This window comes from Equus asinus, chromosome 28, assembly GCF_041296235.1.
Source record: "Equus asinus isolate D_3611 breed Donkey chromosome 28, EquAss-T2T_v2, whole genome shotgun sequence".
Lineage (NCBI taxonomy): Eukaryota > Metazoa > Chordata > Mammalia > Perissodactyla > Equidae > Equus > Equus asinus.
This window is the reverse complement of record NC_091817.1, coordinates 24,420,890-24,556,644: the sequence shown is the minus strand read 5'-3', so window position 1 is coordinate 24,556,644 and position 135,755 is coordinate 24,420,890. Positions and strand designations below refer to the sequence as shown.

Here is a 135,755-nt window from a genome sequence, read left to right as displayed (position 1 = left end):
GGCTGCGGGGCGCCCGGGGCTCCGTGGACAGGACGCCCGACGGGCCCGAGCCGGAGCGGGAGCACGAGCCGGTGCGCGACGTCGGGGCGGAGAGGCCGCAGGGCAGCCAGGTGTGCGGCCGGGTGGGGCCTTCGCCCTGGGGTCTGGAAGTGGAAGCGGCTGGTTGACCTGGGCAGGAGGGAGGGCCGCAGGACTCAGAAGGGGAGAGTAAGGGCCTGGTCGCCTGGGAGGTATCATTCTCTGGGTCAGGCTCTGCCCCGCAGGGCCCCAGGCCACCTCTCCGGAGACCTCCAGGCCAGAGCGTCCTGGGCTCTGGTGGTCTATCCACTCCCCTTTGAGCAGGAGCGGCATCTAAGAACTTGCCTAGCAGGCAGCCGTTAATAGCAGAGCTGAAGCCATCCTTTCGTGCAGCTGGAGTTTGGGGGAGGGGTAAACATTTCTAACGCTCATCGATCAAAGCTGTGGGGTGGAGGGTTGCTGGGGCACCAGGAGCACAGAGGAGGTCCCTGTTCCAGGCCTTGGGGGGTGGGGGGGGGGTCTTCACAGAAGCTTCCTTGGAAGAGGGCCCATTTAAGCGGAGACTAGGAGACTGCGGAGGAGTTAACCGTGGAAAGTGCAGGAGAGCGTTCCCGGGTTGGAGAGGGTCTGTGCAGAAGCGCAGAGGCAGAGAGCGCCCGGCGAGTTAGGGAACCGGTAATTCAGTGGGCGCCCGCACGGCCCTACACAGTGCCAAGCGCTGCCCGTGCGTTATCCAGTTAATTCTCGCAGCACCCCCAGGGGGCGTTTGCTTTGTAGAAGGGGACCCTGAGGCATGAAGAGGTTAAGTACCAGTGTCTCCCAGCTGGTGACTGGAGTTGCCGGGGGGGGGGGGGGGGGGGGGGGGGGGGGGGGGGGGGATGGGGTCGTTGAAGATGGGTGAACTCGAGGCCGGGTAATAATCGGAGTGGCTGGAGTGTCCACGGTGGGTGTGGGGGGCAGCCAGACCAGCAGACCTGTCACCAGAAGGCCTTCCCGGGCAGAGTCCAGCCTCAGCTTGCCCCCCAGCGGGACGAGCTGCTCCAGCCAGGATTCTTGGCTGCCCCTTCCCCTCCCCTGCCAGCCCCCTCTGCAGGCTACAGTGGGCACTGCTGTCTCCTGGTGGCTTCCCCAGGGCTCCCTGGTGTTTGGAGGTGGCACTCGTTGCTCTTTTCTGGGGCAGTGTCAGCCAGTCAGCCAGTCTCACGGTGCTCTTCCTGTCCTGGCCTTGTTCTGGGTGTCAGCCACGATCCGGGAGGTGGCAGGTACAGGGGTGGCAGCCCTGGGGCTGCAGTCTGAGGCTGCCCTCAGCCCAGCCACCTCCATGCTCTGTGACCCAGAACAGGTCCCTTCTCCTGTCTCCCCATTTGGGAAAACAGGGCTTTGGACCAGGTGGCATCTGGGGCCCCCACGCACAGTCTGAGCTACAGGAGTAGACTCTCACTCCTCAGGGAGTCCTCGGGGCCACCGTCCCAGTGCAGATAGGGAAACCGAGGGCCACGCAGGGAAGGAGCTGGCCCAGACCCATCTGGAAAGGCCGTGGGGGAAGCCAGGCTGCAGCAGAGGCCATGGGCATCTCGGGTTTGTGGTCGGAAGCGGGCCTTGGGGGCAGGCAGGGGCAGGCTGGTGGAGAGGAAGGGGCCTTGGCACTGGGTTAATAATCCCTGCTTCCTGTCTGGGAGCTGGTTCTGCTCACAGAGGCTGCCCTCCTGTGCATCTTTTACCATGTCACTCATCTCCCAGTGCTTTAGTGTGTGCACCTGAAAAATGGGATAATAGAGCCAGAATTACTTTTGAGAGAATCTAGTTCTTAGACATTGTAGGAATCTTTGCTTCTGCATTCACTCACACCAATGTTCCACCATATGTTTGCATACTTCCAATGACAGGGAGTTCATCACCTTTCCTGGGAAGTCTTCCAAGATACAGGAAATTTTAGTGGCTGATCCTGTGTGCAGTTCCAGGAGGTGAAGGGGCATCCCAGAGGAGGGAGTGTCCTTCCCTCTCCAGGGATGGAGAGGCAGGCTACAGAAGAGGAAACTGGAGACCAGAAGGGCTGTGTGTCTTGCCCAAGGTTACCCACCAAGCTGGTCCCAGATCCAGGGCCTGAGAGAGGCCATGAGGAAGGTCAGGAGGGGAGGGCTCAGTAGCCGTTGGTCCAGCCTCCGCCGTGGTCCCTGCAGGAGCTGGAGCTGGTGGAGAGCCTGCTGCGGAGCAGACCAGAGGAGCCCGAGGGATGCTGGGAGGCACGCAGTGTGGGCGCCGGGGGCCTGCGGGGCAGCTCGGGCCGCCAGGAACGCAGCCGGCTGCCCTGGGAGGACACAGCCACCATCGAAGAGGATGCATCCAAGTTGACTGCCCTGCGGCTGCGGCTGGATGAGTCCCAGAAGGTGCTGCTCAAGGAGCGAGAGTGAGTCCCGGGGGCGGGCAGGGGCCAGGGCGCGGGCCAGGCCAGGGCACCCTCAGAATCCCAGAATGAAAATCAGCGCCATAGAATGGGAGACTGACTAGCTGGAGGCCATGGTGCCATCTGGGCTTGAGTCAGGATGCTGGAGCAGCGGTGCACTACCCAAGGACCCAATGCGAGTTCTTTTTATTAATCCAAATGATGCGTATTGGGGATCTGCTCTGGGTCAGGCACATGCCTGGCAGTGAGGCGCAGCCGTAAATAAGACCAAACCTCCCGGCCTTCGTGGAGCTTCTGTTGTAGTCGGGGGGGGGGGGGGGGGGGGGGTGGCGTGGCGGCAGAGAAGGAGCAGGGAAGGAGGGCTGGGGAGGTCGAGGGGTTGCAGGTGGGAATTTGGTTTGGGACGTGTTGACTTTGAGGGGACAGGAGGCAGCTGGGTACGTGAAAGAGTCTGGAGTTCATGAGACAGGTCTGGGCTGGAGGTAAAAATGCCTGCGTCATCAGCCAATAGATGATCTTGACAGCCGTGAGCCGGGGTGAGTGGGTGCGAGGAGGTCAGAGGATGCAGCCTGGAGCTGACTGAGTTTAGAGATGGAGGAAAGGGAGGCAGCAGAGGAGACAGGAGCCGCTGGGGGCGGGGAAACCAGAAGAACCCGGTTCCCGGAGGAGGGAGTGTCAGCTGGTCCGTAAGAAGAGGACTGAGCACTGAGCACTCTCCAGTGGATTTAGAACGTGGACATCACCAGTGACCTTGATCAGGGCGCAAGCCTGATTCTAACGAATATAATGAATATATGTCGAGAAGTTAAGTATGTAGATTAGTATAGCCTATCTACACACATAATTTCTCTTTAAAATCAACGTCATGCCTTTGTGAAGATGAAGGCGGACATGAGGATGAGGCTTCTACAAGCTGGGGAACACCGGAGACGGCCAGCAGACCTCCAGAAGCCAGGGGAGAGCGTGGCACAGCTTCCCTCTCCCGGCCTCAGGAGGAACCAGCCCTGCTGACACCTTGATCTTGGACTTCTAGCCTCTAGAACTATGAGACAGTACGTTTCTGCTTAAGCAACACAAACGAGCAATAATCCACTTATTGTACTAACTGAAATATAAAGTAGAAATAAAAGAAAGGAATTCGTGATAAAATATAGGCATTGTGACATGGAAATGCTCAGGCTCGGCTCGACTGGAAGAAATTGTGAAGTAGTCGGAATCCGGGGCCTTTATATGGGATGACAGTGATGATGGCCGTGGGAGCGGATGCTGTAAGGCACGCACTCCGAGACAGGCACGGTGCGGAAGCTTTGCCTGTATTCGCTAGTTTAAGTCACCTCCCAGGACAGTGACAAAAGCAGCAGGTGCAGGGGAGCAGGGCTGGCAGCTGAGATGCACGAGTGGTGTCGCTGTGGTGACAAGCTTTCCTGGGAGACGAACAGCCTTCGGTAAAGTCTGAGCAAAGCCGCGTGCAGTCTTCCCTCAGTGGATGCAGTGGTTCCGTTCCTGGAAAAGTCTGTGTTCGTACAGAAGATAGTTGCTGTGTGTTTCAGTCAGAGGAGGTTCTAGGCGCAGATCCGTCTCACCCCCAGGGATGTCCAGCGGGACACACACGCCTTAGACCGGATGCAGGGTGATTCCTGGGTGGGCAGGATGGCCTAGGCATTGCAGGTCCCTGCCCACTAAATGACCCCGTCATCGTGATAGCCAAAAGTGCCCCATCAGGTTTCTCACGTGCCTGCTGGCGGATGGCATTGCCTCCTCGGAGAACCCCGTGTGGGAGGCATGAAATGTTAGTCTCTCAGGAGGGGAGAGCAGCCTGCTGGGGTGTGATGCTAAGCGCAGCTGGCGGCTGAGCACCTGCTGTGCACTGGGCCAGACACTGAGCTCGTTCGTGTTCAAAGCAGAGTGCCGAATGGTGATTATGGGAGATCCACCCAGTGATGATGACAAGAGGGGAACTTTGTCCCTCTTGTCACTGGACAGTGTTTTCCAGCTTTTCTAACTACGGAACCTGTGTTCAAACGGAGCCTTACAGGGAGCCACAGTACATAAGACAGGAACGGGGTCGTGTTTGGCAGGCGAGTGTGGGGCCCAGAGAGAGGGAGGCCCTTACCCAGGGATGGCCAGTGCCTGGAGGCCTGGTCAGTCATTCCCTGCACAATGAGCTGGGCACCTGCAGTTGTGCAGTGGGTACAGTGCCAGGAGAAATGCAAAACCAGGGTGCCTGCCACAGTGTAGGGTGCCAGGGCGTTGAATGCTGAAGCCAGGACTTCGGACGTGGGCTCCGCAGGAGCAGACTGCACAGGAGCACTAAGTGGAGGGCCCCAGTGGGCTCACCCCGTCTGCCTCTCCCCTTCTGATCCCCAGGGATAAACTAGCACTGAGCAGGAACATTGAGAAGCTGGAGGGTGAGCTCAGCCAGTGGAAGATTAAGTACGAGGAGCTCAGCAAGACCAAGCAGGAGATGCTCAAGCAGGTGAGTCTTGGAGACCGAGGGGCTTCCTGGAGGAAGCAGCATTGTGCTGTTGCATTTCGGCAGTGGGAATGGGGAAAAGAAGGGAATTCACTCATTCATTCATTGTCCAGCACTGGCTACGTGCTGTGCAGTGGTCTGAGTGCGCTGGCAGATGATGTCCCTGCCTTCAGGAGCTCAGCTTGTCGGCACCGTGGGTGGGGGAGACCCTCAGTAACCAGGCAGATAGATTCATAAGCTACAGAGTTAAAACAGAATGAGAGAGACGGGGCAGTGGGTCAGGGAAGGCCTGAGAAGGTGACATCTGAGGTAAGACCCAAAGGGATTCGAAGGAGCCATCCTTGAGAGGGTCTGGGGGCAGAGTTTCCGGCAGGAGGCACAGCAAATGCAAGGGTCCTGAGGCCAGAACAAGCCCAGTGCTGCAGGAAACAGGTCGGTGTGGCGGGAGGAGGTCACAGGGAGAGCTCAATCTCACGGGGCCTCATAGACCAAGACACAGAGGGGCAGCGGGGGGTCTGGATGCAGCGTTCATTGGCGCTGGGGTGTGGGAGATCGCGCTCGTTCACGTCCTGCCGTCCAGTCTTACAAAGGAGGACACTGAGGCTCCGGGGCAGGCAGGGGGCGGGCTCGGGCACCAGGGCCGCCTCGTGTGAAAGCCCCCGTGGCCACTAGGGGGCGCGGCCACCCTGGGGAAGCCGTCGGATCTGCATTCCCAGAAACTGCCGCGGCCGGGCGAAGACCGGACTTACAGGAGAAGCTGCTGGAGAATCTCCTAGAATACAGCTTCCCGGAGCCCGCCCTCACCCCCTGCACCAGCATCTGCGGAGTGGGGTCCCGGAGTCTGTCTTTTAATCTTTGCAGTGGTGAAGGGGGATCCTTTGCAGAGGAGAGGGTAGAACGCGAGTGCGCGGTCTCGCGGGTAGGAAGAGCCCCGTGCGCTGGCTCCTCTCCCTCTGCGTCTCCTTTAAGGCTCAGCGCAGCGCGGGTTTGCCCTGCTGCACACGGGGCGTCTGCGCTGTCCCAACCGGGCCGCCCCACTCCCACGTGCAGGCGCGTTTATCCACTGGACTCGTCCAGACGGCTCACTGAGGGCTCCCCTGGGCCAAGGCCCTGCAGGGACACGAGGGCGGCCGGACAGACAAGCTCCTGTCCTCCCGAGCTCACGTGCTGTGGGGAGTGGGATGGAGAGTAGAGGAGGCCCCCCACTCCAGGCCGGGAGGGCGGGAGAGGCCTCCCTGAGGGGGAGGGGGCCTTTAGGCCAAGGCCTGAGAATGAGGAAAGTCAATCCGGCAAAATATCTCGGAAAGAGTGTACTTAGCAGAGGGAACTGCATGTGTAAAGGCCCTGTGGTGGGCAGGAATTTGGTGTATTTGAGGGCTAGAATGGAGGCTGCTGTGCCTGGAGCACAGTGAACTGAGGGATGGGCCGGAGTTGAGGCTGAGGAGAGATGGGCAGGGGTCCCATCATTCAGGGCTTTGTGAGACCACAGGGAGGGACCAACCAGTCTTTATCCTCAGGAATGCACAGATGTGGATATGAGGGAATTTGTTTTTTCTAAAAGCTCACTCTGGGCTGCTATTATGGAAAATGGGTTGACAGTGGGGCCCAGAGTGGATGTCGGGAGGCTAGGTGGTAATGAGGTAGGAGGTGAGAGATGCTGGATGCGGCTGAAGTGGTCAGAGCCAGGGCCTGTCCTGGACACCCAGTGGCCCATTTGGGCCCCCCTCAGGCTCCTTGCTGAGCACTCCTGCACCGGCGCCCACTCCCCAGAACTGGTTCCAGGGTACATGCGGTGGTCCTTGAATAACCAGGCTGGGCTATATCCTGCAGCTCAGCATCCTGAAGGAGGCCCACCAGGATGAGCTGGGCCGCATGTCGGAAGACCTGGAGGACGAGCTGGGTGCGCGGTCCAGCATGGACAGGAAGATGGCTGAGCTGAGGGGTGAGGTGAGGCCGCCGGCAGGACCTGGGAGGGCCTGGGGCTTCGGGTGCAAGGGCCCTGCCTCTGTGTGTTGGTCTCTCCAAAGAGGGCAGGAGCTGGGCCTGTGCTCTGAGGGGTCCCAGCCACACCCTGAGGGTACCCAAATCTGCAGGAGGCGGGCCTCTCCCTCACGGAGACCAGAAGCGTCCTCACATCCTGCCCACCGTGAAATCAGCCCAGCCTAAGTATAGCCACTGCAGCTGGACCTGCTTCCTGAGCCAAAAATGGCTGCAGGAGGAGGGGGGCATCCAGCTCAGGCCCTTCCGTGCCCGCTCCCCTGGGAGCCCTCACCCTGTGCTGCCCTGTTGCAGATGGAGCGGCTGCAGGCAGAGAACGCGGCCGAGTGGGGCCGCCGCGAGCGGCTGGAGACCGAGAAGCTGGGCCTGGAGCGGGAGAACAAGAAGCTGCGGGCACAGGTCGGGGACCTGGAGGAGGCGCTGGCCCGGCGGCGGCGGCAGACCGCCAGCGCGCTGGACTGCGACCTGCGGGCCAGCCAGGCCGCGCTCTTCGAGAAGAACAAGGTGGGGCAGTGGGTGGTGCGGCCAGTGCTGGGGCAGCCCCACCTCCGTCCAGCCAGGGCAGAGCACCTACTGCACGTCCAGTCCAGCCGGCAAGGGGCTGCAGACCCCTGAAGTAACAGCTGAGGACAGACGTGGCGATCGCCCTAGAAGCTGCTCCTCCCGGGCACCCACTGTTGGCCGGGCCTGGAGATTATTACAGTAGCTGCATTTGTCGAGCACCCACTGCTGGGCAGGCCTGGTGGTTATTACAGTAGCTGCATTTGTCGAGCACCCACTGTGGGCCGGGCCTGGTGGTTATTACAGTAGCTGCATTTATCGAGCACCCACTGCTGGCGGGGCCTGGAGATTATTACAGTAGCTGCATTTATCCAGCACCCACTGTGGGCCGGGCCTGGTGGTTATTACAGTAGCTGCATTTATCGAGCACCCACTGTGGGCCGGGCCTGGTGGTTATTACAGTAGCTGCATTTATCGAGCACCCACTGTGGGCCGGGCCTGGAGATTATTACAGTAGCTGCATTTATTGAGCACCCACTGTGGGCCGGGCCTGGAGATTATTACAGTAGCTGCATTTATCGAGCACCCACTGTGGGCCGGGCCCTGTGTCAGTGGTTTTTGTCTGTTATATCACTTAATCCTCTCAGCAGCCCTTTGACTTTCCCACAAATGTTTATGAGCGCCAACTGTGTGTAGGCCTTGTTCTAGGTGCTGGGGACACAGCAGTGAGCAGACAGGACGGTCGCAGCCTCCCCTCATGGAGCTGATGGCTCCGGGGCTGCAGACATTGCTCTCACCATCACAAGCACACTGATCACGCAGCTCCACGGCTGTCGGCAGGAAGAGGCAACACCAGGGGCCTGGTTTAGGCCCCGGGTCCGGGGAAGGCTTCCCTGAAGCAGTGACCTTTGAGCCGAGGTCTCAAGGAAAAGCAGACGTTAACTGGTGATGAACTGAGTGGGAGAGGGAATTTGGAAATAATGTGAATAAATGTCCCATGGTGACAGGGACGTGGAGATTTGAGGAACAAGGAGGCCAGTGTGGCTGGAGGGCAGTGGGCAAGGGGGACGTGGTAGGAGGTGAGACGGGAGCTGTGGGCCACCCGTGAGAGGAAGAGGTGGGCGTGGGCAGGCTGCCATTCAGGGTGCTTGCTGGCTGCTGTATGGGAGGCAGCTGGGCAGGCAGGCCGGGTGGGAGGCTGTCACTGTTTCCTGGGGCAGCAAGAGGTGCTGGAGGCCTGGACCAGGCTGAGGTTGGTGGAGATGGAATGAAGAGAGTGAATTCGAGAGACCTTTAGGTTGTGTTTGGCCTGTTTTACAGATGTGAAAACTGAGGCCTGGAAAAATCAGAGCTCAGGGATGGGCACCTCCATTCCCGGCTGCTCCTCCTCCTCCCGGTCACTGTGGCTTCTGATCTCTTTTTCTCTGACGCCCGCTCCCCAGTTTAACTCATCCGCAGACCCAGGGCTTTAAATGCCATTTATAGGCCGAACTCTAGACCTCATCCTTCCCCAGAAAACCTGGCTCGGCTCCAGCAGCCTGCTGGACATCTCCATGGCATTTCCAGTAGGGACCTCAAAGTTTCATGTCCAAAATGGAGCCACTGATTCCACCCACCGGGGCCTCTCCTTTCATTGCCCCCCAAGCCTCTCATCTCACTAGATGCCACCTCTGTCCTCCAGCTGCTCAGCCAAACCTCTAGTGCTGGCAATTCAGACAGCTGGTGGAGAGATTCTGGGAGAAGAGACACGCGCACCCCAGTGACCCTGTGGGACTCACTGGCATGGTGCCCTCTGACACTGAACCATCCCCCGTCTCTGCTCCCCTGCAGGAGCTGGCAGACCTGAAGCATGTGCATGGCAAGCTGAAGAAGCAGTTCCAGGAGAAGGTGGCAGAGTTGGCACACGCCAACCGGCGGGTGGAGCAGCACGAGGCAGAGGTAAAGAAGCTGCGGCTGCGGGTGGAGGAGCTCAAGAAGGAGTTGGCCCAGGCTGAGGACGAGGTGAGCACCACTGGGGCCAGGAGGCGGCCCTCAGGCCTCCGCTGCGGTAGGATGGGGCGCCGGGCCCTCCTGTGTCACTCCATGCTGGGTCCCCAGTGCCTGGCAGGAGCCTGACTCTCAGAAGGTGCCCAGGGTAGAGCGGGTGGGTGGGTGGGTGGGTGACGGATGGACGGTAGATAAGTGTGGGGGTAGGAGGGTGGGAAGAAAGATGGACAGACAAGGTGGACGAGTGGTTGTGTAGATTAATGGATGGATGAGTGGGTGGATGCACAGGTGGTTAAACGGAAGGAGAGAAGGATAACTCTGTGGGCTGATGAACAGGTAGCTGATGGAATAGGTGGACAGATCAATGGGAGAGGGAGGGAGAGAGGAAGAAGGATGGATGGATGAGATGTAACAGATGTCTGGTGAGTGGATAGATGGATGGATGGATGAAATGTAACAGCAGATATCTGATGAGTAATTGGTTGAGTGGATGAGTGGATAGGTGGACGGATGGGTGGGTGGTAGATGGATAATGGATGAGTATATGGATGTATGGAAAGATAGATGACTGTGCAGGCAATGGATAGACAACTGACTGGATCAGTGGGTGGAAGAATGAATGGATGGAGAGAAAGGACAGAAGGATGGATAGATGGGAAGACAGGTGTGTTTTGCGGAGTGGAAGGGCACATAGACAGGGTGAATGGGCAGCTGAATAGGTTAATGAATGCTGAGTGGGTAGGTGGGTATCTCCAGGGGCAGATGGATGGTTCCATGGATGAACGGTCAGATGGGCAGCTTGATGGGCATAGATGGGTAGGTGGGTTGACGGACGGATCAGGAGCTTGGGGCATTGGAAGATGCGTGTATTTGGAAAGCAGAGACAGTAGAAGTGGAGAGGGACAAAAAGGATGCCTACCTGGAGGAGGCGGGCTTCGGTCTAGTCCTCAAGGGAGAGACAGGGATTGCTCTCGGGGAAGGACATTCCCACAGAGGAATGCAGGAGGTCCTAGGCAGATGGCAGGCCAGGCTGGCCCAGCCCAAGGTCACCCCCATGCTCTTGGCCCTGCTCACCCCCAGCTGGACGAGGCCCACAACCAGGCACGTAAGCTGCAGCGGTCGCTGGACGAGCAGACGGAGCAGAGCGAGAACCTGCAGGTGCAGCTGGAGCATCTGCAGTCCAGGTGGGCCCCGCGTGCAGCCCTGGCTGCGGACTGGGTTCCAGCGGGGCGAGGATTCCCTGCCAGGGCACAGAAGCAGGGCAGAGAGCCTTCCCACCCGGGGAAACCTCCCAGCCGGGTTGGAGCCCCGAACTCAGGCTAGAGGTGGGGACAGAGAAGGAAGCAGTCAGGCCTCCCTGGGGCCAGAATCCTGTCCTCTCCAGGCAGGAAGGGCCAGGGCCAGGAAACCAGGGAAGGGGAGCGCAGGAAGTGAGACCCGCTGGGAGCCCTGGAATTGTCTCCCGGGCAAGTGGGCGGGTGGCAAGAGGGAAGGAAGGTCAGGCTCAAGGTGGGGCAGTGGGTAGGGTTAGTGGGTCTGGAAGTCATAAACAAGAAGAACAAGCAGCCCCCAGGGTCCCGGGCTGGGGTGGTCCCAGGCCAGCTGGAATCCGAGGGACTGGGGGCAGCGAGCCATGGCAGCAGCCCGGACCCCCTCAGCTGCAGACGGGACCCGTCAGCCACAGGGAGGGAGGCCGGGGGGCGGGGTCTCTGGGGAGCCCACCCAGCACATCTGCAACCCTGCCCTGCCCCCCCCAAAGCCCCGTGAAGCACAGCCTCTCCCTCACTCCCCTTAGAGCTGTGAGATGTCAGAGAACAAGTCCAAGCCCCTCCCTGTCACAAGCACCCCACCCCAGGGGGTCATGAGCCAGCACTGACCTTGACCCACTCATCCTGGTCCTGTGTCAGGCCCTGGGCAGGGTCCTCCTTGCGCCCTCTTATTTCACGGGAGAGAGGGAGCCGGGCTCTGCAGCCAGGCTGCCAGGTGGCGGGAATCCTGGCTCCGTGCTGAGTGGCTGTGTGGCCTTGGGCCGCCTCCCCTCTCTGGGTCAGTTTCCCCATCTGTACAGTGTGGATGGTAGTGGTTTTACCTCTTGGTTATTGTGAGAGTTAAATGAGCTGGTCTGTGCTCATGAAAGTTGCTGGCTCGTCATGAATGCTACATGACCATCAGCTGCTCCTGCTGTTACTGCCACCCCCGGGCTGGGGGCTGGTATTTGGGTCAGCTCTTGTGCTGCAAGAATCATGCTCCTGTGAGCCATGGGAAAGGAAAGACGTTTTTCCTAGGGGGCTGGCAGATGAGGAGAGTGGGGTACAAGAAGGGACAAAGCTGGTGGGTGCTCAGACTGGATCACCCCCAGCCATCTGCACCCTGCTGACTGGGCATGGAGTCTGTGCTGAGTTTCCAAGCCTGAGAGTCCAGGCTGTGCAGCCAGACCTAGCACCTGGGTGACCTGGTCAGCCAAGCATCAGTTTCCCCATCCGCCTGGGGTGTTGCCTGTGAAGCGTTATGCAGGGGCCCCGGGCACGAGTCAGACTCCGTGTCTGGCCAGCTCTGCCCCCTCCGCACAGCCCTTGGAGGCTGGCCGGCCTCAGGGCTCTCCCGCAGTCTTGGCCACGTTCTTCGGGAGCCGTCAACTCCCACAGAGGCCGCTGCTCTGCCCAGCCTCTCAAGTGCCTCCACTGGGAGGGGCGGGCGGGGCAGCCGACCGCTGCCTCTTTTTATTTCCCAACTTTTTGTGCTTTAATGTTCCGGGGACAGCTCACTAAATCACAGAGCAGTAATGGAGCCCCCGCAGGGCCCCTCCCTGCCGCGTTAATAATTCATGCCTTCCAGTAAGATGCGGCCCGCCGCCTGCCTGGGGGATGGGCATTTCCGCCCCCAGCTCTTCTTGCAGTGAAGTTCGCCTCGTAAATTTGGCTTTAGGAATTTTAACTGGGGTGGGGGGGGCAGGGCGGAGCGGGCAGAGCTGGGGATCTAGGAGACTCAGAAACCCCCGCCCTCAAACTCCCTCCTCTGGTGTTTGGAGCCTGGCTGGGGTGCGAGTCCCAGCGACCTGACCTTGTGCCGCTGCCTGGCGCCCAGCCCCGCCCCCCTCTCTCTGTGGAACTTTGGGCAAATTACTCAACTGCTTTGTGCCTCGGTTTCCTTGTCTGTAAAATGGGGGTGTCAGTAGCACCCCCTTCGTTTCAGGGGCTTCTGGGAGGAGGATGTGAGATGAGGTAATGCCTGTCAGAGGCCCGGCCTGGTGCCCGGCAGCGGGGAAGTGTCGGGGAAGGCCAGGCTGCCATCAGCGCCTCCTGTCCCCCGCAGGCTCCGCAGGCAGCAGCAGAACGCACCCCTCTTCGGGAAGATCCGCAGCGCCCGCTTTGGCGCCGAGGAGGCTGGGGATGGAGCCAGCGACCTGGACGAGGACGAGGACCTGCAGATCCAGGTGGCCTAGCTTGTGGGGCTGCCCAGCTGACCGGCCGCTCGAACTGACGCGTCTGCCTGTGCTGGCTCTGGGAGCAGACCCCGCTCCCTGCGACGGACGACGGCCTTCTCTCCCGCCGCGTGCACCCGTGGTCCCACCCTAGCAGCGCCCTGTGGGAGGGAAGCCACGGCCTGTGTTTTATATGTATATTCTATATATATGCCCGTGGTCCTTGGACCCATTTGATTTCATAAACACGGGATCCCTCCAAGGCCCAGATAGGCCTGCCACCCACCGGAGTCCTCCATGCAGGGGGAAGGGGGGTGTCAAGGGAGGGTGGTGGGGTGCCACCCCAGGCTGCCTCTCTGGGTGTTGGGGGCTGGGCGGAAGCTGTTCATAGTACGATGTGATAAACCCAGTCTTTTGTAATAAATGGAGTTCAGGTTCTTGGGGCGGAGTCCTGAGGCACAGTGTGGCAGATGTGGGCAGGGGGTGTGGGGGACAGACCACATCAGCCTGCACGTGGCACTGAACCTGAGCTCAGGAATGTCAAGTGGCTTAATAAATGAACGAGTGTGAGAAAGAATGAATGAATGAACATCTGAGATGCTGAATGGTCTGGAATCCGGCTCCTGTGAGGGGAGAAGATATGGTCCATGTCTAATCTAGAAAAGAGAAGACTTCAATTCTGGCACCATATGGGTTCAAATCTTTGCCCCTTACTGGCTGTGCAACCTTGAGGAACTTACTTGCCCTCTCTGAGCTTCAGTTTCTCCATCTATAAATTAGGTGTCTCAGGGAGCCATCATGAGAACTAGTGGAGTTCACCTGGAGCTCAGTAAAGCTTAGTTATTGTTGAAATACTTGAAGGCTCGCCCTGGAGACGAGGGATTTGCCAGCTGGGTTCTTCCACAAGGGATGAGGTTCAGGTGACTGGGAGTTTCCCCAGAGGTAGGTATGAACACAATAAATAATCCTTTTATCTTTCTTCTAGCCCTGCTCTAGGTAGTGAAATTACAGGTAATTTTCATTTTATTTTTGATACTTTAATGTCTAAACCACCTACAACCGGCAGATTTCTGTTCAATCTGATGGAAATGGTCATTAAAAACAAGATTTCATACGTTTTTGAATCTTTGCAAGTCAGGGTGGCACTCGAGCTACCCGCCCTGGAGGAGATGCTCTGAGGGTTCTCCCCATCATCAAGCCTGGACCAACGGTGCTGGTGCAGTGGCTTTCCTCTCGTGGCAGTGGGGACGGGGCCCCTCCTGGGCTCTGAGTGTGAAGGAGGGCGTGGGTGAGACCCAGCCGTGGGGACCCCCCTGCTTTCTTTCCCTGTAAGCCGGCCAGCGGGAAAGGGGCTGCGGAAGGAAGAGCACTGTCTCCTGCCAGGATCTCGTTTTTCTCTCCCAAACAGGAAGTTGGCCCCTGAAGAGGCTGAAAGTGCTGCCCTTTGACCCCGGGAGCCAGGAGCCAGGCTCTGCTGACAGCAGCCAGGAGAGCTGCTCACCAGGCCCGGCCGACCTGCCATTCCCAGACACAGAACAGACCCTGTCCTCGAGGCAGGCGCCTCCAGACTCCCTGGCACCTCTGGCGAGATAGCGTGGAGCAGGGGCCCGGGCCAGCCCCTGTCTGTGGGCGGGCAGGGCGCTCCGAGAGAGTCAGTGAGAGGGCCGGCCCCCTGCTCCGTCTACCAGGGAAAGTCGAGGTCTCAGGAGCGGGGCAGAGCCACAGACACAGGGCTGGAAGGTCCTCGGGGCCTGGAATTTGCGCTCCCTCCCTGCTCACAGCCCTTCCATGGCTCCCCTCTACCTGCAGCAAAAGTCACCGGTGGTGCCAGAGGCAGCATCAGCCCACAGAAGTGTCAGCTTTGGCTCGCATGATGCTTCAAAGATTATGTTAACACATAGTTAATGTTAGCAATGGGAAGTTTTCTCATGAAGATGTGGGTTTCCTTCTCTTGAGAAATCAGTACCTGGATCCACGCTGGACTGGGAGGCCAGTGCTCCCTGGCAGGGGTCTCAGCCACCCCAGTGGGCCCCACTCTCTGCAGCTTTACCCTGCACCCAGCTCGTTTCTCTGACCACATGGCCCCTGAGGCATGTGAGTGTGTGTCCTCTGGCCCAGTCCAGTCTTCCGAACAGGTGGGGAACCTGAGTGACTGAGACGGGAGGCGCTGGCCCGCAGTCTCTCTCCATCATTGGCCAAGTACACATGTCACTTGCAGGCTCCTTGTCACCGCAGGGTGACTGCCAAGAACTGCTAACATGTATTGAGCCCCACTGTGTGCTTGGCAACCCTGGGAGGGTACCATCCTCATCTCCCTTTATGCCGCGGATGCAGAGCTCAGAGGGAGCAAGGAGCTAACCCGAAGCCACACAGCTGGTTAGGGGCAATGCGGCATTCCAGGTCAGCCAGTGTGAGGCCAGAGGCCACACTCCTGATTAAGACGCCCCTCCGGCCCCTGCCCTACTCTGCAGACCCCCACCCCCACCCCCACCCCCCAGACCCTGCAGCTCCAGCCATGGTGAACTCCTTTTTCTGCCACCCAGACCTGCACCTCCCCCATCCCCCAGCCCTCCAAACCTCAGCCTGTGGGGTTCTTAGAGTGTAAGGGGGTTGTGTGTTTTGCTTCTCCTGCCCCACCAGGTGCTCCTGGAGGGCAGAGTGCCCTGGGCCTAGCCTAGCGGGCATCTTTAAAGAAAAGAAGGCTGGCTGGATGGAAGGGGGGATGGGATAGTAGGCGGCTGAAGCCAGAACCGCCCCCTCCCCCAGTCCCGCCCCACCTCAATACCTGCAGGACTGGTCCTAGACGGTCTTTGTGCTGGTCAGCTCAGCAGTCTCCCAAGGCAGCTGGCCAGGGCCTCCTTACAGGCCTGGGGTGCCCAGACAGGCTGGAGAACGGGCTGGGCCGCAGCTGCCCCACCCAGCCCCTCCCCTGCAGCATGAGACTGGGGGCCCTGGAGCCTGTTGGTGTTGTCGCTTTCCAGCCGAGGTCATTTCTGCCCAGCCTAACTCTTGCCAGGCAGCCCCTGGGCTTCTCTGTCTTGAAATCGATGCCCAGGAGTGAGCCCCCTGTCCCCCAGCCCTCCAGACAAGCTTGGCTTCTAGACCCAGCTGCTTCCTGATTGGCTGTGTGTCTTCTGGGAAGTTCCTGCCCCTCTCTGGGCTTTTGTTTCCCCATCCAGAAAATGAGGACAGTAGCAAATGGGTTGTCTAAACCCACATCCAATAGTATGACTTTACTCTTAGTACTAATTTTCTGGCTTTCCCTTTGCTCTGCATCGCAGCCAAGACCCTAGTGCCCTGTCTGCCTGGGGACCCACCAGCTGCCCTGGGCACCCGTCTCGGGCAGCGGGCGGGGGGTTGGATGCAGAGGCAGCACCCAGGGACCAGCTGCGGCTCTCACCCCCACACCCATCCAGCTCCTCTGCCTGCTAATTGTGGGGTTGCAGGACGTCAGCTGCCTCCCAGGCCCCGGGCGGGCTCCTACCAATGGAGCAGGAGCTCCCTCCACAGCATCCCACTCCTCCTCCAGCCCCACAGACACAGCTGCGCTGGGGGTGGTCCCCACGGTGCTGGGACCCCCACCCCTCCGGGAGGCAGCCTGAAAAGGTGTCAGTATGAAGACTTCCTCCATAGCTTTCCAATCTCCCAGGCTTCCCCCCGTCAGAGAGGAGCATGGGCTCTCCACCACTCAGGAACAGCCATGGCTCCCCATTGCTGGACAAGTCAAGTTTCACCCCACATCGTGGCCCGTGGGTGCTCCAGACTCACCCTTAAGCACGTTCCTCAAGTGGCCTTGGTCTCAGGTCCCTGTTGCTCCAGGATAAAGTCCAGACGGGCCCCTTGCTACGGCCTCTGCCTCCCCCACGGGCTTCCCCAGCATCCTCTCTCTACTTGCCCTCGGCCAGAGCACCAGTGGCCTGGGCAACAGCTCCACAGTGACCGGGGCATGCCTCATCTCTCACATCTGGACTTGAGCTCCGAGGGCAGGGGTCCTGCCTGTGGGAATCTGGATCTCCCGGGAAAGGACAGAGAGCATCATTGAGAGCTCATGCTCACCCCTACCCCCACCCCTGCCCCATGGTGTCATTTAACTTTCATCTTCACAACAACCCAGGACGTGGACAACGGCAAGATGAGGACACCCAGGCCCAGAGAGGGAAGGGACCTGCCAGGAGATGATGGGGGACCGGGATTCAATCTAGGCAACTTCAAAGGCCAGGTGTTCTCAGCCACGGCCCTCGGCCCAGGTCTGAGCCCGGTTTCAGGGCAGGGAACTGGTTAGTGTCTGTGGACGGGAGGGAGGTGGGAGGGAAGAGAGAGCCAGTGATGGGGCAAATGACCGTCCTCAAGCCCGCTTCTCACCCAGCGCCCCACTCTGTGCTCTAACTTATGCAGGTCGGAGTCAGGAACCTCATTGCCTAGGTGAGTAAACTGAGGTCCAAAGTGGCTTATCCGAGGGCACCCAGCAATAGTGGGGTCATTATCCTTCACTCCTCTGGCCTCCTCCATTCTCACTCCATAGAGCAGCCAAACGATGTGGATTCACCTACACGCCTAACTAAGCTCCAGCTCCCTGAGCCTCAGTTTCCACATATGAAACGGGTGCTGTGGGGATCAGAAAGGACATTTGTCAAGCCCTCAGCGTGGGGTTCAGCACCCAGCACTATGTTGTTTTTCCACCTTTGTCCAAGGACACCCGTCACATCTGCGCGGGAGACCAGTTGCCCAGGCAGGAAAAGCGCACTTGTCCACGCTGGGGTGGGAACCTTCATCCAGGATCCGCCTCTGCCTGCGTGGACCATCCCACCCAGCCACACTCCGCCCTCCCTGCCCCCACCCCATCTCAGAAACCTCCACCTGCTCACTCGCCCAGTTGCCCACGTATCTTCATTCCAGGATGGAATGGCGTTTGGGGGGAGCGCTGGGAGAGCAGAGGCACCTTCGTCTGTTCCTGGACCACCACCTGCTCCCCAACTGCCCCACCCCATTGGCTGATAAATTGGAATTAGATGCGTAACAGAGTCCCTTGGGAATTTGGCTGGTGGGCATCCCTGATCAGATACAGTTTATCTGATGGCCCGATCCCCGAGGGGTAAACTGAGGAAGCTGCCAAGCTGAGAGGAATAGAGTCACAGAGAAAACAGGTGCCACGCCAGGCAGCCTGCCTCTCTCCTTTCTTTCGATGCTCGTGACAGCCCAGTGAGGTGAACCCAGTTGTTATCCCGCTTTACAGGTGAGGAAACCAAAGTGAAGCCCCTCCGCAGCTTCCTGAGGGCTCACAGCAACTAACTGGCATGATCTGAAAGGGGCCACCGCTCCCCCGGGTGGATGCTGGTCACCAGGGCACCAGCGGCTCCTCGTGTACTTTGAATGTAACTCACGCCCCTTCCCGGCCTCCGGGGCCCCTGGAGATCCGGCTGGCGTCTCTTCACAGCTTCGTCCCCACCGTCTCCCCTCGCTCACTGTCTTCCAGCCCGCTGGCCTCCTTCCTGCTCCAACACCCCAAGCCCGTTCCTGCCTCGGGACCTCCAGGCCCGCTGTTGCTTCTGCCCAAAAAGTCTTTCCCTCCTTCACCTCCTTCCCTGGCTCCTCTAGCCACACAGATGTCCCCTCTCCTGTGTCCATTAATGTTGGTCCCAGTCCCTTGATATTGATTTTTCCGAATGGCTTCTTTTTTTAAAATTACCTATTCATTCGCCCGGCTGGTGCTGACTTGCCGCTCCCTCGCTAGCCCGTGAGATCCCTGAGGGCTAGCATTTGGTCCTAAGTTGTCACCTCGGTCCTGCCAGCACCTGTGTCTGCCGCACAGCAGGAGCTCACTAAGCGTTTGACGAATGAATAAAGGAGTGACTGGACAAGCGAACGAATGAACGACCTTCCGTGCTCTGTCTCAGTCCCAGGGGTTCAGGTCGGTCAAAGGCAGCAGAGATGAAGTTATAAACCAGGGCAGGCAAATGGACTGTGCAAAGTTTTTTGACAGGAAACTCAAAGATGCAGTGCTATTAAAAATTGATATTTCAATGAGATAATCCCTCTCCTAGGCTTTTAATTGATTGTCTAAAAAGCCTTCCTCTGTTGTTATGCTTCTTTATTTGCAGGGACCATTAATTTTTTTATGGACGATCAAACCCGGATAGAGTGGAAGGACCACCGCACACGGCTGATTCCAAAACAGTAACCAAGGCACCAGGGACGAACACCTGGGGGTCAACCAGGAGAGGAGACATGGCCGTGGAGCTGGCCTGGGCTCTGGATGCTGGGAGGAGGGGAAGCCCCTGCGTGTCCAGGACACACACGCCCCTGCCCCCCACTCACTGGACAGCCTTCGCAGAAGGAGGAGCAGCAGGAGGTGACAGCTCCCCAAGGGAGCCCGCTGCAGAAGTCAGGACCCCTGGGGTCCTCCCTCGCCCCTGGTGGCCAGTTCCCCTCCACTCCAGGCCTCTTCTCTCCCATCTGTCCATTGCAGGGTGGGCCTAGAGGTGGACAAAGAAGAGCAGGTGCGTGGGAGTGAGGACCTCTAGGTTCTGCCCCTTCACCTCTCTGGGCCTCTGTTTCCTCGTCCGTCCGGTGGAGGTGACACTGGCTCCGGTCTCCGTGGGGAGCTTTGCGGCTGCACAGAGCCTGGCGCACAATTGTCAATCTCAGCATTCTCCTGGCTCTGCAGGCAGCCTCACATCTACACGCCTCTCCCCGCTGGGTGACCTTGGCCACCTCCTTTCTCCTCCCTCCGGGATGGCTGTCCATTCATGAATGGGCATCTGTGCTCTCCTGCAAGGCCTGTAGCCGCGGACGCGTCCTGTGCACACCTGGCAGACAGGTCTCTGGTCATCTGCTCCTCCTCCACTGCATGCTTCCATTCCATCAGCCTGACAGGCAGCCGCGGCAACGAGCCCCTGAGGGTCCTCGGCTGCAGCCGCGATGGGCCAGGGCTGGACTGCTGGGCCCTGGCCCTTTCGTAATTGCTTAACCGGTGACAGGCCTCTCGCACTTCCTCTCTGCCCCTCTATGCTCCCGACACCTCTTTTCTGGAAGGGAGGGACTAGCCAAGCAGGGCTGGCTTCACGGACGTGTGTCCTGTGCAGTGACTCAGGGCCCTGTACTTCAAAGGACCCGTGCTTCGATTAATGGTCTGTTGTCGCCATCTTGAAATTATTAATAATTTTAAAGGGAGTCCCACATTTCCATTTTGCACCAGGCCCTGCAAATTATGTAGCTGGTTTTGCAGCCAAGAGACAGCTCTGCTTCAGGAAATGGCCAGTGGGTGGGTCCCCAGGGCAGAGTGCCCTGCCTTTAGCCGTCACCATCCCCCCAAAGGACTGGCCTTATCCCCACATCTTCCCCTGCTACCTTGCCCAGGTACCCCAGCTCGGAAGCCCTTGGCTTCCATCTCCTCCCCACGGGGCCTCCAGGGGACGGGTAAATTAGTGACGAGTGACTTCTCCAGGCATTGACTTCTCTACGTCTCAGATCCTGGGGATGGGCTCAGAGGAAGGCCCGGGGGTCCTCAAATCCCTGTGTTTCCCCCAGACGGGTACCACTCGCATCAAGTGGAAGCACGGAGGCCGCAGAGCAGATGAGGTTCAAATTCATTTAAACAATCTGTGGAATTCATAACAGCCCTCAGTCAACGTGCTTTCTTTTCAGGCAGCGGATATTAAAGGTACAACTGCTTTGACCTCAAGGGCGGGGATGGGGAGCTTCCCTCCATCTACGGCATCCGGCACCGGCACCCTCGAGGGTAGAAATCCCCGCAGGGCACCCGGGAAAATGCTGCAAGACAAGGACAGTTAACTCTGAGAACTGTGCTCTAAGGAAGTCTGTAAGCGCACGCGCACAATATCTAAGTGTGGGGCATCAAGAGCCACATGAGTGCTTCGTGGTGGCATTGTTTACAAAAGCAAAAATAGAGACGGCTCAATGGCCTGCGGCTGGGGCTGGTTAAATAAATGACAGTACATTTCTCCAGGGGGTTCCGGACCGTCAGGAAAACCAGCCTCGTTCAAGAAGGGGGTGAGTGAAACATCAGACTGAATATGGCTACAGCGTGGGCTTGGTTTCCTCTGTGTGTGTGTGGAAGAAGCGACGGCATGATGTCAGGCTCGGCTCGTTGTTTCTCTTCTTTCTTCTCCCCAACTCTCCAGGCTCCCGGTGGCCAGTAATCGAGGAGTCAGGGACGCTTGACTTTCTGAGCATCTCTCAGACCTGTCCCCTGCCACCACCCCTCTCACTATCCAAGCTACACTACCTCTGTCCTGTTAGACTTGCCTTCGCTTCCTGTCTTGCTCCCCACAATTCCAGTGAGGCCCTCCGTCTATTCTCTAAGGGCTGCCAGAAGGCTTCTTTCAAAATGCATGTTGGATCCTATCCTCTTCCCTGTTTAAAACGCTTGACTGTCTCCCCATTACTCTTAAGATGGAGATCAAACTCTTGAACTGGACTTCAAGACTCTTCACAGCCAGCCTCACTGAGCACCACACTTCCCCTCTTCCCTCTGCATTCCAGGCACTCTGGCCTTCTCACACACATGCTATACAGAGCAGGATCTCTTCTGCCACAGGGCCTTTGCACATGCAGTCCCCCAACTCAGAATACTCTCCATCCCCTCTTTACCTAGTTAACCCACACTTTTGCTTTCACCCTAAGAGTCACTTCCTCAGTAAGCCTTCCCAGATGGGTCAAGTCTCCCCATATCTCTTCTAGCACCACGTAGCCCTTTTCTCTCCCTCACAGCCATTCTCGCAGTTACACCTGCAACTGTGGAGTTCTTACATCAGTGCCTGTCGCTTTCACTAGAGCATGAATGCCTCAAGGGCACAAGCTGTTCTTATTGACCACTGTGTCCCGGTGCCCAGTGCCTGGCACAGGGTGGGTGCTCAGATGTTTGTTGAATGAATCAGTGAATCAGTGAGGGAGGGAAGGCTGGCCCAAGCACCTGGCCTGCCTTCCCTGCTGGCTGGCACACTTGTCCAGGGAACAGCTTGTCAGACCTGCTGTTAGCATATCCCATGTGTGCTCAGGAAGGCAGCCCGTGGCCTGGAGAGAGCCATGCACTAGGAGGTGGGGTTGAAATTTCACCTCCTTCCTGAGAGCTGCTCTCTGCAGCCCTCGGAAATCGCCCCTGGCCCGGCCTCCTTCGGAGGAAGCAGAGGGAGCAGGGGCCCCATCTCCTTCCTCTCCACTCGCCTCCTGGTCAGTCCCCTTTGATGGGAAGGCTCCCAGGGAGGCTGGTTTGTGTCACTGTCGCCCTGGGGGAGGAAGACAGTTCAGGGCCATGTCTTAACTGGCGGACTGGCCTGGATCTCAGTGCTCCCGTGCACGCGGGGGCCTGGGACTCTGGGAAACGCCAGCTTCACATTTGAAAAGAGCTCAGCAATCCCATGGCTGCGGTGGAGCTGCCTGGGTTCTGCAGATTCTCACGGCCCGGATTTCATCTCTTATGGCTCTGGCTCTGGCTCTGGCTCTGTCCAGCCTGCCCTTTTCCCCAGAGCAGACCGGGAGAGATGGGAGCAGCGAGGACTTGCAGGAGGGCCCCCGAGGGACTGACATGGACTAGGATCCCCGTTCTTCTAGATTATGTCGAGGCCCCAGGGAACAGAGACTCCATGGTCCCCAGTTCAAGTCCTGGGGTGGCTGTGTCATCTTGGGCAGATTCTTCTACTTGCTGGCCTCAGTTTCTCTACCTGTGAAATGGGGATGGTGATGTCTACTCTGGATTGCTACTGTGAGGGTCAATAAACCAGAACGGTGTTTCCCCAAGTGTGGACTCATGGCACGTGGTAGACCCAGGGATGTGGGTGGCACTCCGCAAGCCAGCCCTGACCACCCCAGGGTCGCACTCTGAGGAAGCCACTCCGTTTTCACTTTCCTTCGCATCCTCGACAGTTGTCAGGGAGAAAGTCTCGGACAGGTGGAGCGAGGGTTACCACCTCCACCACTTGCTGAGCTCCTTTTGAACACAAGCCGTACAGGTTCTTAGGCGGACAGTGTTAGCCAGCACGCGATCATGCATTTGTTTTATTTTCAAGGTATTTTTTATATAGCTTGCTCTTGAAGCAAATAGAAAAATGTGAGGTGATTTAAAGAAAAACATTGAGCAGATAATAGTGCAGGATGTGCTTGAATTCCACAAAAATCACAGAGTGGCTGGAGTGGCTGGGGCTTGGGAAATACTGTGAGAGTGTGGGTGGAAATACTTTGAAAACTGTCAAGTGATGTACAAACATGGATGGGAGGGGGCAGGGACCAGAAAGATCAACGCCAGAGAAGGCTTTGCATTTCCTGGGAGAAAGGCCCAGCCTGAGGGGCTGGGGCCAGAGAGTATTGTTAATGACTTAAAAGCGGTAACGTGGGTCGGGGCGCCCGTGGCCGTGGCCGTGGCCGTGGCCGAGTGGTTAAGTTCATGTGCTCCGCTCCGGCAGCCCAGGGTTTTGCCGGTTCGGATCCTGGACACAGACATGGCACCGCTCATCAAGCCATGCTGAGGTGGCGTCCCACATGCCACAACTAGAAGGACGTGCAACTAAAAATACAAAACTATGTACCGGGGGTGCTCTGGGGAGAAAAAGGAAAAAAAATAAAATCTTTTAAAAAATTAAAAAATTAAGTTACATTAAAAAATCTTTTTAAAAAACCCAGTAACACGGTATCAGCCCTCCCTCTGGTCAGTGTACCTGGCACTGAGTGGATGCTTCCACAGAAATTATGTTATTTAACCTTCATTGTTCCCGTTTCCGGGGGAGGAAATTGAGGCTCCAAAGGGTGAAGGGTGTTGCACGAGCTGGGATCATCCCTCCCTCTGTCCTGAGTGAGGATTTTCAAGTGTCTTCCTTCCTGCCCACTTGCAGCAGGACACCAGGCTCGGCCCCAAGGCCTGGGCTGCCCCTCGCACCCAGGAGGTAGTCAGAACCCAGGGTGTACCCCTCCCAGGGCACTGTCCCACACCTCCCCCCAAAACAGCCCAGTTGGGGGTGGGGATGGGGGTGGGAGTAATCACATCCCTTAACATAAAGTAGCAGATTTTGTGCTTAAACAGAGTTGGGTGTTTTTTTAAATTTTTTTTTAATTAAAAAAAATTCTTTTTTCCTCCTTCTCCCCAAAACCCCCCAGTATATAGTTGTATATTCTAGTTGTAGGTCCTCTGGCTCTGCTATGTAGGATGCCGCCTCAGCATGGCTTGATGAGTGGTACCATGTCCACGCCCAGGATCTGAACCGGCGAAACCCTGGGCCACCAAAGCAGAGCGTGCAAACTTAACCACTCGGCCATGGGGCCAGCCCCCAGAGTTGGGGTTTTTTTGGCGAGGAAGATTGTCAGTGAGCTAACATCTGTGCCAGTCTCCCTCTATTTTGTGTGTGGGATGCCGCCACAGCACGTCTTGATAAGTGGTGTGTAGGTCCGTGCCCAGGGTTCTGAACCCACATAACCTGGGCTGCTGAAGCAGAGCACGTGAATTTAACCAGTACTCCACTGGGCCAGCCCTTAAACAGAGTTTTTTAATGGAAAATTTATACTTGGCCATTGCAGGAAATTAGAAAACTAACAGGCAAAAATAAGAAAACAAATGCTGTGGATGATAACTAACCTGTTTTGGGTACACCCCACGTGCAGGGTCCTCTTCTGAGAGCTTGGAATGTATTTCCTCACAACTCATCACCCCCACTTTACAGATGACAAAACCGAGGCCCAGAGAGGCTGGGTAAGTACCCAAGAGGACGGACCAGGGCTTGAATGAGGTGGTTTGTTCCAGAGCCGACACCACCGCCCTTCTCTGCCGGGAGCCCTCCTGTCCTGCAGAGAACAGCCTCAGACAGGCCATGTGGTTCACACACTCCCCCATGACCGAGGGAAATCGAGGCACAGAGCTGAGTTCACACAGCCAACCCCTTGTCCCTTGTTCACTGCCTCAGTTTCCCTAGGCACCACATCCTGACCAGAGGTACCTGGGGCTTCTTTGCTCCCTCCCGGCTGAGGAGGGCCAGGGGAGCCAGAGGAGGAAAGAGAACAAGGCCTGTGAAAGGGAAGGACAAGTGGGTGCCGGCGCCTGTCCCCAGCCCTGGGCACAGCCCGTGTCACCATCACAGCTCCTGGGCTTAGCCATTCACGGCCCGGGAACGCCTGGCTTGGGTCCTCCCTCACTCTCCGTGGCCGCTCAAGTTCATTCCCTCCAGAGAAGTCGAGCCACGAGCCCACGCCCAGAGCAAGTGAAAGCCCCGATAATGCTCAGGCAGGAGGCAAAGCTGGTCTCCCAGCCTAGAAAGAGTGCTGGCCGCAGACTGAAATACGAGGAGATACAATCCGTCTGCCAGGCAGGGCCGAGCAGACCCGGGACAGTGGCCTTTTAGCTCGGCAGGCTTGGGCCTGAAGGACCTAAGAAAGCAAACACGGCTGGAGACCAGGATGCTGCCCCTACCCTGCCCTGGACCCCGGGCCCAGGATCAACGCTGGACTGGAGCTGGGGCTGGGGACCCTGGCCGTGAGCTAGAGAGCCGTGCTAGTTGGCACCATCCTCATTTAACCTCCTCTGGTCGGCGCTGGAGGATGGAGGGGCATTCACCCACAAAGTGGGGGACAGCCCTGGTCCCACCCATGATTGTAACCATGTAGGCCTTAGGGTTCTGGGAGGGGAAACGGTCTGCCCGTGGCCTCACAGCCAGAGGCCTCCAGTCTCCATTTCAGGCTTTTCCTGGTAAGCCACAGCGCCCCCCTCCCTCCGCCCGTAGACACCCAGGGTCGAAGGAACACCTCCTGGTGCAACTTCTCAGTTCAGATTTGGGAAATGGATCTTAGGAAGATTTTTCAGAGCAGGATTTTGCAAATGCGTGATTTTAGGAAGCACATGAATGAAACAGCTCTGTATTTCAAGATGTGACATATATGTATACACGTATGTATGAAATATGGTATATCGTGATGTGTGTGTGTGTGGAATCATGCAATAATATGTACTCTTTTTTGTCTGGCTTCTTTCACTTTCACTCGTTTTTATTATTTTGAGATTCACCCATTTCGTTGCATATATCAGTAGTTTGTTCCTTTTACTGCTGTTGTATTTCACTGTATGTATATATCTATAAAATTAGTAAAAAATACAAACTAATACATAGCGACAGAAAGCAAACCAACGACTGCCTGGGGACTGAGCGGGGCACAGAGGAGGAATGAGAGGGAGGGAAGAAACTGGAATGTGGGATGTGTCCACTATCTTGGTTGTGCTGATAGGCGTACCTGTGTCAAAACTCATCACATTGTATCTTTTAAATACATGCAGTTTATTGTCTGTCAATTACACTTCAATAAAGCTTTAATACATATAATACATTATATATGTAAAACCAACACCATCCAACCTGTGATTTGTGTATTGCTTAGTTCAAGGGCAGAGCAGGGATGGTGTTTATGTTTTTTTTAAAAGCAAGTTAACGGAGCCAGCCCCGCGGCCAAGTGGCTAAGTTCGTGCTCTCTGCTTCGGTGGCCCAGGGTTTCACGGGTTCGAATCCTGGATGCGGGCATGGCACCACGCATCAAGCCACACTGAGGCGGCATCCCACATGCCACAACTAGAAGGACCCACAACTAAAATACACAAGTCTGTACTGGGGGACTTTGGGGAGAAAAAGGAAAAATCAAATCTTAAAAAAAAAAAGTGAGTTGGCTCTTCTGCTTCTGGGGAAATGGCAAAGTCCTACTTTTCTCTATTTCTCTCACTAAGTACAACTAAAAACCCTGAAAGTTATATGTAAAACAAATATAGGAAGATTCTGAAAGGACGCATGGAGAAAGCAGACAAGCTAGGGAACATAGACCCAGTCAGAACACAGTGGTGAGTTCCCTGGGTTTTTGTTTTGCCTAATATATTGAATACCTGCAGCCGAAGAAGTCAGCAACCCAGACATGCCAATGGACACAGGCAAAAATAGTCCCAGCAGAAGTCTGCTTTCTAGCCAAAGGACCAGGGAAGGGGCACTCTGGAAAGACAGAAATCTTTTAGACAGTAACCATCTACTCCAGCCAAAAACCCACCCTCACCCACGCCAGCAAAAGCTGAAAGGGGAGCCTGGACTTCCACCCGCAGCAGCCTGTAAGGAGGCCCCCAGCCACCAATGAGGCTCTCCTGCCGCAGTGTCAGTGCAGACCATGTGGGGAGCCTGGACTGCCACTGGACCTGGCAGTAATGAGGCGCCCCTCTCCCGCCCCCTGGGGGTGGTGTCAGAGGAGGTCTAGTGGAGAATCAGGATGGTCACCACCACCATAGTGTCAGTAGAGAACACCCTAACCCAACAAGAATAGGAGCACTGCCCCATCATGTCAACAGAAACCAAGTTAAGAACCTGGACTTGTGCCTCCACCTGGCCATAACCAGGTGGTGCCTCCTGCTTCCCCTGCTAGAGCAGGATCACAGAACATCAGCCAGAACAGAAGGCTTAAATAAGATCTAGAGTCCGTAATAGGAAAATGTCCAGATTTCAAAAACTCACTCATATCAAGAATCAGAAAGATCCCAAACTGAATAAAAAGGACAACGAACAGATTACAACACTGAGATGACAGAGATGTTGGAATTCCCTGACGAAGATTTTAAAGCAGCCGTGATAAAAATGCTTCAACGAGCAATTGCAAATATACTTGAAACAAATGAAAAGACAGAAATTCTCAGCAAACAGACAGAAGGTATAAAGGGAACCAAGTGGAAATTTTAGAACTGAAAAATACAGTACCTGAATTAAACATCTCAGTGGGTGGACTCAACAGCAGAATAAAGGAGACAGGAAAGAATCAGTGAACTGGAAAATGGAACAATAGAAATTGCCAGTTTGAACAACAGAGAGAATATAGACTGGAAAAAAAAAAGGAACAGAACTTCAGGGCCTTGTGGGACTATAACAAAAGATCTACTGTTTGTGTCATCAGAGTCCTGGAAGGCAGGAGAAAGAGGGCAGGGCTGAAAAAGTACTTGAAGAAATAATGGCTGAAAACTTCCCTAATTTGGTAAAGGATATAATCCTACAGATTCGAGAAGCTGAATGAATGTCAAAGAGGAAAGCCCAAAGAAAGCCACTCCAAGATGTATCATGATTAATTTTCTGAAAACTAAAGATAAAGAAAAAAAAATCACGAGAGCATCCAGAGAAAAACAACACCTTACATATGGGGGGAAACAATTCAAATGACACTAGGTTTCTTATCAGAAATCGTGGAGGCCGGAAGGAAGGGGCACAGTATTTTTCAAGAGCTGAAAACCTGGAATCCTACAGCTCGTGAAGATGTTCTTCAGGAATAAGGGAAAATCTAGACATTTTCAGATGAAGGAAAACCAAGAGAATTTATACCTCCCCTAAAAAAGATGGCTAAAGGAAATTCTCTAAACAGAAAGGAAATGGTAAAAGAAGGAACTTTGGAACATCAAGAAGGATGAAAGAACATGGAAAGCAAAAATATGGGTAAATACGATAGACTTTATTCTCCTGAGTTTTCTAAATTAAGTCTGAAAGTTAAAGCAAAAACTATTACATTGTCTGATGTGGTTCTAAGTGTATGAAGAGGAAAATTTAAAGACGATTGTATTATAAATTGGGGAAGGTAAAGGGACCTAAAGGGGAGGTGAGATATCTGCACTTCACTCAAACGGGCAAAATGATCTCGCCAGTAGACTGTGATAAGTTATACGGACATCATGTAATGCCTAGAGTGACCACTAAAAAGCTATACAAAGAGATACACTCGAAAACACAATAGGTAAAGCAAAATGGAATTCTAAGAAATGTTCAGGTAACTCACAGGAAGGCAGGAAAAAGAAAACACAGAAATGCAAAACAATAAACATAAAACAAAAAATAAAATGGCATATTGAAGCTCTGCATATCCATAATTACATTAAATGCAAATGGTCTAAGTACACAAATTAAAAGATAGATATTGGCAGACTGGATTAAAAAACATGAGTGGACTATATGCTATCTCCAAGAGACGCGTTTCAAATATAATGATACAGCAGGTGGAAAACTAAAAAACAGAAAAAGACATATCATGTGAGCACTAATCGAAGGAAAGCAGGAGTGACTAGACTTTAGAGGAAAGAAAATTACAGAGACAGCAAGGGACAGTATATCATAATAAAAGATTAATCTACCAAGAAGACATAGCAATCCTAAATGCTAATGCACTAAACAACAGAACTACAAAATGTGTGAAACAAAAACTGATAGAACTAGGGGCCAGCCCCGTGGCTGAGTGGTTAAGTTACGCTCTCTGCTTTGGTGGCCCAGGGTTTTGCAGGTTCGGATCCTGGGTGCGGACATGGCACTGCTCATCAAGCCATGCTGAGGCAGCGTGCCACATGCCACAACTAAAAGGACCTACAACTAGAATCTACAACCATGTACTGGGAGGCTTTGGGCAGAAGAAGAAGAAAAAAAACTCGAAATAACTAAAAGGAGAAATGGACAAATCCACCAGAATAGCTGAAGACATCAACCCTCCCTCTCAGCTACTGATAGAACAACTAGGTAGAAAATCAGCAAAGATATGGAAGAACTCAACACTATCAGTCAACAGGATCTAACTGATATTCACAGAATGCTCCGCTCAAGAAATTGAACGCTTTCCCCCTAAGATCAAGAATAAGGCCGGGGGGCTGGCCCTGTGGCCGAGTGGTTAAGTTCGCGTGCTCTGCTTTAGGCAGCCCAGTGTTTTGTCGGTTCGAATCCTGGGCACGGACGTGCCACTGCTCATCAAACCACGCTGAGGCAGCGTCCCACCTGCCACAACTAGAAGGACCCACAATGAAGAATATACAACTATGTACCGGGGGGCTTTGGGGAGAAAAAGGAAAAAAATAAAATCTTAAAAGAAAAAGTTATTAAAAAAAAAAAGAAGAAGGCAAGGATGTCAGCTCTCACTACTCTTATTCAAATAGTACTGAAAGTTCTAGCCAGTGCAATAAGGCAAGAAAAGGAAATGAAAGACAGGAAAGGAAGAAACAAAAACGTCTCTGTGCAGATGCTATGACTATCGAGGCAGAAAATCTCAAGAAATCTATCCCCAAAACCCCAAACTCCTAGAACAAATTAGTTCAGCAAGGTTGCAAAATATAAGAGAAACATCCCAAATCATTTCTTTCTATATACTAGCAATGAACACGTAATTGGCAAAGTTAAAAATACAATACCGTTTAAAATCATCAAATATAATTAAATAAAATACTTAGGTGTAAATCTAACAGAACATGTAAGGATTTGTGTGCTAAAACTACATAATGCTGGTTGTAGAAATCAAGGCTCTAAATAAATAGAGAGACATACTGTGTTCTTGGATTGGAAGACCCAACTTAGTAAAAATGTCAGTTCTTCCCAAACTGATAAATAGGTTTAGTGCAGTTTCTATCAGAATCCCAGCAAGATTTTCTGTACATATAGATAAGTATATTCTAAAATTTATATAGAAAGGCAAAGGAACTATAATAGCTAAAACAATTGTGAAAAATAATAAAGTAGGAGGAATTAGTTTACCTGATTTCAAGACTTGTTATACAGAGTAATAAAGACCCTGTGCTGTTAACAGAGGGAGAGACACAGATCAATGGAACAGAACAGAGAACCCAAAATAGATCCAACTGCTTTTTGACAAAGTTGCAAAAGCAATTCAATGGAAGAAAGACAGCCTTTCAGCAAATGGTGCTGGAACAATTGGACATTCATAGGCCCCTCCAAAAAACACACCTCCACAACATCCACCTGTGTCTCACACCTCCTACAAAATTTAACTCAAAATGGATCACAGACTTAAATGTAAAGCAAAACTATAGAACTTTTAGAATAAAACATAGGAGAAAATTTTTAGGATGTAGGACTAGGCGAAAAGATCTTAGACTTCGCACTGAAATCGCAAGCTATAAAAGGAAAAATTGATAATTTGGACTTGATTGAAATGAAAACCTTTTGCTTTGTGAAAGATCCTGTTAAGTGGATGAAAAGACAAGCTACAGACTGGAAGAAAATATTTGTAAATCATATATCCGAAAAAGGACTAGTATCTAGAATATGTAAAGATCTCTCAAAACTCAACAATAAAAAAGCAAATAATTAAATTTGAACATGGGCAAAAGACATGAGGAAACGTTTCACTGAAGAATACCCCCAGACGGCAAATTAGCACATGAAAGGATGTTCGACAGCATTAGCCAGTAGGGAAACGCAAATTAAAACCACAGCGAGATATCACTACACACTTATCAGATTGGGAAAAAAAAAAGTGGTGATGACCAAACCGAATGCTGGTAAGGACGTGAAGAAACTGGATTGCTCGTACGTTGCTGGCAGGAATGTAAACTGGTACAGCCACTCCGGAAAACAGTTTGGCGGTGTTTTAACAAAACATGCAATTACCATGTGACCCAGTAATTGGACTTTGGGGTATTTATCCAAGAGCAATAAAGACTTATGTTCACGTAAAAACCTGTACATGAGTGTCTATAGCAACTTTATTCATAAGAGTCAAAAACTGGAGACAACCCAGGTGTCCTTCAATGGGTGTACGAATAAAACCAACTGTGGTACATCCATACCGTGGAATACTACTTGGCAATAAAAAGTAACAAAAGATTGATATGTGCACTAATTTGGATGAATCTCCAAAGAATTATGCTGAGTGAAAAAAGCCACTTCCCAAAGATTACATACTGATTCCAATTTTATAACATTATGGAAATGACCAAAGTATAGAAATAAAGTGCAGATTAGTGGTTGCCAGGAGTTAAGGAGGGGTGAGGGTGGGAGGGAAGTGGGTGTGGCTATAAAAGGGCCACAGGAGTGAGGGATCTTTGTGGTGATGGAAATGTTCCTAATTGACTGTTTCAATGTCAATAGCAACGTCACCGTTGGGGGAAACAGGGTCAAGGGGACACAGAATCTCTCCGTGTTGTTACAACCACATGTGCATCTACAAACATCTCAAAATAAAAGTTTAATTAAAAAAATATTTAGGTGACAATAGCGCAGACAGAGAGTGGATTGGGCAAAAATTTATGAGGTTGAGAGATTGAAGAAGTTTAGGAAACCACATTCTAGAGAAGATGCTTTTTTATTGTGAAAACTCTTTTTTGTTGTTGTTGGGCAAAACTCCTCCAGAGGTTTCTGGTGGTGAAAATAGTTTGCTGGGATGGGTCAAGTGCCAGAGCTTTCCAGGCTGTGGTTTGCAGCAGAGCAGGCAGGGTCAAATTTGGAAGATGCAGGGGGAGTCAGGAGGTCGAGGCCCAGGCGATCTTGGCCGCCAGGGACCGGGGCCACCTCCCTGGGCAGTGTGGGGCTGGTTAGCTCAGGCCCAGGGTCTCAGGCTGCTGGGAGGCCCTGGGGCTCCCTTGGTGGTCACGGGCAGCACGGTGACCATCCAGGGACATTTTCAGGGGGAATGGAAGCAGCCCCCTAAGAAGCTCCCTGGGCAGGCCTGGGCCAGGCTGAGGCCCAGTGTCTTGGACTCCAGGGGTGAGTCCTGTGGCCTTGGATGCTCGCTGCCTCAGGCCTGTCCCTCCGAGGAAGCGGACAGGGGTTGGACTTGCAGGCATTCTCGTTTCTCAGGATTTCCGTTGTTCAGGTGCCGCCTTTTGTTTTGTCTGTTTGGTCTAAGGCAGCGGTGGTTGTGCATCAGAATCTCCCAGGGGCTTGTTAAAACACAGATTTCTCCGCCCTGCTCCCAGAGATGGGGATTTGGTGGGGGAGGGGCAGGGAACTTGCATTTCTAACAAGTTTCCAAATGATGCTGATCCTTCTGGCCTAGGGACCACCCTTTGAGAAGCACTGGTGTAAAGGGTGCAGACCTGAGACTCAGAGGCCTGAGACCCTCCCTCCCCAGAGGAGGGCCTCGCAGTGCCCCACCCCTGCCTGGCACAGCTGACGAGGCCTGTGGTCTGTGACTCCAGCAGGGCGGTGACGGGCACCTGCACGGGCCTGAAGGGCAGCGAGGTGAGTGCGGGATGTGTCTGAGGCGGGGGGAGAGGGTGGACGGACGCACCCAGGGGGATGGGCTTTGGACTTAAGGGCAAAGTCCCCCGGAGACGCAGGATGGGGTACCGGGTGTGTTGAGGGTGGAGAGGAGGCCAGGGGCGGAAGAGGCAGCAGTCCTCTGGAGGAGCTGACGTCTGGGGTGGAGGCGCTGATGTGGCTACGGGGGTGTGTGGGGGTGGGGAGGGGGGCGCTGACGAGGTCATTAGGGAGCCCTGGGGGAGGCTGGGCTGTGGAGGGCCCTGGGAGCCATGTAGGGGATAGGGGAGCCATGTGGGGGGGTGACTCCTGAAGAAGTTGGGGGATCGATATTGGGGCTGATGAGGGGTTGAGCTTCCAGGGGCTGAGAGGTGACGTGAGATTGGGATTGGGGGCCCAGGGAGGGGCGATGGGGCTGCCCGGGGTACCCAGGGCGAGCTGGGGTCGGCCATGCGTGTGCCCCGCGGCTCGGAGGAATACGGCAGGGGCGGGGCGGGCCGCCGGGGGGGGCGGGGCGGGGGCGGGCCCCCGGCGGGGCCGAGCCGGAGCCGGAGCCGGAGCGGAGCCGGGCGCCGCGCCTCCCTCGCCGTCCCCGCCCGGAGCCCGGCGCCGCCGCCCGCCGCCCGCCGCCCGCCGCGACGTGGGCATGAGCCTGGCCCGCTGCCCGCCGAGCAGGCGCCCCCGGCCCGGGCCGCGGCGCCCAGGTAACCAGCGGGCGCGGGCGGGTGGGGGCCCTAGGCCGCGCCCGGGCCGCGAGAGACCCTCGGTGACTCCCCCCTAAGAGCTCTCCAAGCCCAGGGGACCTTCCTGCTCTTAGGGGACCTCAGGGACCCGCCCCCTCGAGCCAGCCCAGGCCCCTAAAACTAACCGCTGAGCTCCACCTATCCCCAGCTTTCCTCTCCAGGGGAGTCGGGGTCCCGGCCGACCTCCCCGGACCCCACGCACACCGGTGGGAGAAGCCGAGGCCCCTGTGCGCCCTGCCCCTGGGCTTGCCATCCTGAGGGGCATCGCCCGGCCCGTCGCGGCCCCCGTCCTCCTCCCCACTTTCCTGTCCCCATGCCCTCGTGCGCTCTCAGCTCCGCCAAATTCCAGCAGAGAAAACGTCTACTCCAGTTGCCCCCACTGCCTCCCCCCCCCCACCTGCAAATGGATAATACCCTACAACTTAAACTCGCAGCCGGCTGCCTTCTTTCCTTGGACCTTTCTCCCCTGGCGTGGGGCCCTGTCCACCTTCTCCCCCAGGGCCCCTGAGGCCCGGCTCCCATGGAATGCTTCCTGTCCTTGCAGAGGGGCATGAGCGGAGGCTGGGCACCTGGGGTGGTGTGGGCAGAGCAGGGCCTCAGTGCAGCCTGCCTGCCCCAAGCTGGGGTGCAGGGCAGTTGCCAGGACACCCGGATGGAGGGTTTGGGGTGTAGGGCCTGGAAGTCAAGGGCAGTGAGGGGGCCTGGCTGGATTCACCGTAGCAGTTACAGGCTGGGCTTGTTCAGCACCGATTCTTTCCTTGCCCCTTTCAGAGGGCTGTGGCTCCAATGCAGGCCATTCCTGTCCCCCACCTGGGATGGGTCCCAGGAGCTGCGCCCCCTCCCGCCCAGTTGCTTGCCCTTCTGTGCCTGGGCTACTTCCAGTCCTTTCCTCCCAGGCAGGGCAGCAGGGATGGGCATGACCTCGCCCAACAACCCTGGCCAAGGTGGGGCCACCCGGTCAGGCCTGGACACAATGTCAGCAGTGCTCTCTCCCTCGAGGCTGTTTTGAACCAAACCTTGGGTCTGGGCCCTGGCTGGTTCTCCAGGAACAACAGTTTGCTGGCCATGATGGTCAGCACGGGGACAGCCCTGGGGCCCTGGTGGTGGGAGCCAACCCCTGCTCACACTGCCCTGGAGGTTGAGCTGGGTCCCGCTAGGTGGATATTGGTGATGGTGAGAGAAAGGATGAGGAAGACAAATCCTGGAAAGAATTATGCGTTCAGTCCCCAAGCATCGAGCATATACTCCACGCTCGGCACTGTTCTAGGTGCTGGATGGAGCTGTTAACTAGACAGACAAGGCCTCGCATCAGGGAGCTGACATTCTAGGAGGTTCCAGGAGAAAGAGCAGCGAGTAGCAAATGAACAGATGAAGGAACGAGAAAATCCTATAGTGATGCGTGCGATCAAGACAGTGAAACTGGATGTTGTGAGAGGGGCTGACTGGCCAGAGTGGTCAGGGAAGGCCCCTCTGAGGAGGTGACCTTTGAGCTGAGACCTGAATGAAGCGGTACAGTGAACCGTGAGCCCACCTGATGGAACAGTGTTGTAGGTGGGGAACAGCAAGTGGTCCCCTGTGGGAAGCAGTAGGCGTGTTGAGGAACAGAAGGAAGGCCAGCGTGGTGGAGCATACTGAGCAGGGGGGAGACGAGGTTGGGGGGAGACCGGAGAGAGCGGAGTGGCAGCGGTGTGGAGCCATAGCTCCGCTTCCCTGAATTAAGGGCCCAGGAGATACCGTGGCAGTTTCGTCCCCTCCTCCCACCGTTCCTCTCTGCCCAGTGGGTATTTGATCTGTGTTTGCCACCCGCCCTGGGTGAGAGCTGCAGTGTTTCGGGCGGTGGTTCCTTGTGGGATTTGCCTGGGCGGAGGCGGTGCGGGGTGGGGGCCCCTCCCGGCCCCTGATAGCAATCACACTGGGGCAGAGAGAGCAAGACCACAGGTGATGGGAAATGTCCCTGGTGCTGGGGAGAATCCTGCCGATAGGATCTTTGCTGTGGAGCGGAGACAGCGAGACGACAGTGAGACCGACAGTGAGACAGTGTCCAGGTAGCGCTGTCCCTGGAGCCCTGATAAGATCCGATCTGTCCTGGAGGGGGAGGCCCAGCCAGGCGGGCAGGCGCTCCTGCTCACTCATTGGTTGCCAACTGCAGCGAGTGGCGTTTGTTCTGGAGCCAAAGGCTCCAGGCAGAATCCAGGTGCAGGGAGGAAGTGCTCAGAGTGGCTGCCCCTGGGGCAGGTGGGCCCTGCCCCGCGCCTCTGCTGGGCACCAGGGAGTCTCCCTGCCCCCTCCCGGCGGGACACCTGCCCTTCCTGGGGAGGGGCGGTTCAGAGGCAGCTCTCTCTGAAGAGGCCAGTGGTGGCCTGGCCCAGAGCAGGTACTGTTTGGTTGAGCAGCAGTGTTGATGCCAGTCTGGGAAGAGGAACGGGGGGGCCCTTGCTCCCCCCTGCAGTGTTGAGGGGGCTGCTGGGCACCCTGCTTAGCTTCTCTGGGTGCTCAGAGCTGAGCCCCCGGGCCCGAGAACTCAGGTCCTCTCCAGTTAGGGGGCATTCTTCCCTCTGCAGGCCCAAGAGAGGCAGGGCTGGTGGTGACTCAGGAGCGATGGGAAAGTGGCTCCAGGGACGGCAGGCCCACTTACTGGCCTGCTGAGCTCAGCTGCCCTCCACGCCTCCATGCCCCACTGGGCCTGCGCAGGCTCAGCCTGGGGGCCGCCTCTCTTGCTTAACACGGTGCAGCCCCTCTGGGGGATGGGTTGGCTCTGTGTTCCCCCACTCACCTTGATCCCATTGTTCATCAAATTTGTGGGTCCACCTATGGGCCCTTCCCCCTCCCTCTCTCCCTCCCAATTCCCCTTTGCTGTACCATTTTGGGCCCCAGGCTGGGTCTTGCTCTTGCAAACTTCATTAGGGACTGAGTATGGCCAGCACTCCCTGTGACTCGGGGCCAGAGTAAGCCGCCAGGCCCTTTGCCACCCAGGCCTCCCCTGGAAGGTTGCTCTTTCCCCTGGTTTGTTTCTGCGGGGCTGATTCTAGGGCCTGGGGGATGGGTGGGGTGTGGGCCTAAGGACAGACGTGGCAGGGGGCTCCTGAGAGCTTGGCAGCCACGGTCACTCTTAGGTGCTGCTGGGAAGGTAACTGGTGGAGCCAGGAAGGGGCAGGCCTGCATTGAGCCTGTGGAGGGCTGGGTTATGGTGGTTTCACAGCCCTTGGCTAGGCAGCAGCTCTGAAATGAAAACAGCCCTTGGAGCTTTGAGGCAGAAGTTCTGGGTCCCAGTGGGCAGGCAGCTGCCTCATGGATTCATTTCCTCACTTAAAGTAGGTGGATTTGTTCTCGGGTTTTTTTTTTTACTGATGGGGAAACTGAGGCACTGAGAAGTTAGGTGGCTTGCCCAGGACCACTTGGCCAGCTAGATTCACGTTTCTGGCTGTGCCACATCTGGGCTGCCGTGGATGAAGCCAGGGGCCCCGCGTGCTTTCATAGGTGTGTTCTGAAAGGGGCCTTGTGTGCTGTGGATGCACAGCCAGTGGCCAGCCTGCTGTCATCCTGGAGGGGAATTTTATGGGGCTAGTCCTTGCAATGGGGACAAGGCAGTCCCAGGGGCAGGTGGTAGAAACAGAGCTGGGAAAATTTACCCATCTCTGACTGCCAGAGCCCAGGTGTGGCAGGGCTGTTGGGGGTCAGTGCCAGGGAGGGGACCCCAGCCCAGACCTTACAGGAAGAAAGGGACCAGTTGGGTGTGGCAGGGTCTTAGACCCCAGGGCGCTGGGACAGAGGGAGTGAGTGGGCAGGGAGGCAGTGGAGGGCGTGCTGAAGAGGCTGTCAGGGTGCAAGTGGGATAGGCGAGCATTACCCTCTCTGCCCCTCCCTGTGTCGTGTGTGCCCACTGGGGCAGTCCCATCTGTTCCTTGTTAGAGACTCAACAGACAGGCCTCCAGGAGATTAATTAATGCCAAGCTGCTGGCAGATCCAGTAGCATGCCTGCCCCAGGGCCCCATCCTGGCAGCACAGATGCCCAGCTGACCCCAGAAATGCTGCTCCATTCCCACCCAGTGATCCTGGAGACATGGGGGGCCATGTTGCTGGCACAGCCCTGCCCCTGAGCCTGGATGGCAGAGAGGGCTTGGGTGGTGGCAAGCAGCCAGAGATGGCCGCAGGACATTCCACCCCTGGGCCTGCCTCTGTCACCCGCTCCAGAACTTCCCATTTGTCCCTGGCTGTGCCCAGGGCTTGCTGTGTGACCTTAGCCAGGCTGTTTATCATCTCTGGGTAACTTGCTTTTCCCCATCTGTAAAATGGGTTGGACTGGGTCATCATGGAGACCACCTTGCCGAGTCGGAGTCTTCGTTATTTCTTGATCTGCCTGATTCTGAGTGGCCCCTGCTGGCACCCCTTTTCCTGCTCCATACTGACTTCCCATTGGTGCCCCTCATTGTCGTCCAGCTGTGTCCTCTGCCCCAGGCCCCAGTGATTGCTAGTTTTCCCTGTAATTAATTCCTGCCCACGCTAGGACAGGGGGGCACTGCATGGCCTGGCCAGACCCAGGGCCCAGCACCAGGGTTGGGGCTGTCTGTTTCCACAGTGGCCACCTCCACCGGCCCAGCACATTCCTGAGCCTTATCTGGGGGCCCGCCCAGCTGGACTCTGCCCTCCCACCCAGGAAGCAGCACAGAGGAGCTGCCCGAGAGTTTCGGGGGCTGGGAGCAGGGCCTGAGGTGACGATTCTCAGCCTCAGCCTGGGGCTGGAGGTGTGGGATGGGGTGGGGCAGAGGGATTTGGGGGTCTGCTGAGACTGACAGGGTCCTTAACCTTGGGGAGCGTGGGGTTCACTCAGACTCCAGACTTTGCCATCTCCTGGGGCCCTCCCATCTCTGGGAAGGCTCTCCCGTGGGGGTCCTTGTGCACCGGAGGGGGCCTTGCTCTGGGGAAGTTGCCCCAAAGTTGTAACAGGAGACAGGGCTGGACAGCAGGTCCTGGGCCCTCCCTCCCTCTGCCCCCACCTCCACAGCGGGAGCCAGAGCCAGTCCTCCAGGAAGGGGTTAACTGCCAGCCCCAGCCATGAGGGAGGGGACTGGGCTGGACCATTTTCCTCACTGCTGCCTCCACCTCGGTTTTCCTGAATGGTTCTGTCGTCCTGGGGTGGGGAGGGAAGGGAAGGAAGAAGGGCGGGCAGAGGGAGGGAGGGAAGGAGGGAGGAGTGTGGGAAGAGGAAGGAAAAAAGAGCGAGACAGCCAGGGGAAGAGAAAGATGTCACTGCCTAATCTCCCTGTCATTTTATTTCCAGCAGGCACCGGGCGAAGGAGCTGCTAGAACAATGCTGAAGCGGGCGAGGTGAGGAGCCGCCCGGTGAGGCAGCCCCGACGGAGTGTCTCGAACAGGTGATCGGACGAGCTGGAAACCGAGGCCACCTGGGCATCCTTCCCCTCGCCCCAGCCAGGCCCGGGAGCCCCAAAGGTGGTGGGGAAACCATGGCGACCAATTTCAACGACATCGTCAAGCAAGGCTATGTGAAGATGAAGAGCAGGAAGCTCGGGGTGAGCCACCCTCCAAGGGGCCCGGCCGAGGGACGGGCACCCCAGGACCTGGTCTGGAGCCCAGCATGTCGGGGTGTGCAGCCACCCGCCTGTGGCCGGCATGGTGCATTTGTGGTCTCGAGGCTTCTGGCCAGCGGGCCGCCTGGCATGTGCCTGGGGTGGCCCTCCCTGCTGCAGCCCCCGCCCCAGCAGGGCTGCTTGGCATCTCAGCCAGGCTAGCGGTGGTAGCGAGGGGCAGGAGGCTCCCCTGCTATTGTTGAAGTTGTCGCCAGGGCAGCGGCAGGAGCAGCTGGAAACACTGGGCTGTGTCTGGGCTGAGACCCGACTTCTCACTTGCCCGCGCCTCCCTCCCCTCTCGTGGCCTCTTTTCTTTTGAGGGCCCCATCTCCCCTGCTTCCCATTGCTTTCTGTGGGGGGGATTTATTGATCTACCTGTGGTTGTTGCTTTTACTGTTAAAGAAGTGTTTGTAAAGGAGGGCAGTTGGTTGTGGGGGCAGGGCGGTGGTGGGAGGGGTGCAGAAGCGGCTTATGAATGAGAACCTGGGGCAGGATGGCCCGTGGCTCTGGGACAGGCTGCTTTCCTCCAAGTTGTTGGCAGCATCTCTGTGCTCACTTGGTGGCTCGGTGTTTGGCCCCAAGTTGGGGGCTTGGAGGGTCTATGGAGATGAGGCCTCAGACACACCTCTGCTGAGTGGGCACCGTCTCCCACCCGCTACTGGCAAAGACCTCCCCAGAAGGCCTGAGCAGGGCCCCAGGACCAACTTAATGATCTTGGTGAGGTTGTCCAGGAGCTGCCTCTAGTCCCCTGCAGACCCTCCCCCACCTCCAGTGAGGGGTCTCCCCAGTAGGAAGGAAAGCCCTGGGGACTGAGCGGCCCAAGTCTTGTGTTTTACCCTGGGGTCTCTGGTCCCTCTCTCCCCTCCCCCATTACCTCGATGGGGTGGGGGTGGGATCAGGCTTCCTGGCTTGAGGAAGGGGAAGGCCAGGGCTCTGATAGCCAGCTTCCCTGCCTGGGCCGAGACTGAGCACTACTGGCCTGCCTCCGGAGAGGGTGCTTCTTGCTTCTCCCCTCCTGTGGCCCGGAGGCCCTGGGGGGCTCTGTCCAGGCAGGGGCAGCAGCTCAGCTGGTGGGCATGTTTGGAGTCTTATCTGGATTTGAATTTGTATCACAGCCTGGGCCCCCAGCTTAGGAGACCGGGCTGGCAGCCATCAGCCACTCTGCTCCTGCCCCCAGAGAGGGATGGATGGCCCACTTGGAGCACAGAACAAGGAGAGAGGCTGAGGTGGGGAGGCAAGAGGGTAGGCGCCTGGCTTCTAGTCTGACTCCTCATTCTTATGGGCTGGACCTAGCAGGTCCCCAGGGGCCAGCTGGCTGAGGTCCTGTCCAGGGCAGAACATACAAGGAAGGCAAGCCACTTGGGGCGGCCACTGGGGCTCAGTATCAGACCTGTTCCAGGAGAAGACCTGGGAACCCAGCGTGGGCACAGCCAGGGGAGGGGGTGGGAGCTGGGGTGTGACCAGGTCCTCTCCAGCGGTCCCCCTACTCAGGGAATTCAGCATCCCCTTGCAGACCTGATGCGAAGGGCTGCGGTCACACAGCCGTTCTTGTCCCAGAGCAGCCATCCTTGTCTCAGCTCGAGGAGGTGAGGGGGAGGGGCTGAAAGAGATGGAGCCGACCCTCCTACCTGGCAGGGCCTTCCTCGGAGCAGAGCTGTGGCAGAGTGTTTCTGAAGCGCTGATCAAAGACCTGTGAGAAGTGGGGAAGGAGGGCTCTTGAGCGCAGAGGCTCCCTGGGGCTGTGTGTGTGTGTGTGTGTGTGTCCTGTAACCAGGCAACCAGAGTGCTCGGCCCCCAGGCCTTCTGCCCCCCATGCTGCAGGCTGCATGGAGCCCAAGCTGCCAGGGCATAGCTGGGTTGGCAGCATTCATTCATTCATTCATCCACCCACCCACTCATTCACAGTACCCTCATACGCTCATTCAGTTGTTCAGCAGAGCTCTGTTAATGAGGCTGCCAGGATGTGAGGACTCTGAGGATAAAACACAGCCTCTGTCCTAAGGGAGCTCCCCATCTGAGAGCTGAGGCCTGCTGTGGTTCGGGTGGGTAGGCCCCGTGGGGGCTGAGCCAGGGTCCTGGGTGCGGGGGCAGACATGCCTCCTGGAGTCCCAGACAGGAGCCAGAAATAGCCTGGTTCCGAGTAGCTTCTTGGGATGGGGACTGCTGGGACCCTGCCTGCCCAGGACCTGGTGCCCATGTGGCAGAGCAGGGCGGGGGCAGGGGCGGGGCTGTGGCCCAGCAGGCCCCTCGCCGCCTCTGCTCTACTCTGGGCCACTGCTTGGGCTCCCTGCTGTTTGCCAATGAGAGGAGCACGGGAGACTCCTGGGGCCTGGGCTCTGCCAGGCTTCTGGACTGCCCGCTGAGAGAGCAGGTACATCCCAGCCACAGACTTCGGGCTGGAAGAGAGCCAAAGAGCCGTGGAAGGAAGAGTCAGCAGCCGGAGCAGGTGGCTGGGGCCACCCCTTGAGGGGCTCACAAGCCAGTTTGCTCCTTCAGCCCTAGAGGATGGTCAGTTCCTTCCTTCCTCGCTCCTTGCCCCTTGGGAAGAGTGTATGACGCCATAGAGAATTTAGGCGGTTTCAGACACAGGGTCATTGGTGGTGGCTGGGGCAAGGAGGGAACCTTGCCAGGGAAGGCACTGTGCTCTGGGGAACCCCAGGATCTTGGGTCTGCCCCTTTACTACTGAGAGCCTGTCGTTTTGCAGCTGGAAAGGGAAGTAAGCCCTACACTCTGGTTGGTGAGGGAGTGAAGAGGGTGGGTGGAAGCTCCTGAGACGAGGGGTGCTGCCCACACCAAGCCCGCTCTGAGAACGAGGACGGGGTGATGCTCAGCTGGGAGCAGGCAGGGTCTCATCCCTGTCCCTGGGACACTGTCGGCTCGGGAGCGCAACAGCCTGCTTTAAATACCAGCTCCGCCATGTATTAGCTGTTACTGAACTTTCTGGTGCCTCAGTTTTCCTGTCTATAAAGTGGACATGTTAGAGCCAACCTCAAGTGGCCCTGAGATTAACTGTGTAGAGTGCTAATAACCAAAAGTACAAATAAGAAGCACTCAATAGTGCTGGCTCCTTCTGTTACACTCAGGGCTGAGCTCGCAGTCAGCGGTGACTCTGGAGAGTACCCTTTGTGAAGCAGCCCTTCAGAGCCAGCCAAGAAATGATTGCCTTTTGGTTTGGAGAGGGGGCCTCTCCTTCGGGGGGCTGTCAAGCTGGTGTCAGCTGTCCCCAGGTTTTCTCCTGGGCCACAGCTCCAGGGACAGCCTGTGGCAGTGCCCCCCTGCGGTAGGCAGGGGTAACTGCAGGGCCATATTGGGTGGGGGTGGTCCAGGGAAGGCCTGATGCCCCTGCCATCTTGCCCCACAGATCTACCGGAGGTGCTGGCTGGTGTTCCGGAAATCCTCCAGTAAGGGGCCCCAGCGGCTGGAGAAGTATCCAGATGAGAAGTCAGTGTGCCTCCGAGGCTGCCCCAAGGTTAGGGGGCCTGGGCCCTAGCTCCCCCAACCTGTAAGCAATGATGATTTAAGAGTCCTGAGGTCTGAGAGCCCCCTCCTGGGGGTGGCAGAGCCGTGGGGGATGCAGAGGGAGGCATTCCAGCCTGGCTGAGTCCCTTGTGGATGCTGTCCCAGGTGACCGAGATCAGCAACGTCAAGTGTGTCACGCGGCTACCCAAGGAGACAAAGAGGCAGGCAGTGGCCATCATATTCACTGACGACTCGGCACGCACCTTCACCTGCGACTCAGGTGAGGAGCTGGGGCTGTAGGCCTCCACCCAGCCTCCCCCAGGGCCGTCGAGGTCAAGGGGTCCGGCCGGGAGGAGGGAGAGCAGGGCTAGCCCTGGCTGGGTATGACGCCTGGAGGTGGAGATGGGGGTAGGGGTGCCTTTGAGGGAGCAGACGCCGAGGATGAGGTGGGCCAGGTCAGCAGAATCCACTGGTCTTGCCCTCCCTACCTTGCCTGGTGGGATGACTCAGGCTGAGGCAGGGGGGTGGGCTGCTGGGGGAGCCTGAGCCGGCAGCATGACGAGGGACCCTTTTCTCCAGAGCTGGAGGCAGAGGAGTGGTACAAGACACTGTCTGTGGAGTGTCTGGGGCCGCGGCTCAACGACATCAGTCTAGGAGAGCCAGACCTCCTGGCCCCAGGGGTGCAATGTGAGCAGACAGGTGAGGCCTGGTGCTGGCACTGGGGTGGGGGAGAGGGAAGGGGCTCCCCCAGGAAGCTCCAGGCTGGCTCGTCCTTTCCCACTCCAGATCGTTTCAACGTCTTCCTGTTGCCCTGCCCCAACCTGGACGTATACGGCGAGTGCAAGCTGCAGATCACCCACGAGAACATCTACCTCTGGGACACACACAACCCCCGCGTGAAGCTCGTCTCGTGGCCCCTCTGCTCACTGCGCCGCTACGGGCGCGACGCCACTCGCTTCACCTTCGAGGCTGGCCGGTAGGACCCTCTCTTCACCCCCCATCGCACCATGGTCATGATGCTGGCTGCCATTCACTCTGTCAGGCACTGTGCTGGGAACTTAAGTTACTGATCAGCATAGCAGTCCGAGGGGGAACGTGCTATTCCCATTTTACAGATGACAGCAGGCAGCCCAAGGGTCAGGGTGCTTGGGCTCAAATCACATGCTGGCACCGGCATTTACTAGCTCTCTGATTGTGGACCTGAGTCTCAGTGTCCTGCTCTGTCACATAGAGAATAATAAAAGTGCCTAACCTAGAATTCTGGTGAGGCCTGGGTATCCCAGCGCGTAAACTCTGGAGCCGGCGTGCCTAGACTTCAACTCTGTATAATCCTGTGTAACTTTGCTTAAGCCACTTACCTTCTGTATGCCTCAGTCTTCTCATCTGTAAAGGGGTTTGAGAGAACTTGGCATAATGAGGAGCCTGTAATAGCGCACAGACCAGAGCGGGCGGTGGAGACAAGAGAATGGGTTAATTCTCATAAAGCATTTAGACCACCACCTGGCACACTGGAGATGCTTGCACCTTTGAGCTGAGTGGTCAGACACCAGATGACAGGCCTGCCTGTTCCCAGAGGGCGGGGGTGCAGGAGAGCCCCACCAAGCAGGGGCATGTGCATGGTGGGGTCCCCGCCACCTTGCCCTCTGTGCTGCTTGTGTCCCCAGGATGTGTGACGCTGGGGAAGGGCTCTACACCTTCCAGACACAGGAAGGGGAGCAGATTTACCAGCGGGTCCACAGTGCCACCCTGGCCATCGCTGAGCAGCACAAGCGGGTCCTGCTAGAAATGGAGAAGAACGTGAGGGTGAGGCGGCGGGCGGCTCAGTCCAGGGTACAGGGGAGGCTGGTGGGTGGGCCAGCCAAGTGCCCGCAGGACGTCAGGTGTCTGCACTTAGTGTGTACACAGGGTCTGGGTCTGGGGGCGGGCTCAGCAGGTAAACCACTGCCCCCAGGGCTAATGGGGGGGACCCCTCTCTGCCCCACAGCTGCTGAACAAGGGCACAGAACACTACTCATATCCCTGCACCCCCACGACCATGCTGCCCCGCAGCGCCTACTGGCACCACATCACGGGCTCCCAGAACATCGTCGAGGCCTCCAGCTATGCGGGTGAGTCCCTGCAGGGCCCGGCACTGCCCACGAGGCTCTGGGGCGGACACGGCCTTCTGGGTAGGGTCTTTTGACCCGGACCTGAGTCCTGAGCCTGCCTTTGTGTCCACAGGTGAGGGGTATGGGGCAGCCCAGGCCAGCTCAGAAACGGACCTCCTCAACAGATTCATCCTGCTAAAGCCAAAGGCCAGCCAAGGGGACAGCAGCGAGGCCAAGACCCCATCCCAGTGACCGCAGGGCTGGCGTGCACGGGTGACTGCTGGGGCTGTCAGTTGTGGGGCTGACTGCAGCGCAGTGGGCAGCCTCAAGGGGCTGTTAGCCAAGAGCCTGGAGAAAGGGAGCAAGCTGTCCCTTCCTTGCCCCCAAGGGGGAGGCTGGACCAAGGCAAAGGGCTGGCCACGCCACCTGAGCATGTGTGAGGGGCTGGAGCTACCATGGGACTGTATACTGTTCATGATTTTAATATATATGGCTTATGACATACTCTATATTAATGAGATTTCCCCGTCCCTCCCCGCCACCGCATACACATTTTCTAATCCCGTGAGCAGGCCAGTCAAGGCTGTTTCTGGACGGAGGGCAGCCGTTTCCCTGTCCTCCCTGGTACAGCCCTCCTGCTGCCAAGACCTGCTTGAGCTGCCAGGGCCAGAGGAGGGAGACCGCCGCTGACTGCTGGCTTTTCCCACGCAGCCCAGGGGCTGAGACAGCAGGTGGCTTCTCATCTCCTCTGGGCCTACAGCAGCACAGGAAGGATCCGAACTTACACTGTGCCACTGGGGTTTGAAGCAGAGGTGATAGCTTGTTGACACCTCAGGTGAAAATCTGGTCTTAAAATGTAGTTTCTGCCCAGGCTCCTTCCTGCTTAGTGGGCTGAGAAGATACCCGGGGGTGGGGTGGGGTGCTGGTAACCTCAGCCAGGTGGAGGGTGGCGGGGCCAGTCCTGAGCTCTCCTGCCCCAGGGCCAAGCTCGGGGGGAAGGCCACAGCAGGAGGACTGATGTGGGGAGCACCCCTGCTGCCCCCTCACTGACCAGGGGTGGGCGTGCCCTAGCAGAGGGGGCCCCTCTGCCCTGTGTCTGGCCAGCCTAAAGCACTCAGAAACCGAGCCCTTCCTGTTTCCTCCTCCCCACATGGTGCTGAGGCTCCCTGCTGAGATGCAATTAAAGCAATTGATTTTCTAGCGCAGAAGGGCTATCTTTCTATTCACGTCAAACCTTCGGTTGCGTGTGTGTGGTTTTTTGTTTTTTTTTAATACGTTAGGGTTCTGATTTGTGGGAACAGACCTTGTTGTAAATAACCACTATTCAAGTTGTGGCAAGTTGAGAATGATAAAGCAAGAGGCCCCTTCCGACGGAGCCCTGGAGCCAGGGAGGCGGCCCCAGCCAGCTGAGCTCTGAACCTGACCCAGGGACGTCCACCCAGAGGATAAGCCAGCCTGAGGGGGGCCGGCGGCCTCGCCTGTGAAGAGGGAGGCACAGCTGACTGGTGCAGCTAGGGGCACGATGACGCATGAAGGAGATTATGTTGTGCTCTTTATTGCCAAAAATAAAAACTTTTAAAAAGACTACTGTTGATCGATAAATATCCTTTCTTTTCTGCACTGGATCTCTGGTTTTCTCCAGATATCTCCTGCCGGGCTGCCTAATTAACTACTTTGGGTATGTTCCTACCTACAGGGCTCAGGGGTCACCGCTACACCTTCACGAAAGGCCTTGCTGTTCCCCCCACAAACGAAGTAATCGGGCTACTGGCAGTGAAGTTGACAACCAACGGGTAGAGAGTGAAATACAAGGTTTATTGGGGGGGGCGGGGGAGGCGGACAGCCAGGGTCGTCTCACGCTATTCTCAAAGGCTTCTCTAATTAGGGACATGGGAGTTTGAACGAAGTGCCGTGGGCTGGCCCTGGGCAGGGCTAGAAGGGTCTGTAGGAGCCTGGATGAGCGCTTTGGCGCTCAACCCTAACATCAGAGACCACAGGTACAAGTGTGGAAATTCCAACTTTGGACAGAAAGGGTTAGGAGAAAAGAGCTGAAATGACCAGAGGAGGACGACAGTGGCCCAGTGGTTCTCAACAGGGAAGCGGTGTGGCCGCCTCCAGGTGCACGAGGAGACGGGGAAGGGACGCTCTGGGGACTGCTGCTGGCAGTTAGCAGGCAGGGCCAGGGAAGCCCAACGGCCAGAAAACACTGTCCTGCCTCAAATCTCAGTGGCACCCCTGGTTGTCTACCTGTGACCGAGCAAGGCTGGGCTGGACTTCGCTCCCTGCTGCTACCCTCCTAGCTGGTGGCTTGTCAAGAAGCTCGAGCACAGCTGCCCTCCCCAGTGCTGACGTCCCAGGAGAGACCTGAAATCCAGCCGCTGCTCTGACCCTTCCTGCTGAGGCAGGCAAGTGCGGCTAGTTGATAGTGAGGACATCGCTCTGGATCTCGTGGCTTAACTGGGTCTGCAAGTCACTCAGCTTCTTCTTCAATCCAGAGAGGGCGGAGAGGACAATGGTTTCGGGGCGCAGAGAGCCACAGGACTCCACGTTGTAGTAAAACCTGAGAGGCGAGAGGCCGCAGAGGCCCTCGTGAGGCAGCCTGCTGAGCCCGAGCCTCAGCCACGGCCTCGCCTCCTCTGGGCCTTGACCCCTTTCCTACCAGGAGCTCGAGCTCGCGCTCGCCCCAAGGCTGACTTCCAGCCTTGTACAAACGGGTCCCCGCACATCTGCAGGACCTCAAGGGGGCTGCAGCTACCTTGAAAAGATACTGTAAAGCCTCAGAACCCCTCTGTATGGACGTATTCCACACTGAGGAGACAGTGCAAGATCAGGTGAGCAGCGTCACAGGCTCCGGCATCTACACGTTTGTCACCAGAAGACTTTGGTCGGGTTTTGGCCCGAGGCTGATCCCCTCCTCTGGGGGCTGAACATCAGAATAGAACGGCTTGGAAGACTGTAGGGCTGGGCCCCTCTTTCTCACAGTGACCCCAAGGGATGACAATCTGCCCGGATGAGCACACCACGCGCTCAGCAGTTATCAGCCCCTCCTCAGCTCTCGGGAACTGGGTCTCCCCAGCTCAGAGCCTACACCTACCTGTGTGTTTTCACATGCTTTACCTTCAGCGCCGGGCCAGTGGCTTACCTCTCCGGCTTGCCGTTGGGGTCGTAGGGAGCCTGTGACTCATCCTCATCCAGCTCCGAGTACTCGCTCTTTGGCCTGGGGTCAAACACAGGTCAGCACGGGTTGGCCACTGCCGCTTTAAGGGCACCTCTGTCCACAGTCAGCCTGCCCCATCTCAGCCACCAGGAACCCTTTCCACGCCAGCCACCCTAAATGCCTGCCTTCGCTCCCAACGGGGACGTACCACTCCTCTGGCTTGGGGTACACTGTGTGCCTCAGGGCGTTGTCAGGATCGTATTCAAAGGCCACCCCTGCAGTAGGGTTCCACTTGGCATGCTCTTTGCCAAAGCCCTTTTTGGCATAGGCTCGAAGTCTCAGCTCCTGGCCCTTCCTCAGCTTGACGATGAGGATGTCTGTAGGGAGAGACATGAGCCAGTCAAGGGCCGAGAGAGGTTCGGCCCTCCAAATTTTGAGCTGGAGTGCCGCTAGAAGACCAGGCAGCACGAGAGGCTGCGTCTGCTTTCCACCCCTCCGCTGGCCTGCAAAGTGACAGGTCAAGTGGACACCTGCCCTCACTTGAGCCCTTACCGTCCTGCTCCACATAGTCGTTAGGGTCATTATCTCGGTTCCGGGATGTCACCTGTAGGGAGCCCAAACAGAGGCATTATTAGCTGCTCATGTCCCCAGTCACCTCTTCCTGCAACCCCCTTCCAGCACCTCCAGGTTGCAATCTGCCAAACCAGGGAAAGGGAGCCTGGGAGGAGGCGGGAGAAGTGCGTACCGGGACCCAGTCTGTGCTGGTGCCTGGACTCCAAGCCCTCCTTCACGGCTTTGTGACAGCCTTCTCAGTAAAACAGTACCATGGCCTCTAAAAGGGTCCTTGGGGCACAGAGGGGACACGACAGCAACAAGCTCCGGCCCCGTCCCCCCCCTCCCTCCCCCGGCAGAGTCCAGAACTCCCAGCGCCTCTAGGCGCCAGGTTCAGGCCATGGCAGAGGTAACGCAGGCAAGTCAGTGTCTCAGAAGAGGTCAGCCCAGTCTGGCCCACTTGGGGCCAGAAGGAGAAGAGCAAGGGTCCCGGGGAAGGAGGACGCTCTTAGACACTGACCGGAATGACCCGGGGGCTGTTGGAGATGAGGTCCCGAGATGTGACGTGGCGTGTCTGGTCTTCGTTGCAGCGCACATCGAGAGTGAACTCCACCGAGCACTCGGGGCAGAACTCCTCACACGTGCAGTCCTGAGGCAGCAGAGAGGCAGGGTGAGGCTACGGAGACCGGCAAAGCCCGCGCCGCGCGCTCCCGAGGCCAGTCCCTTCAGTCTCCCATCTGGGAGAGGGGTGATCACAGTCTGCAGGCCCTGTGGGCCGCGTCAACCTGGTGCTGTGTTCTCAGGCCGCTCAAGTGCGGGCGCTCCCCAGTTTAGAGACGACCCATACATGCTGGCACCACGTCCCCAGCCCCACCCCGGCTGCCAGGCCACCACAGGAGCTGCACTGCGAACCTCTCGCCCCTGGCCGCGGAGGGCCCTTCCTCAGAGAACCAAGGTGGGGAGGGGACTCTTTCATACTCCACCGTCAGCCTCCCATGAACTAAGTGGACTAGCTCGGGAATGGAATCATCGTTTAAAATAAAACGCTCAGGGAGCAGGGAAAAAAGCAGCTTTCAAGTTCTAGACTACTGACCTTTTCTAAAAAAGGAAAACGGCATACATTCACAAAAGCAGAGAAGAGTGCAACAGACAGCCCCTGTGTAACCGTCACTCAGCTTCAGTTAACTACCAACAGTGTGCCACTCTGCGAACGAGTGAGTCCGGGAACAGCCCATCCCCTTGGGAGGGACTATCTGCTACAATTCAGCTCAGGCAAGAGGACAGTGACCAGAAGGCAATCAGGCAAACCGCTCTCCTCACCCCAGCGAGCAAAAGCCGCCGGACTTCTGATGTTTTCAAGACGAGAAGGGAGAGATAGACGCCGCCACACACAGGCGACGCGGGAAGGCCACCCAGACCCTCGAGACCGAGTCTCTTAGTAACGAAACGAAGAATCAAAACGTAACAGAAGACAGAAATATGGAAAGGCACCCAATCTCAAAAAAAAAAGCATAATGAAAGGAGAGGAGTCTGTTCGAGGTTAAAAGACACTAAAGAGGTGTAACAACCAAATGCAATGCGTGAATCTTTACTGGATCACGGACCCACAAACGAAAAACAATTAAGGACATTTTGGGGACAACCAAGAAAATCTCAGTGTGGACTGTATACAGATAGTACCTATTAATGCTAATTTTCTTAGGCATGATAACAGTGTGATTATGTAGGAAAATATCCTTATTTTTAGGACACGCATACTGAAGTTGTTAAGGGAGAAGTAACTTTCTTTCAATGGTTCAGCAAAAATAACAAAATATATATATAAAATAAAGAAAATGTAGCAAAATATTAAGAATTGGTAACCACAGGTTTAAAGCAAATGAGTATTTACCCTTTTAAACTTTTCTGTAGATTTTCAGAAAAAGCAAAACAAAACACCATACCCTCTTTGTTCAGTAAATGTAATACTAGAAAACAACGAAATGGAAAGAACTGGCAGGTCACAGGGCATGCATATCTTTATGTAAGTAAGATACTGCCAAACTGCTCTTCAACTGGTTGTATAACTGTTCCTACCAATATGTATGGTTTTTTTTTAAAGATTTTATTTTTCCTTTTTCTCCCAAAGCCCCCCAGTACATAGTTGTGTATTTTTTTAATTGTGGGTCCTTCCAGTTGTGGCATGTGGGACCCCGCCTCAGCACGGCCCGATGAGCGGTGCCATGTCCGCACCCAGGATCCGAACCGGCGAAACCCTAGGCCGCCAAAGTGGAGTGCGCGAACTTAACCACTTGGCCACAGGGCCGCCCCCACCATGTTGTTTTATTTCTTAAAAACAAAGTCTGGAGATGTGAAGCAGCTATGTCAAAACGTTAAAACGAGACAGGCGGTTTGTGGGAGCATGAGTATTTGCTATATTAGCTCCACACTTTGCTGTGTGCTTGAATATTTCTTTTAAAAAATACATGTATATTTACCAAATTCGCCACCAAAAAAATGACACGCCCTTGGAATATCAGAAACTAGGTGGATTCAGGATCACACAAAGCCATCAGGAGGGAACAGTCTTAAGCTGTCACCCGACATAGTCCTGGTCAAAGGATGCAGCAGCCTAGTTATGTCACACTCCCTCCCTAGTCCAAGGCCTGTTAACCATCATCAGGGAGCAAACACGGCCCAGGGGAAGGGAGCCACGTTTAACCAGCAGAATCTAGGGGGTGATGCACGAATCTGGCAGACACCAGGACTCCAGGCCCTCAGGTCCCTCTGTGGGACAGTTCTCACTCCCTCTGCTCCTTGTCCTGCCCCACAAGCTTCTGTTGACTCCCTTTAGCCTCTTAGGCCCGTTACTGGAGCCTCATCAATCTGAGGCCCCATCAGCACCAAGGACCACCGCCTGCCCTGGGCTCTAAACAACATCTCCACATTATCCTTCTTAAAGCTGGAAGAAAGATGTCCCTCTGAGAACTGAAGTCCCCTGCCTCCCCCACCCTTGACCCCGATCACGCAGCATACCCGGGAGTATTGCAGCTTGTCCACGATGTCGTCACTAGTGAGGGGGATTAATCCTGGAAGACACAGAAAAGCACTTTAAAGAAGGCCAAGGGGACAAGCCAAAAGGAGAATCCACAGTCCCCTTGGGAGGGAGAGGCTTCCTCTTCTGACACCAGGCACAGCCACCTCCCTCTAACTTCCCCAAACCTGGCACTCACCGAGCCTGTGTGCGATGAACTCGTCGTGAAGGACTGAGGAATTGGCATCAATCTGAACCCAGTCAATGGCTAAAAAATGATGGAGGCAGAGAAGCGGACAGGCAGTCAGCCACCAAGTTCCCCTAACGACTTAGCACAGTGCTCTCCAGGGTTAGGAATCACCTGATGTTCACCACCCTGCAGAGGCCCGGGCCCGGCTGCCAGTCTCTGATTCCCCAGCTTGAGGGCGGGCCCAGGAATCTGCATTTTAACAGGAACCACATGCCGCACTCCACTTCCCTGCTCAGGCGGACTTAACACAGGGAGCTCCTTCTACCGTACAGAAAAGCACCGACTTCGAGAATACACGGGAGAGGGCACGTGTTTCTTTGAGTTGAGTATTTCCAGGAGAAGCATTTAAATCTGCTATTCAAGCCAACACCAAATTCAAGAACACAAACTATTTGGGCACTTAAAAGTTGGGAAAACCTTACAGAAGTAACACAGACTTAGGGTCCATATCTCGTTTTATGATATAATGACCAGAATACCCAACTTAACACTTTATCATCACTCAGTTAACTGTTTACAGAACTCCTATAACCAGCAAGGCACGCTAAGTATAAAACCCGGTCCCTAGCAGCAACGAGCTAGCAGCGGGGCAAGGACTGTACTGGCACAAACACACTTGACTTACACAAGTTTTCTCATTCATTCATCAACAAACATCTGCACGTCAACAATTACATTCCGAAATCAAACAGCATGGGGGCCGCACTGCCAAATGAGGGGCCCGGACACCAGGAACAGAAGTCAGACGAGGCCCAGATAGCCTGCTTTGTCCCATGCTTCCTCCTGCTTCCCCCACCCACCCAAGCCAGACAAGGACCATGAGCCGGGCTTTTCCGCCCCTGCCTCTTTCCGCCCTGGCCCCCCACATCCAGCCTCGGGTGCAGGTCACAACCCTCTGGGGCTCCCATAAACCACGCTTGTGGGCCTCCATGACACAGGCACTATCACTGTCTTCCTGTGAGCTCCTCCCTCGCTAAAGCCTGTCCAGACTCCTCTGCAGCCACCTGTCATATTTTGCCTTGCGTGGTATTCGTGTAGGTCTTGTCTCTACCTCAAGCTTCGAAAATTGCTAGGGGCAGGGTCTTCAATGTCTTGAGTGTCCTAGCTGTGGGCTGGAATGTAGCGGACGCTCAAGATTATTTGCAGAACTGAGTTTGTGGGAAAGGTGGCATTTAGACTCAGAATGTCAGGCCTGCATCACAAAGTACAACTCCCTCAGTCCACTCACGAAACTGAGGCCCAGAGACATGGAGTGATTAGGCAGAGGGAGGACCAGCACTCCAAGCTCCGCGCTGAAGAAGTGATTGGGGGTGGCAATGGTGGAAATCCTACAATGTCCTCCTGGTTACCAATCACTCGGCCTGCTTATTTCCTTAGGAGTCTGCATAACTGATGCAGCAACTATGGCTTCAATTTCTTTTTTCTAACCCAAACTCTCTGAGCCGACACTCAGAAAATATCTGTAATATATCGGTAAATATGTAAACACCTGGAGCCAGGTGGCTGGAACGAGAGCAGGAACAGACCCTCCCTCCTCTAAGCGCCAGCAGCACTGCCACTGATGCAAGTCCGGCTTGCATTAGTGCTGTCTGTGGACCCGCCCCTCCCCTGTAACTTCACTGCCAGCTCCATCCAGGAGGGCAAGAACCCGGTACTGTCCAGCTGGCATTCCCACGCCGGGCACCACGGCCTGGCACTTATGTGCTCCATAAACGCAGTAGAAGGAAGTGACTCCCAAAGACCCATCTACCAGCACTGGACACTCACGGAACGCACGGCCCTCACAGAGATCACCTCACTTAGTCCCTGACGTCACCCTGATAACTACTATGGTTCACAGTCTAACAACCCGCCCAAGCTTCACAGAGTGGGCACGGCACTCGAATCTGCGTCCGCAGACTCCTGAACCCACGCTCCCCACCCACGCGTGTGTAAGAGCGGGCGAAGCGGCCCCTGAGCCAGGGAGGTGGCCAGAGGGGGTTCCGGGCCGAGGGCACCGCCGTTTCCCGGACCCCCGCCGGCCCGGACCACGGTGGGCAGGAGCCCCCGGCGCGCGGGGGCTCGGCAACCAGGGCTGGGCTCGCTTACCTATTATGGGCACCTCGGCGATGAAGACCCTCCGAATGGAGTTGGCCACCCTGAGGGATGCAAACCGAGCGGCGTGAGGGCGCCGCAGCCTCGAAGGTCGCCCCGCCCGCGGGCCCCAGACGAGAGCCCGCCCCACTCCCGCCCCACCCCCGCCCCCCCGGGCCCGGCGCTCGAGCCCCGGCCTCCTCCCGCGGCGGCCTTACGCCAGGTCCGTGTTCTCGATGATGAACTTGACATTCTCGTCGGTGAGCTCCGTGATGCGCACGGTGGGCTGGTTGGCGTACGGCATCGCGCCCCGCCGCCCCCGGCGCCGCGCCCGGAAGTCGGTCCGCGCGGCCCCGCCCCTTCCGCCGCAGCGCGCTCGCAGCGCACCCTGCCGCTCGGAGGCCGCCGCCGCGCATCGGCGTTAAGGCGCCAGGTTCAACCGGCGCGGACCGGGATTCGGCCAAACATGCGCACGCTCTTGACTCAACAGTAACACGTCTAGGAATTCCTACTGCAAAAATAATTGCAGTTGTAAGCCAAGATAGCGTACAGGGGCGTTCGCTGCCGCACTGTTTGTAACGCAAAAGATAAAACGAATTGCCCACTGACAGAGACCTGGTTAAATACACGAATATAGGAATACAATGACGCCTTAGAAAAGAATGAAGTAAATTTGTACGTTAATGGAGAAACAAAGTATACTTTGGCAAAGTGTAGTTGACTGATGGGTACACATCCTTCCAGCCCCACGTCCAGATCCCACTCTTCCGAAACTGCCAGAAAATACAATGCTCTTTACTTTAACGTACCATCCATGATTCTGTGTAGTGGTGGTGGGCGGGTGGGGCCCTTCGTCTCTGCATCCCCAGCGCCTTGCAGCGTGCACCTCATAGGGTGAATGCTCCGTGAGTAATTACCATTCCCCTCATCAGCCTGAGAGAGGTTTGAATGAGGCTCAAAAAGGTGGCAGCTGCTCATAGAAAGAGGCTCTAAAATAGGACTTGGCTGGAGCTGCACTTAGGGGGCAGAAGAGTAATCAGAGAGGAGATGAAGGAGTTTGCCTTAGCAAAGAGCGCCGCCTCTCCCTGAGACAGAGAGAAAGGGCACTGGGGGGCCCCTGTTCCCCAGCCTGTGCTATCTCAGTAAATTAAGAATAAAGGTTGCCTGTGAGTGTGAGAGGGATGCTAAGACGATAAAGGAGAGAGTGGAATGAAATTTGGAATGACCACTGCAGGAAACTTGACCGAGTGTCGAGAAACAGAATTAGAGAGGCGCAGAAAGGGCCAGCGGAAAGCCCACAAGAGCCTGGAAACACCTATTAGCTCAGACTTCCCCCACCAACGCTCAGTCACCTCAGGCAAGAGACAGGAAAGCAGAAGACACGCTAGACTGCATTGCGTCCCTCCAACAGGTTGAAGCCTAACGCCCACCTTGATGGTATTTGGAGACGGGTCTTTGCAAGTTCATGAGGGTAGGACTGGCAGGACGGGATTAGGGCCCCTATAAGAACACGAGGCTCCAGAGCTCTCTCTCTCTCTGCCACGTGAGAAGACAGGAAGGTGGCAAGTCACAAAGCAAGTCCTCACCAGGAACTGAACTGGCTGCTACCCTCATCTTGGCTTTCCCAGCTTCCAGAACCATGAGAAATAAACGTGTTTTTTTAAACTGTCCAGCCTCTGGTGTTGTGTCATAGCAGCCGGAGCAGACTAAAACAACAGTTAGCCAGACTTGCCGAGGGAGCCCCGTGTGGAGGCGGAGGAGATCACTAAAGCTAGAGAGTGTACCACCCAACTGGTTAGTGACAGACAACAGCCAAGGGAGCTAATGGTGAGGAGGAAGGCTCCTGTCGCCCACACTGCTTATGGGAAGCCTGGCCCAGAGATGCAGAGTTGACAAAATTTCACACCAGTATTAGGCAGCACCAGAACGAGAACCCGGGTCTCCTGGCTGCTGGCCTCAAGCCTTTTCCACAACACTGTTGTCTCCCTCTGGGGTCGTGGACACCTGCCACGGTCGGTATGGAAACTACACAATAGGAAACTGCTTCAAACATATTTATTATTAGTTTTAGACTCTAAGTTCACTAACAGTCCTGCAATGCATGCTGGTGTAATGCAACACCAGGCCTGGGACCACACCTCAGGCCAGGCTGAGCACCACTGTCCAGCAGGCACCTGTCTCAGGTGAGGCAGCTTTCTGGGGGGTTCCCAGGTGCAGCATCTCAGGACACCAGAGAGGCAAGGGGCTGCAGGGACACCTGTGTGCACGTGTGTGCCATGCTGGGGGTGAGCTGCCACCTTGTGGTGGCTTAGATCCTGACTCTGACTTGGGAGCCCCAGAGAGCATTTCTAGGAAGCTTAAGTCATGATCAAGGTGCCTGTGAGACCATGACAGGGACGTGCTGGGTTTCTGTGGCTTGAGTGCTTGGACGAGAGCCTCAATTTTCAGTCACACAGCTGCAATGCAGAAAGGCATCAGGAGGCAGGCCTGGTATGAGGGACTGAAGAAGTCCCCCAATCCTGGGCTACCACTGTATCCTCAAGTGCCCTGTGGTTCCCAGGTGGCTGTGGTGGTGATTCAGGTCCTTCGGTGTTTTCTCATTAACACCGTCTTCTGTGGATGGCACTTCGTATTTCAAAGCCCTTTAAATATATCTGCGGGTTTTCTTCTGGGGGCTCCAGCTTACAGCCCTTCCTGCTCACCGGCGCTGGTTTAGACCTGTCAAGTTCTTGAGCTGAAACAGGGACGGGACCAGAGAGAGTGATGAGGCCTTGCCCTCCCTCTAGGATTCCGACAGGAAAGATCAGGATTTCCAAGGTGGCAGGTGCGGCTATGATACACAGATCTGACATACCAGGGTCCCAGGAGTCAGTGATGTTTCTTAACGCCAATAAAAAATAAAGAGGTGGGGTATTTGGGACCAAGAAACTGGGGCTGAACCACGGTCAGTCTTACTATTAGCTTTCCAGTTTAAGGTTTTTGGAGCCAGTGACACCTGTAAGGCTCACAGGGCGGGAGGGGGAGGGCAGGGATGAGCTGGGGGTACTCACTGTCACTGCTGCACCCATGAGTCCTTGTACCAGGGCCTCTCCAGTGGACTTTACCTAGAAGGAGTCAGAGTCAGGCTCTCTTAGGCCCCCTACACAAGTGCAAAGGAGAGACAGGTAGGACAAATCAGGAGGCCTACGAGCCCCAATAGGAAGAGTCAAGAGGGCCTTGCTGGGGGCTGGCCCAGTCGCACAGTGGTTAAGTTTGTGCACTTTGCTTTGGTGGCCCGGGGTTCGTGGGTTTGGATCCTGGGCATGGACCTACACACCACTCATCAAGCCATGCTGTGGCAGCATCCTACGTACAAAAAATAGAGGAAGACTGGCACAGGCTTAGCGACAATCTTCCTCAAGCAGAAAGAGGAGGACTGGCAACAGATGTTAGCTCAGGGCAATCTGCCTCACCAAAAAAAAAAAAAAAAAAAGAGGGCCTCGTGTACTGGAGGAAGAACCCTTGGACAACACAACCACAAATGGGCCAAGTGTGGCTCTCAGGGAAGGGCTGGTGTGAGGAAGAGCCAGTCAGGCTCCCCGGGCAGGCCCTCAGAACTGTCAGTTGAGGCCAAGGGGAGCAAGGGATCAGACAGGTGGCCAGCTGTGGCCTGAGGAGGGCAGAGCACCTAGTGAGGCTTCCCAAACGGCGAGCCCCAACTACCTGCTTGGCAGTGTGGCCCATGTTCATTGCGTCGTTGATCCGGTTTTCCAGGAAGCGCCATGTGTCCTCGAAATCTGGGGAGGTGTCCTGCATCATCACCAGCTCCGTCGAGTTGTAGACGCCAGCCAGCACAGCTCGGCGGGCATACCAGCTCAACTGCAAGGCAGCCCACCCAGGGAGTGGGTCACCACGACTGCTATGGGCTGGGGGAAGTCTGGGGCAGCTCCTGCCCGAACCACGGGCACTCAGGGGCTCCCTCCGGATTTCTTCTTTCCCTCACAGATACCTATGGCCCTCTGGACAACCCTACTGTTCCCAACTTGGCTGGGCATCAGAATTACCCGGGAGACTAAAATGCAATCTCCTGGGCCCAACCTCGTAGAGTTTAGAGTTAGTGGGTTTGAAGTGAGTGCCAGGAATTTGGATGTTCAATAAGCACCCCGGGCGATTCTGCTACATCCAGTCCGTTTTGGACCCGCTGGTGAAAAGCCAGTCTTAGGACATCGAGTTTCGAGGGGGCTCTGTGGTGAGCCGGGTACGACCGAACCTTGGTGTGCTCATCAGGAAAGCGAGGGCTGAGATGGGATCATGGACAGATCAGAACACATGGCCAGAGTCACGTTCAAGGCCCTCAGCAACTTCTGACTGTCCCGGCAACCAGGCCAGAGCACTAGCTCAGCTGCCTCGTGTTTTATTCCCTTAATTTCTTTGCTTTCTGATTTCGTTTTCCTGCCATCTCTGCTGGTGGTATGTTCCCACAAAGCAAAGTTTATTACAGCACTTTGTTAGAATGGTGGTGGGAGGACCTCGTTGCCTCCCATCCTGGATCCCACAAAGTACCAGCACATATTAATGTCTTTTATGAAGGTATGCTTTTTAAAACAATTTCCTAACAGAAATACAACAGCATTAACAAGTCCGATTCTTTCGCAGCGCCTGTTTAAAGGCTTATTGATCTCAGAAAATTAGGCCGAGATGGGCCGGGCGAGGGAGTTTCTTTTTAAGGCAATGGGTGTCTCGGCAGCATTCTTTTTTTTTTAAATCAGTCTCATGGAAGACACACATTGAGAAACTCTGCTGCAGAATCTACCCCTTAGGAGACAGGGGAAATGACTCTCAAACGGCAGCCCCATCACCAGGCCCTCTGACACCCTGTCACCACTGTAGGTCAAAAGGAACGATCGCTGTTCTGTAGCTAGAGTGCTGACCTAAGGGAAGCGGACCTAGGCCCCACCGTGGCTCGACGAGGGGCTCTCCTCGTACCTTAGCCTCTCCTGACCAAGATGGGAATGACACTGCAGGCCCCCTGCAGGGATCTGTGATCAAAGAAATTTCACTAACTCTGTGAAGAAACGTTTAGCCCAAGCCTTTCTCAGTATCCCGTGGGCCTGCAGAAGCACTCACGTCAGTGGACTGGTCCCCAGCATAATGCCACATGTCGTCCACCATGCTGGTGAGCAGGTTCAGGCTGGGCAGGATGTTGTGAGGGAGCATGAGGATGCCGAGGGCCTGAGGAGAGAATGACAGAGGACTAGGTACTGTGCACAGGTCACAACAGCACAGAGATGGCTGGTGCCCCACCTCTCCAGGGAGGGAGGTAAGGGGCCTGCCCAGCTCTGACACCCCACCTCCACTCGCTGATGTGAGCTCCTGGCAGCTAAGAGCCCTAATGCAGCTGACGGAGCCAGGGGCAGAGCTCCCCAGCTGCCCCAATCAGATTCTCAATCCTTCGCATGTGGATTTGGGATGCAGACAGCTGGAGGGTCTGCCTGGTCTCTGAGCACGGAGAGCAAGGGCGGGGGAGGGCACTGCATTCTGTAACATGGAGGAAGCAGCAGACGTAGGAGGGGAGTCTGGGGATGGTCTCTAAGTCCAAATTCTAGGCACTCCCAGGGCCCAGGAGCATTCCTACCCTTGATGCCCCCCTGCAGCCTCACAGTAAATTCCTCCCTGATTTTTTGCTTAACTCGAGTTGATTTCTGTTACCTGAAACCAAAAATCCTTCAAGTAATACAAGCGATGGCACAACCCAGAGACGCCTCCATTAGCAGACACCATCCACCCCAGACAGTACGAGTCTTGCCACTCCACCATCTCTAACACCCAGTGGCTGTGGCCTGTGGGACCCAGCCAGAGGTCCCAGATTGGCTGGGAAGGTTCTCTTAGCAAGCAGCCCAGAAGGAAGCATGCTGAACGAGGCAGCCGAGGCCCAATACACGCACTGCCACTGCGTTAACTGTGAGCAGGGCCGAGTCAGGCCGGAGGCCTGAAACCAAGTACGGCAAGCACAGGCAGGGGACGGGACTCAACTCTCGGCTGTACTCCCTTCACACCCCGCCTGGGGTGAGGCGCACGGCAGGTGTTCCAATGTCTGTCGACTGACTCACTGAAATCGCCTGCTCAGCCATCGCCGAGCTGGGCGGGGACACCAGATGGTCCCACTCCTCTCTTCTCTGATGCACTTTGACTGTACTTTCTTAACTGAGAGAACGGGCCACACTGTGACATGCTTTGAAACAGGAGAAAGGAAGCTTCAGAAAAGGGGGAAAAAAGCCCTTGGAATGAATACCCCAATTCTCGAGCATCACACTGACAATGTGAAAAGAAGTCCCGGTCCTCCGAGATCTAGAACACGACAGGCCTGGTAAGGGACGACGGCCAATAAAACCGTCTGACTCTTCTAATCTGCTTCACGGATCCCTCCTCACCGATACCTGCTGGCACGCTCAGGCCACTAAGAGCTCCCCCAGGAGGTGACCCGGTGCCCCGGCCACTCCCACTTCCAGGAACCAGACAGACGGCTCAGTTACTCTCTCTGGCACTCTCAGATTTGAAGCTAGCCCTGCCCAGTACACTGAGCACCCCTGCGACGTGGAGATCAACAAGCTAACTTCTGAGCCGTGTGCAAGGCCCTCTGAGGGAAAGGTGACGAAAATCAGAAACACGACGACACTGTTGCCCTGGGCCTGGATCTGGACTCTGTACCCGGGGCCAGTGCTCGATGTACGGGATCAGCATTCTCAGTCTGGTTTCCACCGCGTGCCTCAGGAGCTGGTCTGTCTTCCTCTTCCTGGAAGAGGGAAAAGAAAACAGTGTCGCTGGGTCAAAAGCATGGGCTCGGTGCTACCTGTTCCCTCAGCGGGGAGGAGGTCCGCACTTCCTGACGCTGGCCTGACCACAGCTGTGCGACACAGGCGGCTGCGTTTTGGTCCCATAGGAGCAGGAGGGCTGCTCAGTGCTACCCTCTTTGGCTCTGCTTGGATTGGCCTCCTGGGGACGGCTGTGGGGCCTGAGTCCCTGGATCCTTAGCCGCCACCCCGAGCAACACTGCCATGGGACTTACTCTGCCTGGCCCAGCTGTACCAGCTTCTGCTCCTCTTCCAGCACACGGGTGAGCCGAGCGTTGCACTGGGTCACAAAATGCAGTATCAGCTCACTGCCATCACTCCCAAACATGTTGGCCGCCGCACTGGAGAGACCCAGAGACTGCGAAAGGGGAGAGGGACACAGAAGAGTGGTGGGCAAGAGCAGCGGACACCGGCTGTCTGCTCAGCGTGAGTGCTCCTCTAGGAACAGGAGCCTGGTTTTCAGCGGACACCCCCAATCTTCCTCCTGGGTCCGTGTGACCTGGGTGAAGCTGCACACCAGGCCCTCCACACTCCATCAAGCCCCTTGGTGTGTTGCAAAGCACAGACCCAGACATGGATAACGAGTTCATGGCGACTAGCTAAGGGATGTGCATGTGACCAAATAAATCCAGGCCCTAGGAGGCCGCCTCAGGACCTTTGCTAATACTGATGGGAAAGAGGTGCTCTCTTTCCACTGGGGCTGCTGAGCCCTCCTTAGTCCTGCATGGGAAGCCCCTGCTGGGAATGAAGCTCACAGAGCAGAAGGCAGAGCAGATACGTCGGAGAAAGGGCTCCCGGCAGCACAATCTAAGAATGCGGGGCCAGGGAGGCCTCCAGACTTCTCTGTCGTTAAGTGAGCCAGACACTCCCTTTCTCGCTTGAGCCAGTTAGAGGTGAGCTCTGGCACCTGTGACCTAGAGCGCTAACAACATAAAAAGAGGCTGGGCAGGAGCACTCACAGCTCTCCTCCTCACCAATTCACTTAGCCTACATCTCACAGAAGTTAGGTCTCTCAGCCATTTAAGAAAAGAAACAAAACTTTTCTTACAAAATTTTTCTTAACGAGCTGTCATGGAGTTCACAGAGCCACAAAGATCCTCTGCTATTCCCGATATAGGGCAATCACTGAGCAACTACTGGTGGCAGAACCCTGAGAGCAGCAGGGACAGAGGGCAGAAAAGGAACAGAAGAAACATCAACTCTCAACTCCCACCGCTGGGAGTGGGAAAGGGGCTCTTTTAGGGGAAGAACACAGCCCTCTGGAGAGCAATGAGGCACGTTCACATCCACACCGGAGTGGAGCAGCATCAGGACGAACGGTGACCGCGAGCTCATCGTGCGCCAGGCACCCTGCTAAGCGCCACACACACACCATCTCACTGCAGCCTCTCGGCACTCCAGCCGGCGGGGATTACCATCATCCACAGTTTACAGAGGCAAACGGGGGCTTCCAGCCCCTAACCGCCAGGCTAGACTGCCTCCGATACACACGTCACAGGAACCTCAAAAACATCCGCGCTCTCCGGGCCAATCGTTGAGTTACTGTCCCTCAGCTCCCAACCTGCCCTCCTCTCCTTGGCTTCGGGACGCAGGGGCTGGGCTCTGCAAACCACGCTGCTGGCTCCGTGGGGGGCTCTCTGCCAACAGGGTCGCTGGAGGGAGACTGCGCGGCTGGAGGAAGGAGGGACTCGCTCCTTCCTGTTGACTTATCTGCTAGTGGTGTGTGAGCGCCAGCCCGGGGTTGCTCCTTCACCGTGGCGGCAGCTGAGCCCGGGCTGTGGTTCTCCCAACACCTGCAGGACAAGCTCCTCCTCTCCCTGCCCTCCAGCCACTCCACCACGCCTCCAGCCCCCACAGGTCGCGTGCCAGCCCCAAGGGATGCTTCCTCCAACTTAGAGACACCAGCGCCAGCGGGGCAGCACCTCCCCCTCAGAGGTCTGGGTCTCACCTCCACGGGGCCTCTCCTTCAAGCTTCCAGTTTTAGTAATTCCAACTCTGCCCTTAGCGCTGGGGATGGAGCCACTTCCTGCAATTGCTCCTTCCATATACCTTCGTGGTTTTTTTTTTTCCAGTTACCTAGTTACCAACCTTACACCTATTAACAATTCTTTGTATTAAATCCTCTCTGTCTGAACAACTGGTGTAGTTTCTAACTCCTGATTGGTTCTCTCCCTGAAAGACCAACTCCACTTCTTGGAATTTGTCCTGAAGAAACCAACCAGACTCACAACTAGAGTACACAACTAGGTAGTGGGGGCTTTGGGGAGAGAAAAAAAAAGAAGAACCCAAGCAGAAATGTACTTAAATATGCTGTACAAATGGGTTTATAACACTAAAAAACCAGAAACAATCCACGTTTATCAATTGAGTTCAAGTAAATACAACAGGTATTATGCAGCCACTATAAACGGAGAAACGCAGAGTGAAAAAAGCCAAAGAACCATAGAATATTCAGTATAATCATATCTTTCCAAATAATCCTGCTACATTTCTGGCCTCTACTGGTTCCACAACTTTCTGCAATGACTCTTTCCCGCCCTCTCCACGACCTCCTGACCCTTGTCTCCTCCCACTCTTTCCTACTTCAGGTTCACGAGACAACCACACCTACACCACAGGGAAAACAGCCGCCATCCCTGGCAACTCCCCCAAGGTTCTTCTAGAAACTAAACCCGCAGCTGTCTCCTCTAACTTGGCCCCTAATCCACCCAGGGCCAGCCCTTCCGCCCGCTGTCCCGTCTCACAATCCTGGCCTCCAAGGAAACTCAAGCCTGATTTTGCCACTTTCTCTTGTATCTTCGCCCTCACCTCGCTTCTCTCCCATCAGTGTTCAAACGTGTTCAAACTCCCAGCCCACTTCCCCTGCTTGGCACACACCTCCGCAGCCAAACGCCTCTCCACTCCCTTACCCTGTACTCCCCAACCTGCTCGAGTTATTCCTGACCCGGTACTCCCCCGAGACGGCCGCTGCCACAGCAACCAACATCCAGTTGCCTAACCCGCATTCTCCCGCACTGCCTCCAACACCAGGCTCCTCGACCTCTGTCGTCCAGGCCAGCTCGTCCTGTTCTTCCCACCCTCAAATGCCAGAGCCCTGAGGGCCCAGACTCCTGTCCTCTCACATCACACTCGTGTCACCCTAGGCAATCTCACTCACTTCTGTGGTTTAATTACCACGTACATATGTTGATAATGCCCAAACACGTACTCTAGTCCAGATACCTCCTCAAGTTTTAGACTTGCGTGCTTCAGGGGCCCCCTTGTTGACCCAAAGATCCTTTATACTCAACAAAGCTCCAGATTGTACCCATGATCCTTCCCCAAACCTGGTCCTCTTCCGGTGGCCCTAATCACAGAAAACAGCACCAGGTACCCATACACGCAAACCCGCAACTCTGGTGCCATCTCATCACTCTGTCACTACATCACCAAATCCACCCACTTGTATCCACACTCACTGCCATTGCTCCAGGCAGAAAACCCTCATCTCTCCCGCATGACTGGCAGCAGCCCGCAGTGACTGCCTCTAATCCATTTTCAGCCAGCAGCCAAAATGGTTTTAAAACGTCAAATGTAATCCTTTATCTTCAATCATTCTTAGAATAAAAGCCTAACTCCTTAACACGACCTTTATGACCTTCCCGCAGCCCGCTCAGGTCAAGCCTCCTCCCCCACCCCGTGTGATGGTTCTCTCTGGCTCTTCGAACATGGCAGGCTGCTCTCCATTTCTCCCTCTGGACTCGTCCACCTCCCACCCCCACCGAAGCAGGGAAAGCCTACCCCTCCGTCAGCTCTCAGTTCCAAGCCTTCCCGACACCTCCTCACCCTCACGCGATCAGGGCCCTCCATGCTGTCTCAACAGCACCCTTCCCGACAGCACTTATGACAGTACAAGGATGCATCCGTATGCATTTGATCAATGTCGCTAGACTGGGAGCTCAACAAGGGCAGACCTGTGTCCACCTCCACCATGATGATGCCCCTAGGACCTGCCACAGTGCCTAGTGCACACTACTTGCTCAACAAACATTTAAAGAATGAATGATTAGTAAGTGAGTTTTTTTAAAATTTGAAAGAATAGGGATTAAAATGTTGACAGTAGGATCTTTGGCATACATAGATGACTTTTACATTCTTTTTTATATCTGTATTCTTCAAAGTTTTCACAATGAGTGCACAGTGGAGTAACACAGTATACACATTTCACTTTGACTTCTGTCACCATATGTGCTCTTGGGAGAGACTGAGTGACAACAAGAGAAATGACAGTTAAATTTAAGGACAGCAGCAAAGCTGGCCGTTATCCCATTTCAGGAGCATGTGTCCTGCAGCAGGCTTGGGATGGGAGACCTGAGTCTGTAATTCCCTCAGTCTCAGTGCTCACAGACTCCTCGCAGGATGGTCTGGCTATGCTTGACGATTCTGCACCACACGGCCGAAACACGAGCCTACTGCTTCATCTAAAGCAGCAGTCCATTCCAGGGCATGAGGAAATGCTGACTGTCAGCTCACTGAGAAAAACAAGGTGTGTCGGTCTCCAAAGTCGTACTTTGTTGGGAGTTTTCAAATACCATATTTCATCAATTCTAGGATGCACACGTTTTCATTTTAAGCCATTGGTGTGAATCATACAATTGATGATGTGTCTTAATTTAATAGATAGCATTTTTCATTTTTAGTGACACATAAATAACGGTGCTTCTTACAACCAGTGGCATCTTAGAGTCAATGAAATACGGTAGCTTGGATCATAGGCAATGCTTACCTAATGGGCTGCCTTTAGAACCTAACTCCCAGGAACCAACTTTATGTGATCTTTTCTATATGAAAAAATCATTTATAAATAAAGCCATTTCCACCCTATTGGGAAAAAACCACCCCAAACCCAGAAAATCCTGTAGCAGTGCGGGGCTCTGAGCTGGGCCGGAAGAAGCAGGAGGCCCTCTGCTCTGGCTGACCTCGGTCAGGCCACCCCGCCGCAGCCACACGCACCTGGGCTCCCTCGGCTATGGCCTCCGCTGTCCAGCCATGGGCAGGCACGAACTCCAGGGCTGCTGTCAGGATGCGGTGCTGCAGCTGCTCCTCACTCTCATAGTCCTCCTCCTCCTCGCCGCCCTGGTCTGTGTACCTGAGACCCGAATCCAAGAGACATGGGGACAGAGCCCAGCACAGCTCATCTCGCCCCCTGCTGCCTGGCAGCAAAATGTGCCCCACCAGAGACCACCGGCTCTGTGCCTCCCTGAAGCACATGTTGGGAGGACATCTACCTTTGTGTCAGTAGCAGAGTTTCAAAGCAAACGCAGTAAAAATCACATCGTCCTTCCCCTCCCGTATAGTCACTGAGGGAGGGGAACCAGTGAGCAAGGAAGGCTCACACGACAGGAAGGCAGGTGCTCCCACGGCCCCTGGATTTCCCTGTTTATAGCCCTCAGCACACTGTTTATTTATCTGTACTTGCACCAGACTGACTGCATGAGGGCAGGGAAAGTAGTCATATTACTCACGGGGCCTGGTACAAAGTAGACCCTCAGAAAACAGTTGTTAAACCGAAATGAGAAGTACTTTAATCAGGAGACCAGAAAAATGACTGGGAACACTCTAATTTCAGAGCTAAAGGAACTAACTTCTCAGTGGTAGAATTAAGAAGAAAAAATATCTGATGGAAATGTAAATTATTATTACCTTTCTGAAGGGCAATTTGGCTCACATATGTAACAAAATGTTAAATGTGCACATCCTTTGACTCAGTGCCCCTCTTGCTGAATCACACACTTTATTACACTGTCTTTCATCCTAGTGAAGAAAATCCCCATATTCATCAATAAAAGATAGGTTAAGTAAATTTTGGAACTGCCATTTGCTGGAATATTATGCAACCATTAAAACAATATAGACTGTGAAAGGACATTAAAAATGTACTGTTGAGTAAAAACACAGGTTCCAGGGCAGCATGTATAGTGTATAGTGTAATTAATCATTTACTATATACAGAGGTTTATACATGAAATATGCTTAGAGAAACATCTGAAAGGATATTCACAAAAATGTTGGCAGAGTTATTTCTGGGTTTGTGATTTCTGGTCATTTTTGCTCTGTTTTGTGAACTACTTTTTATTGTTTAGATGTTTTAGAATGTACAAGCACCATTTTCATTAACAAAAAAAAAAAGTTCCTCTCAAAGATAGTCTTTAAAGTGATTAAAGGTGAGAAGGGGGAGAAGGAGAAGAGATACACCCAAGGATGCAGAGTGGCCAGAAATGGGGGGACTGGGGTTCGGTGCCTACCTGGGGGGTGAATGAGAAGAGTCGGGACTGGGTTCTTCTGACCCCTGTGTCTCCGAATGCTCCTGGGAAAAAGACGGGGGAGGCTGCTGCTTCTGCTCGTCTGAAGACCTTAGCTGCACAGCTGAAGCACGGAAGGCACGTGGCACCAAGGCTGGTCGGCAGGAGGACACTAGAACAGAAACCGGGATGTCAGTCAGGGACACTCACCGGAGAAGACCTTTTGAGACCCAGAAAGATATGAAGGCTGGGGAAGAGGAAAAGCAGGACAGTGTCTACTCCAGAACCACTTATCCAAGTGTTGGGTCCCAGACGAAAATCTCAGATAAACTGGCAACCTTGCGACAGGTTGTGGAGGCAAAAGTATGAGCTGGGAAACAGACGACCTGGCTTCTAAGCCTGTTTCTATCATTTGTTAGCTGCGTGGTAATGGGAAAACCATTTCATCTCAAAAAGTGTGATTTTAAAATGTGCAAATTAAGAGTAATAATCTCTACTTGCTCGATGGGAGCATTGTGAGGCCCAAACAAAAAATGATAGTGACCTGTAAAATATTAGATATTCATCTATTATGGCAAGAGCACTGGACTAGCGATGAGAAGGGCTGAGTACTGACTCCCCAGTATTCACATGGCATCTCTATCTGCTTTCTCATCTGCAATATTGCAACACCTCACTTACTTTAGGAAAGGGCTTTTGGAAAGTATAGCACTGTGTTTCCTAGCATAGGCTCGTACTACTTTTTTCTTTCCCAATATTTTATGATAAAAACTTTTAGGAGCTGGCCTGGTGGCATAGCGGTTAAGTTCACACATTCTATTTTGATGGCCCAGGGTTCACAGGTTTAGATCACAAGCAAGGACCTACACACTGCTCATTAAGCCATGCTGTGGCAGGCATCCCACACACAAAATAGAGGAAGATGGGCACAGATATTAGCTCAGGGCCAATCTTCCTCACCAAAAAAAAATTAAACACAATTTCAAACACAGAGACCAGTTGAAGGAATTGTGGCATGAACACCTGTATAACTACCCCTAGGTTCTAAATATCCATCCCTCCTACTCTTCATTCATCGATCCATCTTATTTTTTGATGCATTTGTTGCAGACCTCAGTATTCTTCAGCTCTAAACATTTCAGCATGCATATCATTAACTAGAGTTCAGTATTTATTTACTGTTCTTTTATTGAGGTCGCACCTACTTTTAATGAAATGTACGAATCTCAAACATGCCAATTCTGAGTTGTGACAAATGTATACAGTTGCATAACCTGAACCCCTATCTGGAGATTATCATCACCCCAGAAAGTTCCCTCATGTTCCTTACCAGTCATTCCCCACCAACACCGTTCTGAATTTTTCATTTTAGTTTTGTCTGTCCTGGAATTTCATCTAAATAGAATCATACAATATGGCCTTTTTGTGTAAGACTTCTTTTGCTTGGTATATTTTTTTAGATTGATTCGTATTTTTGTGTAAATCAGTAATCGTTAGTTTTTATTGTAGAGTAGTATTCCATTAAGAAACACTACTCTGGGGCTGGCAAGGTGGTGTAGTGGTTAAGTTTACACGCTCTGCTTCAGCAGCCTGGGGTTTGCTGGTTCAGATCCTGGGCACAGACCTACATACAGCTCATCAAGCTGTGCTGTGGCAGCATCCCACATGTAAAATAGAGGAAGATTGGCATAGATGTTAGCTTAGGGACAATCTTCCTCACCAAAAAAAAAGAAAGAAAGAAAGAAGGAAAGAAACACTATTCTATTGATAGACATCTGGGCTGTTTAAGTGTTGGCTATTATAAATAAAGCTGTTTTGAATACACTTGTACAAACCTTTTTGTGGATATATGCTTTCATTTCTCTGGGGTACATACCTAGGAGTGGATGTGCTGGGTCACTGGCATCACTTTTACTAAACATTTAACTTAGAGTTTTGTAAAAAACGACAAAAGGGCACTCATTTTTTTACATCTATGGACTGAGGGAACAACGATTTTAAAAGAAATACAGCACAGTATGTGTAAGAATATCAATAGTATCTGTACAGAAAAAATGGAGCAAATATTCATAAAACTATGAAAAGGGCAGGGGGGGTCCCAAAGCAATGTTGCAGAACCACGGCGGTTCACAAGATTTCAGGTAACATGCAGAAGAACAGTTATTATTTCATTAGTTATATATTTACGTTAATGTGCCAATGCATACATTCTATTTATGGACGGTGACACTGGTTTTCTGCTTAGGGTAGTGATATAGTTTCCTCCTTTAAGTAAAAGTCTATATATTTAAGAACTCAGATGTATAAACAAAAATGCTGAAATATAGTGGCAAAGGTGGTAGGAGAATATCACAGAACTACTGAAGTGGAGGGGAAACGACTGACTTATGAAATGATGGACTGGGCGCTCGCTCTTGCTCTTCCCAGCTCGGTCCCTCCAGTGGTCCCGGCCCAAAGACCGGGTCCGAGTCGGACAGTGCGGCGACCGACACGCTACGTGACCTTGCGCACTCCAACCCTCTCCAGCGCCCCGTTAACTGCATTAAATGGGAGTGGCAGGCCTGCTCCGCTGCTCATGCCCATCACGGCTCCAGACCAGCGCAGAAGCCAGCAGGCGGCCCGTTCAAGTGCGCGACGCCGGCGACTCCGCGTCCGTGCCCTTCACCTCACCTTGCTCGCTGGCCGCCACGGCGGCCTCCTCCGCCCTGCACCCAGCCCAGGTCGGCCTCGCGCCCCCTCCCCGCTCCTCCCTGCTCTCCGGCTCGGCCACCCCCTCACCCGGCAGGCACCGCAGCTGCAGGAGCCTCCAGCCCGCCCGACCGAGCGCGCCGGACACCGCCGCCGCCATCTTAGAAGCGGGCACGCCGCCGCTGGCGACGCGACGCCAGCGCGACGCTCCCACTTCCGCCACCCTCGCGCGGCCGGAGTCTCCTCCTCTCGCGAGAGGCGCGAGGCGCAGAGCCGATGGCTGAGGACGTGCGGGGAGCGAGCGTCGGGCACCAGGTGAGCGCTGTTCTGGCGGCCCGAGAGCCCGAACTCCCTCAACGGTCCCCTCCCGGCCCACTCTCGTCCCTAAATGCTCTCATATCCTATTCCCAGCCCCGTCCATCGGTGGGTCCGCGGCATGGCCACCTCCCCGAGGACCCCGGCGAGGTTCTGCCCCGGGGGAAGCGGCGTGGGGGGCCCCGGCTCCTGGCGCCGCGCTGCTCGCCCATTGGGGCTGCGCCGGCCCTCCCGCCCCGGCCGGCCTGAACCCCCGGGCAGCGCGCCGAGCAGGAGCCGCGCTGAGCCGGGGTGCGGGAGACCTGGGTCCGAGACCCGCGTCTGCGGTAGCCGGCTGTGGGGACCTTGGGCCTCACGCCCTCTACTCAGACGTTGGGGGAGCTGCAGTTCGGTCTCGGGGGCGGGTGGGTACCTGAACCTATAACTGAGTATTTCCCCAACTTGCCGGCTCGGAAGAACCATCTAGGATGCTTGTTAATACATCGGTACCCAGATCTTTCTCCTGGAGAGTTGATTCAGTACATCTGGGTGTAGTCCTTGAATCTTATTTTAACAAACGCCCCAGGTGATTGGTAGGATCCGCATGTTTTGGAAAGGCTGGTGGCGTTCGTTCTGACGTCGAGTGCCAAGCTCTGGGTGACTCAGGGAGGTCACGGGCTAGTCACTAAACAGACACGTAGATGCAGAGCGCCTCACTGCGCTGTAGATAATCAGGGAAGGCTTCATGTTACTAGGAAGAAGTAAAGGGTTTTCGGGTTACGGATTAGGGACGACAGGAGCTAAGCAAGCATGGCACTCTGTAAATTTTGTGTTTGCAGTTGGGCCCTGGTCTTTGTGTCTGTTGTGCACACCCCTTATCAACTCTCTTTTCAAAACATCTTGCTCTCCCCTGCATGAGCGTGTGGGAAGCCCTCCTAAGTCAGAGCTACTCCCCGGTGTTAAAATTTCAGATCCATAGCTCTGAATTTCGGTAAAGTGCTGCTCATCTCTCCATGAGGTTTTGTTTCTGAGTTCTGTCCACCTATCCTCAGAGGAGCCTTTCCTGTGGAAATTCTAGCATTGGGTGTCTTTTCTGAAACCCTTAACTCTTGACACACACCTCATTGCCTGCAGACAAAGTCTTCCATTTCTTTTCCTTTGAATTTTCTGTTTCCTTGCTGATTGTCACCTTTTTTCTCTGTGTGTGTGTGTGTGTGCGTGCGTTTGGCGCGTACATGCCTGTGCATGTAGGTGCACGAGCTTCAGTCAGTTCGTTTTAATTAAAATTTTCCTTTCTGATAACTGTCAGTATTTTCAGAATTTTTTATGCGCCTGACTTAAAAGGATTTGATCCTTGGTTTGAACTGATACCCGAACTTCAACCCTGTTTTTTTCTTTTGGCCCTCTTCGTCTTTAAGAGGAGCCAGATGCCTCAAGATTTGTTTGGTGGGTGCCTTCAAACAAGTGCATCTCCAGAAGTTGTTCTCTCACTCTGCTTTCACTGCCTGCCAGTAATTGTTCAGAAGAGCTGTGGGCGCGTGCGGCTGTCAGCGTGGGGGGGGCTGAACAAGCAGGTTCAGTGACATGACAGTGACTTCTTCACTCCACCTCCTTTAAGTTGTGAAACTGGGCTCTGAGTCATACTTCTAAATATGTTGACTGAGATGCTGGACTGAGAGGTTGATGACTGACCCGTGGTCGTGTAGCTCACAAGTAGAAGATCCAGTGGTGGACGGAAGCCCAGTCCCTCTGCGTTCAGATCCTGTGCTCTGTGAAACTCGGCCCCCACAGAGGTTGCTGAAGAAGCCTAGGCATCTGGCTCTGTGTTTTTCTCTAACTAATAAGTAACCTTGGGCCCCTCGTTCATGAGGGTTTCCTGTGAGGATAGTGCAAGGTTGTAGTGGTCACTGGTGGACGGGGAGCTTGTCATCTCTTTCTGTTGTCCCAAGGGAGAACCTGTTCCAACATTGTTCTAGAAACAGGTCATTTATTTCTTATAACTTAATGCCCAGCAATCCATATTTCTGTCTTCCTTGGCTGGTTCGTAAATGGGAAATTGACCCCAAGTTGCTTACCTTAAAGTGCAAGGGTTCTTCTTCCACATCATGTGACAGTTAAAAGCATAAAAGTTTCCGTTCTTGATGGTGTGCTTTTTAGGGATTTAAAAACCACAATTCAATGACTAAGGCATCCTGCTTGTGTGATAACACTTGGCATCCTTTTACTGCGGCTTGCAGTCAGGTCAGAATACTGAAGAGTGAGCATCCCACATGGAAAAAACTAGATGAAAGGCTTGACAGAGTGAAAATGTACAGGTTTTCATAGAAGATGGGGGGATTCAGTTTGGAGAGGGGGGAGATACAGGTGGAGCCAGATTATGGAGGACCTGAACCCAGAACACTAGATTCGTCTAGAACACTAAGTAGATGCTCTAGAAAGGAAAACCTTTAGTAACTCCTTTAGGAAATGAGCAAGAAGATAAGGTATTATAGTATTTAAGGATAACTGGCTAATTGGCCATGGTTTGTAGGCAGAGGAGCACGTCATTTGAAGTGAACATTTTTAAAGAAGGAACGTGGTCTAAAGTCAGCCCCAGAGTGTCTGTGGTGGCGGCGTTGTCACTGAGTTGGCCCCTCTGCGGAAGACAGAGGTGTTCAGTGTGAGCCTGATCCCTGCTTGGCCCTCTCCCACAGCTTGTCTTTACGGCACTTGTTAAATGGGAAACTCGGCAGCGTTAATGTTTGAGAGAGAAAGGAGGAACTGAGCAGAGCACTATCTCCTGACCTCGTTTCACTGTGAGCACTTCTAGCCTCAGCTGAGTATCAAGTGGAAGAGAAAGGGGATCCTTGGGGGAAATTTCCGTAGGTTAAGAGCCCGAGCTTTGCAGCCCTATGGGTGTAGATTCGAATCTCAGCTCTTACTTTATCCACACAACACTTACTGGTTGAACTGGGCAAATTCAGTTTCCTGGGTGTAAAATGGGGATAATATTTAGTTTGAGGTTGTTCTGAGCTTCAGTTGAAATCATGGATGTAAAGTGCTTTGAATAGTCTGGCTAGTGTTAAACGTTGAAGAACGACATAGTGGATACTGTTGATCACGGGGAATTCAGTGGAATTGAATTTTCATATTTTAATGAAAGGGAAAATATCATATCCAATTTGCTAAATTTAAATGTGTTGTCTCTTTTTAAAAAAACATTAAGCATGTGGTTGGGTTATGTCTGCCAATTTATTTGCCTTCCTTGCTGAGTCATACTTCTGCCTAATGAATGTCCTGTGTCTTTTATATTCTGGCCAAGCTGAGTTGTCACAAATCAAAGAGGAAATAATCCTTCTGTCTTCAGCCTCTTTACTTGACTGCTAGTCAGGATTCTCACCAAGGAGCCACCTGCGTGGTTTGGGAACGTTGCGGTTATGAAACCTAGAGGGAATGGGTTCATTTCCTCAGACTCTAGTATTGACAGTAAGGTTTGCTGATGTGGTCAGCATTCCCTGGGAGGTCAGAATTAGGTTGTGATCTAAGCTCGTCTGCTGGTACTCCGGGGAGGAAATTGCACTTTGTCCCTGCTCAGTCTTGACTCTCCCTTGGCCCACGGTTTTAGGTCTGCAGTGCTGCAGGAATGGCAGACTTTGGGATCTCAGCGGGCCAGTTCGTGGCAGTCATCTGGGATAAGTCCTGCCCCGCGGAGGCTCTGAAAGACCTGGTGGATAAGCTTCAGGCGTTGACTGGCGATGAGGGCCACGTGTCTGTGGAAAACATCAACCAGCTTTTGCAGTGTAAGTGCCCACCCAGGTCTTCTCTCCAGGCTGGGATGGGGGGGGTGATGGGAGCGCTGCGCTTCTGTGCTTCCTCGATAGCTGAGTTTCTGCTTGCCGTGGCCCGTGATAGGAGTGGGCGGTCCCCGTGTTGTTTTTTACTTGAGATATAGTGGATTTAGGAGTGTAGTTGATGATTTGTGCAGGTATGTTCTTGTTCCTTAGATATTCTGCACTTTTCAAAAGGCTTACTCTTCAGCTTCCTTTTTTACTTCTTTCCCTGAACATGTAAAAGGATATGAAGTTAGTTAAAGGCTGAGGGAGAGCAGGGCAGCAGTGGCGGTGCCCCCTTGCTAGTAATGGTGGGATAACAGCGTTTGCTGTACAGGTGGGCGTTTGTTCTCCCAGGGCCAGGCCCGGAGCCTTTGTGGGGGCTTGGGAGGGAGTGGGAGATTGCTTCTGGGGCCCAGGGGATTGCTGACTTGAATCTTCCTTCTTTGCAGCTGCCCACAAAGAGTCGAGCTTTGACATCGTTTTGTCGGGGGTAATTCCTGGAAGCAGCATTGTGCACAGCGCTGAGATTTTGGCTGAGGTGGCCCGGATCCTTCGGCCCGGGGGATGTCTTTTTCTGAAAGAGCCAGTAGAGACAGCTGTGGGTAAGGAAGTCTTCATTTGGAAGACTGGAGTGTAACAGGGTTGAATCTTAGGGGTGTTTGCTGCCTCTCTCTGAGCAGGAGTCGTCATTTAGAGATCACTGTTCATATAGCCCAGCCATCTCCTTAGGGATGAATTATTGTAAGAGTCTGAAGCAACACATCTGAACAAATTGTGATCTTTGACCCATTAGGTGGTAAAGTAGAAGGGAACTGCCCATCTGAAAATGGCTGGATCCTTCAACAGGTGAATGGTTAAACTGTGGTACGTCCATCCCATGGAAAAGTGTGCAGCAATAAAAAGGAACAAACTATTGATACGTGCAGTAACTCGGATGAACCTCAAGGGAATCATGCTGAGTGAAAAAATCCAGTCTCAAAAGGTTACATGCTACATGATTCTGTTCATAGAACATTCTAGAAGTAAAGTTATAATGAGGGGGAACAGATTGGTGGTTACAGGCACTTAGGAATAGGAGGGAGGGGCTGTATGAGGCTGTGAAGGGTTCCTTGTGGCGATGGAACATTCTGTGTCTTGAGTGTGGTAGTGGTTACATGAATCTACATGTGTGATAACATTGCATAGAACTGCACACACACGTGCGTGTAAAGCTGGTGAGATCTGGATGAGCTCTGTGGACTGCCAGTGACAGTTTCCCGGCTTCATGCTGTACTGTAGTTGTGTAAGATATTGCCATGGGGAGACGAGGTGAAGGGTCCCAGAGACCTCCCTGAACTTGTTTTTTAAACTTCCTGTGCATCTATAGTTAATTCAAAGTAAAAAACTTACAAATAATAACTGGAAGTCTGGGAGTGATGAGGTTACTGTTGATTCATGTGAAACTAATGGTTGAATCCCAGGGATAGAAACTTCTCTTTTTTGCTTGGTGGTGAAGCTGTCAGAGTCATTCAATTCTGAATTTTTAGCAGTTTTTACTAGACTTTCCATCAAAATGTGATCACTTGTTTCATCATAAGATAGTAGAAGTGAAAGTATTTTGAAATGTATAAAGGTAGTTTACGTGGAACTACAAACTTGTGATGTATGCAGCAGATCAGCCTTCTTTGCTGGAGTTAACCCTTGGGTTGCTAAGCGCAGTGTCTCTTGTCGAATTACATGGAGAGTGCACCTATGAGCCCTACAGTTCCTCAGCCCCTTTCTCAGTCATTGTCCAACATCCCCTGGAAGGTCGGGTATTTCCAAGAAGCAGAAGATATAATAATAAGGGAATTCTTATCTAACGCTTGAGAACATAGGTAGGTGCACTGTGAACAACCAAAAGGATTTTTCAAATTAAAATGCTGTCACTAAAATATATATATATGTTGAACAGAATAGGTTGTTATTGTTTTAATGCCTGCCGACCCAGACAGGATGGAGCCTTTATTATTTTTCCTGCTTTGACCTGTAAAGCTGTTAACAGGGTTTTCCTCCTGGCAGTTAACAACAGCAAGGTGAGGACGGCATCCAAGCTGTGCTCGGCCCTGACTCTGTCTGGTCTGGTGGAAGTAAAAGAGGTATGTTGGTAGACAGCCTTTCCTGGGAATTTAAACCTTGGGTGGCTAAAGCCAGTGTCTCTTTGTCAGACGATACAGAGAGAATCGGGGGAAGTAACAGCCTTGAAGGCGAGGGGATCAGTGTGGCTTAGGCTAGGAAACAAGTTGAGAAGTGCTTGCCTCAAAGGACAAACATCTGGGAATAAATCTCCTTTGAAGAGAGTGAGCTTGTACCCATGTGGGTTGGGGCACATTCTGGTCTCAAAACTGGTTTAGTGGTGGTGACTGCTGCCAGTAAGGCCACGTGCGTGTATTGTGTCCGTCACTAGCTTTTCAGGTATCTCGACATTCACCACCTCAGCGTACTTCCCCTTGTTCTTGTTAATACTGAACGCTGTCCAGTGCTTAGATGGGCTGTGATTTATTTAACCATCCTATAATTGTTGGACACAGAAGTAGCACCCCGATCCTTTTTTCTACCTGTACTGTCTGCTCCTTCTTCCCAAGGAACAGAGAAAGCATTTCCCTCCCCCATGGTTCTTTTTCCTTCTGTTTGGTTACTGCTGTCTTCATTGTGGGCATGCTTCCCCACTGTAGGCTTCGACCCGCTTCTGTGGGACCATTTCTGATTCATCTTTACAGTCATAGTCATTGCAGCCCCACAGTGACTAGCACAGCGCTACACCTAATAGATCGATATTTGATAAGTACTTTAAACCTTTCCAGAGGGTAGGCTTAAAGGAAACGTGCTGACAAAAGTTACACTCTCGGGTTCTGGGCCCCGAGAAACTGAATGTGAGGCGTGAGGTGAGGTCTGTTACGTAAGGATGTCCCGCTGTTACGTGCTTATCCACGGAAGTGAGTATCTGGCTCCTGTCTAGGTGGCCACAGCGAAACAGCATTTTGTAGCAGGAGTGTGGCGTAATCCTTTTGACGTCTTGAATTGCAGCTGCAGCGGGAGTCCTTAAGTCCTGAGGAGATGCAGTCTGTCCAGGAGCACCTGGGGTACCACAGTGACAGCTTGCTCTCTGTGCAGATCACAGGCAAAAAACCCAACTTTGAAGTGGGTTCTTCTAGTCAACTTAAGCTTTCTATTGCCAAGAAGTCTTCTCCTTCAGGTAAGGCTGGCCTAGGGACATTCTTCTGTCTGAATGGGCCTGGAAGGACATCGTAGAAATTGAGGCAGAGATCTAAACGAGCTGGTGATATTTTTAGAGGGTTAGTCCTTCCTTAATTTCTGTCATTTCCAAATAGAAGAATGCTTAGTGTACTATTGTCCTGGACATTTTCGGATCCTAGACTGAAATAATGCATAGGTATTGTGCAGTTCAGCCGCTTCTGCACCAGAGGACACGGAGGCGGCCTGATTCTCGAGGCCTGAGTCACATAGCTTAGCTAAGGAAGTCTTTCCTGGCCCCAGAATTACATTTATCCTCAGAAGACCTCACAGTGGTGGGAATGGTAAATAAGAGTGCCCTGTGCCTCTCTCCTTTGTCCTTTATTTCTGTGCCAGTAAAGTCAGCTTTTCTTCTTGGAGGATCCTAAGACACTTATAAAAATATTTCTTCTGCTCAGAAAATTACGCCTCTCCCTTTGCCACCACTCTCACCCTTCCTATCACTATTTTTTAATGCCTGAGTTGGGAAGAAATGTCCCAGCTGTGAGGTATGCAGAAATTTATAGTACATTCACACTGCTCTCTTTTGACTGTTCAGCCTAAGGCTCCAAGAAACCCTTGGGAGTCCTAACCTTTGGAGTCATGGTTCTGGAATGGGTGGGGACAGCTTGGAGGAGCAGGTGGCTGGTGGAAGGTCTGAGCATCCAGTGGCGACAGTGACCACTGGGGGTGCATTTCCCCCCAAGGCCCCTTTGAGGGCCTGCCGCACTGAATCCGTGGTCTCTGTCTGGCCCTTCCTTGCTTTCTACTGGCCTCGACAGAGAATCCGGAGGTGTGAGGTTTGTCTCCCACAGATTTGTGTTACACTCTAGCTCTGGGACCTGTTTTCTTGTGTGTAACAGGTTAACGTGAAGCTAAAGCTTTGCTCTTTATGATGGTTTTGACACACTTTCTCACTTAATCCTCACGTCTCCTGCAGTAGATATAGGGAGCACCATTCACCCCATGTTCTGCGGAGGGAATCGAAGATGAGGAGAAGAAAGCAGTATAGTGTGAAAGTTAAAGGCATGGGACAGAGCCGGCCCTGATGGCCTGGTGGTTAGAGTTCATTGCGCTCCGCTTTGGCTCCCGGGTTCACCTCCCGGTCCGTCAATAGCCATTCTCTGGTAGCAGCTCACGTAGAAGAACTAGAATGACGTAGAACTAGCATGTACAACCCTGTACTGGGGCTTTGGGGAGAGAAAAAAAAAAACGAGGAAGATTGGCAACAGATGTAAGCTCAGGGCAAATCTTTTCTTGCAAAAAACAAAAGCATTAGACAGACTTGTATTTGTGGCTTTGTATAACTGGCCTCAGTGTCTAAACCTGTTTCCTCATCTACACAATCAGGATGATAAATGCCTCCTGAGGTTGTTAGCAGTATTAAATTAGATGATGTTATAAAATGCTTGATATGGCATCTGGTTAGAAGCGCTTAACAAAGGATGGCTTCTGTTACTCTCAGAAAGCACTTGTCCCGGGTCCTGCCTTTTATAAGTGGTAGAGCTGGGCCTCGAACCCAAGTCTTTTGACTCCCAGTCCAGCGTGTTCTCTAGAGTCTCGATAGAAGGCCCTGACTATGCTTGTCGTTTGTTTCTGCTGCGTTTGTGAGCTCTTGTTCTTTTACTGTTTGGACTCAGGGAAGCCTGCTGTGGACCCTGCAGCTGCCAAGCTCTGGACCCTCTCAGCCAACGACATGGAGGATGACAGCGTGGTGAGTCACGCTGTGGTCACTTGATTGCTTTCTTTATGTCCCGCTTCGGGTATGAGTGGTCGAGGTTTGAAGTGGCCTCTCTGGACGTCAAGTGTGAACGTCTTCAAAGCCCAGCATTGTGGCTGTGCCTGTCCCTGGCACTTGGATTCAGAAGGAAACTCCACATTACTGCTGTTTAAAATTTCTTTTTCAGCATCTCTTTTCCACACAGATTTTCTTGTTCTCACTTCATGTGATATGTTGGAGACTCTTGTAAGCATGTATAAACCTGAAAAGAGTTTGTCAGCGAAACTATTTACATTGGCCCCTTTGTCTGGGCGAGTCACTCAGCGCGCACTGTCTTAAAAACAAGGCTTCCCTTCTTTGGTCAGCGCTGTCTGTAATAAAGTTCTGCATTTCTATGACCATTGAAGTTCCAGTGGTGAGCAAAACAGGTTGTGGTTCGTGCCCTCATGGACTTAGATTCATTGTCCACACGTTTATCAAATAATTACACAAAGGTATCATTATTTACCTTTTTCTCTGGAATTAATATATAGAAAATATTTTATTCCCCTTTTCCTATGACAGCCCTTTATATGTTCAAATGAATATAACCCTTCTCTCTTTGTTCTTCCGCGCCCTGCACACACACGTATATATTCTCTACACGCTGTAAATTAGTTCCCAGTCCCTCGCAGCCTAATGTCTCTTCCGTGCACATAGGTTGGGTCCCTGCAGTGGTCAGCTTGAGCAGGGTGATCAACAAAGTGGGAGTGTGGGTGCCTTCTCTACATGCACGGTGGGCCTGCTACGGCCGCCAGTGACCTCTTCAGCTTTTCGTTAGCAGAGACCGTGACCTTGTCACTAACTGCATCAAACGCTCTCCAGGAGCTCATTGACTCGGATGACCTTCTGGACCCGGAAGATTTGAAGAAGCCGGATCCAGCTTCCCTGCGGGCTGCCTCGTGTGGGGAAGGGAAGAAGAGGACGGCCTGCAGGAACTGGTGGGTGCTGGCGAGGGCCAGGCTGCACTGCCCGCCGCGGGGAGCGTCTGATGTGCCGGGAATCGCAGGACGTTACTGCTATTAGAGCATGTTTGTTGTGAAATGTGTTGTGCGTGCAGAGCAGTATATTGCGCAGACACACTTGAAAGAATACTAAAATGAACACCCGTGTACTGATGGCCCAGGCTAAGAATCACAGACGTTGCTAGCACCTTGGAAGTCGCCTCTACGTGCTTCCCCAGCTTCATCTCCTGCCCTCCCACAAGCGGTTACCAACCTCCTGAGTTTGTGCTACTCATTCCTGGCTTGTGTGATAGTTCACCACCTATTTGAATCTCCAAACAGTGTATTTAGTTGTGAAGCCCAAATGTGACTAGGCAAGGGAAGGTCAATGTTCCACATCTCGGAAGGCTTCCAGGGAAAGAGAAGCTCGACGGGGTCTTCTGGCCCCACTTCTACAAGAGCCCCTTTGGGGGGTCAGTGAGAAGAGTCAGGAGTGAGTTCTGGGAAACGAAGGGCGTGCTGCACTGAGAACACCTGGCAGGGTTGGAGTGTGGCGCGGTGACTGGATGACCGATGAGTTACGGTCCGGAGGAGCGGGCTGCTCTGTGCGATCTGCTCTCAGCTCTCCCTGGCCTGAGCTCCTCTCAGGAGCAGATGAGCCAGAGCACTTGCACTGGGTGGATGGGGTGTCCTTGGGTGGCCAGCAGGGTTTGGAGGGGAACGCTGAACGTTATCAGCACAGGGTCAAGATAAGCCGAGGACAGAATCTGGACTAGCTCGCCTACCCGCGGGTAAAAAGGTTGCTAGGATGGCAGCAGTGGTTTGTGACGGTGGCAGCCTTCCACATGTCTGTCTCACCCCACTGCTCCAGTGTGCACTGGGCTTCTGTCCAAGCATAGCTGGCATGGGACCCCTGCACTGCTCCCTGAGCATTCCCGTCCCTCTGTCTGATGTGGGCCTTTCTGTTTCCTGGGTCCCGTACTTCCTCTTGGTTTTTTCTTTTGGTTTGGTGGAGCAAATGCTACAGTAGATTTTACCTGAGAGGTGGGTTTTGTTTTTTGGATTTTTTTTTAGACTTTGTGTAGCCGAAAATGCCCTTTTTCTCTTGTAAATGATTGGTAATTTAGATACAGAAATCTGGATAGGAATAATTTTCTTACATAGTTTTGAAGACAGTCCTATCTTTCTTCCAGTGATTGTGATGAGAGATCTGAGGCCATTCTGTTTCTTGATCTTTCTCTAGGATCTCTTTTTCCATTTTGGAAGTCTGTAGAATCTTATTTATCCCCACTATCATCTTGTAATCACATGTCCTGAATAGGAATCTGTTTTTACCTTTTGCAGTAGCCACTCAGTTCATCTTTCCAGCCTAGAAAGTCCTATCCGTAGTCCTGGGAAATACTCTTTTATTTTGCGTATGACTTCTGTCTTCTCTCTCTGTAACCTGTCACTCGGATGTTGGGTCTCTTCGATTGTCGTGTAGTTTTCTTTTCTCTCAGGTTTTCCTTATGCCCTCCTTTCTGGGAAATTTCCGCAGGTTTATCCTCCAAAACCTGTACTGTGTCATTTGGTTTCTACTATCATGTTTTTAATTTCTAGGATTCCTTTTTTTGTTCTTGACTTTTTTTAAGACAGCGTCCTGTTTTTATTTTGTGGATGTGATCTCTTCCCTTTTCTCTTGAGGACAGTGATAGTTCTCTCGAGGATTTTTTCACCCCGCGTCGTCTCTGTTTCCTGCACGTGCTTTTTTCTTTGAGTTTACTGACTTCTCTGTGGACGCTTTCTTAAGATGCCTGGTAACTGTGGGTCGTCTTCCTGAGTAAGAGTGGAGGATGGAAAACTCTCTTGGGAGCTCTGAGCATCCAGGTGGGACTTGTTGACTGTGCTTTAGTAAAGGGAACCTGGGTAGGCCTTTTAAGGGTCGTCCCAAAGTCCTATCCTTGGGGCTTTCCTTTTGGATTGGATACATTTCTCAGAGAAGGGGCTTCCTGGTGCTGCCCATTCCAGGCCTTTTAGGGTTTCGGGCTGAAGTGAGGGCTCATGCCCGGCGTTCCTCACTGCCGGCCTGGACTTGAGCTTCCTTCTGTCTCAGTCAGTTCTCCTCCTCTGTCTGCTGTACAGTTTCCAGCGCTGCATTGCGATAGTCCTTGTCTCTGTGGGTTTCTGTCTTAGTGCAGTTTTGGTGGGATTTTGAGGGAAAGTGAAATCAGGTGCCTGCATTCAGTCTGTCCTCTTAACCTGGGAATGCACAAGCTCGTATTTTTACATTAGTTTTATAAGGAGATGGAAAGGGTGGTAAAAAGTTAACTGGCGGGGTGCCGGCTTGCTTCATTCTCATTGTTTTTTTAAATGTGAAAGTTGCCAGCGTTTACAAATCAGGAGATTTCAAGTAAAAATCCTAATGTGTTTTTCTGTTCTTAACTTTGGAAAATATGGCAGCACTGGGTCTGCTGTCCCCCACAATGTTAATCAGCTGAGGCTGAGTAGTGGCTGCCTTTGTAGACAGGGCCTCTCCCGTGGGTCCCCCATTCTCCACCGCTCTTGCTGTCTCCCTAAACAGCCCCACGCATTTATCTTATCTGCCTGGCCCTGTAGGCGTTTGAGTTATGACACCCCAGGATAAAGAGAAGAATCTTAGAGCACATTTTGGCACTGCCAAGGATTTGGAGTTTCTGGGTGGTGGCGAATGTCACTCATCAGCTACTGATTTTCCCCCAGCACTTGTGGCCTTGCAGAAGAACTGGAAAAAGAGAAGTCAAGGGGACAGATGAGCTCCCAACCCAAGTCAGCTTGTGGAAACGTAAGTATCTGGATCATTACTGACTATTCACAGCCCCCCAGTAGTATTGGGCTTCCACTAAGCTAAGCGCAGACCAGCTCCTGCTGTGAGGAGTCATTGCCCGAGTATTTTAGTAAGAGGCGGACGTGTCCTGTGTCGTGTGTGGGTCCCAACAGGGAGGAGAGCTTATCTCCTGGGTCTTTAGCACTCGCCCGGCCAGAGGGGAGGCCCCTGTCTTCCTCCTTCCTAGTGGGCCTGATATTATTCAGCCACTTGGCTGAGCTCGGCTGTGATCTGAACTGCTGAGAACAGAGAAATATGGCCTCCTAAGGAACTTTTTGAGACAATTGTTTTTCATGAAACCAGAGATCTTAAAAACTCTTGAGTATTTGGGTTCCAATTGGACCTACAGATGCACCCAGCCATTTCCTTCAGGCCGCTGTGCCACACTATGAAATGAGGGCCCCTTCTGGCCTGTGTCTCTGGGATAAGCTGCCCTCAGCTTCCCTGTGTGGGTGTCTCTTCTCCACAGTGCTACCTGGGTGATGCTTTCCGCTGTGCCAGCTGCCCCTACCTTGGGATGCCAGCCTTCAAACCTGGAGAGAAGGTGCTCCTGAGCGATAGCAATCTCAACGATGCCTGAGAGAGACCCAACGGGACACATCTGCTCGTCCGGCTGGCTCCTGTCCCTCCAGTCCCACCACTGTGGTTCCTCCTGCATCCTCTGGATTCGCTCACTCTCTCTGAAATCCGTTTGCCAGAGGGTGCTTACAGACAGAGTGACACTGGCTGTGGGGGCAGTGGTGTGCGATGCTGCTATGTATCAGAGACAGGGTGTCACGGGGCCTGGCTACCCTGTGTGGGGGGACCTGTTTCTTCAACTAGTATTAGGGACAGAGAGCACCCTGAGGAGGCCCCTTCCCGATGTTAGATGCTGAGCACAGCGCTCTCTGAGCCCTGACACCCCTGAGCGTTGGCGCTCTGACGGGGAGCCCCACCCCGTGCCCAGCTCAGCAGTAGAACCGCTGCCGGTCCTCCAGGGTGGTGGTTTCCTCAGTGTGCGGTTCCTGGTGCCGTGAGTCAGGCGTCTCATGACTCCTCAGGGACCAAAGGAATCATTCCTTGGTCGCTGTGATCATATGCAGTGTCCCACCCCCACCCCCTTGTACTGTATTGTATCTGTCTCCTGTTGTCATTTCTGTTCATTTGCAGTTATTAAACTCGTGTACTTCTGCATGTCAGTTGTGAAGAGGGGATGTGTGTGTGTGTGTGACGCCGACACGGTCATCCAAGCTCAACTTGGGCCACACAACTTCTGGAGAGACTGAGTCCCACACAGATGGGGCCAGTCCTCCGCTTAGGATCCGGGCCTCTCTCCATCTACCTTACAAGAGTCCGGATTGGTGAGAATTCAGAGGGAAGCAGGACAGAAATCCGAAGCAACAATAAATCTCTCCGAGCAGGAGACCCTTCCTTCTCGTTGCTGCCCACCCACACAGACTTGGAATGGAGCTTGCCAAATAGTTGGAGAGATTGGGCTTAAGAGACCTAGATTTTTATGTTTTACCAATCAATAAAAGTGTTCACTGGTATCCGTCCTTGAAACTTGACTCGATTCTCTAAGTTTGCTTTTGCTTATCCTGGTCCCTGCTGGTGGATTTTAGTTAAAGTGGGTGTGGCTAAGTGCTGGCTTGACTCCAAAGCCCATGTGGTAGGGAGAGGTCTAAAAGGACCCCAGCGCCCCTCACCCCCTGTAATCCCGGCCCCCGAGTTGAGCAGGACCTGTGAGTGTGGTGGGGCATCACTGCTGTGAGTAGGTGGCATGGTGCAGCGAAAGTGGAGCAATTTTGTGATGTCGTTAAAATCCCCGATGGACCTTCGGTGAAAGGTAATAGCCTGAGTGGGCCTGAGCTGATCAGTTGGTCCATTAAAAGAACGGAGAACTGAGAGTTCTCTTGCTGGCCTTCTCAAGTTGCCGTGTTGTGAGAGGCCTGGGTGAGGAACTGCGAGCAGCCTCCAGGAGCCGAGAGCAGAGCCCCCAACCATCGGGAGAGGAGGTCCCCAGTGCTATATCCATGAGAACGGAAGTCTGAACTGACCAACTGCGGGAGCTCGGAAGAGGACCCCAGTTCCATGTGGGACTGCAGCCTCCCTTGCCTGACTCCTGACCTCTGGATCTGCGATGGTAAGTGTGTGTGGTTTTACACACACTGTAATTGGTGGTAATTTGTTACGCAGCGATGGGAAACGAGTACAGCCCCAGACTACAGTCAATGTTAACAGGTATTTATGGAGCTGCTGGGCCGGGCCACTGTTAGCCACTTCTGCTGCAGTTGCTGAGCTGAAGGACAAAAGTCTCTACCTGAGGTTGAGAACAGGACAGCTGAGCCAGAGAGCTTCCTGGGACACAGTTAGCAGAGCCATGGGCAAGTGCCACGAGCCCTCCTGACCTGAGGCTCGTTCTGCGTTCCGGCCACCAAAAGCATGGACAGTGCTGCCTCCTGCCTGCTGTGCGGGTCCCGTCATTGGCCGTCCCACGTTGGCAGCTGCCGGGTGCGCCACCCAGGGGCTCCGAGGGAGGCCGCCAGCTCCACCGGGCCAGCGTGCTGGAGAGGCCTTGCTGGTCAGTGGTGCACATCCGGCATGGAGCTCCCCCAGCGCAGCGCAGCGAGGAGGTGCCGGGAGGCAGCTGGTCCCCGCACCCCATGCCTTTGGGAGACAGCAGTGCTGAGTTAGAGCTGAAAACCCTCTCAGACGTCACCGAATGCAACCTCAGTTAAGTGGGAGGAAAGTGGATGGGACACAGCGACGTGCCACTTGTCCATCCCCAAGAACCTTCAAAGGTGCAGGTGCCCTGTGTTCTTGCGCATTCTCCCAGTAGGCCTGAGGAGCGGCTGGTGAGTCTGAATTCTTTTTAAGCTTTCGAAGGTCTTGCTGAGAACCTGGCAGCGCACAGTTGGGACTTCCCCCTTCTCCCTGAAATCGCTCCAAAGCACTAAGTGGAGAGGGCAGCAGAGCGAACTGCACCTCCCTCGGGGTTGGCAGCCACCTGCATTGGAACCCCAAGATTGTGGGAAGGGGGGCAGCAGGGGGGCCTTGGAGCTGGAGTAGGGGGGGCAGAGAAGGGAGAACAAGTGAGGCCTCAGACCTGCTACAGGCTAAGGGCTCCCCTTGAGGTGCAAAACCAAACCTCCGGGGGAAGGGGGTTCCAAGTGCGCAGGAGGGGCTGGAGGAGCCTGATGGGGCGCCATGGGGGAGGCGTGGCTGACTTGACTCCCCTTATTGCTGAAACAGTGTGAGACTGTAAAGGAGTGGAACAAAAATCTTCGTGAGCCTGGGGAAGTTTCTGGTTTGTGCTTGTTTGTGTTTTCTTGTCCGCCCCCTCAGTCTTTCTGTGCTTCCACTGCTGTCGTGTCATCGTGACAGACTTAGCGGGGACCGGAGGGGTAGGGGACAGCTCTCTGCACAGCTCTTCGCTCTTTTCGCTGGGCGCATGGTGACAGACTGAAGCCTCCACTCGACCTCAGTGGCTTCAGATCTCACCTTCTGTTGCCACTTGTTGGTGGTCAGCTTGTGGTCTGACCACTGGTCACCCATTGCCCACCACCCAGCAGGAGGCCTTTACCTCTGTGAGGCCTGGGAGGATCCGCAAACCGCATGCAGGCTCAGCTGGGCTTGGAAGTGCTCAGAAGTCCCTCCCTCCCTTTCTTCCTTCCTTCTTTTTTCTTTTTTTTTACAATTACTTGAACATTTTTTTCTTTTATATTATGGCAGATTTCAAACATAGATAATCATAGATATAACAGGCAACTAGATTTTTTAAAATTCAGATCACTTTTTTTATTGAGGTATAATACAATATTACATTAGTTTCAGTTGTACGACAGAATGATATGATGTGTGTCTTCCACAATAGTGTGTATATTGCGAAATGATCACCACAATAAGTCTAGTCAACAGCGGTCGCTGCACATAGTTACAAATCTGTTTTTTCTTGTGATGAGAACTTTTAAGATTTACTCTGTTAGCAAGTTTCAGCAGTGTTATAGACTAGTCGCCAGGCTGTCCATCACATTCCCAGGACTTATTTCTGTTATAACAAAGTTTGTGCCTTTGACCTCCTTCACCCATTTCTCTGCTCACTTTGTATTTCAACACGTGAGGTGTTACAGCTGTGAACCCCTTTCCCATCTCTCTTCTGCCCTCCCCGAGGTGCTCTCCATCCTGAAGTCGATATACCTCCCGCCCGTGCCTGCTTTCATACTGTGACTTCAGAAAAGAGGTTGTATGAAATGTCCTTTTTTTTTTTTTGGTGAAATTTGCATAAGGTAAAATGCACCATTCTAAAGTGAACAATTCTGTGGCACTTAGTACTTCCACAGTGTTGTGCAACCATCATTTCTGTCTAGTGCCGAGCATTTTCATCCCCCCGTAAGGACCCCTGTGCCTGTCAGGCAGCTTCGCTCTGTCCCCCATCCCCCTGCCTCCGGTAACTGTTGGTCTGCGTTCTCCGTCTGTGGATTTGCCTCGTCTCGACATTTCATATAAATGGAATCTACAGGATGTGACCTTGTGCGTGTGGCCTCAGCACGTTTTCAAGGTTCATCCACATTGTAGCAGGTGTCAGTACTTCACTCCTTTCTAGGGCTGAATAATATTCCACTGCATGGATAGACCACAATTTCTTTATCCCTTGATCCCTTGATGGACATTCGGGCTGTTTCCAGCTTTCGGCTGTTGTGAACAGTGTGCTGTGAACATGGGCGTACAGGCACTAAACATGCCCTTTTAAGGCCTGGCCCCTCTGCTGGCGTGTGTCATCCCTGTCGTGTGCGGTGGCTTTGGAGATGGGCATGGGGAAGACCTGGGGTGTGGCAGTTTAACCGAGGAAACTGAAGATTTTCTAAGACTCTGGTCCCCTCAGGGCAACATGACAGGCAGAGAGCAGATGAAGCCCCCATTCTCTTGATTGGGTGCATCTTAAAATGGGTTAGAGAGGATCCAATTTCATCCTTTTATGGAGAAGTGGGCCCAGGAAAGTGAAGTGATTGGGTCCAGGCCCCACAGCCAGTCAGTGGCAAAGCAGAGCCAGAACAGGTCCTTGCCTCCTTGTGTTAAGATGTGCCTGTGGGATCTAAACTTACGTAGGTGACTGAGTGATGACACGGAGAGGCCAATGCCATTAAAGAATAATTTATTTCTTACATTTCCTGAGAGAAGGGGCCATGCCACACCACGCAGGGCAGAAGGGGAAGCCAAAGCCACAGCCTTTCTCGGGGCCTCGGTGGGAAATGCGAGGCCGGGCAGGGGAGAGAACTGAGGATGGACCAGCGAGAATAGCTCCAGCGGGCTTTGGGGCCTAGAGGCTGTGCCTAGTTGTCTGGTGCCTGGCGCTGGTGATGGAGGGCAGGGGAAATATCAGTTTGGGGTGTGAGGACGTCAAGGAGGTGGGTGAGGGTACGCACTGGGGATTGGCTGGAGAGTTGGCAATCTGATATTTGCGCACCTGTGACAGCTGGATCGCAGGGGAGATGTGAACAACTTTGGCCATTGGTGCAGCCCTGTGATTAATGGACGCCAAAGAGACAAATGCGGAGTCTAGGAAAACACAGAACACCCCGGCCCAGCGCTCGGCACCGCCCAGTTCAGGAATTAGTAACCCTGCGAGTCCCCCAGCTTCTTCCTCCTTCCTTTCCAGCCACGAACCCCAGGCAGTGTGGTCGGTGGTTTCCTGGCCTCTGCTCCCCCAGGAGAAGGGCTGGCCCGCAGACACCCTGACTCGAGGCCGGAGCAGCCGCGACCGGTGCGGGGACCCCAGCCCCTGGCCTTGGAGTCGTGCGCATCCTTCTCCATCTTTATTTGGGGGCTGGAGCGCCCTCTAGTGGGCAATCGCAGAGCAACCTAATTCTAAATCCCGTCTGAGATGCGCCGAGGCCGGTCACGTTCCGGCGCTGGTCCCCGGGAGCTTCTCCTCCCCTACCGTGCCCCTCGTGCCCCCCCACCCCCGGGGCCTGGTGATTAAAATGTATAAATCAGATGTCCGCTATGCACAAAGCACTTTTCCCCCCTTATAAGTGATTCGGATACTGTGTTGCCTGACCCAGATACCTCCCCAACATGCAAGCGGCTATAATTACAGGGGCAGAGTGTGGTGAAGATTCGGCTGAGGGGAGAGCACGGGGCTGGCCGAGGACAAAGAGGGGGATCAAATGCAACCAAGGAGACCAGGGACGGCTTCCTGCAGGAGGTGCGGCCTTCCAGCTGAGCTCCGAAGAGGCCTGGATTTCAGACGTGGAAGCTGGGGAAGGAACAAGGAGGGGCCAGCGTCCTTCCCCACTCTTCCTCGTTGTCTGGTGCCTGCCCAGCCTCTTTCTTCCTTTCTCCCCATCACTAGTCATAGGGAGTTTCCAAGTCACGGTTCCTTAAAATGGCCCCTTCCCAGGGGAACACGGTGGCTGGTGCCATCCCCTGCAGCTCTCCCCACCCACCTTGCACCCTGATCGTGCTTTTAAACACTTGGATTCTGAATCCTGCGTTTTGTTGCTAGTCCTGGATCCACCTCTCTCATGTGGAAGGACCTTTAAGCCTCGCCCCTGCAGGCTTGCTCTGGGGGCCCCCTGGCAACGCCCCAGCTCCTCACCGTCCTCCACAGCAGCTCTGCTTATGTGAGTTTACAGTATGGGCCTCTGAGGAAGGTGTCGCTAGGACGAAAAGCTGCGGCTTCTCTTAAGACAACTTTGCAATGCGCTGGACTGAATGCGTGTCCTCTGAGTGTCTTTCCGGCTCTGGCCTGCAGGGTGGGGGGCCGGGCCCCAGCCCTTGCTCTCCTTTGCTGTCACAGAGGCTCCTTCTTCCCTGCCCCCCCATTTCTGAGGTCATCCTCCCCCACCTCCCCCTTCCCCACCCCGCCATGGATCCAGACAACACATTTCCACAAAGAACTTGGACTGGGCTGTCGACTGGGTCCGAGGCAGTTGTTCGAGGGATACTCCTTGGGATGAGGGCAGGGGAAGAGTCCCCGTGTGGCTCATGAGACCCTGGGATCACAGAGAAGACGGTTCCTCGCCACCGTCAGCCTCTTCATGATTGTTGTTTTTTATTCCTTCCCCTCCAATAAAATGGGCTTGGGTCTGTCATCTGGCCTGCAGTAAGACAAATGGACACAAGGGGGCAGCAGGAGGCAAAAGCTTTGCCTGAAACTCCCAATCGCAGGCCCCTCAAACCAGGGAGGTCACAGAATCTTAGGGAGAGGAGGACCCGGTGTGTCTGCCCCCAGGCTGCATCCCAGAGAGAGAAGCCGCGAGTCCACAGCTGGACAGGAGAGTGAGACAGAACTAGAATCTGAAGACTTGGACTCTTTGCCCCCGTGCACGTGATGGCTCCAGACCTGAGCTGGGCTGGACAGAGGCTCTGGGGGTGAGGGGTCCATGACCTCCCGGTCCCTGTCTTTATGAGCATGTGGGCTGCGGGATCCCCAGGGCGGCTCACGGAGCTCCCACCCTAATGAGGGAGTCAGGACTGACAGACCCACACAGGAGTCACTGGGATAACAACCCCCATGGGAGCTGGAGGGATGGGAGCAGGAGTCAGGCGGCCAGCTGTTCTCGGGGAGGGCTTCCTGGAGGCTGGCTTGGGCTGAGGCTGGGTGGGACGTCTGTGCTGTGACGGCCGGCCGGGGCTCACACTTCAGGTCAGGAGGAACCCTGGGGCGGCCTGACTGGAGCGGGAGATGAGGGCTGGGAGCAGTGGGAGATGGAGCTGGAGCGGGCCAAGGCTCAGACCGCAGACCTCCCGAAAGCAGGCCAAGGCCCTGGCGTGGCTGAGTGGCCTGGAGCCTGAGCTGGCAGAGGGAGAGCGCAGGTGGAGCTGGGCCTTGCAAAGATTCTCTGGGCCAGCTGGACCGCAGTGTGTGCTGGGGGACTGAGAGGTGGGCCAGAGTTGGGAAGGGGCTGCAGGAACCCCCAGCCAGGGAGCTCCCCCAGCACTGGGCGGAGCTCCTGCCGAGGAAGGGTCCTGGAAACTTTTGTGGAATTGATCAGATGCTTAAGGGGAAGTGTGTCCTCAGCTTTGCGTTGGGCAGGGGATCACAGATGAGGATAGGGGCTGGTCTGGGCCGAGACTGGGGGACCTCAGGGGCAGATGAGATGAGACTGGATGGGAGAGAATCCAGATGGCCCTTCCAAGAACCCCTCCCTGCCAGCGCACGGCACAGAGGAGGGTCCACCGAACCTCTTGTGTACCCTGCCCTGCTCGTCCCCCTCCACCCACCCCTGCCTGGGCCCCCTCACCAGGGCCACCCCTCATTCGAGTGTGGGCTGCGGCAGCCATGTCCCCCTCTCAGCCTCAGTTTCCCTTTCCGACCTGGACATGGCAGGACCAGACATTCTCTGAGGACCCTTCCAGTGTGACAGGCCGGGGTGGACAGAACACATTGACTCAGACTAAGGAAGAGACTTTAATCTGGGCCTTTTCAAGCCACGGTTCCAGTTTAGAAAAGGGGACAGGGGTCCTCTTTGTCCTCGTAGGGCTTCCACTGGACCCAGGCAGCTTGGGGTCGGGGCAGTGAACGCTGAGGCCAGAAGTCTGCAAACGGTCCAGGGGAAATCAGGACTCCTGGGTGATGAGGCCCTGGAACTTCATGATGCTTTCTAAGTATCTGATTGACTTCTTCACCTTCGTGTCCTTGGGGTCTGAACAGATGGACCTGCCCAGGATAGTTCTAAAGCTACACAGAGGGAGAAAACTGTCAGGGGCTGCGGGGCGTGAATGCGGTGGAGCCCCGGAGCAGCCTCAGCCTGCGCTGACCAGGAGTTGCCTGAAGTCACACGGCCTCAGTGGCAAATCTGGGACATCAGGCTGATTCTTGACCCTTACAAGGTCCCTACCAGTCCTGGCGCTCCCAGGAGGACCTCCTGTCCCCCACCTCAGACTGCCCACGCCCACCTACAGCCTGGGAACTAGGTGGAGCATGTGAGGGGCCTGGCACTCGAGCGCTTCTCCGGCTCAGGCCCAGGTGGGGGAAAGTGACCGCATTGGCAGTTAACTTCCCGTGTGACATGGGCTGTCCTGTGTCTCTCAGGGCCTCAGTTTTCCCATAAATCAATAGAAAGGGGGGCCTCACCACCTGGGGCCTTTTGGGTCTTGCAGTGTGGGGAGCAGGAACCGCCCTGAGGAGCAGAGCCAGGGTGGTGAAGGGGATGAATCCCGCTCTCCGCTCTCCTCTCCCCAGGGGCTGTCCTGGAAGCCCCAGGGTCCTCCTTCCGTGCTCAGCTCCCATGAGCAGGGGGCGGGGGGAGGGCGGACTCACACGATGGCATCCTTGGGGCACTCCGGGGAGGTCCTGTACCAGGTGATCAGCCTCCTGAGGGGGATGACTCCCTTGAAGTACTCCAGACAGCACTCCCGGCCCACGTTGGTGGCTCGCGCTACAAAGAAGGACGGCAGGAGTGGGCGCGCCTGTGAGCATCTGCATATGCGTGTCTGTGTGTGTGTGCGTCTATCTGTGTGTCTATGTGTGTGTGTTGTTGGGGGGAGCTCTTGTGGGGGAGTCTGCGAGTGTGTTTCTGTGTGGGGAGTATGTGAATGGGGTCTATACGTGTGTGTGCACATTTGTGTGTGGGAGATCTGTGTGTGTGTGATGGGGGCCTGTGTATTTGCATGTGTGTGTGCATGCATGTATCTGTGTGTGCTTGAGGGAGCCTGTGCATGCTTATTTGCGTGTCTCTGTGTATGTGTCTGTGTGTGGCGCACACTCAGATACCAGCCCCGAGTCACCAAGTGTTTGCTCCGGGCCAGGCTCTGGGTTGACCTTTTCCCACTGCAGCCTTTCTCCCAGCCGGTCCTCACAGCGCACCTGGAGGCAGGTGCTAGCCCTGCCCCATTCTACAGATGTGAAAATGGAGGCCCGTGGGGTGAGGACACTTTCCAAGGCTCAGTTTCCCTCTCCTGCCTTTACGCTGATCCCCTCATTGTACATAAGACTCTTTAATAAAACGGAGGCTGACATCTGGAGAATTGTTCATTTTCCACCGTCAGAACACAGTCACAGTCGCTGCCTCAGGACCATCGCAGTGCAAGATGTGCAAGGATTTTGTCCGTCACCAGGCCAGTCCCCAAGCACTGGGGTGGCAGCATTGTCACCATCCTCATCATCTCCATCAGCATCCCTCTCCACATCATCTTCATCATCACCATCATCATCCTTCTCCCCATCATCACTATCGTCATCCTTCTCCACATCATCACCATCATTGCCATCATTTTGCTTTGAATGCCTCCCTCAAAATCCTATTGCTGCCGGCCTCTCACATCTTTGTAGGGATGCAAATAATACATAATATGTGTGTGTTGCTGCTGTGGTCTGGGTCCCCCACCCCTCCTCTCCTGGTGTCCCTTCCTCGGGCCTCCTCTCCTCTGCTCTCACCTGCGTGGGTGACCTGCAGAGAAGCCCCCAGGAGGAGGGCGACCAGGAACAGCATCTTCAGTGGAGTCATGGTGCTGGAGTCCAGGAGTGGGTCCCTCTGCTCTGTGGTGACAAGGCGGAGAGCCAAGCGTGGAGGTGACCTATTTAACCTCTGTGGGGATCCTGCCCGCCTCCTGTCACCTCCCCCTCCATCCTTCCCTAGACCAGTGGAGTTCCAAGAATTTGAGATGATTCAGCAGAAGTCCAGTCTTGGAATGTTTGTGGCTTTACAGAGAATGGACACTCGACTGGGGACGGAGGTGGGGTGTGTGTGACCAGGGGCCACGACAATGACACACTTCTCCTTTCACAGGGGACATTTCTTGGTTCCTCTATTAGCAAAGCCAAAAAGCCTCCATCCTAACCTGGTTTTGTCCCTGCTCTGAGGCTGGTGAGCCTTCTTTGTGCACAGTGCCCGGGGGGGGACAGCCAGGCAGGGGCCAAGGGAGGCTGCCTCCCCTGAGCCCCGAGGAGCTGCAAGGTGCCAGGAAGGCCTCCCAGGGGTCTGCCGGCTGCACGGCAGATGGGCACCTCTCTGCAGGTAGGGCCACAGCTCCATCTCCTGCTAAGAAAGGCTGGAGGCACAGACAGCTTTGGTGGTGGGTCCTTCCCCATCCTGGGCCCTGAACCACAGAAGGCCAGAGCCCGACAGGTTTTAATCACCATTTCGTCCAAATTTGCACTTCTGTAGTTTGGGAAGCCAAATTCCCCCACGTGGGGTGATTCAATCTAGGCTGCAGAACAGAATGAAAGGCCCGGTGAGCGATGATGCCTCCAGCTCCTAGCAGAGCCACGTCTGCACTGGACACATGCGCCCGAGCCAAGCCCTGAGCAGACGTTCCACAGACCCCATTGGCCGCAGCATCACTGCATCACAGCATCGGTCCCCTGGCCACCAGAGAAAATGACCATTTTTCTGCTTAGGGCTCCCCAGGCCAGATCATGGGAGTCCCTTAACTAGGAGGAGAGTCCCATGCCCGCCTCCAAGTGGGCAGCATCTTTGATTCCGCACATGGGATCTAGGCCTGGCTCCAGCCTGTCCCTGAGTGACCAGGGGCAGCTCAGAATGACACCTGGCCCTGGAACATGGTGTCAGGTGCATTTGGTGCTGTCACAGTCAGCTCTGTGTTAATCATGGAGCCTTATTAAAATTGCATCCCTAGCGAGGATAACACCAGCAGGTGCTGTTTGCTGAGACGCGACTCCACCAGGGGCAGCACTCAGACGGTAAGCTCATCAGTCCTCACCAGGAATCTGGGAGAGGAAACCACGACAGCGGGCTGGATCATGGGAGGGAAAGGCCAGGTGCAACTCTTCCCGCAGGGCCACCTTGGGAGGCTGGGGCTGCTTCACTTCCTGGAGTGGGTGCCTCCTGTCACGGCAGAACCTCCTGGGAGCAGAATCCTTTGTCACAGCCTTGCTGTGTGACCTTGGGCAGCTCATAGATGCTCTCTGCACCCCCGTTTCCTCACTTATAGAAGAGTGTTTGGACCATCCGAGGGGGGCCTGCCAAGATGGTAAATCTGAGAAAGATGGGGTCCTGCCTTACTGGGCCTCACACCAGCATTCCTCTGCTTCTTTTAGAGTCATATCACCTGCCAGAGACCCCCTAACCCCGCCCACTTCTCAAGCCACCACCGGGGAGGGTTCTTGGCCCACAGCCTGTCCCCGGGGTGGGCTTCCATATGCACGTGCAGCAGAGGGGGCTGGTGCAGAGTGGGGCCTTCCTGCCTCTGCTCATCTTTGGTGCCAGCTTCCTGCAGAAGGGGTGCGATCTGCAATCCCAGACAGAGCAGCCCCCAGCTGGCCCCATCCTGCTGAGTCAGAGGAGGCCGGGCTGGGCTGGGGAAAGGGTGCTGCTGCCCTCAGCCACCCTGGCCAGGGAGAGGGAAGCTCTGGCCCGAAAACAGAGCCTTGGGCCCCGAGGAGCAGCAAACGCCCAGAGGTGCTTGGTGAGGGCCTGGGTCCCAGGAGGAGGCAGAGGGAGCGGGTCCCTGCTGATGCTACCCCTCGTGGGGGGAGGGTCTCCTGACCCTCTGTTCTCCATGCCCTCTGCCCGGTGGCTAATGCCGTGTCTTGTGGCTTCTCCACCTGCCACAGGAGCCTCCACATGCTCCTCGGTGCAGGACAACAGGGGCTGTCACGAGGTTGATTGGCAGCTTTATTAATGGGGAGGCCGCCCCAGCCCCCACTGCTGGGGAAACTCCCTGAGTGGGTTTCGCGTCTCCCCTTGTTCCGCCACAGACTCAGAAATTTTCTCTGGAAGAACCCAAATTCCCCTGTCCCTTCTAGGGAACAAGTTACAGTGGCAGGAGCAGAAAGTTCTGGACTAGCTCTGGGCTGGTGTAGCCTGCTGGCAGGGAGGGAAATAGAGCAGCAGACAAGCCAGTGAGCACATGCTGTGTGCCCGGTGCTGTGGGGAGGGCAGAAGCCAGACACAGCCCCCGCCCTTGGGGGGCGATTCTCCACAGCGAGATCGGGAAGGGGAGCAAGGCCTGGCCCCAAGTAGGAACGTCCAGGTGAGCTAAAGGGCCCCAGGGTCCAGAGCAGGGAGAGGTTGCTTCTGGCCAAGAGAACTTGGAAGGCTGCCTGGAGGTGGTGGCCAGTGAGCTGGGCCTTGTGGGTGGGAGAGTTCTTACCAGGACAAGGGGGCAGGCATGTCACACGAGGGAAGCTCTTAGCACAGGAGCAGAGGAGGCAGGTGCAGAGGTGAGTGAGGGAAACGGCATGGAACTCTGGTGGGGAGATGGCCTGGATGTGACACGGAGACAGTAGACTCTGTGAGGACAGGGTCGTGTCCCCCACTGTGTGCATCCCCGGGACTGGTGCACAGTGGGCTTCCAATGAGGCTTGACTGAGGAGGAGGGGACTGCAGAGGACCGAGGAAGAGGAGGTGAGACTGAGGGGGAACCTGGGGGGAAACCGTGGGGGGCTGGGCGCACCTCTCAGCCTCGCCTGGGAGGCAGGGAGACCAGGGACATTTCTGAGGTGGTTTCCTTGCTGGGAATTAACCGCCTTCCTTCTCCTTGGTTCTCCTAGCTTTGAAATGGATTCCAAGGGACTTCCAGATGGAATGTCCTGAAGCCTGGGCCTGTGATAAGGGCCTCGAGAGACCTCTATGGTGCTGTGCGGACTCTGGGACTCAGAGGTCCACCAGGGGAATCAGGAAGGCTCCCTGGAGGAGGTGGCAGTGAGGCAGAGCTCTGTGGAGGGCGGCAGGGGAGAGGTGCTCTGGTACCCGCACCCCCACCACACTTTAGCCTGAAGGGGCTGACCACCGGATTCTGGGTCCTTCACCCAGGAAGGGAGGGAGGGGGGTTCCTGCCCCGCCTCTGGCTCTACAGGGGGCTGAGGTGGAATCAGGGATGCTGCTGTCACAACCTCAAGAACTTAGTCCGGAGCCACAGTGCAGAGGCCGGGGTGCTGGAGTGGAAGCTCTTTATCGTCTTCAAATTACACATGACAGTTGTCACTGGGTGGCAGAAGTTGTCACCCAGGTCACACCTGTATCATCTGAGGCTGCAGGAGGTGCGATGACCGGCCCGGGTCTCCTGGAGCATCTCGGTGAGGATCTAGCATTTTATCCACTCAGCTCCATCCTCCCACAGCTGAAGCCAGATCCGTCCTGCCCTGCTCGTGGGGGCTGTGAGCGAAGGTCCTAAATGTTATCTCCATCCCCCAGCCTTGAAACGTGTCCCCCTCTGCTGTCCCAAGGGCCTGATGTACTCTCTGATGAGTCAGTAATTCCTGACAGACTGCAGGTCGGCTCGATTCCTCAGGTCAGGAACACCAGGCTCACCCCTGCCCCGGGCTCTCTGTCACCGCCCACGTTCAGTCAATTGGCACACCGCGTTGAGTTAGCCACGTAGATGGTCTTGAATCCATCTACTCCTCGCCATCCACATGCCCACCCGCTCCATCTCTCTGCTGGACCGCCACCCCACACTCGTCTCCCGACGACCAGCCCCTCAGTCTGTCCTCCTCTTTAAAGCCTAGAGATTTTTCCCAAACACAAACCTGAGCAAGGCCCTCCTTTCCCCACATCCTTCAATACCTCCCCATTGCCCTCAGGACGAAGTCCAGGTTCCTGCCGACTTCTCCAGCCTCAACTTTTGCCCCCAGCCCACCACCCACCACACCGCTTTGTTCCGGCCACGTGCACCTTCTTTCAGTTCCTCGAAAATGCCAGGCTCTCACTGACACCCAGGGCTTCGTACAGGCTGTTCCCTCTGTCTAGAATATTCTCTCCTGCCCACCACCACTTCCTTTCACTCCTACCCTCCTTCAGATTAAACCTGAAACCCTCACTTCCTCCCTTCTGCCCCCTCCTTCCTCTGTGCCCACAGGTCATCGATTTCTCTCTCTCTCTGTGATGCTCTGTTCACATTGCACGGCGATTGCTGGCTTGTCTGCTGGGTCTTACACAGAAGACTGTGGACTCCTTGAAAATACAGCAGTCCCCCCTTATCTGCGGGGGGTACATTTCAAGACCCCCAGTAGATGCTTGAAACTGCAGACAGTCCCAAATCCTATATATACTGTGTTTTTCCCATACATACATACCAGTGGTAAAGGTTAATTTATAAATTAGACACAGCGAGAGATTAACAGTGATAACTAATAATAAAATAGGACAATTATAACAATATATTGTCATAAAAGTTATCATAGATCTTAGCAACCTCAGCATTTGATATTTTTCGTTCCTTATTAAGTGGAGAACTTTTATCTTTTCACTTAAAGGAAGCAGTTTATGGCTTCTCTTTGGCATATCTGAATTGCCAGCATCACTACTCTTGCACTTTGGGGCCATTATTATGTAAAATAAGGGTTACTTGAACTCAAGCACTACAATACGGCGACAGTTGATCTGATCACCCAGACAGCTCCTAAGTGACTGACGGGCCAGTAGTGTACACAGCGTATACATCGTGGATACGTTGGACAGAGGGATGATTCATGTCAGGGTGGGATGGGGCAGGAAGCCGAGAGATTTCATCACGCTGCTCAGAACAGCATGCAATTTCAAACTTATAATTGCTTATTTCTGGAATTTTCTGTTTAATATTTTTGGACCTTGGTTGACCACAGGTAACTGAAACCATGGAGAGTGAAACTGAGGATGAGGGGGGGACTACTGAAGGATCTCTTTTGTGTCCCAACTTGTACCCCCAGGACTCAGCACCCAGGAAGTGCCCAATAATATATGGTTATTGAATGGATGAAGAGGTGAACGGTTGGATGGATGGGTAAACGGATGAATAGATGAGGGATGATGGGTAATGGATGAAGGATGAGTAAATGGATGGATATATGGTTGGATGGATGGATGGAAGGATGAGTGAGTGGGTTGGTGGATGATGGATGGATGGATGGATGGATGGATGGACACTTACAAATTTCTGAACTACAGCTTGGGTCCAGCTGACATTCTATCTCAGGGACACCTTCAGCCAAGAACCAATTATTTTTGATCCAATGTGTCCACCAGTTCACGAGACACACCTGACCCTTCCTGTCACGGATGAAGCAGAGGAACCCAACCAAGGCCCTCGTTGACTCTTTTCCCACCTAGTTTACAACTTCCTTGTGAGTCATGACCATTTCCTGCCCTCTGCCAAACCTAAATTGCTTCAGCTATGGCTTCGATCTCATTCATTCTTCATTCCAGAAGGGCCTCCTTTCCTCTGTCACACCCCCACCTCCTGGCTCTTCACACTCTTCCGTCTCACGGTCCCCTTCTCTTCTACTGACGACACGATCCAGGTTCTCTCCTTCCATAGAACCACTCCTTGACCCCAACACCCTTCCCTCCCAACACCCAACACTCTGTCTTCTTATTTCTCCTTTCACTTATGACTAAACTTCTGCAATGTGTGGTCTCCCACTACCACTTCCTCTCTGCCCACATGTGATTAAATTCTTAGCAATGTGGCTTCTGGCCCTGACTTTCTGGGTCCCTCAACTCCTGCATGGCCACTCCCTGAACTTCCCATCCCCTCACAAAGGGCAGTGTGGGGCAGTGGTTACCAGCAGATGCTCTGGAAGCGCTATGTACAGCCCTGGGTCCCTCTTCTACCTGCTCCAGGTTGTGTGACCAAGATCAGGTCTCTGGACCTCACTGTCCTCATCTGTACAATGGGCATGTTGATAGATGCTCCTTCCTGGTGTTGCTGGGAAAATTAACTGAGATGATGTATGTAAATTTCTGGTTTCTAGCTGGCTCGATGAATCTCCTTGTCATCACTAGGAACTGAGTTCCCTCCCTGACGTTCCTCCCCTGGGATTCAGGACCTAGGCCCTCCCTGAGCTCTCTGTGGCCTCTTCTTCTCAGTAACATCCCTGAGCTCTCACCACGGGCCGGGAGGGCCCTCAGCAGTTCCATCTATTAGTTTACTTTGTCCTCACAATGGCCGGATGTGAGAACTATTATTATCTATGTTTACAAATGAGGAAACTAGGGGCCAGCCACAGTGGTTAAGACACTGGTCCACGGGCACACACAGCTAGCAAGTGGCAGAAGCAACCCCAGGGTTGGTTTTTGCCTCATGCAACCCTCTCTCCCTCCCTGACGTCATCCACTCAGGCCTTTGACCTCGGGATGGACGCTTCCTAACTCTCCATCCCCAGCCCTACCAGTCACCATCAAACACGCCCACCTGGCCCCCGCCTCGTCCTCTGGCCTCCTCTTGCCTGCACTCTCAGACCCTTAGCTCTCTCTGCCTTGCAGTCTAGCCAGCTCTGTGCAGGTCTGTCACCCACCCTTGACTGTGGGCTCCTGAGAAGAAGAAATCTGGCCCCTCATGCTTCACTCAGCCCCCAAAACACGAAGAGCAGGACCAAGTTCCCTCTCAATCAACTTCCCTTTCTTCTGTCCTGGCCAACGTTATTCCCCACCTCCTCGTCGGCCCCACTGGTTGGAAACCTTGACTCATTCCTCACCATCAGCCCCCACATGGCATCAGGCACAGACTCGGCTCAGCGACGACATCTTCAGGCCATCCTCAGCTTCCTCACTTCCTCCTCATTTCCACTGGCTCAACCCGAATCTTTCACACCCAGACAGTATCAATGGCTTCCGGGCCTATTTCCTCCTCTCTGGTTTTCCTGATGCCGCCAGCCTACAGGCCCGTGTGTGACGGGTCTTTCTCAAGGGCTGCTCTGACTACATACTGGCCCCCTCAAGAACTGTCAATGGCTCCCTGCTCCCTTCCCGCACCAGTGGAAACTCTTCCTGCCAGTCTTTAAGCCTGCCATCAATCGGGTCCATCCTTCCCTATTCGGCCTCATTTTGCAGCTCCCCAGTGTTCAACCTCTGCAAGGATCAGAGTGTTCCCTCACTATGGGACCTGGTTTGCTGCTCCTGTCTTCTTCTTTTCTGGGTTATCCATTCCCACTGCCAAAGCAAATTCTATCCATTTCTCACATATGACATGCCATAAAGACATTAAGCAAGGGGGTCACTGTGGAGGCGAGGGGCTAGGGGCAAAGACTCAGCAGGTAATCCGGGTTTGAATTCAGCTGTGCCACCAATGAGTTATGAGACTTCGAGCGAGTTACTTCTCTCCGAGCCTCAGTTTCCACATCTGCAAAATGAAAGTAACACTTGTAACTCTATTAGAAGGCCTCAGTTCGCATCACCCGCCTTAGTGCCTATATCTGGCAAATAGTACGTGTTCCTGACTTTAAATGTCATCTGTACGCCAGTGACTCCCAAAATTCTTTTGAAAACTCCAGACTTGTAAACCAGCTGCCTACTCACCGCGTCGAACAGGCGTTTCAAACCCACCAAGTCCAAGGCTGAATTCCCGATGCCCATCCGCCCGCATACCGGCTCCTCCTCTCTTCTCTGTCAGCCCCTTCCTTCCGGTTACTGGGGCCAGAAACCTGGGCGTCATCCTTGACGCCTCTCTCTTTCACCCCCCCCCACTTCCCATCTGTCAGGCGATCTCCTGGCTCTGCCTTCAGAATTCATCCAGAGCCCATTGTCTCTCCCCGGATTCCCACACTGCCTTCTGGAGGCCTCCCAGCCAGCCCCCAGCCTCCACCCTCGCCCCCTGCAATCTCTTCTCAGCACAGCAGCCGCAGGAGCCTGCGTCTCCTCAGTAAGAACATCCCCGTGAGCCTCCATCTCACCCGCAGGAAAAGCAGAAGCCCTGACAGCGACCAGGAGGCCCTGCCCGCTCTGCGCCCTCCCCACCTCGCTTTCTCCGCTCCAGCTGGGTGGCCTCCTCGCTGTGCCTCAGCCAGCCAGACGTGCTCCTCCTCAGGATGTTGGCACCACTCTTCTTTCAGCCTGGGATGTTCTTAGCCCAGATACCTGCGTGACTCACGCTGTCACCTCCTTCAAATCTCTGCTCAATGTCACCTGTCAGTGAGGCCTACCCTGTTTAAAACTGCAGCCCACTCCCACCTCATCCTTGGCTCTATTTTTTCTTTTTCTTTTCTCCTGTAAGACTTGCCACCCTCTAATACTCTACAGCGCTGACTTACTTATTACGCCTGCCGTCTGTCGCCCGTCTCTCACGAGCAACCCCAGCCCCATCCCGTCCCCGATGAAATGTAAATTCTGGGGACAGAGGGCTTTGCATCTTTTGTTGGTTGAAGTATATCCCCTGGTGTGTGGTGGCCCTCGACACACACTTGGTGAGCTCAGCGTTTGCATGAATCAGTGGCCGGTGCTGTTCCTGAGGCAGGAACACAAGCACTTCTCTTCAAGTCTCACTGTCACCCGTATATCGTCTCAACCCCTCTCATGCCTGGGCCTCAGCCCTTCACTCGGGCCCCCGCGCCAGCCCTGTCAATCAACTCCTTTACTCGCTGCTGGAGTCCAACCCTCTCTTCCCAGGGAGCATCTGCCCCTGCTTCCAAGTTCTCTCACAGGCAGGTCTTTGGTCTCCGGATGGCACTGGGACAAGTCAGGGCTGCACTGCTGGTGACCGTGAAGGCTCACCCTTCAGGGTGCAACGCAGACCTTCCTGGAGGAGTCAGAGGTCAGTGGCAGTCTTCCCAGGGGGATGTGGGGGGGTGTCCTTCCTGCCACATCAGAGCCCTCAGGGTTCCCCGGAAGGCTTGTTCAGCACCAGGGTCAGAGCCAAGAGCCCAGCTTCCGGCACCCTTTCCAAGGACCTGGTGGATGGGGGGTCTCCCCACATGCTGTCCAACCTCAGCCACTGCAAACGAGCCAGCGGGCACAGAGCCAGCGGCATTTGGCCATTTGACATGTGGCACAATGCTGCCTGGATCAGGGCTCACCTGGTGGGGGCTGTGGCTGCTTCTGAGCAGGGCTCAGACCTGGAAAGCATGAGCCCCCTGGGGAGGCTGAGGCCCACTTCCCTTTCTAGAGAGAAGTTCACGCCTCAGCAGCCCTCTGGGCCCGGCCCAGACAGGCTGTGGCTTGTTCTTCCACACACAGGGGCTTTCCCCTCAACCCCACTGGGCTTACCACGGGTCCTACCTCCTTCCTGCCTTGCCTGGGCGCCTGTCAACTCTCCATATTCGTTGCATTTTTTTTTTTTAAACGAAACTAAAACTATCAAATCCAGCTCCAAAAATAATTTAGTGTTTTTATTGGGATCCCATTGAACATATAGGTTTACTTAGAGAGCCCATCCATTTCCCATCTATTCCTTGAAGTCTTTCTCACCCATCCAACTCCTCCTGCCCCCGCCAGCTCCTCATTCCTGCCCTCCCCGTGGGGTGCAGGCTGGGGAGGGAGGTGGTTGGCTTGCCCCATTGTCTGAGGTTGGGTTCATTAAGGATGTGCTCCCAAAGGAGATGGGGAGGGGGAGGGGAACGAGGGCGGGGAAGGGATGGAAGCCTTGAGAGATGTGACCTCAGGCAAAGTCGTGGGGGTGGCTTCCCCCTGGCCCCCAGGGGCCCTAGAGTTCGAGTTAGAAATGAGAGCAGCTGGAGGGAGCGGGGCTGTGGGTGAGGCAGCGTCATTGCCAACCACACCCGGGTCCCCACCACCAAGAGAAGAGGTAAATATCCTGCTCACTGGGGCCCCTGTGCCTCGCCTCATCCATCCCTCAATGACCAAAGGACACTGAACTGGGCGTCCATTAGTACCACGCACTTCTTCGTATTTTACTAACAAACGTGTGTCTGTCCTTAAACAACATACAGCAGTGCTTACGCATGTTTTTAAGCTTTATAGTAATACTATCCTGCTGTGTATGTTCTTGTATGTCTTGCAGTGTTGAACCTTGGGAGTCACGCCTGATGCCAGGTGCCAATGTGTTTCTTTCTTTTCACCGTTGTACGCTATTCCATACAGTAGCCACACCACAATTTACTAAAAAATTTAAAAAAGACGGAGGTCTCTGGAGTTGGACTGCCTGCTGGCTTAGTCACTTACTGGGCTGTGTGACTTTGGGTATGTTCCTTAATCTCTCTGTGCCTCGGCACTTCCATCTGGAAAATGGGGGTAATATCGGTAAGGCCCGTCTCAGAGCTGGGACATGGAGTAAGTGGGAAAATTCATTCAAAGGCTCACAGTGGTTGACAGGAACAGTGACCCTCACAAGGAGAAGGCCCGTGTCTTATTCATCTGAGTCTCTGGCAATGAATGAATGACTCTTCCCTTCCTCTTGCTCCCTGCCAGGGGGCGCGCTATCTCTGGCCCTAACGCCCTGGAGAGAGGACCCAGGGCTACCTACCTGGCATCTCGGTGCTCACGTGGGCAGGACTCCAACTCCATCAATCTGATAGTAGTCATGACAATACATAAAAACCAGGCAACAGGCCGCATGGGTAGAGATGAGAACCCGGGGTGAGGGGAGGGGGCAGCCCCAGGAAAACAGCCAGGCAGGCAGGGGCTCCCACGCTCTGAGACCCCTGAGATCCCCGGGCTGCAGACTCCCCCGCCACCTTCTGGCCCCTCTGGGGGTTTGGGGGACAATCAGAGCCTTCCTGGGGTCCTGGCTGGCCTGGGGAGCAAGTTCTTGGCCAGGACGTGATAGAGGATCAGAGGGTTTCAGGAGGGACTCACACACATCTTCACAGAAAGCCACTTCCTGTCTCTGATGTCTCTTTGAGGCAATTAAATATTTTTCTCCAGGAAATGCCTTGAAATGCAGCTCCCCACATGGACAAGTGGGCTTTCCAGAAACCAGAGAGGGGCATGGTACAGGCACCAGGTCAGAGTGTGCCAATGGACGCAGATGGCTATGAGCCCTGCCCTTGCCCTCTTTCACTCCTCCCAGGACCTGCGGTGGTCACCAGGGCACAAAGGGAGACAAGACACCTGCATGGCTGCCCTCCCTGATCTTACAGAAGCACATGAAACAAGCGGTACATCTGGTCCCCTGAGGGTTGTGATGGGCAGGTGGGGTGAGCCCCCATGGCAGAGAATTCTCCTTAAGCTAAGAAGTCAGGGGAGGCCCCCTGGAGGAAGCAACATCTAAGCTGAGACCAAAGCAAGAGTAGGAGTTGGCCAGGGGAAGAATAAAGTGGAACAGCTAGCACAGTGGCTCAGAGGTGTGAGAGAGAAGATTGACTGGAGGATGTAAAAAATGCGTATTGAGCCAGCCCTGATGGCCTAGCCAGTTAAAGTTCGGCACGCTCTGCTTTGTCGGCCCAGGTTCGGTTCCCAGGTGCCAAACTGAACCACTCGTCTGTCAGTAGCCATGCTGTGGCCACAGCTCACACAGAAGAACCAGAAGGAGTTATAGCTAGAATATATAACAATGTACTGAGGCTTTGGGGAGGAAAACAAAAAAAGGGGAAGATGGGCAACAGATGTTCACTCAGGGCGAATCTTTCCCAGCAAAAAGAAATAAAAAAAGAAAGGACTCTGTTATTAAAAAAAAAAAAAAAAAAAGGTGTGGCCAAAGGTGTTGTGGGAGTGGGGAGCAAGAATGCAGGAACCAGCATCCAGAGAAATGAGGCTGGAGCCCACGGACGCACTGAAATCCTCTGAGAAATCAAAGACGTAGAAAGCGCACTTGGCAGTCCCTGGAACTGTGCACAGACGCCCTGTCCCTGGGCCCACAGGCCCTGTTTCCCTAGTAGGACTGGTGGATTCAGACCATCTGGCAGCAGCTGGTGCTCAGTCTGCTGAAGGGGTCACCAGCACAGCTTAGCCCGTTGGATTTCTGAGCACCAAATCATTTTCAGAGGAAATACAAAACCCATCTTCTTCCCTAATCCACCCAGTGAGAATTCCAAATAAGTCCACAGGCAGTTGGCTGGGCCGAGCTTCCCCTTCATCACGTCTGCAGAGAGAGCGAACAACGGGGACCAAGCTGGGGGATGGGAGCCTACTCACCCCAGTTAAGAGATGCTTCCAAGCCTTTTAACAGCGTGATGCAGTTTCCTGCTGAGTCCCAGGAAGACATCCTCTTGCTTCCTGGATTGCTCTGCCAGTCAGGATGGGCCAGGTTACACTGCAGTAAGAAATAACCTCGGGGCCAGCTGCGTGGCCGAGTGGCTAAGTTCGCGCGCTCTGTTGTGGCAGCCCAGGGTTCGGATCCTGGACGCGGACATGGCACTGCTCGTCAGGCCACGTTGAGGCGGCGTCCCACATCCCACAACTAGAAGGACCTGCAACTAAGATATACAACTGTGTACAGGGGGGGTTTGGGGAGATAAAATCAGAAAAAGAAAAAAAGATTGGCAACAGCTGTTAGCCCAGGTGCCAATCTTTAAAAAAAAAAAAAAAAAAGAAATAACCTCAAACTCTCAGTGGACAAAACCCACCAAGGTTTGTTCCTTGCACAGAGATTAGGGGTGCTCTTCCAGGGCTGGAGGCTCTGAGTCATTCCCACTGTGGGACCCAGGTGGATTGAGCATCATTTATGGAATGTCCCCAGCTGCTGGGCCACAGGGACTGAAGTTCTGACGTCTCTCACTGGCAATGAAATATTCAAATCTTGTGACACCCATGACTTGTACTCCCAGCTCACTGGCCAGAACTGGTCATTCGGCCCCCACCAACCCTGGGGGCAGGAAGAACAGCCTCCCACATGCCTGGGGGCAGCAAGCCAGGAATATCCCAGGAGACTGAACTTGCCAGGTTCAAAAGCAGTTTAGAGGAGAAAAATTCCGTCAACTTGAACAGCATGCATTAGCTTAGGGGAAAAACTATGCAAAAGGCAAATTATTCTTATCTGCCTAATGAATCCGAGACATTTCTTTACCTTACTTTACTGGAAACGAAGACTGCATTTCTTTAAAGATCTCCAAAAGTTCTACCGTCTTGTTGGGCATCCACTAACAAAAGCAAATGGAAACTGAATGTTTCAAATCTTTCAGAAACATCTAGTGCACGATCATGGGTTCTGTTTACCCAGAACTCACTATGGGTGCATCATTTTTCTAAGTGTTTAGTGGGAATTATCTCATGACATCTTCATCCACAAGATGAATTGTTATTATTCCCATTCTACAGAGGAGAAAACCAAGGCCCAGAGCGGTTAAGCAACTTGCCCAAATTCACACAGCCAGAGATTCCGATATTATGTTCGGCTCCTGTATTGCTAAAAAACAAGACGCTTGTTACAAATCATTCTATTCTGTCTTCTGGGGGCAGCAGATCCACTGAAGGTAAGAGAGGGGCATCTCTTCTAAAACACGCACTGCTCTGGAATTCTCCTGGGTTCAGAGGCAACACCATCACACAATCTGGAGAAATTCAGGAGGTCCCTCATGGGTCCGGCTGCTAAGGCTAGCTGTCGGCTTAGGAAAGCCAGCCTGGCACTAGATCTTTTCTCAGGTCCCAGCAGACAGAACAATATTTCTCCAGGAAAGCACGTGACTCAGCAGAAGTGAACGGGCACGGCTGGCACATGGAGGAGCGGCTGGACGCGTGGCTGGCTCCCAGGCCCTTGTTATTCAGCCTCGAGCTGGGAATTCCCAGCCATTCATTTCTGTGTTTTTCTACTCGGCCTCGCCCTTTTGGGGAATGCACAGAGGACTCCAGGGAGGGCAGAGGACAAGAAGACCGTCCTCTCCCAGCCCTGCTGCCTGCGAGCCTGCGGGCAACTCACGCATCCTTTGAGCCTTACTGTCATCATCTGTGAGATGGGACCGGTGCACATAGAGAACTTAGCACCCTGCCTGGCACCTGGTAAACATTAAATAAACAATGGCTATTGTTATGATGATGATTATTATATCTCAGAGCTCTGACAGCCCTGTCGGAAATTTCAGAGGCCTCTCAGTCTCCATCAAATTCTGCATTAATTGTGGAAGTCGCTTCAGCAGAAGTGTAGTTCTGTAACTAAAAGAGAAAATAAAAGGGGCCAGCCCCATGGACTAGTGGTTGAGTTTGGCGGCCTGGGTTCAGTTCCCGGGCACAGATGTACCCCATTCGTGGGCAGCCGTGCTGTGGCAGTGAACCACGTAACGAAACAGAGGAAGGTTGGCACAGATGTCAGCTCAGGGCGAATCTTCCTCAAGCGAAAAGAGGAAGATTGGCAACAGATGTTTGCTCTGGCCTGAGCCAGAATACAATGCTCCCATCCTCCTCTGGATTAGGAGTTGAAACCTTACCTAAGAATGTGATAAGAACACAGACAAATATTCGAATTTCAAAGCCTCTGTTGGGGTTTCCTTTTGCTGCAAGGACGGCCTTGGGAAGATGTTGGGGGGCTGTGACCCCCGAGCTCCTTCCTGGGGCTGGGGTTGGGCAAAAGCAAGAGGAAATGAGTATGAAGTGGAATGGAGGGGGTGGGGGGTGGCTGGGGGGGAAGGCAAGTAGCCAAGGGAAGAAACAGAAGTTGCAGCTTGCACAGAGGCCACAAACCCAGATTCCTGCCAGAGCCTCCTCGACCCAACGTCTGCGGGGCTCGGCAGGTAGTAAAATGAGGGAGCCCGCGGGGAAGGAGAAGAATCACGTGCCCGTCACGCTCTCTCTTTCCTTGTCTTACTTTCCATGGACACTTGGGCTCAGAGAAAAACCTCCTTTATTATAAAGAAGACAAGAGAAGGTCGCTGATAAATGGCAACTGCCACGGCCACAGGGTCCAGGAGCACCCAGGGGTAGAGGGGAAGGGAGAGAACTGGGGTCTCACCCTGGCCTGCCCCATCTCAAGGCCCTGCCCTCCGTCATCCTGGGGGTGACACCACCCGGGGGCCAGACCTTCCGAGGCACCTGAGAGAACATAGAAAAGTGGGTTCGTGTGTGTAATTTCCTGACTTTTAAATGTTGCCTCTAATTTTTAAAAAACACCACGCAGACATTGAATCTAAGATGCCATTGTTTGTAAGACATTCTGATACTTAATAAAATACTAAGAAAGTAAAAAAGGCTTGTCAGTTAAACTACGACAAGCCATTAATTATAAGGCAAATCCCAATTTCAAAGATGTCACAATGGGAAAAAAATGTGCACCTTAGAACCTACGAAATACTGTACATCCATAGGCCGGACTTGGCCTGTGACACTTTGTGCAGGTCCCAAGCTATACAACTGTACATAGCAGCTCTTACGCCGCCGCCCCAGGACACTGGAAGGCCGAGGGATCACCAGGAAATTTGTATTTGGGTCGTATCTATGAACACCCAAGTCCCTTGAGAAGAAGCAATCCCTCTTCAGTCTTTATCTGGACCAGAAATGAGTCGAGGCAGCAGAGGAAAACGTGCCCCAGTTTGTTCCCATGGGTTACCAGATCACTGGCGGTGACACCAAGGCCCCTGAGAGGGTGATGGGGTCAGGAGGGCAGCTTCATGACGGATTCGGATTCCTGCCAGGGCTGGGAGCCGCTAGGAGAGGCCTCACACCTGCACTCATACAGGCTCAGAGAGGTGAAGGCACTGCCCAGTGAAACACAGCTGGGCAGGGCAGAGCCCAACCAGGCCTCAATCCCCCTCGCCCTCATCCCAGTGCCCCCTCACCCTCATCTCCAGTGCCCCTCACCATCATCCCCAGTGCCCCCTCACCCTCATCCCCAGCGCCCCCTCGCCCTCATCCCCAGTGCCCCTCACCCTCATCCCCAGCGCCCCCTCGCCCTCATCCCCAGTGCCCCTCGCCCTCATCCCCAGTGCCCCTCACCCTCATCCCCAGTGCCCCTCGCCCTCATCCCCAGCGCCCCTCACCCTCATTCCCAGCGCCCCCTCGCCCTCATCCCCAGTGCTCCTTCACTCTCATCCCCAGTGTCCCCTCATCTTCATCCCCAGAGCTTCTTCACCCTCTTCCCAAGAGCTTCTTCACCCTCATCCCCAGTGCCCCCTCACCCTCATCCCCAGCGCCCCCTCGCCCTCATCCCCAGTGCCCCTCACCCTCATCCCCAGCGCCCCCTCGCCCTCATCCCCAGTGCCCCCTCACCCTCATCCCCAGTGCCCTCTCACCCTCATCCCCATTGCCCTCTCACCCTCATCCCCAGTGCCCTCTCACCCTCATCCCCAGTGCCCCCTCACCCTCATCCCCAGTGCCCCCTCACCCTCATTCACAGTGCCCCCTCATCTTCATCCCCATGGTCCCTCACCCTCATCCCCAGCACCCTCTCACCTGCATCCCCAGAGCCCCCTCAGCCTCATCCCCAGAGCTCCTTCACCCTCATCCCCAGTGCCCCCTCACCCTCATCCCCAGAGCCCCCTCGGCCTCATCCCCAGCGCCCCCTCACCCTCATCCCCATGGTCCCTCACCCTCATCCCCATGGTCCCTCACCCTCATCCCCAGAGCTCCTTCTCTTGCCAACTGTGGATGTTCCTGCAACTCTGCCCCAGGCTGGCTGGAGCCAGGGGTCTCCAAGGCTGATCCAGGGGGTCTCAGCCTCTCCCTTGTTCCATCCCCACTTGAGGCTCTGGTTGCTGAGCCCACCCTAGAAAAACCACCTTTATTGATTCACAAGACTTTTCAATTTTATTATAAAATACAAAATGGCACAGACATTGGTGATAGGGTTGAAATAGCACAAGGGTCAACCAAGACCTTCCAAAGTCCTCCCTGAATTGTCCTCATCCATGTCCTGCTGGGGAACTGACAGAGTCTGTGGAAGGAGAGCCAGCTGCCCCCAGCTGCTTTCTCACAGAGGGGAGCCCCATTATGGATGCCCCGTCCCTTGAAGGTTCTCCCAGCCTGGAGGAGCCAGAAAACGTGCATTCAGACCTGCTGCCCCCCTCCCTGAGCTGTCCCAGTGCCCCCGACTCGAGCCAGGCCCAAGCACCCAGAGCCACGCCCAGCAGAGGTGCAGGAGGGCCCGGTGGGCAGAGCAGCACAGCTTCCCCTCTGTGGACGAGCTGTGTGTGCTTCTCCAGAGCATTCATCTGCCGAGGAGCGTGTCACCACACCTGGGGGAAGCCAACCCACAGGAGGCTCTTCAGGTGGGGGGGCAAGGATCACCCTGGGGACAATTGGGGCTGAGGAGCTGCCACCAGGGATCCTGAAGGGTGAGGCCTGCAGGTCCTGCTCTGACCATAGGGTGCTGACCATGGGGTGCAGGCACTCAGCCTCCAGCCCCATCAGGGTGGCCTGAGTCCTCAGCAGCCTAAAAGGGAACCCCTGACGTCATGGTCTCAACTTCCCTTTCCCCACCCGCCCTTCAGCACAGGACAGAGTCCCTTTCAGAAGTAAACACGGGAACTCAGGTTTCAACGGTGGCTTCTGATCTCATGGAAAACCTCATGAGAACTCCTGGCCCTGCGTGCGGTCGGGACTAAGGTGGGCAGAGAAGACCTCAGAGCCTGGACAACAGTGTTTTCAGGGGGTGAGAGTGGGGGAAGGGGAGCCCACACTGCAGGAGAGAAAGAGCAAATGGTGGACCCCAGTCCCTAACGCAGGTGTGCGGCTCCTTGGTGAGGCCTCCCCTCCTCCTTCAGCCAGGCACCCAGGCTCTCAGGGTCCCTGTCAGCCCGGCGGACACAAGGAGGGGCTATTCTCAAAGCCAGGGACGGGCCTTCAAAGTTGGTCTCTGTCCCTGGAGCAGCCAGCCCAGACCCCTCCCTGCAACAGGGCTGTCTGCTCTATCAGAGCTCCTGGGGATGCCCTCCCGGCTCCTGGATCAGTAGACTGGCTGAGGCGCTTTGGGGATAAATGTTGAGGCAGCACGCGGGGATCGGGGAAGGGGTCTCTGGATCAATCAGTGGTGCCTGTTGGGGGTCCAGGTTACCGCCACGGATTTGCCATCCCTCTTCCCTTTCTCAGATGGGAAGCCAGTGGTCTGAATGCTTTGTCGGGTTGGTGGTGGACCTGGGACTAGAACCCCAGCCTTCACACACATAGTCGACGTTCCTCCACTGCACAGCATAGACTGAGGAGGGAAAAAATCAAAGCCACCGGGTAACTCCATCTCCACTTCCCACGATGCCTAACTCAGGGCAGAGCCCTTCCTGGGAACTGTCGCAGGAAACACCACGCTAGCCTGGTGCAGGAAAACACAGGTCCCCGGCTGGACATGGGCTCTGTACAGGGGAAGGGGGCTAGCACCGCAGGTGGCCGGGGTGACTGGCAACTGCAGCAGGGCCAAGAGACACGATGAGGTCTGAGGGAGTGGGAGGAAGGGGCCTGGCCTGAGGCTCGGTTGTGAGATGAGATGACCATGGTACCCACATGGGGTCACGGGCCAGAGGGGCTGGGCGTTCAATAAATAATTGTTCACTGGGGCTGGGACGGTGTTTAAGAGAATCTCTAACCGGTCAGCAGCAGAGGAAAGTTTTCTGACTTGGGGACACTGATATGAGTTGTGGAGGCCACTCCTCTGTCCCCAGTAGGTCACAAATGGTCAAGGGTGGCCTCCTGGGGTATGCCTGGGAGTCGGGGGCAGTCCCACTTGGAGGATCCCGCCTCCTTGCTCTGGTCATCGCAGCTCAGGCCAGGCCCGGGGGGTGAGTGAGGACGGGGAACGCCAGGCAGTGTCTGAGTTGAACGACTAGATGCAGGCAGGCGGGCAGGCCGCTCACACCGGCACCAGGACGTACGAGTTACTGGCACAGCTCCGGGGGATGTAATGAAGCCTTTCCACCACGTCCCCCACTAGCTTGTGGGGGCAGCTCTGGAAACTCTGGTAGGCAAACATGGCCACCCCCAGGCAGAAGAGGAGGCCAAGGAAGGCCAGCAGCCCGACTGCCTGCCTCCGAGTGGCCGCCTGGGAGTCGGGGACAGGAGTGATGATGATGCCTAGCCTTTGGGGGTCCACGGTGGCATGGATGGGCTCCTTGGCCTTGGGGGCCCAGCTGCCTGAGGCCACTGGCTCCCTGCTGGGGGCCCCATCAGAGAAGACAGGCGTCGAGGAGACATGGGGCAGGCTTCCAGGCCCCCTGAAAGCATCCGTGTGAGCTGAAATGGGATCCATCTCCATGGACCCTAGAGAGTTCTCTGGCATGAGATTCTGTCTCTTGACCAACATGGATTGGCCTTCAGGTCCAACACTGTCCTCCTGGGCTGTGTGTGAAACGGTGGGAGCCTGGGTAGAGAGGGTCTGGGTGGAGGGGGCCTGGGTGGGGAGGGTCTGGGTGGAGGGGGCCTGGGTGGAGGGGGTGGGGAGGGTCTGGGTGGAGGGGGTCTGGGTGGAGGGGGCCTGGGTGGAGGGGGCCTGGGTGGAGGGGGCCTGTGTGGAGGGGCCCTCAGAGGACTTTCCCTCAGCCCAGAGGCCTGACTCAGGTTGGGAGGCAGCAGAACTCTGCCAAGATGCGGCGGTGGTGACAGCAGCTGTGTTGAGCAGCTCAGTTTTCTTGGGTCCAGCTGGAGCCCCTCCATCCGGAGGCTTTGAAGTGGAGAGGGACGTGGTCCCCCAGGAACCAGCCGCTCCCATCAGCAGCTCTGGGGAAGTCCCCAAGGCCCTCTGTGCCTCCTGGCTACTGCTTTCCTCTGTGGCTTTGGGCTCTGAGACCGCAGACCTGTCCACTCCCCTGGTGACCGGGGCGGTCCTAGGCTCACTCAGGCCGATTTGCTTCTCGAATGTGCCGCCATTTTGAGTCGTAACAGCAGCCTGGCGATCTAGATGTTCCATGGCTGCCTGAACCCAACTCTCCTTTGGGTCGGCACAAATATTTCTGTGCCCCTTGGTCTCGAAGCTGCAAGGAAGGAAGACAGGGACGCAGTGATGCCCAGATGCCATGTGGCGCAGGAACACCACCAAATGCTCTGAACAGACCCAGCTGGAAATCCTGCCCCCGCTGCTCGTTAGCTGTGAGCTGAGCGTATCAGCTGGGGCAACCTGCTCTCCACAACTCGTGTGTCCTCCCCTGAGGAATGGCGATGGGGTGCCTACCTTCATTAGGGTGACCAACCGTCCCAGAAAAACTGGGACTGAAGGTCTCAAGAGGTGGGCCTTTTCATGAAAGTCCTGGCAATCTGGGACATGTGGGTCCCCCTGTTTCTATGTTATTTTAAAAACTGAAAACGCTGCAAATCAGCTGGCGCAGAGCAGGAGCTCAGTAATAATTGAGAACAGTAACAATGTTAATAATGATGTCATGGCCTTTAAGGCAAGGGGCTCTGGGCTGTGAGTCTTCTGAGTCGGGGGAGATGTCACAGGTGTCCTCTGCCACCATGTGTGTGACTGGTGAGCCCAGAGGTGGGGCTTCCTCACTCTGGAAAGGACCCGAGGTCACAGCATCCTCTTCTCCCTCTCCTTGTCACAGGCTGCCCTCTGGACGTCTACCCTCCTCTCCTGGTGTGTCCTCGGGCTGAAAGGGCACCTAGTGAGCTACAGCCACATATATGGTGACCCCACTGGGATCCTGAACACCATCCAAACCTTGAGCTTCCTCTGAAGCTGTGTGTGGCTGGTTCACCGCTGAGACCACAGCTCCAAGCTGACTGGGGCCCTTGCTCCACGCCACAGCCTGTGCTGGGCATTTTGCTTGCTAAACCTCACACCCATCCTGCAAGGTGGCTATACTCATCCCCCTTTTACAGATGAGAAAACCAAGGCTCAAAGAGTAACGTAAACACCTGGCTCCTGTATGCTAGGAAGCCAGGGAAGGCCAGGAAGCGAGCGTGACCCCGCAGGCCCCCACAGGCTCCGTGCTGCCCCGGTGACGTGATCCCCTCTCTGGGGCTCCCCACTTCCTCTTCACCTAGAAAACAGAGGCAAATATGTGGGGGGAGTCTGGAAGAAGGGAACCTCGCCAGGTGAGCAGAGAGGCCGGGTAGCAGCACCCTGCACCATCGATGGGAGAAAGCGCACGGCATCCTGTAGCTGAGCCCATTCTTTGAAGGCCCACTGGCCAGGGTGCTGCCAGGCCCCTGGGTCTGGCTGAAGCTGCGTTAGGGCCCAAAGGTCAGTCCTGGGGAAAGGCCTCAGGATTGGGCGATTGGGCAGTACCCAAGAGGGACCCCAGAGGAGCAAGCAGCCACGATGACCAGGGGGCCCAACAGCCGGGTGGAAAGTTGGCTTGGCTTGACCCCTCCCCAAAGTCTCACAGGGATCCTGTTTCCTCATCTGTCAAAGGGAGATAATGATCTTGGCATCTCCTACTGTCTGCAGCTTCTGGCACACGGCCAAGCCCTTCGCTTACATTATCTCCTTGCATCCTCCCAGCTACCCATTTTACAGATAAGGAAACTAAAGGCACAGATGGTAGGCAATGTGACCTTCAGTGGTGAAGCCAGGATTTGCCCCAGATCTGCTGGAGTCTGGAACCCGCAAGTGGAGAGCACAGTGGTTTACCTCCCACAAAATCTAGCAGGTTTGAGCACGGCTGAAGCATGCTTTGGCCCAGGAGAAAGCACCACCTTGCCGGCTGCTCCATGTCCCAGGCCACTCAGGAAGCCGCTCCCGGCCTTGCCATTAAGGTCTCGAGGGGGCCGGCAGGAGGAACACTTGCAGAGGCCCCTGGCCAGCAGCCCAGGTTGGGGTGGGAGGATGCAGACGCGAGTTAGCGGAGGCCTGGGACCATCAAGGGCCTGACGGGAACACAGAGGCCCAGAGGGCGGTACCTACATGATGGCAGGTTTGTCACACGACTCCTGATTTCGTTGATAGCGGACCAGACGATGCAGGGGGATCTCCGAGGTCATCTTGTTGCACGTGAAGATGCATTTCTTCACACCATGTTGCTGCCCTGAGCCCACAGAGGCCCCTGGTCAACAGGAGTGTCTGTGGGCATCTGGCTCCCCAGCCCGATGTCACCCTGTCCTGGCCACACCACGCAAGCCAGGACCGATGCCCTGTACACCCTGGCCTTCGTGGCCCTGGACCTCAGGCCCCTATCCCTGGCCAAACCTCTGCATGCCTCAGTTTCCCCACCTGTAAAATAGGGACAACCATAGTATCTACCTCACCATGTTGGTGTAAGGATCCATGAAAATGAATTCTTACTTATAAAGCTCTTGCTGCCTGGCATGCAGTAAGTGCTTAATTTAAGAATGAAGCTGCTGTAGTTGGTCTCTTGTACAGCAGGGGATGGAGAAGGCCAGGGATCTGTCTGAGGTCACACAGCCAGCAAGTGATGGAACAGACTCTCTTACCAAGACTGGCTCCTGTCCCTTCGGGGCCCCGGCTGAGTAGACAGACTTTTGTGCTGCCATTAAAGCCAGAGTGAGTTTGGGCGGAGTTGCTAGGAGGAACTGGATCGGCCATTTGGGGTTCCTAGGGCAAGCTGGGGGAGCTGGAGGCAAGAGGAGGGATGGAGATGGGGCTGTGCGTGGGGTGGGGCAGAGTAGGGTGGGCAGGGCCTACAGATGGCTGGGTACCACATGGGGCCAGAGAGAAATCCCAGGACAGGACGAGGATGACTAAACAGACAGCTGAGAACCCAAATATTTTATATAAACATCTGAAGTTGTTTGTCCTGCATTTCCGTCTTTCCCCTTCCTCTAAAATCTCCAGCAAGATTTATTCTGCTTGGTGTGAGCTCGGAGAGGGGTGTGTTAAAAAATGAGGAAGAGCCTGAGTTTCAGAGCTGGGTCAAGGTCATTTGCAACAGAAGCAAGACACTGGAGGGCTTTGCAAAAATCTAGAGGCCAGGGCTTCCAGGGCAGTAGGGTCAAGAGAGCAAAGTGACTTTATCTGGCTCCTCAGGGCCTGGGAGGCCCCAAAGGATCCCTGGGTTCCACCAAAACCCACATGGCTCATGCACAAATACTTACACGTATGTGGACGTGCAAACACGCTCTGCCTTCCCAGATACAGGCATGCGCGCTCACACACTTTCTAGGATCTGCCGCCTCCTCTCCCATCACTCCCCCTTAGCCTCGGCCCACCCCACCTTGTGGGAACAGTGGTTCAGGGCCCGCAGGGCTGGGCTGGGCCATCAAGCAGCAGCCCCCATAGCTGGGGTGGGCAGGGGGGCTCCCAGCAGCTGGTCCCTGAGTGACGGGCTGCCCTTTCACTCTGAGGAATCAGGATGTGAAAGCTGCCTTGCTGCCTTGTCACCCTCCTTCTCTCCCAGCGGGACCTCAGAATGACTCAGGTGCAGCCTCCCCAGGCCCTGCTGAGTGGAGCCAGGAGGCGCCCCCCTGGACTGGTGTGGATGACGTCTTCCCGGGGAAGCCCCAGAAAAATGGTGCCCTGGGATGACCTGGAGCCAGGGAGAAGCTGCCCACTGGGCGGGAGGAGTAAGCTAAGTAAGGTCAGTTTGCTCTCTCGACGCTAGTTCCCAGTTTGGAGAGGCCACTGCTCACCTCCAGAGCGTTACAGAGCCACAAAGTCAGCCTGTCCCCAAGGTCCTACCCTCTGCCACGGTGTCTGAATCCCCCTGGCCGGGCTCTGTCCTTAGCTCTACCCGGGAAGGTGGTGTAACTAACCTGGGGGCCTTTTCTCCTCAGAACTGAAGTTTTCTTTCCTCTAATTGGAGCTAATGCCTCCACCCAGCCAGTCACCTCTGCTCTGTCCTATGAGTGTCAGGAGGACAGGCGCTCTGTCTATCTTGGTGTCACAGTGTTTCCCAGCGTCAAACATAAGGTGGATACGTGACAAATATTCATTGAACAAAATAAGGTCTCAATCTACTTACCCCTCCACCCACCTCCCCATCCATCTGTCCATCCATTTATCTGGCCCCTCTGGTCAATCCCCTACCCATCTCCCAGCTGCCCGCCTCCCACCCATCCCTCCCCACGCCTATCCATCCATTGTCTACTCATCCCCACTCACCTACCTACCACCGGTCCATGCCCCAGCCACCCTCCACCACCTTTCACCTACCCACCCAGTCATCCCTCACCAGCCCGCTCACCCAGCCTTCATCCATCCATCCATCCACTGCCTGATTTAGCCAACACTTGTTTGAATTACTTTTGAGTATCTACAAAGACCCAGGCCCTCTTGTCCTTGACCCTGAGCTCTTTCTCCCTCAGGTGCTGGTGCTGAGCCTGGAGGAGACCTCAGTCCCAGGAAATGCTATCAAGGCGCAGTGCTCACTCAGTCAGCCAATAAATGCCGACCCTGCCTCCTGCCAGGCCCGGTGCTGGGCGCTGAGAGGAACAGTGGCCTGTCTCTGCCCTCAGCAGGCTCCTGGCCTGAAGGGCAGCCAAGACATGCCCACAGGGTACCAGAGCTTATCTTAGTTGGGCACCTGTTGTCTACTGAACCTGTGCTCAGTCCATGCACAGCTGCTCTCATTAATTCCCAACATCCCTGCAAAGGGAGTACTGTCATCCCCACTTCACTGATGCAGAAACTGAGAACCAGAGAGGTTGAGTGACTTGCCCAAGGCCACACAGCCTCTTAGTGGCAGATCTTATTTTCCTCCCAGCCTTTAGACATCCTACTGCTCTAGACTGCCTTAAACTCCAGGTAGAAACACCACGTTCCAGAACAACCCCCGAATGTGCTGAGGTTTACATGAGGGAGAGACCACTTCCAATTGTAAGTGGCCAGGGCAGACTTCATGGAGGAGGTGTCCTTTAGTCTGGACTTGAAGGACTGCTAAGAGGCTTACAGGCAGGAAGAGACAGGAATGTTCTAGGTCTTTGGGTCTTAGCTCATAAAATGAATGTGATAATACCTGCTTCACTGGGTGGTTGGGAGAAGAAAGATTTTTAAATATCGGACTCTTCTGGCAGAGTTTCCTCAACAGCAAACACCACTGACATTCTGGACCAGACAGTTTGCTGTGGGGCTGCCCCGTGAACTGCAGGACGCTCGGCAGCACCCCGGGCCCTGACCCATTACATGCCTGAGCACCCGCGACCAAAAATGTTGGGACATTTCTGACAACCAAAAGGTCTCCAGAAATTGCCAAATTTCCCCGGGGGGCCAAATTCCCCAGTGCCACGTCCACGTGGCTCCATCCCTCCCCTCCCACAGTGCCCCCTTCTCAGCAGGCTTCCCTGGTCCCTACTTAAAATTTCAACAAACCCGCCCCCCATTTATTTTTTTATCACAGCACTTTTTTCCTTCCAACAGATCAAATCGTTTGCTGATTTATTTTGTGTGTCGTCTGTCTCTCCAGTCGATGCTCAGCACCCTGAGGGCTGGAATCTTTGGCAGTTTCATTCAGTGATGTGCTTCCAGCATCTAGAACAGTGCCTGGCACATAATAGGTACCCAATAAATGTTTGTTGAATGAGTCAACAAAATGCACAAGGAAGCACTTTGTGACATGTAAAATCTTAACCAACAGAGACTAGAGGAATTTCTATCTAAATTCGACAGGGGCCTGGATCTGACACTCTGAATATCCCCTCCTCTGCCCTGCCCATCCTCCCCCACCTAATCAGGGGGCAGACTACAGCAGCTTGAAATGGATTTTTTTTGCTCTTTCTTGCTGGGGCTTGAGTGGGAGTGAATGCGTCAGCACTCAGCACTCCGGAGAGAGACTCTGCTCTGACGCTCCGGAGAGAGACTCTGCTCTGACTTGTATCTGCAGGTCTGTTACATAAAGCAGAGGCTCCCCCTCCACGGCCCTGCAAACCCACATTCGGGAATTGATTGCAGCCCTGCACCAGCCAGGGCAGCAGGCATGAAGCCCCCAGCCCTCCTTGGGGCCTCTCTGGCTCTTGGACCACCCCCGAGCCCTGCAGGGGCTCCCAGGGGGTCTCTCCGAGCCACAGACGTCAGCGTGGGTGAGGATCTCCAAGGTGGACCTGGCCAAACACCGAGTTTTACAGGAGGAGAAACTGAGGCTCAGAAAGGTTGAAATCATGTATCTCCCAGCAAAGTCAGCGACCAAGATTAGGGCAGGAACCTGGTGGTCCTGAAGCCTCAGGCTGCTAGATGGAGCATCCAGGGTCCCCTCTCCATCCTAGCCTAGCAGCCCCCCGCACCCCTCTTAGTATAACTAACCCACCTCCTCCCGCTGCCGAGATGCCCTCATAGGCGCTGGGGCCTCGATGCACAGGGGCAAGACCTCTGGTTAGAGGCACAGCAGCCGGCACCGAAGGAGGCGCAACCCCGCTCAGGGTCACGGCTATGGCAAAGCAGCCTCCATCTGACTCCCGGTCTTCCACTGCTTACCATCTCCCAACACCTCGGGCCTCAGAGTTCAAGCCCGAGATACAGGAAGCCATCAGCACGTGGCCTCCGCCTCCGCCACTGCCACCCCCTGTTCCCTGCCCCACTGATGGTTTTTTCCCACACAGAAGGACTCAGGAAACAGTGTGCTCCACGGAGGCATCCTGGAAGCTGGAGACTGTTTCTCATTCTCCCAAACTCGCTGTGTGCCCTAAGGCAGGCTCCCACCCTCTCTGGGCCTCAACCTGCCAGATGGCCTGGGCATTCCCTGAGGATGGGGCTGACTCAAATGGTTCTCAGAGGCAGTGCGGCCCCCTCTGGGGCAAGCATGCCTCCATGCGCTCTCCTGCATCCAGTCTCACCCTCTCCTGCGCTACCTGCTGGCTGTGCATCCTCAGGCCAGTTTCTAAACCTCTTTGGGCCCCCTACTCATGTCAGGTGGGATGGCTACATCATGCCCTATCAGGTCCCAGGCTCCGGAAAGCAAGGGACTGGAGACGTAAACATTTTCTAAGCTTTGCTTGGAAGAGGAAGACAGCATCATGGGGGAGACAGAGGTAGAGGGATTGGGCTACAGAGCAGGGGAAGAGTGATGAGCCCAATCCACGAGCGGCAATGATCTTGACCTCCACTGGTCCTGGGCCCTCTACTCCTGGGGAGACCCTGAAATCAGGGCAGCGGAAAGTCCTAACTCGGGCCTGGCCTGGGGCCAGGTTGACGCATGTGGGTTACATATTAACCCTGGGAGGAGAAACCCAGCCCACTGCCCGCCGGGACTCCCACCCCAGTACCCACCAGGAGCCTCCTCCAGCCCCCACCCTCCGGCACCCCCACACCTGGCACCCTGTGCCACCCACACCACCTGTCTCCCTGCCATGCCAGAGCCGCCTTGCCACTGGGTCAGCCAGGGGCAGTCTCTGGAGACTGGAAATCTTCCCAGCCGGGGGGACAGCCCTGCATGGGGGGAGGGGAAGGGGCCGGGGCCCACCTCCCTGGGGCACATCCCTCAGGAAGGGGCTGCCACCGGCCTCAGCTTTAGGGAGACAGGCTCTGGGGGCCCCGATGTCAGGCCTGAGGGGCAGAAGTGGGGCTGGGGGCTCCCGATGCTGCCCATACCCAAGTCCGCCTCACTCACCGGCCAGGAGCATGGTCAGATGGCAGAGGGCAGCCCAGCTAAGCAGCCAGGAGAGAGAGCCAGGAGCCATGGCTGCAGGCAGGCGGGGGTCCAGGCGGTGCCAGGGCAGGCAACCGGTCTGGTGTGTTTGCTGGAGCTCAGCGATGCGGATGCCGCTTCGCCTCCCGCCTGAGCGGCCCTTTTCTATAATGGGCTCCAGGCTGCCTCCGCCTCCCGCCCGCCCCCGCAGGCAGGGGGGCGGGGGGAAGAACAAGGAAGCCTCGGATGTTGCCAAGGAACAGAGCTGGGGCTGGCTCTGCATGAGGGCCCCCGACGAGGTACGGGCGGCTCAAGATGGCTCCGCATACCAGGAGCGCCTGGGAGGCTGGACCAGGCTTGCTAGGGTCCAAAGGGCTTCCCTCCTCCCCTTCCATCTGCCAGCGGCCACCTCCCTCCCGGGAGCTGGGCCCGCCCGAGGGTCTGGCTCCTAAGTGGGCAAGAAACAAAGGGCCAGAGGGGCCGAGGGATTGAGTGCTGGCTGCAAGCAAGCCAGGGGACCTGGGGGCCCGGCCCTCCTGTGGTCTGGGAGGTATCTCTCCCACACCATGGAGGACCCCCACCCTTTACCCCTTGAAGCCCCACCTCCTGGGGGACCTTGTTCGTCAGTGCATCCCCTGAGCCCAGCGTGGAGCCTAGCAAACAGCAGGGCTCAGTACAGCAAACGTTTGCTGAATCCAGGATCCAGCTTCACAGGGACAGAAGGGGACCCTGAGGCCCAGGGAGGGGGCAGAGTTGCCCCAGGTCACACAGAGCATCAGAGCGGAGAACCCGCCTCTGGAGAAGACAGGGCCGTGGGCAGCGCAGGACATGGAAGAGAGCCCTGGCCTCCCCGCCTCAGACCCCCCTACGCTCCTTTCCTCCTTTGCACCCACCCCATCTCCCACTCTGCCCCCTGCGAGCCTGCAGTGACGACCTCACTCCAGATAACTTGGTGCCTCTTGGCTCCTTCTTAACTCTGCAGGCCCTGCAGAAGTCCTGCCTCTCTCGGGGGCCTCAGTTCTCCGTGTGTACAAGGAGGGGTTGGGCTAACCCCCTGGGGAGGGAGCTTCGCAGCTTTGACTTTCTAGGTTCTCTCTCTGTTGGAGGTGGGGACGTTAGGACCAGGCAGCCAGCCGTTCTCACCAAACTGGTGTAAAGTCTGCCTGTGTGGGGACAGCCTTCCCTGAGGCAGTAGGGATAATCCCAAGACTCTAAAAGTTTAGCAGGAGCCTAGCCCAGCCTGAGGCCAGGAGTTAACTGTGACCCCACTCCCATCCAGGCGTCTCTGGGCTGCCAGCCAGAGGGAAACCAGCGGGTCTTCGAGCCACTGTCGCAGGCCACGGAGCCAGCCGGTCTAGGCTGCGCTGGGCAGAGGGTCCCCAGGCCAGGGGACCTCTTTCTCCCCTGGCACAGGAGGACTGCTGGGCTGTGAGGGGAGGAGGCTGGGCACTCCTTGCCTGGGAGGAGCACCCTTGGCATGGGCCCACGGCCATTTACACTCAGAGAATCTGTCCCAGCCCAGCAGAGACGAAGCTAGTAACTTTCTGATTCCCGTGGTCCAAGCCCTCATTTTATAGCTGAGGAAACTGAGGCCCGGAGAGCGACAGGAAGTGGTAAAAACTGAGGTCCAAGGCTCTTTCTGCTCTGCCCCTGTGAAAGGAAGAGGGGCAGGAGAGGGGAGGAAGGAGGGAGAGAAGGGGGAGCAAGGAGCAATGGGGAGAGAGGGGGAGGGGGGAGTGGGGAGGAGGGTGGGGAGGGGGGGAGGGGGGAGGGGGAGGAGGGGGGAGGGGCAAGGGGCAAGTCCTAGGAAGCCCCACACTTCATAAAGGACAAGAGCCACGTTGGGCCAGGTGCGTGGGGACGGAGAGCTTTGTTCCCCACCACAGACTGTGCGGTCAGGGGAAGATGTGCAGGTATCCATCGCTTTTCGAAAGTTCTCGCCTTAGGCAACTTTGCTTTCCCAGAAGACCCACATTAGCCTCTGTTTTTGCTAACTCGAAGAGCTCTGAAGAGGATTTCCGCTTTTACAAAAAAAGGTGAAAAGAGAGAACAGCATTCCGCGTCTGTTTGGCGGCGAGGCCCCTTTGTCACGGTGGGCCCGGAGCGAGGGGTCCCCCTGGGGCTCCTTCCCTGGGGACTAGACTCGGCCTCACTGCCCCGCGGCTTTGAACTGTGTCTGTGAGCACCTGCGCTTTCCTTAGCCTTATTTTGTGCATCCCTTAGCAAGATGTGTGCCAAGGTGTCAAACAAGCCTGGGAGAGCTCCTGAGGGGGTTTTGGGTTTTGTGTGCGATTTGGTGCCACTTGGTTGCTTATTTTTCGGGTCTGGGAATGCTCAGAAAGTTTTCCAGGTAAGTCGGTGGTAACTGCTCCTTCGCTTTGTGCCTTTTCGGCTTGGGAAGGTTTCCTAGGGACGGCTGTCCTTGCTGACAGCGGGGGAAACCTGTATTTGGAAAGTAGGGGCTCCGGCATTTGGCGGCCCTGTCACTGCTTCTGTGTGCTCTCGGGCAGCTTCCCCGCCGCTCTGGGCTCACACTCGCTCTGAGACGGGCACTGACTACAAACCCAGGGTGTGAGCAAAATGCCTTTATCATGGTCCCTTTTATGGATGAGGAAACTGAAGAACGCAGAAGGGAAGGAATTTTCTAAGGATCACCAGCCAGGAAGTGGGGGTGCCTGGATTTGCCCCAGCCGGCTGGCTCATGACCCCAGGTGACATCCCTGGGATGGAATCGGTTCACGCCCATAAGGTGCCAGTTCAGAGCCTGGCACGGGACAGGTGCCAAACCACAAAACTCGGCTCTGCTTTTTTTCCTTGTTCAGCCCTTGGGGACGTCCTCTCCCGTCTTCTGGTGCAACTTCTTCCTCCAAAAAATTGGAATGGTCACCCCCACCTGGCTCCTCGGGGCGGTAAGGTCAACTGAGTGCAGGTTTGGTTCAGACAGAGGAACTAGCTTTCAGGGCAGCCGGACCTGGAGCAAGTGTGACTCCACTGCTCGAGAGGGATCGCCCTGGCAAGCTCCTTGACCCGCTGACCCTCAGTTTCCGCATCTGTGAAATGGGATGCTAACAGCCACCTCGGCAAGTCACCCCCTGGGGAAGTTCATAAGGCTAAGGACATTTACAGCGCCTGGCACGCAGGAGCCATCAGTGTCTGTGTTGGCCTTGGTGTGTGCCTGGTACTGCAACGGGACGGGGGCCCCAAACGTGGAGAAGCCAGAACCCTTGCTCCAAGGAGCCCTGGGCCAGTAGGAGAGAGAAGGTACAGGTTTTACAAGAGACCGAGGCTGTGGGCCTGGGGGAGGGAGCAGCCTTTTATTCTTGTCCCGGAGTTAAGGAAGGTGGGAGTGACAGACCATGTTCAGTCAGAAGGTGGGCAGAGTTGTGCTTTCTTTCTCTCACATTGTCGTTTTGGAAAATGTTGAACAGTAAAGAAGAAGGAACCACACAAAGAGCTCTCATCCTTCTCCAACTGCATTCAGGGAGCAGCATTTTTCCTTCGTGGCTTCATCTTTTTTTGCCAGGCCATCTCAAAGTAAATGATGGATGCCTGAGACCCCGCCCCTGAATGCCTCAGCATGCATCTCCATGGTACCAAATACACAAATATGATGCTATCACCCCACCGAATACAGTAACAACAATTCCTATGGCCTGTAATGTCAGCTAATATCCAAATTTCTCCAATATCCCCGAAATGTATTTTATTTTATTTTATTTTTGTTTATTCAGAAACACTTTATTTCACTCTCATTCTTTTTTTTTTTAAGATTTTTTATTTTTTTCCTTTTTCTCCCCAAAGCCCCCCAGTACATAGTTGTATATTCTTCGTTGTGGGTCCTTCTAGTTGTGGCATGTGGGACGCTGCCTCAGCATGGCCTGATGAGCGGTGTCATGTCCGCGCCCAGGATTCGAACCAACGAAACCCTGGGCCGCCTGCAGCAGAGCACGCGAACTTAACCACTTGGCCACGGGGCCAGCCCCCAAAATGTATTTTATAGATTCTTTTCCCTCCTTTTTCCTTCTTCCTTCTTTCTTCCCTCCCTCCCTTTCTTTCTCTCTTCTATTTTTTGAGCCAGGATCCATCTAGTTTCCTGCATTGCGTACGGTTATTTCTTTTTGGTCTGCAATAGACCCCCTGCACATTTTTCATGACTGACTTTCTGAAGGGTCCACACCGCTGTCTTACGCGCTGTTCTCATTCTTAATTTATCTAATTATCTCCTTGTGATGTCGTCTAATTTATTCCGTCTCCTATGTCTTTGTTGTAAAGTGAAAGTCGGTTCTCCAGCCTCCATTAGGTCCCAGCTGCACGCTCTTGGCAAGAATCCATTATGAGTAATACTGGGGATTTCACATCGCACCACGGCCCCTTCACCCCGGCCCCTTCACCCGCGCCCCTTCACCCCCGCCCCTTCACCCCGGCCCCTTCATCCCGGCCCCTTCACCCCCGCCCCTTCACCCCGGCCCCTTCATCCCGGCAGGTCGGTCCGCTGTTCTTGAGGTCTTGACGGCCGACCGGCTGCTGGATCCGTCTGCTGGAGAAGTGTTATTCCTTTTATGATTCATGAGTAACCTGCACGATGCAGATGGGCAGGATTTTGACAGGCCATTCCCGGCAGAGGGAAAAACCTAACCAAGGTGGAAAGTACTGGACCTGTGCAGGGGAGGGGACCTGTCCAGGGAAAGAGTGGGCAGGGAGGCTGTGGCCGGGCACTTTCCAGCCGGAGTGAGGAATGCCGATGCTGTTCAGGGGCAAGGGGATTGGAAAGGGTCTGAGCTGGGGATCCGCTGGAGCCGGGATTAGAAAGGGCAACAGTGCTGGGCAGCAGGAAAGAGGGTTTCCTCAGGCGCTTATGGGGAGATGAGGATGGGGTCATCCCTGCCCACACCTACCACAGACCCACAGACGGCCAGGAGCCTGCCTAGGTGCCCCCGAGAGCAGGCGGCCTGCGCCGTTCCTGTGGGACATGAGGGACTCCCCCAGCCCCAGAAGCAGAACAGAAACAGCTGTGGGGAGCGAGATGGAGAGCCCAGGGCACTCCTGTGGGGCCCCAGGATGGTAGGAGGGACGCAGTGGCCAGTGAGGCCATCTCCAGGGCCCCTGGGGGACAGCCTCACCCAGCTCTTCCCTTTCCCCACCCAGCTCTGTCTGGTTCCCCTTTCTGGCCAACAAGGAGGCCTGCCCTCCGGCACTTGGCTCTTCTGTCCGTGCTGGCCACCCCCTCTGTTTATTGAAATCTATGCAACATCGAATTTACCATTTTAACCACTTCTAAGTGTTAGGTGCAGTGGCATGAAGTACTTTCATATTTTTAGGTACATTCGTATCACCACAATCCATCTCTAGAACTTTTTCATCCTGCAAAAGTGAAACTGAATCCATTGAACAATAACGCCCATTTCCTCTCCCCCCAGCCCCTGGCAAGCACCATTCTCCTTTCTGTCTCTGGGAATTTACCTACTCTAGGAACCATACAGTATTTATCTTTGTGACTGGCTTATAAGCACTTGCCACATCTTCAAGGTTCATCCACGTTGTAGCACGTGTCAGAATTTCCTTCCTTTTTAAGGCTGAATAATATTCCATGGTATGGGTATCCCACATCTGTTTATCCATCCATCCATCCATCCACGGACACTTGGGCTGTTTCCACCGTGTGGCTGTTGTGGAGAATGCTGCAATGAACCCAGGGGTACAGACATCTGTGTGATTCTCTGCTTTCAGGTCTTTTGTGTGTATACCCAGAAGTGGGGTTACTGGATGATGTGGTAAGTCTATGTTACATTTTTTGAGGAACTGCTGTAGTGTTTTCCACAGCAACTGTACCATTTTACATTTCCACCACCAATGCACAAGGGTTACAATTTCTCCACACCCCCGCCTACATTGTTTTCTTTTTAATAATAGCCCTCCTAATGGGTGTGAAGTGGTATCTCGTTGTGGTTTTGATTTGCATTTCCCTGATGGTAAGTGATGCTGAGCACCTTCTCATGTGCTTCTTAGCCATTTGAATACCTTCTCTGGAGAAATGCCTATCCCAGTCTTTGCCATTTTGTTATTGGGTTGTCTGTACCCTCTTATCCCATCGGGTTCTCACAACCACACTCACGGATAACGTGCTTTTATCGCCTCCTCTTCACAGAGGGGGAAATTGAGCCTCAGAAGGACCAAGCACCTTGATCCAGACACCCAGCCAGTGGGAGCTCCTGCGTCTGTCTGCATCCATGTCGGGAGGCCCGATGCTGCTCCCCGCCTCCCAGACAAGCGCTCTGAGTGTCTGGAGCTACAGCCCTGGAAATCCCGCTGCGAGAGCCAGATCTGACGAAGAGCAAAGGCCACTTGTGCTAAGATGTCCACGGAGCGTGTTCACCCCAACGAAGTCGTGAAGAGGCCCCGAGGGCAGAGGAGTCCTTCTGTTTTTCTGGCAGACCCAGCTGGTCCGGCCCCGGGCAAGCAGGCCCATTTGAGGGCCCCGGGGAGTTCAGCAGCAGACGAGCCAGCTGCTCCCCCAGCCTACTCCCTCCACCTCCGGGATGCACAGCCTAGCTGTGCTGCCCAGGGCCACCTGTGGTCAGGATGGCCACGTGGCAGTCCCACCCGTGACACGAGGGCAGAAGCGAGGAGCCCTGCCTCCTGGCCCGCTCACAAAGCCGTCCCAGAAGCCCACGTCCTCTCTCCCCGTCTGCTGGATGATGGAGTTGAGTCTGGGTCCCAGAGGAGGGCGGGGCCCCGAGGAGGAAGGAGCCTGGTCCCTGAATGACGGTGTGGACGGTGCCGGCAGACCAGGGATGCCCCGTCAGACTTCATGTGAGAAGAACAAAACTCCTGTGGAGTGGCGCCCCTGAGACCTAGGAGATGTTTGTTTCAGGAAGTAGCTTTCCTGACTGGCACCTCTCCTCTGCCTCCGTGTCCACCCTTGAAAGGGGAGGGTTGAGGTTATTGATTGACTGACTGATCGACTGACTGACTCAATGAATGAATATGCTGCGTACAGCTCTAGACTTGGGGACAGAATGAATGATTTCATCAGATCCTCCTGACAGGTGGTCCCTGGGTGGGCCAGGCCTGGTGGGCAAACGCCTGGGGTCCCCTGTTGGCTCCTACGCAGGTCCTTCCCAGGTCCTCACATCTGGTCCTGGCTCCCCAGCTCACACGTCAGTGTCAAGGGCTTCCCCACTCAGAGACAGGGGGCCGTGGTGCCCCCTGCCCTACCTCACAGGACAGCAAACGCCAAGGAACGAAGCAGACCCTGTTGCAGAGGATTTATTTTCCAGAAGGAGGCCTGTGGGGCAAGCGCAAGACAGGAGGGGAGGGGGACCCTGGGATGCTTGAGGGCCTGTGTGCGGGCAGCAGGCAGGTCATTTCCAGCACCCATGGTAGGCAGGTGGTGCTGGCCTCCAGGGGGACGCAGGTCTTGGAAGACGCTGACTTTTATGGCTGGCAAAGTCATTCCCTGTGCCTCGGACCCGAGCCCACAGCAACCCTGTAAGGTGGGTATTCTCATTCTCAGAGGAGGCTCAGAGAGATTAGATGGTCTCCTCAGGGTCACACAGCAATAACCACCCCACTGACTTGCACCAGGCTCAGAAAGGAACAAGCACATGTACAGCTTATTTCCTTTACCTGGGGAATATGTTGTCCCCAAGGAGGGGCAGATAAGTCCCAAACCCCAGTCCTTAGCCTGGTCCCAGACCCCTGAGAACAACCTCCATCCTCCTTCATTTAACCACACCCCCACACTCACTCCCAGGGCCGGGAAAGTTCCGCCTTGGCCCTCTTCCACACAGCTCCTAAAATTCCTCCACTCATCCATTTGGCCTCTTAAGCATTAGCCCTCTTTTCATATACAAATATAACTAGAGTTTGTAATACCAAGCCAAGGGTAGTCATTCACACCATAGCATGAATTTGGTTCTGAGCTTTTGGGGGAAGGAGGAAGAGAAAGTGGGGGACTCTGAAGAGGTCAAGGCTGTTGGAGGTTGGAGGAGAAATAAAGACCTGAGGGAGGTAAGACGGGTAAAGAGACCTAAAATGTAAGAAAAATGGGGTAAAAAGGTGAATCTGGGCAAATCTGAGGTTTTACATTGACCCAGATGGTTCTTCTCGAGATGACCTTGGGTCTCTGTCGATGTGTGAGGGCCACTGGGGGGTGGGAGAGGGACATACTTTTATTGTTGAGGCCTGATTCTGAGCCAGACCCTGTGCTCTTTGCTGGAGGCCAGGAGCCAAAAGTAATTCAGATGTGAACTTTGGTCCAGCCAGTGGGGCTGGAGGACGAGGCCCAAGTCCCAGAAATTCTGAGCAGACTGTGATCAGGGCTTTTAAGAGGAGATGGAGGGCCAGGATAAGTCTAAAAAATGAAACTCAGGGGCTGGCCCGAGGATGTAGTGGTTAAGTTCGCATGTTCCGCTTCGACGGCTCGGGGTTCGCCAGCCCGGATCCCGGGTGCGGACATGGCACCGCTTGTCAAGCCATGCTGTGGCAGGCGGCCCACATATAAAGTAGAGGAAGATGGGCATGGATGTTAGCTCAGGGCCAGTCTTCCTCAGCAAAAAAGAGGAGGATTGGCAGCAGATGTTAGCTCAGGGCTAATCTCCCTCAAAAAAAAAAAAAAAAAAAGAAAGGAAGAAGGAAAGAAAAACAAAAAGAAACTCAACCACTGGCCGCTTAGGCTGAGCCATGCCTTGGAGGGCTGGTGGGGTTGGACATGTGTGGGTGACAGGGAACATTCCAGGTGTCAGGGGCAGCCTTGGAGAAGACCCAGAAGTGGAAATGTGCGGGTTTGGAGAACAGGGAGTTGGAGTCCAGTATGTACGAAGGGAAATGGGGGAGGGCCAGAGACAGGGATGGGGCCCAGATCCAGGGGGCAGGGCTGCCAGGCTCAGGGGCTCTGACCTCAGCCTAGGGCAATGGGAGCCATGGAAGGGTTGGAGTAGGGGAGTGACTGAGCAGGACTGTGGACCCTCGGGCTACCTGGGACAGAGGATGGGTTGGAGGGGAAGGGGAGATGCAAGGGACAGTGTGGAGGCTGGGCTGAGGTGACAGTTGCCGGGACGGAGAGCAGGGGCTGCAGGGAGAGGCCCTGGCACGGGCTCGTGCTGCGGAGCGGCTGCGATGGCAGGGAGGCAGGACCGTTAGTCTTCCTGGGGGGGCCAAGGCCGCGTCATCAGGCAGGGCCCTTCCTCACTTGTCCAGCTTCTGGAGAATCTTCTTCACCCAGGGCTGTCTGGGGTCAGCGCAGATCTCCCGGCCCCTGAGGGTTAGCAGGCTGCAAGGGGACGCCAGGGAGATAATGGGCAGTGTTAGCCTGCAGCGAGGACCCCCGTGCCTGCACGGACGCTTAGCATGGATGGGTCTCCCACGGGATGCAGCGGTGCCTACTGTACAGATTGGTTCAAAGTGTATGAGGCCCCTGCTGCATGCAAACATATTTCCTAAGGGGGAGAGAGGGAGATGAGCAGCAAGGACCTCTGGGGCCCTTGGACCCTCAGCCCCAGCCCTGGGTACCAGGTCATGCCAAGGAACAGAATGCCCGAGAATCTCATAAGGAATGCGGACATGGCCTTAGGAGAGAGTACTGGGCAGTGGGCAGGAACGTGCACTTCAGAGCCAGATGGTCCAGGTTAAAATCCCAGCTCTGCCACTTGTCAGCAGAACAAGTTAAGAAGGCCCTTAACTTCTCTGAGCCTCAGTTTCCACATCTGTAAAATGGGGATGATAATCGTGGTCCAGCTTCATTGGATTGTGATGAAAATTTGATGTGTTAATATAAACCGAAGCGCTCAGAACAGTCCACAGCGGATAGTGGGCGCTATAGAATCATGCCACGAGCCGGCCTGAACTTTTAGCACGGATTTTCTCAATAAATCCTTACAACAACCCTATGAGGCCCTGTTATTCTATCCATTTCATAGTTGAGGAAAGTGAGGCCCAAAGAGGGAAAGCAACTTGCCCAGGCTGCAGCCAGCACCAGCCAGGCCCTGGGGCACTCAGCCTCAGCTGTCGCCGGCAGGCGTGGGCTCAAAGCTGGCCAGGGACCAGAGACGTCCCCCAGCCCCAGCCTCCCTTCCTGCCTCTCAAGAGCCTGTCCGTGGGGCCTGAGAGCTCCTGGCTCCCCTTACCTCCCTGACCTGGCCCTGCCCCACAGACCACCAACGAACACAAAGGACAAAGAAGGCAGAGATGTTGACCTTGGCCACATGGGCAGCCTGCCCTGGCCGCTGGGTGACACTGGACAAGGCTCAGCCCCTCTCTGAGCCTCGATCTCCCCATTGTCAAGCCACATTCTTTCTGGAGCCCCTTCTGGCTCCAATTCCAATAATCACACGTGTGCTGTCTTTTATTGAACATCTATTCTATGCCAGGCACTGAGCATCACATCTTCCACTAACTACTGCTGTGCCCTGTGATGCTCAAGACGCCCCACAGCCTCTCTGTGACCATTTCATCACCTGCGAAAAGGGGATCATAACAGTACCTACCACACAGGGTTGTTTCAAGGATTAAATGAGTTAATATTTATAAAGCGTTTAGAACAGTGCCTGGCACTTAGCAAGCACTTTTTCCGTGTTTGATAAATATTAAATGATCACTCTGCTATACTGGGGGGGAATCTGAGCTCAGAGTTGAAGTGACAAGAACCCTGGGAGGGCTTCCTGCTTCAGCCTCCTTGTCTAGTCACCTGCAGGCCCCTCTGAGAGAAGGAAGATGGGTGAGGAGGAGGAAGATGAGAAGACGACAGGGCCCCAAAGGGCGTCATGAGTCCCCAGGCCCAAAGAGCAGCCAGTGTGTGGTCCCGCAGGCCACGGGCCCAGAGGAGCGGGAGCAGGAGCGGGAGGGGCTTCCCCAGAGGAGAGCCCAGTCACCCAGCCAGGGGCAGGGGCACGGGCAGGCGCGGGCTCCAGGCCAAGGAAAAGGAAGCCAAGAAGCCGAGAGAAAGAAACAAAGGAAAACGAGAAGCAAAGGAGGAAGCCCTGAACGAGGACCCAGGGTCCTGCTTCCAGCCTGCACAACCTCGAGCAAGTCACTGCCCCTCGCAGGCTGTTTCTCCATCTATCAAATGCAAGTCACCCCAGCTCCTCGTGGGCTGGCATGAGGGTTAAGGGAGGCAACCCAGTAACGCTCAGGACAGGGCCTGGCCCGGGGAAGCCCTCTCTAAGCGTCAGCTCCTCATGCTCCTCTTCTGGGAAGAAGGGCTGCCTCGAATAGCTCCCAGGGCCTGGGGGAGCATCAGATGCTTCTGATGGGAGCATCTGTGCTGACTCAGCTGCACCGGGCACGCTGCCCACACCCTGTAGCCTCCACTCTGTGGCCTGCACTGCCCGTACTGCCCTGCCTGCCTGGGGCAGCCCCCTGTTCATTCGGCTCTGCATCCTTGGAACCTGGTACACAGAAGGCGCCCAATAATACTCGTTGAATGACCACGTGATTTTTTTCTTGGCATCCCCAAGCCTGGGCTGAGTCCTCTGTTGCAGCCAAGCTTTCCAGGCACCCCGCTGCTTTCTCCCCATCCCTGGGTGGGCCCTGCTCCCCTGCACCCGGGCCTCCTGGGCCACGCCGGCAGGCTCCCCAAGGCCCCGCCTCCAAGCTCCCCACTCACACGACGCCGGGCCTCCGGCAGGAGTCTGAAGTCCAATAGTAGTATTTCACCATTCGCCCGGGCACGGGGTGACGGATGTGGTCGCGGCAGCAGACGCTGTCCTCCACGTTGGCGCCGTAAGGGCCTAGGGGCAGGGGCCTCAGAGGAGTCACACGCTGGGCCACAGAGTTCTCCCGCAGCCACAACCTCTGACCCAGCTTCTCTGTTCTCATGTGGGAGGTCGGTGTCCAGAGGATTCTGGGCCTCGAGGTTCCTGCTCTCGAGGCCTCTGCGAAGCCACTAAGGGCCTAATGTCTACACTCTGGGCCGATCAGCTCAAGGGGGAGGGAATCAGAACGACTGAGCATCAAGGACGCCCAAAGCATCCAGACAGGACCCAGAGACTCTGAACAGGAAGGAGCCTATTTAAGATGCCGTCCGTGGACCAGCAGCGTCAGCATCACTGGGGAGCTTGTCGGAAATGCTCGGTGCCCGGCCATCCTGCTGAATCAGAGGTGCATTTTGACGAGGGCCCAGGTAATTCAAGAAGTCTGCTTCAGCTCACATCTACTCTAACGCCCTCCATGGGGCAAACTGCAAGGTGGAGGTCCAGAGAGGGGGAGGATTTGCCCAGAGTCACACAGCACTCCGGAGAGTGAGGACAAGGGCTCAGGCAAAGTCCACTCACGCAGACCCGGGTTTGAGTTCCACTCTGCCTTAAGTTGCCAGGTCCCCTTAGGCAAGTCATTTAATATCTCTGAGGCGCAATGTCCTCCTCTGACCAAGGGGGTAATAATAGTATGGAATCTATGGGGCCTTTAATGTGGGGAAATCTCTCAGGAAACCCAATAACTGAGCAATTCTTGTTCCTAGCCGCCTGACTCTCAGTCCAGTGCTCGTTCCCTGGCCCCACACAAGGGCAGGAGAGTTCACCTTGGGATGGAGAAGAGAAGTCAGGAGTCCAGAGTTGAGAGCAAGTTCTGGAGCAAAAATAGGGTGGCGGGAGGGCAGGACCAGCTTGCCAAGGGAATACCCCTTACCCTAGCTCCTGCCTTTTCCCACCCCAGCTGGCCCCCCCAGCAGCTCCTTCTGGAGTAGAGGACCCAGGGCCGGGCCCATCACAGCCCCTCACCCGCTGAGACAGAGCCTAGTCTCTAAGCCTTCAAGACTACCCATTTAACAGATGAGTAAACTGAGGTCCAGAGAAGCAATGGGACTAGCCCAAGAACCAGCAGCCGACTGAGGTCTTCTGCTCTCAGTCCAGTGCTCTTTCCACTACATGAGGAAGACAGCCCAGTGTCTGACCCCGGCCTCTGCAGGGAGCCCTCCCGTCCCCCAGCCTCACCTGCCTGGGTTGCTGGAATTACCATAGCGAGGAGGATGAGGGCAGCCAGGAGCGGGGTCTGTAGGCTGGCCATGCTCCTGTCCTGTGCGTCCCAGCCCAGGTGTCTACAGTCGCTGGAGGACAGGAAGGTGTGGTATTTAAGCGCTGGCTCCACCCACAAGCCTCAGACATTCTTAGTCATGGGTGAGCCCAGAACCTCTGACATTCACATTGTGAAAGAAGAACTCCGCTTCCTCCAAAGCAGAGGAAATTCTCTGCGGCGGGAACTGCTCAGCGGGGACCCCCGCTCTGAGGCTCAAGAGATTTGTAAAATCCCCCTTGAGCTGGGCCTCTTGGAGGCCTGTGCTCCCCAGGGTCCGCCTGCTGTGTGGCCTTGGCCGTGTCACTGGATGTCTCTGGGCCTTGGTTTGCCGATCTGGAGACGGATGGGATGGGTTTGAAGCCCTACTTATTTACCTCTGTGGTTGCTTGTAAATCAAGAGAGAATGTGGAGCTGCGCAGCCCGAAGCCCTCGCCTGGATCTGAAGCCCACCTGCACCCTTGGTGATCTTCATTACCAGTCTTTCTTCAGAGGGAGAGCCTGCGAATCGCTTGGGCTGGTTTCTCTGCCCCAACACCAGCATCTTCAAGGCTTCTCACCAAGTCCCAGCTTGGGCCGGATCGTGGTGCGCTCAACAGTTGCAAAGAGCTTCCACACGTGTCCATCTTGCCTGTTCTTCCTCCCCAGCCGTCTCCACGCTCTTCCTCATCCACCCCCTTCTCGATCTATGGCCATGGGCCACTGATTCTCCTTCCTAAGTCTCTCTCGGACCCATGCCCTTCTCTCCACCCCGTTGTCCCCGCCAGGTCCAGGCCGCCTCCACCTCAGGCCCAGATGCTGGCCCCCAACCCCCTCCCCGCACGGCAGCGGCCAGAGCGAGGGGCCCGGATGCACAGCTGCGCACGCCTCTTTCCTGCTCCAGAGCCCAGCTGTGGCCCCTTGACCTGAGGGCAGAGCTCACGCTCCTGATTGCGGCCTTCAAGGCCTCAGTTCCAGACATCCCACTCCCGCGGCCTCCCTCGCCTGAGGGATCTCATCACACACCTCACAGTTCCTCAAAGAGGTCTGCAGCCCGTCCCTGACCGTGATGCCCTTTCCACTTCTCCTCTGAATAAACTCCTACTTGAGCATCAAGAACCGTTTGAAATGTCACCTTCTAGGTAAGCACACCCCCTCAGGACTTCAAAGTATTCTGAGATGAGCTAGAACGTGGACCTGAGCAGACCGTGTCAGATTTTCTCTTTCTCAGACCCCTGCCCAGAAGCCCAACTCCAGGCTCTTGGAAGGCAGGGGTCCCCTCTCCTTTGTCTCGGCTCCCCCAGTGTCTACCAAGACTGGGGGATGCGGTGGGTGTCAGAACACATCTGAGGAAGGAGTAAACTGAGGCTCGGAGGAAGAGGGCGTTGCCCAAGGTCATATAGCCAGGAAGTGGCTGAGCCGGCCCTAGAATTTAGGACTCTGCACCCCATTTGTAAAAGGACCCATCCATTCCTTTATTCACTCCTTCAACAAATATTTATGAGCCCTTTGGTAGACAGAATAATGGCCCCCCCAAAATGTCCACGTCCTAATTCTTGAAATGTGACCTTACATGGTAAAGAGGACTTTGCAGATGTGTTTAAGGATCTTAAAATGGGGGATTTCCTGGATTATCTGGATGAGTCCAATGTAATCGCCGGGTCAGCGTAAGAGGGGAGCAGGGGTCAGACGCAATGTGGGCAGCCTCTAGATGCTGGAAAAAGCGAGGACACAGATTCTCCCTTCCAGCTTCCAGAAGGAGCCCGGCCCCGCTGACTCCTGACCTTCGTCCACTGAGACTGGTGTAGGACTTTGGACCCCCCGAACTGTGAGAGAATAAATTCGCGTTGTTTTAAGCCTCTAAGTCTATGGTCATTTGTTACAGCAGCAAGCGGAATACCAGCGCCTGCCAGGTGCCAGGAATGCTGCCAGGGCCTGGGGACACAGCGGTGGACAGCTCCCCGCTCTCATGGAGTTGACCTTGGAGACAGACAATAAACAGGCAAACCAATATCCAAGGAGGTACCGCCAGGTCGGGGTGAGTGCCGGGAAGAAAGAGAACAGAGAAAAGCAGCGACTGTAGGAAAGCAGTGCTGGGGAGTCAGACAAGGCTTCTGTGAGGGGGTGACGTTCAAGCTGAAATCTGGAGGATGCCAAGGAGCCTGCAGGCAGGAAAGAGCCGGTGCAGAGGCCCTGCGGGCTGGTGAGGCGGCCAGCAGCTGCGGTGGAGGGTGGGGGGCCAGGGGAGAGGTGGGCAGGCGGGACCTGAGGAGCCCACTCAGCTGCGATTCCCGTGAGCTCCTGATGGGGTTGCATCAGAAGCACACAGCATCGCCTCGGAAGACCTCTTGTCCAAAGGAGGGACCCAAAGCCAGGCACAGAAGGACAAATACTGTGTGATCCCACTTCTACGAGGTTCCTAGCAGTGAAATTCATAGAGACAGAAAGCGGAAGGATGGTTGCCAGGGGCTGGGGAGGAGGGAATGGGGAGTTAATGGGGACAGAAGTTAAACTGGGGAGGATGGAAAAGTTCCGGAGATG

General features: G+C 54.8%; 8 protein-coding genes across 17 annotated transcripts in view; 3 read left to right on the top strand and 5 right to left on the bottom strand.

Moving 5' to 3' along the window:
* The window catches only part of CCDC102A (coiled-coil domain containing 102A), a 22,329-nt gene extending 8,414 nt beyond the window's left edge, over positions 1 to 13,915 (top strand). For 2 of the 3 annotated variants that reach the window (XM_070500444.1, XM_044761244.2), the window contains exons 2-9: positions 1 to 110; positions 2,199 to 2,425; positions 4,790 to 4,898; positions 6,726 to 6,842; positions 7,188 to 7,397; positions 9,225 to 9,395; positions 10,461 to 10,564; positions 12,693 to 13,915. The exon at positions 1 to 110 is cut by the window's left edge and continues 637 nt beyond it. In XM_070500444.1, the coding sequence (XP_070356545.1) occupies positions 1 to 110; positions 2,199 to 2,425; positions 4,790 to 4,898; positions 6,726 to 6,842; positions 7,188 to 7,397; positions 9,225 to 9,395; positions 10,461 to 10,564; positions 12,693 to 12,822 (1,178 nt within the window). In that variant the 3' untranslated portion in view covers positions 12,823 to 13,915. The remainder of the gene's footprint in view (positions 111 to 2,198; positions 2,426 to 4,789; positions 4,899 to 6,725; positions 6,843 to 7,187; positions 7,398 to 9,224; positions 9,396 to 10,460; positions 10,565 to 12,692) is intronic. The other variant, XM_070500445.1, reaches the window with a different exon arrangement.
* An 18,475-nt stretch (positions 13,916 to 32,390) lies between these two features.
* On the top strand, positions 32,391 to 46,230 carry DOK4 (docking protein 4). 3 transcript variants are annotated; one of them, XM_070500268.1, is made up of 9 exons: positions 32,391 to 32,753; positions 38,793 to 39,042; positions 42,462 to 42,569; positions 42,725 to 42,839; positions 43,139 to 43,258; positions 43,346 to 43,535; positions 44,224 to 44,362; positions 44,544 to 44,667; positions 44,780 to 46,230. In XM_070500268.1, exons 2-9 carry the CDS (start codon positions 38,977 to 38,979, stop codon positions 44,896 to 44,898), a joined length of 981 nt encoding a protein of 326 aa, XP_070356369.1. In that variant the 5' UTR covers positions 32,391 to 32,753; positions 38,793 to 38,976; the 3' UTR covers positions 44,899 to 46,230. The 3 variants fall into 3 exon arrangements, with proteins under 3 accessions (XP_070356369.1, XP_070356370.1, XP_014682809.1); XM_070500269.1 differs by having other exon boundaries at positions 32,683 to 32,753; positions 38,796 to 39,042; XM_014827323.3 differs by lacking the exon at positions 32,391 to 32,753 and adding an exon at positions 33,332 to 33,475.
* Positions 46,231 to 46,440: 210 nt separating this feature from the next.
* POLR2C (RNA polymerase II subunit C) lies at positions 46,441 to 54,064 on the bottom strand. Its single transcript, XM_044761660.2, has 9 exons — positions 53,910 to 54,064; positions 53,707 to 53,756; positions 51,568 to 51,636; positions 51,371 to 51,423; positions 48,876 to 49,004; positions 48,356 to 48,407; positions 48,012 to 48,180; positions 47,789 to 47,863; positions 46,441 to 47,206 (listed from the first exon to the last, which is right to left on the bottom strand). Exons 1-9 carry the CDS (start codon positions 53,993 to 53,995, stop codon positions 47,062 to 47,064), a joined length of 828 nt encoding a protein of 275 aa, XP_044617595.1. The 5' UTR covers positions 53,996 to 54,064; the 3' UTR covers positions 46,441 to 47,061.
* Positions 54,065 to 55,729: 1,665 nt separating this feature from the next.
* Positions 55,730 to 69,714, bottom strand: COQ9 (coenzyme Q9). Of its 4 annotated transcripts, none has more exons than XR_011498954.1 (9): positions 69,581 to 69,714; positions 66,806 to 66,974; positions 65,514 to 65,649; positions 60,737 to 60,879; positions 60,379 to 60,463; positions 58,798 to 58,902; positions 57,394 to 57,549; positions 56,742 to 56,830; positions 55,730 to 56,425 (listed from the first exon to the last, which is right to left on the bottom strand). XR_011498954.1 is itself a non-coding variant. In XM_014827302.3 (9 exons), the coding sequence occupies exons 1-9, from the start codon at positions 69,648 to 69,650 to the stop codon at positions 56,390 to 56,392; spliced, it is 954 nt and encodes a 317-aa protein (XP_014682788.1). In that variant the 5' UTR covers positions 69,651 to 69,714; the 3' UTR covers positions 55,730 to 56,389. The 4 variants fall into 4 exon arrangements, 2 of the variants coding, with proteins under 2 accessions (XP_014682788.1, XP_070356371.1); XM_014827302.3 differs by having other exon boundaries at positions 56,742 to 56,795; XR_011498955.1 differs by lacking the exon at positions 58,798 to 58,902.
* Positions 69,674 to 83,935, top strand: CIAPIN1 (cytokine induced apoptosis inhibitor 1). Its single transcript, XM_014827301.3, has 9 exons — positions 69,674 to 69,805; positions 73,389 to 73,563; positions 74,046 to 74,198; positions 75,637 to 75,713; positions 76,642 to 76,810; positions 78,489 to 78,562; positions 79,433 to 79,548; positions 82,270 to 82,351; positions 82,863 to 83,935. The coding sequence occupies exons 1-9, from the start codon at positions 69,767 to 69,769 to the stop codon at positions 82,971 to 82,973; spliced, it is 996 nt and encodes a 331-aa protein (XP_014682787.1). The 5' UTR covers positions 69,674 to 69,766; the 3' UTR covers positions 82,974 to 83,935.
* A 6,838-nt stretch (positions 83,936 to 90,773) lies between these two features.
* CCL17 (C-C motif chemokine ligand 17) lies at positions 90,774 to 92,912 on the bottom strand. Its single transcript, XM_044761552.2, has 3 exons — positions 92,754 to 92,912; positions 91,638 to 91,755; positions 90,774 to 91,055 (listed from the first exon to the last, which is right to left on the bottom strand). Exons 1-3 carry the CDS (start codon positions 92,821 to 92,823, stop codon positions 90,935 to 90,937), a joined length of 309 nt encoding a protein of 102 aa, XP_044617487.2. The 5' UTR covers positions 92,824 to 92,912; the 3' UTR covers positions 90,774 to 90,934.
* A 16,659-nt stretch (positions 92,913 to 109,571) lies between these two features.
* Positions 109,572 to 120,555, bottom strand: CX3CL1 (C-X3-C motif chemokine ligand 1). Of its 3 annotated transcripts, none has more exons than XM_044761249.2 (3): positions 120,213 to 120,555; positions 114,623 to 114,761; positions 109,572 to 112,748 (listed from the first exon to the last, which is right to left on the bottom strand). In XM_044761249.2, the coding sequence occupies exons 1-3, from the start codon at positions 120,511 to 120,513 to the stop codon at positions 111,632 to 111,634; spliced, it is 1,557 nt and encodes a 518-aa protein (XP_044617184.2). In that variant the 5' UTR covers positions 120,514 to 120,555; the 3' UTR covers positions 109,572 to 111,631. The 3 variants fall into 3 exon arrangements, with proteins under 3 accessions (XP_044617184.2, XP_044617185.2, XP_044617186.2); XM_044761250.2 differs by having other exon boundaries at positions 114,623 to 114,743; positions 120,213 to 120,552; XM_044761251.2 differs by lacking the exon at positions 114,623 to 114,761 and having other exon boundaries at positions 120,213 to 120,353.
* Positions 120,556 to 127,480: 6,925 nt separating this feature from the next.
* On the bottom strand, positions 127,481 to 133,304 carry CCL22 (C-C motif chemokine ligand 22). The gene is made up of 3 exons (XM_014827384.3): positions 133,157 to 133,304; positions 131,833 to 131,956; positions 127,481 to 129,501 (listed from the first exon to the last, which is right to left on the bottom strand). Exons 1-3 carry the CDS (start codon positions 133,227 to 133,229, stop codon positions 129,417 to 129,419), a joined length of 282 nt encoding a protein of 93 aa, XP_014682870.1. The 5' UTR covers positions 133,230 to 133,304; the 3' UTR covers positions 127,481 to 129,416.
* Positions 133,305 to 135,755: the final 2,451 nt, after the last annotated feature.

Excerpts from the sequence above, each read along its gene's own strand:
- DOK4 (XM_070500268.1), top strand. The coding sequence starts at position 38,977 with ATGGCGACCAATTTCAACGACATCGTCAAGCAAGGCTATGTGAAGATG. Across the intron at positions 43,259-43,345 it reads GGTGCAATGTGAGCAGACAG|ATCGTTTCAACGTCTTCCTG; the intron begins GTGAGGCCTGGT and ends TTCCCACTCCAG. Across the intron at positions 43,536-44,223 it reads TTCACCTTCGAGGCTGGCCG|GATGTGTGACGCTGGGGAAG; the intron begins GTAGGACCCTCT and ends TTGTGTCCCCAG.
- POLR2C (XM_044761660.2), bottom strand. The coding sequence starts at position 53,995 with ATGCCGTACGCCAACCAGCCCACCGTGCGCATCACGGAGCTCACCGAC. Across the intron at positions 49,005-51,370 it reads ACAAGCTGCAATACTCCCGG|GACTGCACGTGTGAGGAGTT; the intron begins GTATGCTGCGTG and ends CTGCTGCCTCAG. Across the intron at positions 48,408-48,875 it reads ACAGCCCCCGGGTCATTCCG|GTGACATCCCGGAACCGAGA; the intron begins GTCAGTGTCTAA and ends GGCTCCCTACAG.
- COQ9 (XM_014827302.3), bottom strand. The coding sequence starts at position 69,650 with ATGGCGGCGGCGGTGTCCGGCGCGCTCGGTCGGGCGGGCTGGAGGCTC. Across the intron at positions 60,880-65,513 it reads CCATAGCCGAGGGAGCCCAG|TCTCTGGGTCTCTCCAGTGC; the intron begins GTGCGTGTGGCT and ends CCCCTTTCGCAG. Across the intron at positions 57,550-58,797 it reads CTGGGGACCAGTCCACTGAC|TTGAGCTGGTATGCCCGCCG; the intron begins GTGAGTGCTTCT and ends GCTGCCTTGCAG.
- CIAPIN1 (XM_014827301.3), top strand. The coding sequence starts at position 69,767 with ATGGCTGAGGACGTGCGGGGAGCGAGCGTCGGGCACCAG. Across the intron at positions 73,564-74,045 it reads CATCAACCAGCTTTTGCAGT|CTGCCCACAAAGAGTCGAGC; the intron begins GTAAGTGCCCAC and ends CCTTCTTTGCAG. Across the intron at positions 74,199-75,636 it reads GCCAGTAGAGACAGCTGTGG|TTAACAACAGCAAGGTGAGG; the intron begins GTAAGGAAGTCT and ends TCCTCCTGGCAG.
- CCL17 (XM_044761552.2), bottom strand. The coding sequence starts at position 92,823 with ATGACTCCACTGAAGATGCTGTTCCTGGTCGCCCTCCTCCTGGGGGCT. Across the intron at positions 91,756-92,753 it reads TCTGCAGGTCACCCACGCAG|CGCGAGCCACCAACGTGGGC; the intron begins GTGAGAGCAGAG and ends CCTTCTTTGTAG. Across the intron at positions 91,056-91,637 it reads TGCCCCAAGGATGCCATCGT|CTTTAGAACTATCCTGGGCA; the intron begins GTGAGTCCGCCC and ends CCCTCTGTGTAG.
- CX3CL1 (XM_044761249.2), bottom strand. The coding sequence starts at position 120,513 with ATGCAGAGCCAGCCCCAGCTCTGTTCCTTGGCAACATCCGAGGCTTCC. Across the intron at positions 114,762-120,212 it reads TCTGACCATGCTCCTGGCCG|GGGCCTCTGTGGGCTCAGGG; the intron begins GTGAGTGAGGCG and ends CCTGTTGACCAG. Across the intron at positions 112,749-114,622 it reads TGTGACAAACCTGCCATCAT|CTTCGAGACCAAGGGGCACA; the intron begins GTAGGTACCGCC and ends CCTTCCTTGCAG.
- CCL22 (XM_014827384.3), bottom strand. The coding sequence starts at position 133,229 with ATGGCCAGCCTACAGACCCCGCTCCTGGCTGCCCTCATCCTCCTCGCT. Across the intron at positions 131,957-133,156 it reads AATTCCAGCAACCCAGGCAG|GCCCTTACGGCGCCAACGTG; the intron begins GTGAGGCTGGGG and ends CCCTGCCCCTAG. Across the intron at positions 129,502-131,832 it reads TGCCGGAGGCCCGGCGTCGT|CCTGCTAACCCTCAGGGGCC; the intron begins GTGAGTGGGGAG and ends GTCCCCTTGCAG.